The sequence below is a fragment of the Haliotis rubra genome, unplaced genomic scaffold (genome assembly GCF_003918875.1).
Source record: "Haliotis rubra isolate DU_JTF1 unplaced genomic scaffold, ASM391887v1 Scf1218, whole genome shotgun sequence".
In the NCBI taxonomy this organism is placed as follows: domain Eukaryota; kingdom Metazoa; phylum Mollusca; class Gastropoda; order Lepetellida; family Haliotidae; genus Haliotis; species Haliotis rubra.
Window position 1 is genome coordinate 41,416 of NW_025765135.1, and position 144,179 is coordinate 185,594.

Consider the following 144,179-nt stretch of genomic DNA (forward strand, 5'->3'; position numbering starts at 1 on the left):
GTACAAAACAGGGCCCCGTTCCTCAAAGCGATCGTAGCGCTACGACAGTCGTAAGTCTATGTTAAAGTATGGGAGTTACGATCATCTTAGCGCTACGATCGTTTTGTGGAACGAGGCCCAGGGAGCGGATACAGCTTTTTGATTTTGAGAAAGTGTATGTGTGTGCGCGCGCACACTTTTGAGAAAGAGGGGGTGCAAACTCCATTTTCACGAGGTGATCGTAACTCCCATACGTCAACATAAACTTACGACGGTGTTAGCGCTAAGGTTGTCTTGTACAACGGCACCCAGGTGGATATGTAAGTGACGTGGTTAATTGTCTTCGTGTATCAATAGCGCGGATCTCTACAGGCTCTCATAATCTCAACCACTGGTTTGCAAGGCCCGGATTAACATTGGCCGTAATATAACCCGACAATCACCAAGCAGGTCTGTGTCCTACGAAAATGACCCCTTCAAACTCTCGTTCTCGATGTTGGAACGCAAAAACATTGACACGCAGGTACATTCTGCAGTCATATCCCCTGTACAGCTGTGGTAAATAGGTCTGTGTGGATGTTATGACGCCAATAGAAGTGTTTGTGTAATACACGCCTCTTTGTGGTAACTTGAACACGTGTTAACACATTGTCACCGGCGCCCATTGATATTCTGAGTGAATCAAGGACGTTTATCACGAGAACTGATTTTCTTGAAATTTGAATGTAAGTTTGTCAGAATTAGTACCCATCAACCAGTACTTCTTGTACGAGGCGACTCGTATGGGACAGTCATACTCGGTGCCATCGACCCCCGGCGTTGCTCATAATATCTCTCACTGGTTTGTAAGAGTCAATAGCTGGAATAGTGCTGGGTGCGGGGTTGAACACAAACAACGATAACGTTTAGAAAGTAACATATGTTATATTTGAGATTACACTTTCTTAGTAGAGTACAGATTCTAGTCCTTTTTGGGTCGAGTCCCATCCGGGATTCGAACCCGCACCCTCAGAGTCAGGCACCTAATCGCCAGCACACAAAGTCACACGCCTAGACCGCTCAGCCACCGCGGCTTCCACAGAATGGAAGTCGGACAACTGGTAGTCTAGACTGCGGAATTTGTGAACCCCTCTGATAAGTGTTAATTAGGCGATGTGCTGGCGATTAGGTGCCTGACTCTGAGGGTGCGGGTTCGAATCCCGGATGGGACTCAACCCCAAAAGTACTAGAATCTGTACTTTACTAAGAAAGTGTAATCTCAAATATAACATATGTCACATTTGACCACTTTCTAAAATAGCATTGTGCATTTCATAACGTTTAGAAACACTGTTGTTGTCTCGTCTTAGTCTGTCTGACAGTCCCTGATCCGCGTTTATTTCCATTCTCTGTCGCCCTATCTGCAATGCCAAAGCTCTACATTAAGCAAGTGAAGATTTCCGCAGGTTTGAATCTTCCTTCCCACTGAGGCTCCTATTCAATTTGAGGGGCGGTGGGGTAGCCTAGTGGGTAAAGCGTTCGCTCGTCACGCCGAAGGCCCGGGTTCGATTCCCAACATGGGTAAAATGTGTGAAGCCCATTTCTGGTGTCCCCCGCCGTGATGTTGCTGGAATATTGCTAAAAGCGGCGTAAAATCAAACTCACTCACTCACTCACTCCTATTCAATTTAAAAGGAATAGTTTGCGTCTATCAAAATTATGTATATTCAGAGACTAAGCGTTAGTCTAATCTCGTCTCTGTATATTTGTACGTCCGAGATTAACGCTGTTTGAGTGGTATTTGAGTGAAATACGATTTAATAGGGGAGGAAAACCCGGAGTACCAAATACTATGATCACACGCATGGTAATGACAAGTTTCATAATTATTGTGAAGTTCATACTTAAACATATTTGATACTTGAACCAATGGCAAGGGATGATGCTGGAGGTTCAAAGCATTTAGGGTGGATCTATGTATTATAGGATTGAACTGCGTAATCAAGTCTTGTTTCATAAATTCTTTATCTGTGACATTGGTCTTTGGTCGAGGGTGTGACCAGGTATGTCGTTAAGTAAAGCTCATGGCTATTGTCACTTAGTCCAACTGCAATCAAAGAATTCAGCAGATATTTAGCATGGAGGAGGTATTGCAAGTCGTAAGTTTTTGTGTATAGTTTTCTTTCGCATCTACTGAAAATAATCAGAATGCTCATATGGTTTTACAATAACAGATTATTGGTCATAAACTCTCATTGCTATGAAATAACCTTGATTTCAGCCCATGCAGCGTGCGTTTCAGCCCATTAAACCGGGTCCTTGAGTTAAGCATTAACTCTACTGTTTCTTAACCGTATCAACGGTACTCAGGCTGGTGTTCAGTAACAAGTTTTGTCATGACTTTTCTGCCACACGTTGGGACTCAAAACCCAGTCCTTGAGATAGGCATTAACACTATTGTTTCTCAACAGTATCAACGACTCTTCAGACTAGTGTTAAGTAACACAGTTTCTCATGACTTTCCTTCACGTGGCGAGACTCATTATCCTGGCTGTAACTGATAGTGCACAATACGCAGTTTGTGTATTGCTTAACGCCACACTCAGCAATATTCCAGCAGTATATCCCGGCGGTCTGTAAATAATCGAGTCCGGACCTGACAATCCAGTGATTAACATCATGAGCATCGGGATTTTAACCAAGTCAGCGAGCCTGACCACCCGATCCGTTAGTCGCCTCTTTCGACAAGCATGGGTTGCTGAAGTGAGTGAGTGAGTATGGTTTTACGCCGCTTTTAGCAATATTCCAGCAATATCACGGCGGGGGACACCAGAAAATGGGCTTCACACATTGTACCCATGTGGTGAATCGAACCCGGGTCTTCAGCGTGACGAGCGAACGCTTTACCACTAGGCTACCCCACCGCCCCTGGGTTGCTGAAGATCAGTTCTAACCCGGATCTTCATGGGTGGCATAATACGGAAGGGGGCAAGTGGAACATTGTCTGGGAGGTGGTGTCTTCTAAATGGTAATTTTGACAAATGTGTTAAATTGCATTTTATTTGTCTATTTCAGGTCGAATCGAAACAGTTTCTGTATCTCTACAAACAGTATACACTGTATGCATGTCCAAAATCAAACGATGGTCAGACAACGCACGCCCAAATGGGGTTTGTATATATTCTCATATCATATTTTACAGAAGACAAATCCGTAATTCAGGTCCCTGGCCTATACTTTCAAACGGGGGTGTTGGTGTAGCTTAGTGGTTATAGCGTTCTATTGAGACGCCGAAGACACGGGTTCGAATCCCCACATGGCTACAATGTGAATCCCATTCTGATATTGCTAAAAGCGGCGTGAAACCTAGTCTGTCGTACAGACCCTGAAGCAAATATATCCAAGAAAGCCCACGCAAGTCTAGAAAATGTGGCAAGTGTAGATTTCCTCAGCTTCTGAAAATGAAGAAAGTCTCAGGGCTCCATTTCATTATATTATATTTTTCAGTAAAATATGTTCATTTCAGAGACTAGTTGTTAGAAACCATACCCATTTTAAAATCCATACAATTTTAACGTTTCTATCATGATTTTAACAATATTTCTCTCAACTGGATTTTGTTAGTCTCGCAGAGATGTGATAAAAAGATCCAGTTATCACCAGTGCTGTATGAAATAACATGACATATTTCATTCAAGGTTTCACATTCAAGGACATCGAGCACATGAACAATACATGAAATTGTTTTAGTTTAGCTGGCGTGAGGTTCCCAGGATCCCCTCTCCTATGTGAATGACTACAGTTACACCCAGTAGTATCGTGGAAACGGAGACATGTTTGGTCATTTATTACGCATTGCCTTAAACGTGGGATTATAAGCTGACGTCGAGAGTTAACCTCGGTTATTCAGCATGTCTTATCTCTATCTAGTAATGTGTATACGATACACTGGATAATCGAGGGTAGTCGTGATTGTCTAGTCAGCGTTGTAGAAGGTTAAGGATCACTCAGGGTTGTTCGGTATTTTTGTAGGTCAAAATGTGTGTTGCTAAATCATTTTTTTTAAATATAACATTACACAAGTTATCGACTCTTGCCTTATTTGTACTTGTGTTGATGCAATCATAGGTTATAGTGCCTAAGACAAGCACTGAAAATGGGCCTTTTCCAAGCATCTGACACCCATCTTTCAGATAACTTTACCATAAAATCAGCTAAAAAACCGTCATGTTAGTAGTTAATCTTTTAATAGACAAATTATGACACTACATGACATTTACATCTGCAACTCCCTTACTTTCACTGATACAAAATGGTCTAATTATGTGGTCATTTGTTTTTCAGTTACTCAACTCAGCACTGCTGGATCGCAGTGTCTTGAATGAGTGAGTTTAGTTTTACGCCGCTTTTAGCAATATTTCAGCAATATCACGGCGGGGGGACACCAGAAATGGGCTTCACACGTTGTACCATTTGGGAAATCGAACGTGACGAGCGAACGCTTTGACCACTAGGCTATCCTACCGCCCGAGTCCGTCTTGACCATGGGAAGCTCTCAAATACGAAAATATCGGTTTTATATTGGTGAATGATCTCTCACAGCTGTCATATATCCACGGAAACACTCGATGTACATCCGACCAATTCGTCACGGTATGACTGAGATATTGCCGATGTGACGTTAAATATTAACTCCCTCACTCACTCACTCACTCACTCCGACCAAAACTGTCGATGTTATTCTCCAATGGACAGCCGTGTCAATGGTTGTTGCGCGACCTGTGACGGTCCGGGTTAGAATTGGTCTTCAGCAACCCATGCTTGTCATAAAGGACGACTAAAGGTGGTCAGGCTCGCTGACACATGTCATCGTATCCCAGTTGCGCAGATCGATGCTAATGCTGTTGATCACTGGATTGTCTGGTCCAGACTCGATTATTTACAGACCGCCGCCATTTAGCTGGAATATTGCTGAGTGTCGCGTTAGTTAAACAACCAACCAACCAACTTGAAGATCTGGCAAGCCATCTTGAACATGCGGCTTACGGAATCGGTGGTCCAAGTCACTGGATAGTCTGGTCCAGACTTGATTATTTACTGCTGTCATGGAGTTATAATATTGCTGATTACTCAATCAAACAAACAAACAGACAGACAGACAGAAAATAGGTTGTTGGATATTATTCGAGTGATTTGGAATTCGCCGAGCAAAGCAGAACAGTTCCCGGCTGCACGTGACCATGACATACTTGCGAGTGAACGGCCCAGATTAAGGACACTGCAGTATATATAGACAACAAACAGGATTGAACACACAGCTTGGTTTATATACACTGTGGAAGGTGAAGGTCGCAAGCGGGTGCCTCCACGTCGTGATAGTACAGTGTATTCAATGTTTAGTGTGCAGGGTTCAATGTTTTTAAGATTACTGCACACGGGAATGAGTGTTTGACTGGTTCCGTCTTACGGTGCTTGTTCAATGAGACAACGTGGCGCAGGTGAACATGGGCACCCATTACGACACAGAATACGGACTCGACCGGTCCTTGTTCTGTTCCCTTCATGTTAATATGGACACCAGCATCATGCAGCATGACTAATTATTAAGGTCTTTTGGTATGGTGCGACCATCCAGTCAGAAGCGGTGGTCCCATTAATTGAAATAATCGAAGACTGGTCGCAGTGACTAAACGACCAAGCAATTGATCATGTCTTCTCATAATCGACCACATACAACTTTGGAACACGTGTTTGCGTTAACAATATTTTTCACAAGGTTGGTTTTGCCCGTGTCATTAGAATTGGTCTTCAGCAACCCATGCTTGTCATAAAGGACGACTAAAGGTGGTCAGGCTCGCTGACACATGTCATCGTATCCCAGTTGCGCAGATCGATGCTCATGCTGTTGATCACTGGATTGTCTCGTCCAGACTCGATTATTTACAGACCGCCGCCATATAGCTGTAGTATTGTGGAGTGCGGCGTAAAACTTAACTCACTCACTCACTCTATTACAAGCGATGTCTGGGTCGATCTCTCTCCATTGAGAGAGACAGATAGATGGATAGATAGATGGATAGATAGATAGTTGCCAGAGAAAAAACAATTCAGAGGATAGAAAAATATTGCTGTGGATGTAATTTGGAGATTTTAACTTTAGAGCAACCTCCTCAAAATGTTGACCCATTGTAATCCATGAATTAACACTTCCCTGAATGAACTATCAAGTTCCCTGTAGCCTGGCAGTCAAGTCAATAGGTGGCTGTCACTGAAGATGATATGATTGAGTTCATTAAAGAGCTAAAGCATCAGGTTTCCATATTCAGGGTGATTATTTCCACATGAATATTTCGGTTATCAGTCCCTAACACACTTATATTGAAATACATGATTGCTATGTTCTATAACAGTAAAGCTAGTTGCGTGCCAAAATCTGATTGCACTCCTTCAAATCAAGTTTATCAGCTCATCAGGTCTGAACATTTGCATTACAAAGGACATTCACTTCAAGGACAACACAAAACAGGTTCAAGAAGTCAAGATTGAATCTTCTTTGGTCACTTTACTAAAATGGAATACCATTAAATATTGAAATAATTACTGATTAGTCAACACTGAAGATCCATTAAATCAAACCTGCAAATCCATTTAGTCAAATCTGCAGATCCATTTGGTCTACTCTGCAGATCCATTTAGTCAACTCTGCAGATCCATTTGGTCAACTCTGCAGATCCATTTAGTCAACTCTGCATATCCATTTGGTCAAGTCTGCAGATCCATTTAGTCAAATCTGCAGATCCATTTGGTCTACTCTGCAGATCCATTTGGTCAACTGTGCAGATCCATTTGGTCAACTGTGCAGATCCATTTTCCATTTGGGCAACTGCAGGAAGGGAGGAGGGGGTGAGGGGGAGGAGGCGGAAAAGAGCGCCAGAAATGGGCTTCACACACTGTACCCATGTGATGAACTGAACCCCCCAGCGTGATGAGCAAATGCTTTAACCACTAGGCTACCCCACTGCTCCTGTGAATAGCGAGGATGTTTTCACCAACTCATGGAACTAAAACCTAATTCTGCTTAATCAGTAACCTCCAAGGAAACATTTCTGTCAGTGTCTCTCCTGAACAAGAAGCCTCTGTGTTTCATCTAAATGACTCACATTGTCCCATTTGAATGATGTTTCAAAATGTCTCAGCATCTGATCAGACCAAAATGTCTCACAGTGTCTTGTGTGAACAAAAGGGCTCACAATGTCTTGTGTGAACAAAAGGGCTCACAATGTCTTGTGTGAACAAAATGTCTCAGCATCTGATCAGACCAAAATGTCTCACAGTGTCTTGTGTGAACAAAAGGTCTCACAATGTCTTGTGTGAACAAAATGTCTCACAATGTCTTGTATCTGAAAATGACTCAAAATGTGATCACAGTGTTTCTCAGGTGTCAGAACAAAACATCTCACAGTGTCTCATATGAGTGAGACGGCTCCAGTGGCGACGAGAGAAGCTATAGATTTGTATCTCATGATGTGCTGGTCATGTTTCTGAAGGTCAACAATTTCCTCTCTGAAACAAACATCAAACAATTACAATTAGAAATTTAGCACTTTATATTATATCCTACAATATTTCTGAAAGAATGAAAATTCAATTAACATAATATCTATAACCCTCTCCCTCCAATATGACGTGTTTCAACTCAATTAACATAATAATCCCTCCAAAATGACGTGTTTCAACTCAATTAACATAACATCTATAACCCTCTCCCCTCCCGTGTTTTTCAATTACCCTCTCCCTCCAATATGACGTGTTTCAACCCATCTGTGTAATGGGGTGATGGGTTTTTAACATTCCTTGAATAAACTTTAGGCAACATACAACATAAATAAAAAGGTTTAATAGTCCACGGATTTACCTTGAGTCCTGTATTTGAGGGTCCCTGGGCAACAAAATGGGGGGTCCCAGACACTTAAATATTATTATTAATACTGTTTTTGTATAGTGTATCATGATCATCACAATGTTTCGGTAATTAAATTGCAAATGATATACCATAACTCAGCTAGTAGCAAACTCAGAGGTAACCTATTGTTACTTGATTGGAATTTTTACAAAAAACTATTTGAACCTTTTCTGCGTCCCCTGTGGATCCGCTAATAAATTTTGTTGCGTCCATTGTTAAATTTTATGCGTATAGGACGCAGGAGTTCGTGTCCTGTAAATCCCTGAATACTTTTTTAAAAAACCCAGCACTACAAACTAATGACAATGCTGTTATATTTAAAAAATGTTACCAAATGTAGGCATCAACTTTGTAATTTCTTTCAAAACCCTTTAAAAAAATGCCAAAAATTACAATCCACTCTCAATTATCTTATTAAGCTAAATGTTGTTGCATGTACATGATGAAAATGCCACATCAGGCGATGGTGCTCACAAATACGTCACAAAGCACGCCAGACATAATTTTTTGCCTACATTTAATTATAAAATTAAGGATTTGTCACAAAGAGGCTTCAACACTTGCATTCCCCCATACTTCTTCAATCTGAAAGTTAACAGCTGTAGGACCTGAGCAAATTTGAACACTCGCCCCAGCCAGGAGCTCTTAAGCTACTAGCCAAAAACCTACGATTCCTGGTGTCTTACAAATCAAATACTTCTACTTTTAAATTGAATGACAACTTTTATAAGAAAGACAACAACAAAAATAACAACAAACCCAAACAGATTAATTTCTATTTCAGGCAGATAATGATTTCTTATACACAAGGTATCACACATTATGACGTAACAGACAATTCCCTTGGAGACTCATCAATCCCTTGTGGGAAAATATACTCATCTCAAAAAGTTACCCGCCCTTGACACGCCCAGAGGGAAAGGGGATCTGCTTGAGAGAAAATAGACCTACAACAAGAGACAGAAGATTCCCATCCCCAATGACAAGATACCCATCACTGGAGACCAAAAATACCCACCCCAGAGACAAAAGTTACCCACCACTGACGACACTACCAATGGAGACAAAATAAACCCACCAATGGAGACAAAATATACCCATTCCAAAGGAGCCCAAATGTTTGCAACAAGTGCCCTGTCATATGCCCTTCATATCTATAGAATCAATTATTTAAAAAAAGAAAAAATCTCATAAACCCACACAGAAAATCCACACACCAATTTCTCAATGATCCAAGAAGAATTCCACTTTTTTACTTAACCACAAATATTTCTTTTTTCTATTGCCTGTTAAATATTTGACTTCTCAACATGGTAACAGTCTGTCGCCAGCAAAGATCACGTATGCTTTAGGAAATGTTCTCAAGTACCTGTAACATTTACCATGGCCTTAACAAGGAGCCCTCTACAAAGTAACAAACTCAGAGTCACTTGCTTGATCCTCTGCTGTACGTTTCCCTAGGGCTGGACAAGGACGGCCAGTCAAGAGGTCACGGTTAATAAGCTTAACTGCCATTTCTTTGTGGTTGAAGTCCATATGATGGAAAATAATGAGTGTTTGAAAGCATCCAATTACCAAAAGTGAATAAGAAAATGAGTGAGTGAGTGAACAACAGAGAAGATGAGAGAGAGAGAGAGAGAGAGAGAGAGAGAGAGAGAGAGAGAGAGAGAGAGAGAGAGAGAGGGAGGGAGGGAGAAAGAGAGAGGGAGGGAAAGAGGGAGGGAGGGAGAGAGGGGGAGGGAGAAAGAGAGGGAGGGAGGGAGAGAGAAAGAAAGAAAGAGAGAGAGAGAGGGGGAGAAAGAGAATGAGTGAGAGACAGAGGGGTATGTGTAAAACAACCTTCTCCATAAAAATGCACACTTGTTTATCTCTGTCATGATGTGGCTGAAATTTTGTGGATGTGACGTTAAACTTAACTCGCTCACTTTTTCTTGCACTAACTCACTCTCTGACTCAATTATTCACTTGAGTGACCGGGATAGGGGACATCTAATCTGAACCAGGATCCCAAGACTTTGACAAGCATCATAACTGAAACATTGCCAATGTGACGTAAAATTTTAACTCACTTTTTCTTGCACTCACTATTTATTCACTTGAGTGAGCGGAATATAGGACACCCAATCTGAACCAGAATCCCAAGACTGACTGAGACAGGCATGCGATACTGGGGAACTATTCCAATCCAGTATCCCCACAGGGAGACAAGTATGTGATACTGGGGAACTATTATGACAAAGTAAGTGAGCGAGTTTAGTTTTACGCTGCTTTTAGCAATATACCAGCAATATCATGACGGGGGACACCAGAAATGGGCTTCACACATTGTACCCATGTGGGAAATTGAACCCAGGTCTTTGGCGTGACGAGCAAACACTTTAACCTTTAGGCTACCCCACCCCCATTTTGACCAAGAGTATGTACTTGAGAAACATCATCTTGGGTGTGTAGTGTTGACTGCCTGTGACCTTCATATTCCAGATATAAATACACGCGTGTTCACTTCATGCTTGTCCACCAACACACCACCTACATGATTACGGGTTTGATCAAGTAGAAAGTACTAGAGCTGGCGAAGTAAACATAAATGACAAACAAAGTTAAACAACAGTGATAAGATAATCCATTAATATCATGAATGACAAACAAGTGTGATAAGATAATTCCCAAAGACCAAGTTGCCTTTAAGAAGGAAGTACAAAAATATAAGCATTGGCTTACTTATCTATGAACTGCTGAAACAATATTGGTTGAAAATTTTCTTTATCTAAAACCATCCTTCCATATTTTTCAGTTTGTAAAAACAGAAATGAACCCACATATTAACATAAGCCAACCAGATTCAGCGCCGGAAGGAGAGTGAGGTCATTTGATTGTGCTGTCACTGTGACCATTGTGATGCAATCTGACTGCAACGGTATCTTCAAGGAGATATGACTTGATAACACCCAAGTGATATCCTGTGGGGAAGCCAGATTGGGAATGTAAATAATTAAATTCATTCTAAGATGCTTTGCTAAAAGATCAAAGGCATCGACAGTTATCAGGTGATGAAGTACACTTTTTGCAGGACGTGACACTATTAACATCACTACGCCATTCTCGTCTGCCTCCTCGTTATAAAACGTACGATGCATGTCAGTTGTCATCGCCTCGTACAGCTTCCTACAGTAAACTACTCCGTTGCACCCAGTTTCTTGGTTTGCAGTTGCTTCACTTGGCTAACATCACTGGTGGAAACATCACGTTTATGTTTTTCAACGGATAATATGTTTCAGTTCGACTCACAATCAAATAGCGAAACGGCAACGATGGCAATGTTTACATTCCAACAACGCATCCATGAAAGGTCGCGTGACTAGTCAGCTTCATCTGGACGTACTGATCTAAACATACATAGGAAAGAGAAACGCGATGTTCATATTGCCCCAAATGATTTACCTTAATCACAGATGTAATTAAAATAATTTTGAGAAGATATTTAACCCGAATGTAAACAGAATATCATTTGTTTTTTGGTAAAATGCGTCATAACATAGGGACACTGACACGTCAAAAGAACAGAGCGTCAGTTAGCCCTGAGCGAGGATTGTTAATAAAGGTCACCGACACCGTCGTTTTCTGTTTGTTTTCTGCCTTAGATTAATCGTAATTACCCTCAGAAAGTATTACATTTGTCATCCTGGAAAAGAATGGCAATTCGCTCTACCACCATTTATAGTGAAATAAAGTACACTTTTGCCCTGACCTATTATCACGCTAAAGCACTCGACACAAGCATCCTCGTACTTTAACTATAATCAGGCAAAAATGATAGTAGTTCAGGGAAAAAGTGTACTTTATTTCACTATACATGGTGGTAGAGCGAACTATAATTCTTAATTCAAATGTCACAATAGGTCCATTTCATAGCTCATAGCTCCATCAACAACCCCAATTAAAATAACCAAGTCCACCCACATGTGATGCTACATAATTTCAAAAGGTTGCTGACTAAGCATTTTCTTCATAATCCTCTAGCATCAATTGAGAAAAAACAGTCGAGTCAACAATAACTGCCAAATTGAAGGCTTTCTTCAGAACTTACAGCTTTTAGAGGCTATCTGAACCATGTTAGTAGTCACAAGGGTAGTGGAGTGTGACCATTACATCCAACTCATCTGTATTGTATGGCTTTTTGTGAGCACGTTTAATAGGTAGGACCTGTGTAAATTCTAGGTGCCTTAGAAGGCCTGTCAAGGCAGTGACAGGGTACTCCACACAAAAAGAGATTTATACTTGGGAGCCTCTTGACAAACAGTGTGACCTTTCCTGTCATCTTGAGTGAGTGAGTGAGTAAGTATGGTTTTATGCTGCTTTTAGCAATATTCCAGTCATATCACAGCGGGGAACATTAGAAATGGGCTTCCCACATTGTACTCAAGTGGGGAATCGAACTCAGGTCTTCGGCGTGACGAGCAAATGCTTTAACCATTAGGCTACCCCACTGAGAAAGTGAGTGAGTGAGAGTGATATTTTCCACCACCTCCAGCAATATCATGGCATGCGACATAAAAACAGGATTCACACATTGTACCCAAGATTTGGCATGATGACTGAATGCTTTAACCACTATCCTACCCCATCACATCGCATTGTGAACGCCATTTCCTATTGTGAGTGAGTGAGTGAGTGAGTGAGAGTAAGCAGGTATGGATTTATGCTGCTTTTAGCTCTATTCCAGCAATATCACGGTGGGGACACCAGAAATGGGCTTCACAAATTGTACCCATGTGGGGAATCAAACCCGGGTCTTCGGCATGACTAACGAACGCTTTAACCACAAGGCTACCCCACCACCCCTTTAAATACTGGATTACTCCAATCCCATCTGACCAACCAGATAGCGCACATAGGCAACACACATCTGAGGTATAAAGTACCGTAAGTTATGAAGCATAACACAAACCATAGTGTCCCTTACAGATTGTATAATGCAATCTTAGCACTAAGGTGATTGTAACTCCCATACCTCAACAGGTGTGGGGCTAAGGTTACTTTGTACAGCAAGGGATACTTTCAAGAGGTCACCCTGACTTAACAAAAATTAAAGTATTCATGGATAAAGTTTGCAAACCAAATAACCTTGCCACTTGCACACTCTTCAGACGAGTATACATTACAGTTAAAAACTTGTTTTCCCCTACCAATATCATATAAAACAATAGCTCTGCTGTTTCTGCAGGGGGTGTCATGCAATGGCTTGCACCGATTGGTTGGATAACCTTGTTTTCGTGGAGATCTCAAGGTCATGGCTTGGGTGTTCTTCAAGAACACAAGTTCATGGCTTCGCTTTGTTATTTGATAAACATTTGATCTTATGTAGGCCAAGTTCTCACTTAAGGTGACAATTTTTGCCAAGATTTTTATCAGACACTTAAAGAGTGCTTTGGCGTAGATGGAATATAGATGGAATATGACATATTCATCATGTTAAGTTGTGAGATACACATCAGCAAGTAAAGATGGAAAATGCACTTGTCAGTGCTGGGTACAGCTGTACCTATTTGTCATACATGGGGACATATTCATCATGTTATTGAGTTGTGAGATACACATCAGCAAGTAAAGATGGAAAATGCACTTGTCAGTGCTGGGTACAGCTGTACCTATTCTCACATGTGATGGCATATCCGTATGTTACTGAGTTGTGAGACACACATCTTTAACAATATGTCTGGCAGGAAAAATTAAACACATGATGTTGACTGGAACCCATACTGAAACCTGTTAGTTGGTTTAGTACTGAAGAAATTGTCCAGCACATACTGACAGCAGTTTTAAGACAAGATTCTCCATATGAAATGCCCTACCTTTGTCAAATGTGAACCATTGGTTTGAAACAGAATGGTTATGGGGCTAGTTTAGTAGTTTGACTGACTGACTGACTGAGTTTGGTTTTACGCTGCTTTTAGCAATATTCCAGCAACATCACGGCGGGGGACACCAGAAATGGGCTTCACACATTGTACCCATGTGGGGATTCGAACCCAGGTCTTCGGCGTGACGAGCCAACGCTTTAACCACTAGGCTACCCCACCGCCCCTTTAGTAGTTCGATGGTTCAGTGGGTGGTTAAATGAATGTTGAGTGAATCTGACCTGATAGTCGGTTAGTCGGTCGGGAATGTATGTCGCACTCACGAAATAAAGAAGTTGTTAACAATGAAGCTTGTTCTAATATTGTATGTCTCAACTTCTAAAATGCCACTCAAACAAGTTAGCCTTTCATATATCCTAATTCTGTTTCTCAAAACATTGTCAAACTATGACTTTTACTTTATGTCTGCTTGGAGATCATCACATATATGCAAATATTACAGTATAGCATCTGTGATAAAAATCAAGTATACTTGATAGGGCTGGGACAATACACTATGTCACGATACGATACATATCGCGATATTTTACCTGCGATCATGATACATACACCTTGAAAGAATGACACAGTCTTAAGATTTACACTGATTTATTTCAAGGTATTTGTGTATAACAATAACACTATTGTAATAAACAAACAAGTAACTCTATCATACTTGCGTATTTTTCTCTAAATATGTACTTTATGATGTTTAAGATAATACTGTTTTGAAAAAATGTCGTGTAGCATTTTGTATCGATACACCAGTCGACGATACGATAGCTGTATCAAACTTTAATGTATCGCGATGTATCGGTGCATCGGTGAATCGTCCCAGCCCTAATACTTGAAAAGGGATGGATGTGTATGTGTGTGTGTGTGCGTGCGTACAAATGATGACACATAATTAACAGGGTAATAATAGATTGAGTCTAACAGAGAAGATATCCTGGTTACACTGGGTTAAGTAGCAGATCCGACCACCTGACATAATACAGTGCTTATCTCAGAAGGAGAATGGGTGATTGTTTCTACATTTATCCAACTTTACAAGTATCACAATGATAACTTGGCACAACCACCAGACAATGTTCCGATAATCCCCTTGATGACGAAGCACAGAGTACAGAGGCTATAAAAAATTCCATAGGGAACAGGTGATCTGTTATACAAGCACTGATATGACAATGGCTTGACCTTGGTTGTCATGGGCCATCAACCTCTGGCCTACATGCTTGCACTCTGATCTATACACAAGACAACTCAAGGAACAGATCAGCTTCAGACATTTAAGGATGTGAAACAGAAAACCATATATTAAGTTCCATCACAGATATTCCAATGGAAATACTCCTGGACACGTCTGAACATCCATTGATAAATTGTCAAGTTCAAGGGCAGCCATGCCCATATAAGGCAAGGTCAATGTCAGGTCGGCTAGGTGTACCCAATATGATGTAAAGGTGCGACCTACTCCTTGACCTATGTTGAAATTACAGTCTCGGGTTCTTGAATACGGAACACCTCTGACCTGAATTAGCAGTTTTAGCTAAGCATGAAACCTAGACATTTGAGGGTAAAGTAGAACATAATCAAATTATATTTCATATATCTCCTAAACCTTTGTGTCTGAATCAAGGTGTCTGGATGCCAACTCACGGCTGACACAAGCATATATTAATAACGCTCCAAATCCCATTTACAAAGTGAGCAGTCATGTGATAGGTTGTTTGGACTGACATACATTTAGGGCAGGTCGTCTTTTCAAAACATACTTCAAGGTGAAATACCATGTCTGTATGGCTACATCCATAAATGGATGAGAAGACCCTCAAAAGTGAGGCTTTATGTTTCTGTTCCCACTGGTATTAGTATTTCAGTTTCCACACAAACTGATTATTATGAGACAGTTTTAAATAAAACCACTAAATACAGAGGATGTTCATTTGCATTTTTCTGGCTTGTATTATTTCCCTTTTCATCTTCCTTCATAAACAAATTTTAGACATATATAACAAGATATCATCATATAGAAAAATCTAATTAAGTTTTATTACAAATACTTGGTATATTTAATATTACTAAATAGTTGTAACAGAACAAATATATATTTATTTATTATGTGGTCTCTGGTTGTACAAAGCAGAATACCTATATTTTCCAAAAACACTTTCAGATGTAATTGTTTAACAAACACACAGCCCTACATGACCACAGATCCCACTTACAGGCTCAAATGTTTTTAAGACTTGTCTGGAGTACTGATGTTCAAGACCGCCTCCGTGGTGTAGTGGTTAGAGCGTCCGCCTGGAGAGCAGAAGGTCGCGGGTTCGATCTCCCGACACGTCATACCAAAAGACGTTAAAATATTGTACTTGTTGGTCCCTGCCTGGCGCTCGGCATTAATGGGTACAACAAGGTCTGGTCGGCTTAGAGTCAGTATAATGTGTCTGAGTGGGGTATTCATGCTTCACTGTGGCATGGCATCTCAGTGGGCTAGCACCATAAAACCAAATTTCACCTTACCTCACCTCACCTCACTGATGTTAAACTTATTGCTTTCATCCTCTGAGTTTGTTGCTGATCCTGCTTGAAGGGGACACAATTTGTCCCCTTGACTATTTAGTTCTTGAGAAATCAACTGAGAAATAGTGTTGGAAATTCTCAAAATTGATGATTAGTTCATTACAACTGATCAATCATCGAAATTAATTGGTTAGTGTCATTTATCAAATTGTCCTGGTTATGTTTGTTAATGCACAAAAAATAAAGAAAAAAACCCATGCAGTTCTTTCGGTGTGTTTTTTCAAATTTCACGTCTTTAAAGGATGACTAGTATGTTAGGAACATAAACTTCCTGGAGTCTTCGAGATAAATTTAATCATGACTTGGAACGAGCTTGTAGTGCTTATGAAATGTAACATTCAAAACCAACCTTGTGATAAATATTGTTAATGCAAACAAGTGTTCAAACATTGTTTGTGTTCGATTATGACAAAATATGATCGATTGCTTGGTCGTTTAGTCATTGCGACCAATCTTCCGATTATTTCCATTAATTGGACCACCACTACTGAGAAACAGTTCAGAATAAAAGCCTTCCCATACTTCTTCTCAGAGGACAACCATCACTGTGCTTTACTTGTCCTCAGTACATTTGAGTAGTCTTGAACTAACATACCATCGTGAATCTTATAGGCTACGACTGGCGTGGGTAAAAATGTTGGACCCTGGTATAGTGGTGGTCCGATTAATTGAAATAATCGAAGATTGGTCACAGTGACTGAACGACCAAGCAATCGATGATGTTTTCTCATAATCATATGTGCATTAACAAATTTCATTAATGACGCTAACCAATTTTATTCGATGATTGATCGGTTGTAATAAACCGATCATCAATTATGAGATTTTAACCAATTCCCAACACTACCCTGGTACCTGAGGTGGCATTGCCTAACCCGACCCAGGGACATGTAGCTTTATTTAGAGCTAATTCCCTTCTGTATGTGACAGTCATGGCAACTGAAACTAAAACAAAGCGGCATCTGGTCATATTTGATAGTAACTCCACTACTCAGAAAACCAGAGGTAACTTGTGCTGTGCATGACTTTAGCTTTAAATTGAGTGTACACCTTCATAGCCCAGAGCATGACAGACTGTGACAGAGAGTTGGATTTACAAATATTTGAGCAGAATTTTATTTGCACAGTGCTGAGAAACTATAGAAAAGGACAAATGATGAAAGTTCTCTGGCATGTCTGAGAGATGTAATTCTGCAATGAGTGCGATAAATGACTGGACCTCCTGTAGCCTGTACGAAGTGTCCTCTGCATAGTTAGAATGAACTGTGAAAACTTTACATTCAACTCATTGTTGCATGAAAAAAGAACTTTCAACATTGTGAATTACAGGAGGATGACCTTCCATGAACTGGTATATACTATTTCACCTAGAGATTGATTGATTGATTGATTGATTGATTGAGTGAGTGAGTGAGTGAGTGAGTGAGTGAGTGAGTGATGAGTGAGTGAGTGAGTGAGTGAGTGAGTGAGTGAGTGAGTGAGTGAGTGAGTGAGTGAGTGAGTGAGTACACTTTAAACATTAGGCTTCCCCACAACGCCTACACTTATTTGGGGATAGATACCATTAGGCTAGTTAGGTACATAGACATATATAGATGGATGGATGGATGGATGGATGGAGGGAGGTAGTATCATGAAACAGAAGGTATAATCATGGTCTGTGTACAACCACTGGTTTAATCACAGTAAATTGTTTGTAACAAACACCCAAGAGCAGCCACAGCCTAAACAAATACATCACACTTCCCCACTTGTCCTCTATAAATCTCTCACACACGTAAGGCATGTTATTTCCAGACACACTTTTCTCACATATGAAATGTGCAGTTGCATGACCTTCAGATTGCGCTAACATGGCTGCTTCCTGTCGACCTTCACCTTGCTGTGTCTTCTAAAGAGTCACCTTCTATAAACCCCATGACCATCCATTTCTTCCCTTTACACAGCTTCAGTGAGCAGGAAGCAAGTTTGTTTATGGATTGCTTTGACATGCAGTCATTGATTCCCGAAGAATAGCTGGGATCTTTACCTGACAAATACAAATTTCAAACAGCAGAACTGCAGTTGAAAAGGTCTCAATCTTGATACACACTTCATGACATCACATATGCAAATGGTATCATTTCTCAACATTTTCATCAAAACACTATAACACTATTCCAGGGCTCCAGATAATTTTTCAACATCAGGAGTACGTACTCAATATTTTTTCACTACAGGAGTACTGGAAAACCTTAAGAGTACATTTAGAGTACTGAGTGGAATTAAATGGCGTATCAGTAATCTTGTGTTTCGTTTCATATATGCACCACAACATTTCTACTCTTGTGTAAACAGGTCAATAAACAATAAACCAATATTTTTTTCAGATAAATACGTCTGTAAATGACCATACACCATTGCTGTGGTGCGTACATGCTGCGTTTTCTAAATTATTTGCTACTGTATCGTGCATATTTTGTATCCGTACATACGCCGACCCGGCCCTTATCTGGAGCCCTGCTATTCAGTGAAAGAGTTTGCCAAAGTTGGTTGTTTTGTTTTAAACACAGCATTCAGCAATATCCCAGCTATATGGCAGCCGTCTGTAAATAATCGAGTCTGGACCAGACAATCCAGTGATCAACATCATGCGCATGATTCTATGCAATTGGGATACAATGACATGTGTCAACCAAGACAGCGAGCCTTACCACCCGATCCTGTTAGTCGCTTCTCACAACAATCATCTGTTGCTGAAGACCAATTCTATCCCGGATCTTCACAGGTTAGTTTGTCAAAAGTTTGTAAACATCATTATCCTGGCTGAATATTAACTCCACTGTGATAATGTTTCAGTGACCCTGTCAGCATTATGTGTCAGGAAAACCTGATGTGATGCAGATATGAAGATTGCCACTTGGTGTAACACATGGTGTTGGAAAAAGCTGTAGCGGGAAAATAGGATTTTCAAATTTAACCCATTCAATAAATACATATACAACACATATACCGACGATTATACAATGCATTTGTTTAATAAACATTCATGACTAGAAACATTCTATTTCGAAGTGATTTGTGTGTATTGTTTACTTGTTTAAAACCATAAAAACTTGTGCTGCTGAAAATAAACCCATTGATTTTTATCAGGCTCATAAATCTGCATGCAAAATATATACATTTGTTTATTTGTCAAAACCAGCAGAGTAGACTAAAAATACATTTGTGGCTTTTTTATTAGGCTGATGAATTCACACACAAAAAAAAAAACCCCAAATATATTGCTTGCTAGTCAAAACCATAGAAAGCAGTGCAGAGTAAACTGAAATTTTATCCATGACTGTTTTATGGTGCTCAAGGCTGCGCAATCAAAAACACTAAACAATGTTGTCTAACCCATGTTATCAGGCTAGTTTCTGTTTGATGGTAGAGTGGATGCCAACACAGACATTACCAATTCCACAGCCAAGCAAAACAAGTTTGGAAATTGGAAACAGTGGGAATATCGCCACATGCCATTCCACGGATCCTTCCTAAAATGTCACGGCTTAGTTCTTGGCCCACTTTGTGCTTACAGCTTGACTTTTCTGCACCCAGAGTACACACAGATATATAATTACCCATGTTGTTTGGGGTATACTCATACATGGGAAATCAAAAACTGCAGCACTGATCATTATTGGAAGAAATTCAAGTCCAATGTCATGGACTAGAACATCCAACCAAGGGAGATAATTTCATCACATCAATAGTTTTTAAGCAAGACTTAGTACAAGAGACAAAGTCTCAAATAGTGTTGAAATTGATTGTTTGTTATATAACTGAGAGTTACATTATTTCTTTCCTTAACAACTTGGCATATGTATTATTCTGTATCCTGACAAGTATTGTGGTCAATGACTTCTTCATTATACAAAATCCACCTTTCAAGGAAATACAAGGCTTTATCACATTACAACCCGAACGTAGACCAAAAATGTAAAGCAGTGACTGAGCCGCTATGAAAAGTAACCCAGTTATATACGACATGTCAGTTGTCAGCCTGGAGTGACAGGTCTCAGATATTTACAACTTTGAAGACACCCATGAATGCACTGACTGACTGACTGAGTTTGGTTTTACGCCGCTTTTTGCAATATTCCAGCAAAATCACGGCGGGGGGAGTCAGAAATGGTCTCAGATATTGTACCCAACTTTGAACCCGGACTTCGGCGTGACGACCCATGAATGCAAGTAAGGTGCTGAAAAACCTAAAAACGTAATCAAGAAGAATTAAGACTGGAACGCAATCATTGGTATCCGTCTACAGAAACTTAGATTGCTTTCCCAACTTGTAATCTGTTTTTCATCATAGTTATATTTGAACGCACACAAATACTCTACAACATACATTATACAAAGTCCAATGCAATAAATCTCCTTGCTTAATTCTGTACAAATGTTCTTCAGATTATTGTCTGGCAAACCGTCATGAATTCAATAACAAGCACACATGGGTGGAGCATCGTCAGTGACTAGTTCTGTCACAGGAGACTTTACAACAGATTACCATAGTTAAAATGCCTTGTACACTTCTATCACATTCTGTAATGAGTGAGTCACTTTAGTTTCAAGCCACACTCAGCAATATTCCGGTGGTCTGTAAATAATCGAGACAATTCAGTGATCAAGAGCATGAGCATCAATCTACGCAATTGGGATATGATGACATGTGACAACCAAGCCAGTGAGCCTGACCACCCAATGCCGTTGGTCTCCTCTTACGACAAGCATGCAGGGCTACAGATAAGGGGCGTACAGGCGTAATGTACACCTCAAAATCAATGAAGTACAACATAATATACCATTTCAAGCATATCATGTACACACAAAAATAACTTTCTATGTCTAACATTTAATTTCCGTGTGTATAGTGCATATGGAGATCTATTTCGGATCAATACTAGTTGTCAAGAGTTTCTTTTGCGAAACGCGAAAATGCAATTTGACACATTAGGAAACCCCCGGCAGTGGGAATCCCTTGCGTTGCCATGCAATGATATGCGTCACTATTTTTCGATTGGCTAAAAACTACACTGCTCCTATTTATATCAAGTCGAACCAGACATTTCAAGCATCACACAGTCGCTCAGTTATTTCTCACTCGTCTTCAAATACATTTACACTAAACTAAAATCTCACTTTGTTACTGAGAACTGCACATACAGCGGGTGGCCACAATATTACGTACATTGATGGCGGCCGAGTGCGACGCCTCCTGTCAGCGCGGTTTATTCAAATGGTGATAGAGCATGAAATAAAGGGTGACTTACCTCAATACTTGGTCATATGACCCTTGTTCCTCAGAATTTTCACTATTCTCCGTGGAATTGATCTGTACAAGTTCTGTATGTAGTTAACCGGCATGTTTTGCCAGATATCCCTGATTTCTCTCTCGAGATCAGCTGCCGACTGAATACGTTGTCGGCGTGCGGCCAACTTGTTTTTCAACATCAACCAACAATTTTCAATTATATTTGCATCCGGTGATTGTGCAGGCCATACCATGCCATTTATGTCATTGTTTTGTCTATAGTTCTGTACAATTCAGGCCTGATGCACAGGGGCATTGTCGTCTTGGAAGATATAGTTATTTCCAGGAAAATGACGTGCTACAACAGGCCAGATGTGAGAATCAATTATGTCTATATATTTCTGGGCATTTATATTGCCGTTAACGACAGTCAAAGTTCCGACACCATGCCCAGTAATGCAAGCCCATATCATCAAACCCACTCGAGGCTGCCGACCTGGACACAGGCATTCGGGTCGGTACTCTTCGCCGGGCTGTCTCCTAATATAGACACGATTATTTTCTCCAAGAATAACCTTCCATTCATCACTGAATATTACTCTATTCCAGTAATTATCCACAGTTTTGTACCTTTGCCCTCTTGCCCATGCGAGGCGTTTTCTGATGTTGTTCTCTCTCGAATCTTATTTTCTTTCTAACGATGCCTGTGAAATTTATTCTCATGTAAAACCCGTCTAATTGTCCTCCTGTGAGACAGGGGAATTTCTACCGCTATTAAAAATGTTGGTAATTTCATGTAAAGGTGCGATGCGATTGACTTTCACCATCGAAACAACTGTCTCCTACCTCTCCGTGACACCTTGGCAGCGCGACCTGTTCGATGGCGATTCTCAATCGAGCCTCTTCGTTGAAAAGCGGTTTACACAAGAATAAACAGTACTTTTGGGCAAGCCTAAATGTCTTGCAATAGCTGAACAATTTAGGCCATCCTGATATCGTTCTACAATAATAGTTTTAACGACCCGATGGCAAGTCTTGAGATTTTCCCATGTCGACGATAATAGCAGACGGAAGCGAGCAGACGACTTTTTTCAGTCGAGTGAATGTCACGTGACGATAGGGCGTTTTCGGTTCTACTATTTCGCTAAGATTGGTTACGTTTAGAGAGTTAGTTTTCAAACGCGATGGTTTCAAAGTAAGATTAATTTCTAAACTTACTAAAAAATATGGACAATGTACGTAATATTGTGGCCACCCGCTGTACATTGTGTTGGTATTATCGCATGCAAGGCAGTAACATATACCATTAGAACATTTACAATTCATTTGAACAGTAATGAACAGCCTTATTTTTTCTATAACCAACCGTCCAGACAAAAATTCTGTATGCTACTTCGCACGGAAAATATTGACTTGTTGTTTAAGGTAGCCCTTGTGTTGTACCACATACTTATGTTGAGAGAAAAAATGTAAATTGTGAATGGGTGTTTATGGATTTATTGATGTTCCTATAACTCGCGTATTTACAGGTTGCGCATAAATGCACTGTTATTATTGTACACATGTACTATTGGCCTCAGAGCCACATATACAAATAAATATGTCTGTGTAATGGACAAAAAAACAACAGAAATCTATAGATTGAATCAGGTCAAGCATCCAGCATGGTTTGTCAAAAACAAATAACGAGTTTCTTTGGAAAAAGTGGGTCTAAATCGGGATCAGAAACATTTTTGTTGACAAAATTAGTGGAGGAATTAATAAATGAACTAGTAGTATTATGTATGGTTAGGCGACAAAAAAAATCCATGTCCGTACTCCTTCAAAATTCTCAGTACACCTCCACTTGCAATATGAGGTGTAAGTACACCCACACCCCCCAAAAGTTATCTGAAGCCCTGAGCATGGGTTACTGAAGACCGATTCTAACCCGGATCTTCACGGTACATTCACTAATGAGACTGAGCTCAGTCTTGTTCATGTCCCCTACACATCAGTTGTTTCTGATGAGAGAAGCTGTGCTAAAATTCAATCAATACCATATATAACTGCCAATAATGCAATTTCTTGAAACATTCAAAATCAGACCTTACTACTATCCGGAAGAAAATATGCAGAAGATGAGTGAGTGAGTTGGGTTTTACGCCGCTTTTAGCAATATTCTAGCAATATCACGGCTGGGGACACCAGAAATGGGCTTCACACATTGTGCCCATGTGGGGAATCGAACGCATATCTTTGGCGTGATGAACGAACACCTGAACCACTAGGCTACACCTCTTCCCCCCCCCCTTGCAGAATATGGAGAGTTTTGTTTCAGTAAAAGACTGTTTGTTATGATGAGTAAAAGGTTAGATGTGATTCTTTGGTAATTATACTGAATACTGTATGGTTCTACTCACTAGTACTCTAGTATGACAAATAACTGAAATGTGCAATCACATCTGACTGATTTCACCAAGATATTGATCCGAATTCTAAACATTTAAATTGGCACTTGGCAGCGGAAGTAGGAATGAAGAAAAGGGTGACATATTGATTTCAACATCTATATTCTTCCCATGAGGTGCCCATATCTAATAACGTACACCATTATCACTAAAGTGATCAACAACTAGGTGGAACATGGTTAAATATCTCTGACTTCAGACTTATATGTATCACTTCTAAATGCCATTGAAAGACAACACATAAACTGATCTTTATTGGAAACTATATATTTCATAAATTCACCATCTTCAGCATTTTATTACAACACTTAGCAATAAACACAAACTGTTTCAACACAATGTAATAAAGAAACCTAGTTCACACAATGCTGACTTGGCTACATTCACTGTAAAGCAACAGGAAGCAAGGAGTGCAGCATTTCAGGTCATGGGGTCCAAGGGAGACAACTGGGACCAAAACCCCATCCAAATATCCCAAACAACGAAAATCATGTTATATTGAAAGAAAAAAAGACATCTAAGGTCCCTGTTTGTTTGTTTTTATGAAATCTCCTTACAGATGTCCACAGGGGGACCCTGCAAACCCTCCTTGAGTCACAGATTAATTTGAACATGGGGATGTCATAGGCTGTTCTTTGAGTAAAGATCAACATCAACACCACCAAGTGCTTGTCAAGCATTTTTTGGGTTTCAGTGAATGAGCTATTGAATATGTACATAGCTTTATTCCAGTTAAATTAAAGTGATCTGTCATTATCCAGTTTGGACAAAAAACAAAAATTTTGATTGCCTTGAAATTCAACATGATGCACTGGGTGTGATTCTTCCTAGAATCACTATAGATAATCAGTAGGCCAGAAAAGGTGAGTGAGTATGGTTTTATGCCGCTTTTAGCAATATTCCAGCAATATAGCGGTTGGGGTCATAGTACCCAACTGTGGACTCGAAATCGGATCTTTGGTTTGACAAGCGAACGCTTTATCTACTAGGCTACCCCATTGCCCCTTGTGCCAGAAACATGATGCCATGGACAACCATCGGGTATTATCATGGCAGGGTCAGTAGAAAGGGGCTTCACAAATTGTATCCATATGGGGAATCAAACTCGGGTCTTCAGCATGACAAGCGAACTCGTTAACCACTAGGCTACCCCAAGTTCCCTTTTGTCAGAAACAGGATGCCAGGGACGACCATGGGGTATAGAGGAGCTAACAATCCACTCACCCTGTGTCCAGCGTCTCCTCTTCCACTAGCACTCCATCTGTATTCTCATTCACTCGCAGGAACACATAGCTGTCAAGGTTCGGCTGAATATCTGGAAAACATCACATGGAATGGTCAGTGTGAAAACACTAGCCCCAAGACCAGAGATACAATGACATAGAAAGGTACAAGACACAGACGCAGTCCCTTCACTGACATGTCCTGAATGTTCATACTGTGTAAGAATCTGATGTAATTATGATCAGGGGTGGAAATAACCCATTGCCCAACGTCCGAGTCCAGTGTTGTTTTCTGTCGGGCAAGCAAATTTGTATGTTAATTATGTTGTTTATTTAAAAAATCAGCAAGAAAACAGTCCATATAGTGGAAAAAGTATCAGGGTAAGTGACTTTACATGTGCCACTGTACCAGAGTATACTATCAATTTTACAGTTATTTCCACCTCTGATGACCTCTTCCTGTTGAACTAAATTCATTTTGAAAAAAAAAAATGAAGATTGAAATGTTTTGTTTGTTTGATGTTCAATGCCACACGCAGCCATATTCAAGCTATATTCCAACTGCCTGTCAATATTTATTTGAGTCTGTCAATAATCCAGTGATTAACGTCATGAGCCTTTGTCGACACCATTCTGATACTATGACATTAAGCATGCAAGATTTATATAGGATTCCAAACTGACATTGGCAGGTAAAGTGGGACGGACTTGTTATTTTGTTCAATTTTACTGCTAATTAATGATTTAGGTTTTTCAACACACTTTTGTACAGTAGTGTAAAACAAAGCACTCTCCCTCTGTGATCAGTGAAACAAAAGGCACCTCTAAAAAGACAGAACAAGAAGAACCGGAAATGTTACCGGTAACTCCCATTTGAGAATGTTTTCTGACATTTGCAGCAGACTGCCATAAAAAAGGTTGTGATAATGTCTGCCAAGTTTGATGAAAAGATGCAGCAATAATCTCAGAGATTTCTTTTTTCTGTTTTATGACCTTGACCTTGGACTTTCTACTACACTAAATCAGAATCACTTGCTCGCTGAGCCAGTTGCGTGTGTAAACTTCTGGCCAGATAGAGACACGTGACAGTTGTGACTGGATGAAATAGAGTAAGATTTTTATGTTTTTCAACAGCACATCCATGCAATAATTAAAACTGACCACAATTTTAAGTATTTAATGCAATAATTTTTATCGCCATGACTTGTGCTTATTGTGTGTACAGATATTTTCCAGGAGGTGACATTTGGTGCGGAACTGGGGTTGATGTGTTCAGCTTCCTGTGTTCGGAAAATAGGCAGGATAAGTCAGCTGGAATTTGTGTTTTCATTGTAGTTTAAAGCACAGGCCCTCATGTCTTTGCGAAGATTAAAGATGTTAAAAACATATAAAACATTTGAGATGACCCCCGACTCGAAAATCTTCACAGTACAATACATTATGACAAGGCCGGACACTTCGGTGTACCCTACACGCCTGCTTTGCCGATCTCTACGCTACCTTTGCATGCAATCAATTAAAACTTAATGTAAACATAATCATGGATGATTGGCCTATCGATCACCACTCATGACACCAACCAATTCTTTATTGTTTTTTCTGCAAGTCGATTCTTACATTAAGCAGTCGATAAAAGAAAAAAATCCTGCGAATTTGTAAAGAATTGCAGATTTACAAGCGTTGACCAATCAGAGGGCTTGCCTCGACTACATCCCTGTTTTGTGCGGACATATCGTCATCCATTTGTGTCAAGATCGTTTAGTTAAGAGTCAAAATCGGGTTTCAATCGACTTACAGAAATAACAATAAAGAATTGGTATGACCAACAAAATTTTATAACAATGCTGTTTGATGAGGGTTTGGTTTTTGTAAAATATTTTATCCCTGTATACATGTTCATGTTGTTCCTGTTAATATGTACTACAGGCCATTAAAACTAAAAACAAATAAAATTTAAATAGTAAAAAGGGATAATGAAAAAATAAAATAAAATAAAATAATATATATATATAAAAATGAAAAAAATAAAAATAACAAAAAAATATATATAAGTAGATAAGTAAATAAATAAATAATATAAATAAATAGATAAGTAAGTAAATAGATACATAAGTAGATAGATAGATAAATAAATAAATAAAAAAAACATCATTTGATGAGGTTTGGGAAGGTATGCAGTGTTCACTGTTAAAGGTGAGAGATTGTATACTGAATAGTTACAAGACCAATATATTTGTATGGCAAACAATTAGGCATTCATAATGGTCAAGGGTGGTAATAAAATTGTATACATGATTAACTCCCTTCACAAAATGTTTTGAGCAGTAGAAACTGCAAAACTACAATTCCTATTTTTCATTTGCTGCCTGTCACAGTATATTACACAGCAGCTCAAAAGATTTCTTGAAGGGAATACAATAATTTTGTGATGCGAACTTAATTCCTCTTACACAGGATTGCACCTGTTTTGATTGTCGTGAGATGATGCTTCCTTGTGTAAAGTTCAGCAATTGGTCATTAACTCCGGATATCCGATGATAACAAGTCACTGACTGCTTTATTACTGGGACCAAAAATGATGGGGCACAATATTTGCAAAGTGTACGGTATACTGGAAAATATTTTGTTGCATCTAGCCCTGATGGCTACCAAAACTGATTCCTAGTAACTGGCAGTTGCCTTTTCCTCAGTCTCTTCTGATGTTACCTGTAGTGGTGATTGAAATCTATTAATGTATGCATAGTAAAAGGTCTGAGCCATGTTTGGGGAATTATCCATCTGCAATATTAGAGTTGCACAGCCCTGTTGTGTTTTATCTCTAGTCTTTGTTTCTTTCCAAATATCATATCATCTATTAGTTCATATTCACTGTATGATGAATATGCTTATTATAAACCTTTAATTTACGTGCATGCCATTGTGGTCAAAGGGAGGTAATACATTTGTCTGTATGCAGTAGTTACCTCCCTTCACACGATACCTGAGATTGATTGTTTATTGTATAATGCCACACTCAGCAATATTCCAGCTATATTGTTGTGAGTCATTCAAAAGATAACAGCATGAGCATCAATCTCCGAAATATTGGGATACGATTGTAGCAACCAAGTCAGCAAGTCTGACTATTCGATCCTGTTAATTGGCTCTTACGTCAAGCATGGGTTGTTGAAGACCAATTCTAACCTGATCTTCTCGGGTCAGATACCTAAGACAGCAAGGGAGTGGTGTTTTACGATACAAGCCTGGTACAAATGAACCACGGATCACACAACATACTGACTTTGCATGACGTCATTACAGATTTTGAAATAACAACTGAAACGTTTGCCTTATAAAAAACAAATACATATACAGTGAACCAAGAAAGTCCACGAACGATCGCTTTGAACCACTATACTGACTGCTTAGTCTAGCCAATCACAAAAGCTGTTAAACAAATACATATACAGATATGATTTGGGGACCCAGAAAGTCCACGATCCATGTCTATCATAAATTCCCAGAAAGTCCAGTCCAGCTTAGTTTTAACAGAACCACTATAAGTAATTAGGGTAAGTTAGGATGGTTAAGCATCCATGACTTCATAAACTGAAAACCTCCATGTTAGGACTGTTGTCCAGTTATCTCCCCTTGACCAAGTCACTATAGACTAAAAGTGATATGTGGAGAAAACTGAATACTGCTTTTAAACATTCATATTACATCACTTTAACAAGCTATTCAAAGTCTTTTACAACAGGCTAAACAATCTTTGTATTGATGCTGACAGGGGAAAACAAGGGAAAAAAGGTCTGAATAAAAGTTTCCATGAAGTAGAATAAATCATTTCATTTACACAAGTTTTTTGACTGCCCTGGGTAGGGAACCAGTAACATGTCATTCAAAATTTCTTGTTTTAAATTGCTTGATAAATAGACAGGAAACTTCTTTCATTGCAGTCAATAAGGACGAAGGAAATTTCAAAGTGAAACCTTTCCATTTTAACCTGCATTTCAGGATGAGGTTCCTTGAATATTTCCTTCACATTTGCTATGTTGACTTCCAGAAGACTACAGGTGAGGGATTCTGACGTACACAGATCACCTGAGTCAACCTCACAATGAAATCGGTAGATAACAGTACTGCCATTGGATTATCAACCTGGATCAACCTGGATTATCAACTGCCATTGGATCATCTGTATTGTCCATCATAAAACTTGGGTCTTACTTCATGAGGAAATGTTGAACTACTGTGCAAAGTCGTCAGTTCATGCCACGGCCCCATTGCACAAATCTATCGTAGTGCTGAAGTCATCATCGTAACTTCCATACTTCAACTTACGGTAGCCAAAGTGCTATAAACAGGGCCTGGCGATACACCGATTTCTCCCAGCGATACACCGATTTCTCCCAGATACTTGGGGGATTTCTCCCAGGGGTTCGGCGGAACTTGGGGGTTTTGGGGTTCTCATTTTCGAGACTAAAAGGTTTTAATCCAGAGGTACACACCTTTTGCACCTCAATATTCCACCTGTTCCAGTGTCATTTCCTGACAACTCATGGAACAAAGCAGGATTTGTGTACACCTTCAAAACCCAGAGCATGACAGACTGTGAGAGAGAGTTGGATTTACAAATATTTGAGCAGAATTGTATTTGCATAGTGCTGACAAACTATAGAAAAGGACCAATGATGAAAGATCTCTGGCATGTCTGAGAGATGTAATTCTGCAATGAGTGCGATAAATGACTGGACCTCCTGTAGCCTGTACGAAGTGTCCTCTGCATAGTTAGAATGAACTGTGAAAACTTTTAATTCAACTCATTGTTGCATGAAAAAAGAGCTTTCAACATTGTGAATTACAGGAGGATGACCCTCCATGAACTGGTATTTACCGTTTCACCTAGTTTCTTTGAGTGAGTGAGTGAGTGAGTGAGTGAGTGAGTGAGTGAGTGAGTGAGTGAGTGAGTGAGTGAGTGAGTGAGTGAGTGAGTGAGTGAGTGAGTGAGTGAGTGAGTGAGTGAGTGAGTGAGTGAGTGAGTGAGTGAGTGAGTGAGTGAGTGAGAGAGAGAGAGAGAGAGAGAGAGAGAGAGAGAGATATTGATTTCAGTGGACCTTTTCTAAGCTGGAAAATTCACTGCAGCCCTTCGTATACTTACTGGACTGGGCAGGAGTTAGTGTTTGTAGGTTGGCCGGCATGTGTCTAAGGGATAAAGTCTTGAAATGTGTTTCGATCCCTTGCTGAAACCTGAAACACAATTTCAAAAGTTTGATGAGGATGATCTCTCATAAAGCATCAACGTCTAATCAGTACAACCTATAAGCTCGTCCGCGCCCCGATGGAGTAATTGGGTGTCCCCGCCGTGATATTGCTGGAGGATTTAAAAAAAAACTAAATATCAGTCAGTCTACAACCTATAAAACTTTGTGATGTAATTAAGTGCAGGAACCAGTACTGCCATCATTTTGTGATGCAAGAAATAACTAAGCTGCATAACACTTGCAGTTTATAATAATTCTGTTAAATACAAGAAGTCAATGGCTTCATTGCAGGATGCCCAGGACATACCCTCAAAAACAACACATACGTGATAACTCCCAAAAATATACTGAACATGAGTTTAGTTTTCGCCACTTTTAGCAATATTGATAACGGGGGCACCAGAAATGGGCAAACAATGGGAATACCTTGGACCTAGGCTACCCACCGCCCAAACAATATACCTTGGACCAACGATGTGCAAACCTGAAGAATGAATCAATATTTGCAGTGAGTGAGTGAGTTACTTTACAATACTTTAAACAGTTGTGAACCAACACCGATTCAGTCTTTCTCTTCTTTTTTAGTGACTGTGATATGAAGACCGACATTATCATGGCTAGCATTTCTTCTTCAGTCGACGAATCCATGTTGCTGAGCCATGTGTGAGAATCTCGCGATATACGAGTTGTATGAGACTTAAAAAGTACATACATTACAAAGTCGTTCATGATCTTTGTAGTTACTACAAGTTGTCACTAGGAGTGGGCGATAATACCGGTTAACCGGTATATTGCAATTCGAACTTCACCATACGATATCTTGCAGTACACTTTTCGCGAACCGGTTCAACCGATATGATCAGCAATTTCCGTTACCATGGTCGGTAATTTTCATGATTGTCAAAAATATGATTAACATTTGTATATCCTTTTATATTATACATTAATTACGTTAATAGTTTTGAGAATTTGAGAATAGTTTATTGGTCATATAATTGCATTTATGTGACTTTTAAACCATATAGATTGGTACCGGCACTTGTTGGGATAAACAGTTTGGAACCATTTTCAATTGATCTCTTGTACAATCACATCCTGACAGTGGCCAATGGCATTGTTTCAAAAGAAAGAAAACAGTCATTTCATTACCGTAAACCATGCGTTACACTTTCACAATATATTGCAATACATGTTGCAATACACCAACACATATCACGATATATCGCAATGCGAAATTTTTGTCAATACCCAACCCTAGTTGTCACTACCAGGGATGGAAATAAGTTTAAAATTGCTAGTGTACTCCGGTACAGTGGCACATGTAAAGTCACTTGCCCTGATTATTTTCCCACCATACCAACTGTTTTCTTGCTTATTTTTTAAATAAACAACATAATAAACATTGGAAAGTCATTTGGACACCGGTACAGTGTGATATACAAATCTGCTTGCCCGACAGAAAAAACACTAGACTCGGACGTCGGGCAATGGGTTATTTCCACCCCTGACTACAAGTCGCACTGTGAGAACGAACCTTAAGCAATATTCCAGCAATATTGAGATGGGTTACCTTCACTCAGTGACCGTACCCATGTTGGGAATAGAAACTCTGGCCTCTTGTGTGAAATACTAAGCTACCCGACTTAACATCAGACAAATAAATCTACATTTTACCCACTCTTTTGCAAAAGCATATTCGCCAGGTGACATCAACGGCGCATCTTCCTCCTTTCTCTTAGCTTCAGCTTGCAGGACATATGCCGAGTGTTTCTCAATCTGCAACAACATTGAATACAGGACTCGCTGCAGGATTTTCAACAGAAACAGAATATCTTTACACAAACAACATATTTCAAAACATTTGTTGGATTCCTTGGATTCAAGTGACATTAACTAATTCAGGTGTCACCGATGGTAGAAAAGCATGAAGTTTGTGAAGTTTTAACATTGTTGGTCCATGCATTTGTGAAAAAATAAAAGCATGGTAAAAGTCTAAACATAATTGTTTGTTGTAATACTTCTCACTATACATCTACCGAATATCATAACATTTTAAAAAAAATTATGGAGTAATGGCCATAACAAGATTCAGTGTGCCGTTGGGACAAAGAGTGAGTGAGTGAGTGAGTTTGGTTTTACGCCGCTTTTAGCAATATTCCAGCAATATCACGGCAGGGGACACAAGAAATGAGCTTCACACAATGTACCCATGTGGGGATTCGAACACGGGTCTTCGGCGTGACGAGCGAACGCTTTAACCACTAGGCTACCCCACTGCCCTTGGGACAAAGAATGTCCAGGTAAAAACTTAAAATATCAAAAAGAGAAGAAAACAAATCCCTACACAAAACAGAACAAAAGAAGAAAACAAACCCAAACACTGAATAATTGGATGTAATAATATGTACCAAATTCTATTCCAATTTCAAAACAAATGGCTGAGCAAATGGCCTTTTCAATTTGGCTCCTAGAGATTCTACATGGTCTTATCTGCCCACTCCCCTGACCCTTTTCAAAGTTACCTTTTCCAATCGTAATCTTAAGTAACTGCTGAGCACGTATCGGATTCTGTCAATCTGAAAAAGGAGAAACCAAGCTTACAATGAAGAAGATTAATTTGTTCTCAACAAAGCTGTTAACATGTTTAATGTGCAGTGAGTGAGTGAATGAGTGAGTGAGTGAATGAGTGAATGTTAGGGCTGTGCAATATTTCCGGTAAACCGGTATATACCAGTACAGTATCTCGTGATACAATTGTCACGATATGGTTCAGATTCTGCAATATATTGGGCCATCCAGAGTTAGCTCCCTTTGCATTATCTGCCCTTGATTTCCAAAGCAAAAAAAAATGTGCTCTAAAAGTGCCAAAATGTAATTTTTTGATTAAAATTGATATTTTATACTTATCCTGACTCATGCTTAATTGCTTGTCTCTTTCTTCTTGCGAATGATAGTGGAACACTTGAATCCCCTTTTGAAGCTCCCTTAAAAAAAGCGGACGAAAATCACTCACCCAGTGTTATCTCCCTTTAGACTCTTTTGGCGGGAAAATGTGTCACATGATCCGACATGCCCCTCACTCTCTCCTGAATATGCCCGACACCTGGATTACAGGGAATCCAGAGTGCCATGAGGGGAGGTTGGGAGGACATTACCTCATGAGTCAGGATAAGTATAAAATATCAATTTTAATAAAAAAATTACATATTTTTCCTTATCCTGACTCATGCTTAATTGCTTGTAGAATCCAACGGAAACAGTGGTGGGTCAAGCCACTCTGGATTCAATGCTGATTTACGTCCTGCATACCCCCTGTGGGAACTTCCTAAAGTATATACTGATCCTTCCTTCCAGCTTCCTCTAATGAGTTTAGGGGGGCCACAACTTGTCAGATTTTCCGGAACCGCTTCTCCTGACAATAAAAGTGGATTTATACGACTCCATGACTTGATTTCCGCATCAAATGGAGAAGTGACCCTTCTTCATATACGAGTAAGTCCTTACAAGTATAGGGTCTGTCACTCATGCTAGCCTATCTTTAGACGTGCGCACAGACTCTAAGCTCCAACTCTCTGAGTGTCGGCTTTTACAAGTCATGTGATAAAGGGTGAGATTCATCTCAGCGTCTTTGAGGAACCGTTTGGCTACAACAAGAGGCCCAAACTGGTGGATACCGGAGACATCCTTGGAAGCAATGTCTCTGAGGTAGTGGTTGGGAAACACCATCTCCGACTTCCAATAGCAGCCCTCCATTATTGTCGAGATTGAGCAATTTCCATGTAGAGCAAGTGTCGACGCCAGTGCTCTGACTTCATGAGGATTGGAGGCTCGTGGTGGCTCGAGTCCTGCTGTTTTATAGGCTCTCAATATGACGGATCTCATCCATATTGATATTGTTGTACGTGAGATTTCTGTAGGTGTGTCCGTAGATAAAGGGATGAAAAGGCGCATGAATTTTCGTCTCCTCATTTTAGACCTTTGTAGGTAAATTTGTAATGCTCTGACTGGACATAAGGATAGATCCTGGGTATCCTGTGGTCCAAGGACTGATGAAAGTGCTGGGATGTGGAATTGCCTGTCTGACTGACCGGGCAATTGGTTCTTTGCTATGAAATCCCATCTCAATCCCAGATGTATGATATTGCGATGTGCATCAAATCGTATTCGTTCAAAGTCCAGAGCATGTATTTCTGACATCCAAGCTGCTGTTGCCAAGACAACCAGGAACAGAATTTTATGTGTTAGAAACTCATAGGATGTCCTTCCTAGTGGTTCGTAAGCATCACTGGTGAGATGCTGTAAGACTACGTTGAGATCCCAAGCAGGGAGACGAATGTTGATATTTGTTTGTTGAACCTTGTAGCAAACAGGTCTATTAGTGGAGATCCTATCCTCTGTATGATGCATCTGAATGCTTCTGGTTGTAACATCTATTCTGTCTGAGATGGTTGTGTTGGACGAGATAGGGCGTCTGCTATCACATTCTTGGCTCCGGGAATGTGACATGCTTTCACATCGATGTTCAAATTGTCTATTATGCTGAATAGATGAAAGCTGAGATCTAGAAGATTCCTTGACCTTGTTGATCCTTGTTTGTTGATGTAGATTGCCACTGTGGAGTTGTCCGTATGGATCATCAGTTGTGCGTTCCTTAGTATGCTGGACCAGTGTAACAAGGCGTTTATTACTGCTTTCATCTCGAGCATGTTGATGTGCAGACTTTGCTCCTGATTCAACCATTTCCCTGCTGCCACTTCGTTGTCTAGGTGGGCACCCCATCCTTGAAGTGATGCATCTACGTAGAGATGAGTGTTGTACTCCGGCTCGGATAAGTAGGTTCCTCCGCAAACATCCGACTTCCGAGTCCACCATAGGAGATATGGTTTTAGTCCGTCCGGTAGTCCAAAGGAGTCCGGACTGTCTAGATGAGCATTCACAAACACTTGTAGTGGGCGCAGTTGTAGTCTTCCTCTGCGTGTCATGTCTTGTGCTGACGTGAGAAGACCAGAGTAGTGCTTGAGATATCATTTGTTGTATCTTGACCCAACGCTCCTCTGGGACGACTATGCGATTCTGCGATGTGATGAACCGTATTCCTAGGAATTGCAGATCCTGTGTGGGTTCTAGTTCCGAATTGAGGAGATTTACTAGCCATCCTAGCTGTGTGAGTAGCCTGATTGTGAAGTCTAATTGCAGTCTGAGTTGACTGGGATCTTGATGAGCTTGAATCCCGTCATCCAGGTAAAGCGCACTGCGTAGACCTCGATGATGTAGATAAGTGATGATTGGCTTTGTCACTCTAGTAAACAACCAGGGGGCCGACGATATTCGAAATGGTAGAACCTTCCATTGGAAGTGACATCCGTTGAAGAGGTATCGTAGGTATTTCCTTGAGTCCGGATGTATCGGGTTGTGAAGATACGCATCCTGTAGATCTGTGCTGGCGAGGTAGTCTAATGGACGTACGAGTGTCGCAGTTGAGGTAGATGTATCATTCTGAACTTTGCGGGGCTGCGTAGATAATCTTGGTTGAATTTCCTCATGTTCTATATAAGTCGGAACTTTTCCCTGGAATTTTTCTTTGGTACTAAGAAGATTGGGGAGGAAACACCGGGCGTGATGAACTCCTGTTTTATTTCTTCGATCGTCTCCTTCTCGAGATAGCGTCGAGTAGGTTCTCCCTCTGGTCGGCAGCATAGTTGTGGGCTAGAGAGTTGCTTGTCAATGGTGGTACTGCTTGTAGTTGTATCTTGTATCCTCTGCGTAGGATCTGGGATACGTAGACGTCCTGAAGAATTCCCCAATTCTTCCAGTAGCGTTGTAGACGTACACCCACTGTTGAAGGTTGTATGGGAACGGCTGGGGGTGGAGGACTCCAGTCGTTCGAACCTGTCCTTCAGCGTCTAAAGTTCCTGGCACCTCTGGATGGCCTGCCTCTTCCAGGATTACTTCTGGGAGCGCGGGTTGGGCGACGAAAAGAATCCTAGCCTCCTCTGGAGCTGCCGTATTTCTTTTCCCTGGCTCTTTGTATTCCTGTAAACTTCGACTTGCCGGAGTAGCGTTGCGAGGTCTGAAGTATAACACTGGCTAGTGTGTCGATGGACTTGATCATCATTACCTCCCTTGACTCTTTCGTTACTTCCTTGGCTACCTCTTCAATTTCCCGCAAAGATAGATGGTGCTGACCACAGAGCTCTGTATAGTGACTTGGTGAAGCGTTCACTCCACGTACAGGAAGATATCAATCCTTGTCTTCTTAATAGTGTCAGTCCTGCTGATGTAGATGCTAGATGTTCGGACATGAACTGATGATCTTTCTTCTAGGTTAGTAATGCCGAGTAGATCATTCTATCTTCTTCCGAGGTCGAGTTCCTAAACTTCGTGATGAGAGTTTTGTTGATGGTTCTTGACCTGGCTATGCCAAAGAAGGTACGTCTGGTAGCTGTGTCTAGTTGTGCCAACTTCTTATCTTCCACTTTGTAAGTCCTGGCTCGGGAGTTGTTGATGATCTTGTAGTTCTCATCTATCTCTGGGGCCTTCGTGAAGGGTTCCATGTGGTGAAGAGAGAACTTTTTGGCGTTGAATGGTGGGACGCTCTGACTCTGGAACTTTGTTGCCTTCCCCGAAGGCTGTGCTGAGATTCCCTGGTACATCTGGGACAGGATCGATGGGTGGAGTAAGTGTATCGAAGTCCTTGTTAGACATCCTGTACGTAAATGCTTCATTATCCTCTTTAGAAGGTGATGCAAGTTCTAATCCATTTGCCATCCAAGATTTAATCTCTGTATCGGAAAATATGATTCCCATCATCATCTTCGGATTTAGAGGCTTCTTGTTCTGGAGATGGTTGCCATTCTGTCTCTTACCTGCGTGGAGATCTGCGTGGAGACCTGCCTGGAGACCTTCGCGAAGGCGATAAATTCGGAAAAGGATCCTCCTTGGAGTCTTGAGATGTATCTCTGTGCCTTCGTGAAGGTGTAGATTCTCTTCTATGGTGCCTTCGTGAAGGCTCCTGATGGTTGTCCATATCGTCGGAGAAGGATCTGCGATGCTCCGGTGAACGTCTGGTTCTGCTCCTTCGTGAAGGCTCCTCCGGTGAAGGTGTCGTGGTACATCGTAGAGTGTGTGATCCTTCGCGCAGGCTGCTATCTTCGGTGGGATGTGATCTGCAGGCTGCTTGTCCTTCGCGCAGGCTCGATGTAGATGGGGCCTCCGTAGCTGCTTTCTCCTGCGCGAAACCTCCGTTCCATCAGGTCCAACATCTGCTGTGTAAACTGCTGCATGAAGACCCCGGGGTTGAAGCTCTGTGACGACGACTGTTGCTGCTGCACTGCGGACGACGCATCTGAGAGTACCGAGGCTTCTCCCAAAGACTGCTGCACTTGTGACGATCTGCCATCTCTATCTGATGTCTGCGTTGATAAAACGTCTGACTGCGTTGAGATGACTGCTGATGTTACTGTAGATGAAGACCTCGTCTTCTTCCTCCCTGGCATGAGGATGAGGATGGGTGGCTCATCATATACGTCTACTTCATCTGCCGGGATGATCTCTGTAGCGAAAGACCTCGTCTTAAGAGCTGCCCCATGTGAAGACTTCGCCGGAGTCTTGTTAGTAAACGACTTCTTCTTCTGAGAAGACGATGCCCTAGTCTTCTTCACCTGCGATGAGGTTATAGTTGATGTAGACGACCTCTTCTTGGAGCCGGAGCTGCCATCAGTCACAGCGACCTGCTCCGCAGACGCAGACGGTAAACCACTGGAATGGTGAATGTCAGCAGACAACAACAAACGGTTATCAACGCAATCATCTGGTTTAGACATGACTTGTGAAAGTCGTCTAGACCTGTCCTTGGCACGCCTAATAATGGAATATAAATAATTATTAAATTCAAATTCAGATAAATGCTGACAAAGTTGACAGTGAAAGCTGGAAGAACATTGAGAAGTACAATTAGGACATAATAAATGCGGATCAGCAAACAACAACCGGTATCTGCAACGACTGCAAGTTTTCATCAAAAGTAAACACGATGAAAACACATGTCAACAACGTGAATAAATACAGATAATTTGGACAAAATTCCAAACCATATTGTTGGTATATCAATCCTAAAGCCGTATACAGCTAATTTAGTAGCAAAGGCCTAAAAATTAAAGGATATAATGCCTGTATAGGGGACCCAGGCGCTCTCACAACCGTCCTCAAGGGCGAAGAAGGAGAGAGTGAGGGGCATGTCGGATCATGTGACACATTTTCCCGCCAAAAGAGTCTAAAGGGAGATAACACTGGGTGGGTGATTTTACGTCCGCTTTTTTTAAGGGAGCTTCAAAAGGGGATTCAAGATCACTATCATTCGCAAGAAGAAAGAGACAAGCAATTAAGCATGAGTCAGGATGGGTGGGAACACCCCCAACCCCCACTTAAAATCAAAATCATCATCACCCTCCCTAGCCATAAATTATGAACGGTCCCTAAGTAGCCTAAAATTAACCAATACTTCAGCAGAGGCTCTGGCTCTGAGTGACCATTTCACAATTCCCATTATTTTGTTACTTTTGTTTGTTTCATAATAAAACATATATTATCAATTTATCATGAAGGCCTAAGTCTTTCTAAAGGTTTAAGTCTTACTGACTGTATAATGACATCCTAGTCAAGGATCTCAGTTACTGGAGGTCACATGACATGTTTAAGCTCAAGTAGTTCACCTAAATCTTGTTTTTTGTTTCATTTTGCAATAGTTTATGTTAACACATGTTTATATTGGAGTTGAATCTGAATTAATCACTGACATACAGAAACAATAACTACAAGCTGCATTGAAGTGCATTCTGTTGAAGCACTGACCATGAAACTTATGTTATACTATTACTATACTTTATCATTATGTTCTCAAACGTTTGTTGCAATACCTCAATTAAACTTCTATATAATTTTATTTATCTGTAAACCATTGGCATACAGCCATACACAATGGGGACGGGGGAGCCTGAAAGTATGGTGTAACAGCAATTAAGAAGATAATGTCGCATACAGAGAGCTAGATGCTTGATTGGCATTTTAGAAGATGATATTTGATGAACATAGAGATTTTTTCTGAGTTACATCTTCTTTTTATTCTCGAGTACAACGTTTCAGGGCTTATTCTGGCCCCATCATCAGGTAAACTGAACAGTAACTGTTAACTCTGGCCGTGACGTCACAACGCTATGACGACGCAATACATGTGGTGGTCATCTGTATCTATTGACCACCACATGTATTGCGTCGTTATAGCATTGTGTCGTCATAAGCATTGTGACGTCACGGCCAGAGTTAACAGTTACTGTTCAGTTTACCTGATGATGGGGCCAGAATAAGCCCTGAAACGTTGTACTCGAGAATAAAAAGAAGATGTAACCCAGAAAAAATCTCTATGTTCATACAGAGAGCTATTATGGATTTATGATGTACGCTCTTGGGCAGAAACCCTCCATTCAATATATCACAATATATATTGCAATATCTCTTAAATTATTGCAATATATCGCAATATGATAATGAGAATCAGGGCAATATCCAGCCGTGAATGTTAACATGTTTTGTGTACAGTGAAGTGTCGTACAAATTCATATGTTCATCTGTTAAGGCTGGAGATGGGAACCGATCGGCAAAGTTACAACAATTTATGAATGAAAAAGTCAGCCTATAAATTCCATCTAGAGCCCTGTGGAACAAAAGGAACCATACATGCAGTATTTGACTCTCTATCACTCATATCCGAAGGGAATAAGCACAAAACTTCAATGGAACACATGCACGTCTATCCAGAAGAACGACAGCATAAAAAGTGAGGTGCGAGGTTGACGGCTAGAGTTACCTGCTCTTGGCTGTAGGGGGCCCCGAGGGGGCCCTATAGGGGTGGTCTCACAAGACAAAAACGAGTTTTTTGTTTTGTAAATATTTTATTAAAAAATATAGTTAAATGGATTTTAAATGGACATTTAAATGCATATATGTACCCCAAGGAGGACTCCTGAAGAAAAAGAATCATATTTTCATCTGGTAAACATAAGTCCAGGAAAATGGTTTTAGTGCTATATCCACTTCAGAACAATACAGAATGGCAAATGGAAGAGGATCTAGTAATGGAAGCCCCAACCCTAGAGGATGTGTATACCAAATACCATGCAGCGGTGGTGATCAATATATTGGCGAGACTCTCAGGCCCATTAACACCCCGGGTTGCTGAACACAAGTCATCAGTATGCAAACAAAATGATAAGTCAGCTATATCGGAGCACAAGGCAAATAACCCAAGTCATGTAATCATGTGGAACGATATTAGGGTGATTTCGAGAAATAACAATGACTGGCGTCGGAGAAAACTACAGGAAGCTGTCGAGATAAGGAGACATAAACCAGCAATTAATCGTGATCAAGGTGTATACCTGCCAAGTGCATGGGACCTCTTGATTAACTTTTGATGAACTTTAGATACAAGAAAAAACGAGTCTACTATTCTTTTTGGAAAGCCTGCTATCAAGGAACCTTTGTGTTATTAGCAGTTGTTGTGTATTAGCATGAATTTCATCATTATGTAATTAACTCTTCAAACTCACTTATACAGTACTCTCCCTAGTGTACTGTGATGTCACTTGCATTGTGACGTCATAACTCAGTTATGACGTCATAGTGACGACGTCATAGTCCTAACTGCCAGTTCACCTGATGAAGGGACCTGGGAATGGTCTCGAAACGTTGTGAGAGAAATTAAAAAAAGAAGTTTAATCCATAAAAATATCTTGGACATCAATGTACAACTTCTAAATGCCACTGAAAGACATAATACAGTCATTGTTGAAATGGAGATGCCACTATCAGTGACTGCTTCATGAAAGCCTACAAATATTAAGGAAGATCAGCTTGCGAACATTGTACATTGACATGTGACTATTTACCTCCATTCTATGAATGCTGACTTTAAAATCTCCTTTCTTTGCTGATCTGATGTTCTCCTCCATAGCTGTGATCTGCTCCAACATGCAGTCTACGAGGTCAGTCTTTGCTTCCAGGATGTCGGGGGAAAATTTCTCATCCAACCATGCCTGAAAATTAATCATATCAGTGTTTAAAGCCGATCATATTTGTTTGATTTTTGTCTAACACTACACCCCGGCTGTATCAGTTCTTTCTGTAAGTAGTTTGGGAGTGAGTGAGTGAGTGAGTTTGGTTTTACGCCGCTTTTAGCAATATTCCAGCAATATCACGGCGGGGGACACTAGAAATGAGCTTCACACAAAGTACCCATGTGGGGATTTGAACCCGGGTCTTCGGCGTGACGAGCCAACGCTTTAACCACTAGGCTACCCCACTGCCCCAAGTAGTTTAGGAGCACCTTTAGAGGTGAGGTGAAGTGAAATTGGGTTTAACGTCGTGCTTGAAAATATTTCGCTCATATGACGAAGTGCATGCATGTGTATGTGTATGTGCGGCTGCTTGTACTAGCCCAGACTGAAGCTGGTTTTATAGTGCTAACCCACTGAGATACCATGCTGCAGTGAAGCATGAATACCCCACTTAGACACATTATACTGACTCCGAGCCGACCAGTCCTTGTTGTATCCATTAATGCCGAGCGCCAGACAGGGACCAACAAGTACCACATTTTAACGTCTTTTGGTATGACGCGGTCGGGGATCGAACCTGCGACGTTCCGCTCTCCGGGCGGACACTCTAACCACTACACCATGGAGGCGGTCACACCTTTAGAATAAGGCACCACAACATCTTGTGTGGACTGTCTCTGCCATAGGTCACTTGTCTCTTAGACAAGCAACCAATTTTGTGAGAATCCGTCAGACGTGAACCTGTGACCTTCCGATTGTTAGTCCGACAGCTAACCGAATGAGGTACGTCCACACTGTTACACCAAGTGCAAATTTATCCAGTCATTCCTGAGATGTTACGGAAATGAACAGAAGAGTCGAATAGGTCATGGACAATCACGAAGGTTACGGATAGACTTGTTGTCTTATGATTTTAATCTGAAGACAACTGATGAATGGTCCTGATGCCATCTTGGCACACTCATAAAAATCTACAAGATACCGAGCGGTGTGGAATCAGCCGATATGGAGCAAACTGATGTCAGACATCTATTCATAGTATGCATGAATGACATGCTTTTAAAAAAATCATTGGGTGATTTTGTGACAGAAAAATGTTGTAGGGAACATTGTAAGGATAATGTGGATCGCACTAAGCCCCGAACATGCTGAAGGAGAGATGAGTATGTCTGGTGACGCCACAAGGGTGAGTTATCCTTCGAATCATTGCTGAACAAATGTAGCGTGTGAAAGTGGTTTAAGTGCAATGTTCCAGGCTGTATTCTAAAGGTAAGCCGTAGTTTAGTCTAGACCAAACAATCCAGTGCTTGACATCATGAGCATCAATCAATCTAATTCAGATATGATGACATGATCAATGAATATGTGAAGCTGTACTTACTGGACCAGTGTTAGTGAGTTTGGTTTCATGTCAGTTTAGCAATAATCCAGTAATATCATAGCTGGAGACACCGGAAATGGGCATCAAGAAATGATGCAACATATGTTATATTTGGGATTACACTTTCTTAGTAAAGTACAAATTCTAGTACTTTTTTGGGTTGAGTCCCATCCGGGATTCGAACCCACACCCTCAGAGTCAGGCACCTAATCGCCAGCACACAAAGGCTAGCCTTTGAGTGCTGGCGATTTGGTGCCTGACTCTGATTTGTGCTGAACAAATCGCCGATTTGGTGCTTGACTCTGAGGGTGTGGGTTCGAATCCCGGATGGGACTCAACCCCAAAAAGAACTAGAATTTGTACTTCACTAAAAAAGTGTAATCCCAAACATAACATATGTTGCATTTGACCACTTTCTAAATGGCATTGTGTAAAATGAAACCTATGTGGAGAACTGAACCTGGTCTTCCCCAGCCCCTCGATGGCAACTACTACTACTGAACTAGGGCCACGTAACAACTTTTTTTGGTTAATCCCTTGTTTTAGTAATCCCATAATTCTCATGACTTACTGACTGATAACATCTAAGGATGTTTTACACCATCAGCCACTGTGGGCAACTGCTTATCGAAATCAGGACAAACTAAGTTTGATACCTCCTCTAACTTCTGAAGTACTTCAGCTGCTGTCATGGTTTCAACCTCTTCATCTTCCTCCAGAGAAAGTCCATCTAGTTCCGACATGTTTGAGTATTATCAATTACCCCTTATTTATATATATCAAAAATAAAAGACGCCAATTTTTGGATAATGTAAACAACCTCACGATAAATTTCCCGCCATGACAGCTCCGTGATGACGATGCGCCCCTCAAGGATTTGTGAAAATCAACTTACAAACATGTATACCCTAATTCATATGTTTTGGTAGTCTACGTATTATGTCACTTATTATCTCCGATCAATAATACGAAATATACGCTTGTAACAAACAATCATTTATTTTTTAATCTCGCAGAAAATTCAAAATTAGTCTCGCATAATCCCGTTGAGTGAACGAGATGTTAGCAACTTAGTCCAAAATGGCGACTGGCCGTCGTCCTATTCTCCCAAATGAGCCTTCTTCTCCATCTTCAAATGACGTTGGAAGAGAATTATTTGAAGCTTGTAGGAATGGTGACTTAAGCAAAGTTAAGAAATTAGTCAATTCTCACAACGTTAACTCCAAGGATACCGCTGGAAGGAAATCTACACCTCTTCATTTCGCTGCTGGTAAGGAAGTGTTTTCGGGCCTGCAGCCTGGTAATGTTTTCAGTTGTGCTCGAAATTGAGTATTGTCAGTTTTTTCGTTAGTATATATTGTTACTCCACTTTTCTTACATACCAGTTCATGTCACACTCTATGAATTTCGTTTTCCTATGTGCAACAGACCTAACCAAAGTGTCTGGCGTGACATCCACAGCTGGCTGAAGTAAGATCAATTAGTCATGATTTGCTGACAAGGCTCAAAGTTCGTCAGGGATTTTCAAGTCAAAATAACTGCTAGCCCTTGAAACCCCGGAAATGCTGAATGTATGTTAACTTATAGAGAATTGTCCAACACATATTTGTTTACTTTTGGTTTGATTTTACCACAATCCATGATCAGCTGATGGCTGCACGTTGGTGTGTAAACAATGAAACAAGGCTTCGTCTTTTTCATTCGTGTGTCAAACAGAGTATCTACAACATGAGAATTTTTCAAGTGCCTTGGTATTTTCTATAGAAAATTATCAGACGTTTTTACCATGGGCACCACGATCTTTATGCAACAGGCCATTTAGACTGATAAGGACATACACCCGAACAGTAGTATCAAATTACCAGTGTACTTGGTGAACATTGCCTTCTTTATAAGATAAATAGTTTGTTGTTACAACTTTTCCCTACTTACCAACTAGCTGACATGCCACATTCTAGTATATATGAAAAGTGCTGATTCTGTGATTATTTAATGCACATTTATCTGTTGGGAATCAGTCAATAGATTGTCAAATGTCATGTAACCACAATGGTTGATCCTGATTGGGAACAAAAACAAATTAAAACTTCACCCACCTCGGCATTCTACTCCATGTTTATGTGATGCTCTTTAAATAACAATGATATGAAGATATACAGACAATCGCAAATGTTAATATTTTACAATACTGACCATAGAAAAGCAGTATTTCGTATGTGTCAGAAAGTGCAGTGATCAGTTTTGAATCTCTGTCCACCTTGTTGCATTTTTTTATAGCTGAACTACAATATTCATCTTAAATAACAAACTTGAATAAATTGAATATTGGTCAACTCGTTTCATGATCTGTCTGATGTCTGTGGATAAGTTATGTTTTGATATTTCAACTTTGTGGCTTAGTCATTGACCACGAAACACTGTACAGATTCCATTGTCTTTACACAGATTGAATTATTGTTGTGAAGTTACACAAAATTCTTGTAAATTTCAGGAAGTACAACTTAGTGATCTGTCTTAGCATAAATCAAAATGGATGTCCAGCAGCATGGTCAATACAAGAAACTACTGTATTTTGAGAGGTGAATTTTTTGTTAGTGTCACTTCATGATTGACCTGTCTACACATTATCCAACTTATTCAAAAAAGCACCTGCTGACTACATAGGCTGCATTTATCAATATTCCATCAATATCATTCCAGGAGACACCAGAAATAGACCTTGCACATTGTATCCATTTAGGCAATAGAACCTGGGGTGCGGGTATAGCCTAGTGGTTATTGCTGAATTCACTCATGCCAAAGACCCTGGTTCTATTCCCCACATGGGTACAATGTATGAAGCCCATTTCTGGTGGCTGCTGTAGTGATATTGCTGGAATGGTGCAAAAAGCGACATAAAACCATACTCGCTTGCTCACTCACAACCAAACACTTTAACCACTAGGCTACCCCACTGCTTCAGATGAATGAGTGCTCACTGAGCATGTCTCTTTACCTGTGCAAGAATAATAGTTTTCATTTCATGACTGTACTTCTGAATATGGTGGTGCATGTAAATTTCATAATCATAAAGATAGCCAAATAGCAGAATATGATAACACATATTGGTTACTATATGTTCTAGTTCTATGATTTCAACCGGTTTACTTGTTTTAGTTTCATGCTTTGCACTTCCTTCTTCCTTGTAAAGTTGTTCTCTGTAAGAATTCTAAAATCATGATTCATACTCTAAAATAATGATTAATCAGAATAAAAAAAGTCAAATATTTAATCCTGAAGCCCTCGTAAAGAAATGAAACCATAGTATGAAATAAGTTTTGTTCATTTGCAATGATCATGATGATATATCATTTCATTTGACACATTGCTATATTAATAAACTCGATATGTAATCCAAGTGACACATTAAATTTTTCAAGTACGTAAAAGATTTCAACACTAACATAACGATGACTATTGATCATTCGTAAATTGCTTTTTTACTCATGCTTCCTCAAATCTAAATAGTGCCAGTTTTGTCTCATGTGTATGTAAGCATTATAAGTAATCTATCTTCAGATCAGTTTGATAGATTGCTTTGTGTTGAGTCAGTGACATGCTGGGAAAGACTTCCGCCCGTATCCCCCCTTAAATTTCATTCTGGTCAAATCATATCACCTGAACATATATCCCTCATCTGATAAGGATGAGTTTAACATGTTTCTTTAATTGTATCTGAACTTACTGAAATACATATCCAACTTCTGAAAATGCCACTCGAAGAAATGTTTCCTTATCGTTAAAATCTAGGGGGGATACTGGCGGAAGTCTTACCACATGCTGATAGTTAAGATCCAGTTGCTATGGTTTCTTGGGCATTTGATTGATTATGTAATCTGCTCTGAACTTAGCAGGATGTCTTCTTTGTTCATCTGTTCAGCTTGGAATGTGAGATAACCTTGTGAAATGTCATAATTTTAGTCAACATATTGTCAGTGGTTAGTGATAGTACTGATACACCAAGGACTAACAAACCCAACATGTCATAGTTTTAGTCAACATATTGTCAGTGGTTAGTGATAGTACTGATACACCAAGGAATAACAAACCCAACATGTCATAGTTTTAGTCAACATATATTGTCAGTGGTTAGTGATAGTACTGATACACCAAGGAATAACAAACCCAACATGTCATAGTTTTAGTCAACATATTGTCAGTGGTTAGTGATAGTACTGATACACCAAGGATAACAAACCCAACATGTCATAGTTTTAGTCAACATATTGTCAGTGGTTAGTGATAGTACTGATACACCAAGGAATAACAAACCCAACATGTCATAGTTTTAGTCAACATATATTGCCAGTGGTTAGTGATAGTACTGATACACCAAGGAATAACAAACCCAACTTGGTCAAAGAAAATGCAAATAGCATGAAAAAGTTCCTGAATAAAATATACAAAAATGTCAACATATTGATTGAACAAAATGAATACAATATGCTAATTTATGACAGCTCACATATTACTTATGAATGTGAATGCAACATTCTTGTCTATAAGCCATCACTTATTTACACTGTCAGCAGGGACAGAAAGTATCCCAAAGTTAGGTTAGGTTGTGGCTTAATGTCGCACTCAGCAACATTACAGCTATATGGTGGCGGCCTGTAGATAATTGAGTCTGGATTAGACAATCCAGTGATTGACATCATGAGTATCAATCTACACAATTGGGATATGATGACATGTATCAACCAAGTCAGTGAGCCTGACCACCCGATTTCAGTAGTCGTCTCTTATGACAGCTATGGGTTGCTGAAGATAATTTCTAACCCGGATCTTCATGGGTCAGTAACCAAAAGAGTCCTAGTCCAAATAGTGATACCAAGTAGGAAAATCCAAAAACATGTTACAAAATCATCCCCAAAGCTTTCTTAACATGAGCTGAATTGGCTGAGTTAGCTGGCTCCTTTTAATTTCCATACCTGTACAGTCAGTATGCTATGTGGGGCGGTGGGGTAGCCTAGTGGTTAAAGCGTTGGCCCGTCACGCCGAAGACCCGGGTTCGATTCCCCACATGGGCACAATGTGTTAAGCCCATTTCTGGTGTCCCCCGCCGTGATATTGCTAAAAGCGGCTTAAAACTAAACTCAGTCAGTCAGTCAGTATGCTATGTAAAACTATGTAGAACTATTACCATCTGTCATGATTAGAGGTGTAACGATGTGACAATATGATAAAACGCTATGATACTTATCACCTAGGCATGATACGATTCGTATCCAGATACACTGTTTTATTTCATATGTTTTCATCGTCACCTACTTCTGCAATTAAATCACAAGCCTGAGTCATTTGTTTCTTGTGCTCAGATGGCCAAGATGGAATATTGTAGCTGAGTAAGATTAGCTTGTGGGCACCTTGAAGATTCTACTTCTTTGAGCCAACCAAGAAATATTAGAGAATCTGTATAAACTGGTTCTTGAACAGTTTCTGTTATTATTCATGTCATGCTTCTACATCAATATGACTTGTAACATAATCTATTGCATGTATTGTCATCCAGGAGTTGTAAATCAATGTATACTGTGAGCCTTGCATCGTGATACAATACAGTTTTGCCATATGGTTACACCACTAGTCATGATTTGGAAAGAGCGACACAGATTGTTTACAAGCTCTAAAAACATATCTGTTAAATATTTTTGTTTAGGTTGATGTTTTGAAATCATTTTTAGGTTTGTCCATGGTGACAATATATCATGATAAATTATGTATTCAACATTAACAAAGTGGGAGAAACATATGAAATATTCTGTACAAAATTATGATTATGATGTGATAATTATTAGGGCTGGTTGTGATTAACTAAATATTGATCCAGTAGCAAATAAGTATTGAATAAGTAACTTTGAGCAAAAAGGTAAAAGACAAGTCCAACAGAAATTCCTGGTAAAACAGCATTCTGAACATAATGTGGCAATGAATAGACGTGACTTAGTATGTAGTATGTGTAAATTTAAACTTTTCATCACAATAGTATATGTATTGTAAGATATTATCAATGACATATTATGATGATTTCATATTGATAATTGTTAATATTTTGTCCCATTGACAATATTTCTGATTTTTTATCCCTTCAGTCAGTCCAAATAATCAATTAATCATGATAATGAACAACACATACTGAAATTTTGTGACACTTATTATGTTCCTAGTGATGCCAGTTCAAATTTAAACACAGGGTATCATTTCCCAATCCTTGTTTGTTTATGCCAGAGTGTATTTTCCTTTGAGATGGGGTCACAGCTGATATGTGTTTGTGGAAGGGCAATGCTGTTGAGGGATAGGGCCACCTAGAAAAGCATGTGTGTCAGAAGTCACTGATCTGCTGTCTGTGTCTGTCAACTGTCAACCTTCACCCTCTTCATTCACTGTCACAGCCCCTCCCCTGGGTCACCCTGGAGGGGGTCAGGTCATTAGGTCAAACTTTGACATCAGGTCAACAACTGGGCTATCCATCTTTGCATTAGCTGACCTGCAGGCCTTGAGGCGGAAGATGTTGCATTTTGCCTCAGGTTTAGACAATCACACAGTCTAGACTTCATTATGGACTCTTGGATTCATATGTGTGAATTGGGAACTTCACAATATATACCATTCATGCTTACCAAGCATGCACCTCAGGGTTTTTTAATTAGAGAACATGATCCGTTCAACATTGTAGTTCCTTAACCGTTTGAAATATTAACATTCATGTCTTATTATTTGAGACACAAATATTGTACATTTTAAAAAAGTCTTATGATTAAATTATTCTCTTTCACTAATTAATGTCATTGACTCAGCTGAAAGGTCAGTGTTCCTATTTTTCTGCAAATTGAAACTGAATTAAAATGACAGAAAATGTAAACAAGGCAGACATGTCTCATTCAGACAGGACTATCAACCAAGTTGGAAAAAAAATAATTGTGGTGAATGAGCAATGAGCAATTTTTGGGCTTTAAATCAAACCTAATGCTTGGTGTATAGAAACATATATATCCAGTCAATTCTTATTTGTTTTGAAGTCTTTGTTTGTGCTACTATACACTACTTCAAAGTATATTTGTGTTATGTCTCATAGTGTGGTGATACAATCAGCAAAGAAATTATTACTGATATCAAACGTTTCTTTTCATCTATTCCAAATGCAGTGATTGATCTACATACAGTTGTAACACAATATAGTATGGGTAGCCAAGGTTTTACCTAGACAAACAAAAGTAGGGGTCCAGGGAACACAAATTACTAATTTTTAGGGTCCTTGTAGTAGTCGAGTCAGGCTCGCTGGCTTGGTTGACACATGCCATTGATTCCCAATTGCAAAGATTGATGCTCATGCTGTTTGATGATGCAGTGATTGATCTACAGTTGTAACACAATATAATATGGGTAGCCAAGGTTTTACCTAGACATACAAAAGTAGGGGTCCAGGGAACACAAATTATTAATTTTTAGGGTCCTTGTAGTAGTCGAGTCAGGCTCGCTGGCTTGGTTGACACATGCCATTGATTCCCAATTGTGAAGATCGATGCTCATGCTGTTTGATGATGCAGTGATTGATCTACGGTTGTAACACAATATAATATGGGTAGCCAAGGTTTTACCTAGACATACAAAAGTAGGGGTCCAGGGAACACAAATTATTAATTTTTAGGGTCCTTGAAGTAGTCGAGTCAGGCTCGCTGGCTTGATTGACACATGTCATTGATTCCCAATTGCACAGATCGATGCTCATGCTGTTTGATCACTGGATTGTCTGGTCTAGACCCGATAGTTTACAGACCGTCGTCATATGGCTGGAATATTGCTGTTTGGCGTAAAACTATACTCACACATTCATTATTACTTTGATATTTATTTTACAACACTACATGTACATGATTGCAAAGTTTATTGATATAGTCTGTTGGTAAATTCCATAGATAATTTTAAAAAATACACAACACTGTACAGATAATTAAATGGTAAACCTGAACATTAGCTACTGACTAAATCACAAGAAATTCAATTTTCTTTGTAATCTGATGCTTGTTAACATGATTGAAGACTTCCAAAACATAGCAAATACATGTTCAGGCTCTTAACATACAATATAATGTGAAATATATGCCAATCTGATTAACAATTTACAACTTGTATGTGTAAGTACACGCACACTTCATGTCTAGACAGGAAGTGCAGTAGTTGGAGAGTATTGGTTACTGCTGCTGACTTTGTTACAAGTAAAATAATATCAAATATCTGGTAGATCTGAAGCAAAGCACTTTCGTCCAGTGGTTCAGACCTAATTTCATTGTGATTACTTCCGTGATTTTTTTCAATCAGTTGGATGTTAATTTTGAAAAGCTAGAATATCTAAAGAAACTGTGGCATAAATTTTGAACTGTAAATTTTAAACCGTTAAATTGACGGGTAACAGATGATGGTGTAAGTGTATGCCCATTGAGTCCAATGACTGATTGAGAATGGTTTTACATAGCTTTTAGTAATATTCCAGCAATATCACAGTGGGAACCACAAATTGGCTTAATTGTACCCATGTGGGGAATCGAAACTTCAGATTGACTACCGGATGCTTTAACCATTAGGCTACCCACCGCCCCTATCAGTGTGTTCAGTCCAGTGCAATCAGTAAAGGAGAATCAGAACCCCGAGTTGTTTGTTTTTAATATAGAAAACTATGATTGGTTAACATACAGTTTAGTTACAGTGAATGTGTAATCCTATTTATTGACGAGATTCTGTAAAGTGGTTGTTGAAAAGTGTCGGTTATTATCCATGTATTTATACCAGAAACATAAGGTGTGATGTAATCTATTGTAGCAGTAGTAGCCGCCATGATCACATTCCTCATCCTTTGACGTTTTGATTGGCCATTCAGAAACAAATATTTTACAAATTCATGGCAGTGTAATATCAATTTTATTTCTTGTGTTCATATAACAAGCCTTCCTAATCTTTTTCTCAATCAGAACTAGTTTGAAATATTACGCCAAACCATATAATGAAAACGGTTATTTTAATTATTCATCAGTTCGCATATAAAGCAAGTGCTATCAGGCATATATCACTGGTCTCAGATAACCCCAATAAATTGTCCATGTCAACGGGTCATGCTGCCAGTCATAAATAACAATTATGACCAGAGCCAAGCTGTGACAGTTGACCACTAGTGACTAATACTAGTGGTCAGTTTAGTAGTATTGACCACCTGCCAGGGGTGTCAACAGTCTCTGGGGATTACACACAATCTCTTTCTCTGCTCTGATGAGATTTCAATAGATAATTCTTTTGACATGTGTTGAATGCTGCACATGGTGAAAGGGCAGTCTGGGTCACGCTCTCATTGGCTGAAACAGCAAACTGCTTACAGCTGATTGGTTGGCCTCATTATGACACTTGCCACTCAATAGCCTCAAGTGAAGTTGATGGGGGTGTTTAGAGGTAATCACATGGCCCTGGCTGGGAATATCCCATCCACACCCTTGCTGTTCAAACAATTTTGATTGAGACTTTGTGTCTGAAGTGTCACCTCATTAAGTGCAAAATGTCTGGACAACACATTGAAACTAATAGCCTGATTGCATCTGAATGAATGCTCCACTACCTGTAAATGCCACTTGAATTACATAAAAAACATGTGTTCTGGTAATCCTATCAGTCTCTTTAGCCTCATCTGTCATCTCCTTAAGTGGAAGTTTTGACACTTTATTGTAGATGAATAAAACATTCTGATTCTGTCTCATGTTCATCACAAGCACCCAAGGCCCACAGACTGCAGGAGGATATTTGTGTTAAAGCTTGCATGGCCATACTATTTACTAGTTCATATGGCACAATTAGTGATGTTTGAATGTAGAAAAACAAGGCGAAGACATCATACTTCTTCACACCATTGTGAACGTCGTAAGATTCACCCAGGTATTTTCTTCTTAATGTGTTCAAATCTTGTGTGAAGTTTGTAATTATTTCATGTTATTCTTTTGGGTACAAGCCAACATTTATCATTACTGTGCCATAATGTTTCAATTTAGTTGGGATATGCATTAAATATTTGTAAACAAGGTAACATTTAGTAGGGTCACCATTAAACATTTTCTGACAATATACAGTTGATAATTCAGATCCAATCTGCAAACTTTCATTAGTTTCAACAAGGAACTTTCACCTTAAACTGTATTAAGTACATTGTATGAGCACCAGCTACATAAATAGAGGAGCGGTGGGGTAGCCCAGTGGTTAAAGCGTTTGCTCGTCGCACCGAAGACCTGGGTTTGATTTCCCACATGGGTACAATGTATGAAGCCCATTTCTGGTGTCCACCACCTTGATATTGCTGGAATATTGCTAACAGTGGCATAAAACTAAGCTCACTCACTCATTACATAAATAGATTATTACTATTGTTATTATCATCATCATCAGCAGCAGCAGCATTGTCATCATTATCTTCTTCTTCAGCATCTGTAGAATTGATTTCCTATAGCTTGTTTTCCACATTGACCTTCTCTAAGAAGTATCCTTATCATGCTAGTGACACTGTCGTTGGGCCCGATAAACCAATAATGTGCCAGTAATCTGTTCAGTTACCATTTAGAGAATATCAACGATAAAGTTGTGATGTGGTTAATGTTGGATAATTGAGCATACTGTTTCCACTTTGTATGGTCTAGCATGTAATTCAACATTTTTAACAGGTTGAACATCCATTATCAATCACTGCTGAAAGTAAGCTTATGGGATTTGTGACAAGCAGAAGTAAAATGTCAGAATGTATTGCAAAATATGCGTGAAGAAAGATAATGGAAGAGTTTTAAGTTCTGTTGAATATTTGATAACCTTTGACATTTAGTTTGACTCGCAATTGTTGTATGAAATATTCCTCATTGCACAACTCGTTACACTTCTTAAACAGTTATTTTGATGATATCACAAGAGGTGAGGTGAAATTGGATTTAACGTCGTGCTTGAGAACATTTCGCTCATATGATGACTTGCATGCGTGTGTATGTGTATGTGCGGCTGCTTGTACTAGCCCATACTGAAACTGGTTTTATAGTGCTAGCCCACTGAGATACCATGCCGCAGTGAAGCATGAATACCCCACTCAGACACATTATACTGACTCCGAGCCGACCAGTCCTTGTTGTACCCATTAATGCCAAGTGCCAGGCAGGGACCAACAAGTACCATATTTTAACGTCTTTTGGTATGACGCGGTCGGGGATCGAACCCGCGACCTTCCGCTCTCCGGAAGACGCTCTTACCACTACACCACGGAGGTGGTCGATGATATCACAAGAGAAAGCTCTTTGGAATCTTTCTGAATTACTGCATATAATTCTGTGCTGTATATTCTTGAAACATCTGAATGTTTTCTTTGTATAGGTTTGAATTTCTTGTTATAATTCGAGATCAAATATTAATAATTTTCCGTTAGTGGTTATTGGTATCAGATTACAAACTGATGATTGCAGACAAAAAGACACACATAAAATGGTTTCAATGTTGATGTGTTCATAATCATGTAGAATTTGGTGAAGTTGGTCAGACTCAAAGGGCACATCCATGTGTTTAATGAATGTAAAAACTCACATTACCAACTGTTTCCGAGAGACTGAAGAAGTATATGGGTTATTTGTTGTGTTGCAAAGCATGTCAAGTATTATGAATCAAATCCCTGTTAATTATTAAGTTGTTAGAAGGTGCTGTATTTAGTCTACATATGTATCACCAAAAATATACTTTGTATCAAGGGTAGCCAAATGGTTTATGTGTTTGCTCATTATGCTGAAGACCCAGTTTGATATCAGGAAGACATAGATGTCTTTGTGACACACTCTTCTGTTCACTGTTGCAGGCTTTGGGAGGAAGGACGTTGTAGAGCACCTGCTGGACTGTGGTGCTAATGTCCATGCAAAGGACGATGGGGGTCTCATCCCGCTGCACAACGCCTGCTCTTTCGGCCATGCGGAAGTGGTGCAGTTGCTGCTGAGACAAGGGGCGGACCCCAATGCCCGAGACAACTGGAACTACACTCCTCTCCATGAGGTGGCCATTAAGGGAAAGCTGGATGTCTGTATTGGTGAGACAGGATTGCTGTTTCTAATCTGTGAAACCTGAAAAATCAGGAATGTAAAGCTCTCAGTATTCTCACAAATTTCAATTTCAAGATGTTGATCACAAGTGATAAATGTTGTTCAGAACTTACTCTTTTGATCCACACTTTTTGAGTCAGGATATATTTTGATTTAAGTATTGAGTGGGCAAGAAGCCTAGTTGTTACAGCATTCTTTCAGCATGCCCGGGTTCTATCCCTTTACAGGGGTGGAAATAACCCATTGCCCGACGTCCGAGTCCAGTGTTTTTTCTGTCGGGCAAAGCAAACTTGTATATCACACTGTACCGATGTCCAGTTGACTTTCCAATGTTAATTATGTTTTTTATTTTAAAAATCAACAAGAAAACGGACGGTGTAGTGGAAAAATGATCAGGGCAAGTGATTTTACATGTGCCACTGTTCCGGAGTACACTAGCAATTTTAAAGTTATTTCCACCCCTCCTTTATTGGTACAGTATATGGTGTTCAATCTTGTGATCCCAAGGGAATACTGGCCAAGACCACACTCACTAATTCTAAATTTCTAGTTATGTGTTTGTGATTGACATGATTGTTTGGCTTGTAACCATGGTAACACATTGACCGTTTTCTCCCAGTTTTATTACAACATGGAGCTGACCCAAATATCCGAAATACTGATGGGAAAACAGCTCTCGACCTCTCCGACCCCACAGCTAAGGCAGTTCTTACAGGTATTTTTATAGTTGATCTTATCAAATCACGTGCCATTTCTTCTAGAAAATGATTACTTGATTTCCTGTTTGAGCAAACATGGCAAAGAAAAAGCCTTTGTGTACATGTGTATGATATAGAAATTTAAAATTCCTTTTCATTCTGGTGAAAAGATGTTTCTTTACAGTGAATATGTACAGTGAAACTATTGAATCATCATCACAAATCATCAGCTGAGTCATCTGAATTAAAATTAACATAAACCTTAAGATTAACATGTTGACTGCCACCCGAGTATACTCGTAGTATCCATGTCTGGCGAATTTGCCACTATGAGTTATCTCGTAGCTACATCAATGGTATTTTGAAACAAGTTTCACATGTTGGCAAACAGGCACAAGAAGCAATTGTCTCCTGACGGTAGCAAAGAACGCCAGGAGACATTTCTCATAGTGGCAAATTTGGCCAGAATTGATACGAGTATACTCGTAAAAGGCAGTCAACATGTTAAGAATAATTAAGACTATGATGTAATGCTTGACACTAATGCCTTATCTTTCTATGTACACAAAGTATATGTGAGCATATATTACTATTCTTAAGTATTTATCTGAGAAATCTGCCAATATGAGCTATAGCATTTCCACAGTACTACAAGTATATCTTATCTACCTTGTACCCAGAGCTACAGATAACTTTTGGGTCATTGAGTTATGTACTCGCTTGTGTACTCTCAATTGGGTATCCTAATTTTCCTTTGAGTAACCGAATAAATTGTAATCACCTCACTCAAACTCAATTGGGTATTTTGCCATTTTCCATTAATTTTAAAAGTTTAAATGTTAGTGTTTGTTATTTATATTTGATCTGTGATATGAGAAACAATAAGAAAGACTGCAAGTTGTCAAGTTCATGTCCTGAAATAGAACCTCTCAGTATACCTCAGTTATTTTATCTATCCACCGGTACGCAAGCTAAGATTTGTCATTTTCATGTGTACGCATGTAAGATCACATTTATTGAGTATTTACCAAAATTCAAGCGTACTTGTACGCAATAGACTTAATAGGAATTGAGTTTTCACATAAATATTTGCGTAATTTACGCAGATACGCAACTTATCTGTACCTCTGGTACCGCTGTGCACAATATTTCTGTACTTTAAAATTAAATGCACTTTAGGTCATGTGGCCGCCATACCGAAATAAATTGCCAATTGTCACAGATGTGATATGTGCTATACTACTATTGATAGCAGTATCTCTTTCCATGATACTCAAAATGATTGTCATTATACAACCTGTTTAAACAGTGACATCTGATTATCCCTATCACAAATTGAGTAGTATGCATGAAGACAGTCATCCTTGGAAAGCAGGGTTTCTTGGACTCATTATGTCCAGGATTAGCATGTGAGGAGTGGTTTTTAAGAAGCTGTCAGCAAACCACTTACTGATACTATCCTATTTCTCCAGGGGAATACAAGAAAGATGAGCTCCTGGAGGCGGCACGGAGCGGCAACGAGGAGAAGCTCATGTCACTGCTAACTCCTCTCAATGTCAACTGTCATGCCAGTGATGGCAGGAAGGTAGGTCACTTGGGATGTAACCAGATTGGTACTGGGAATCAGGGAATTCTAATGTATGCATGTTATTTAAGTTAAAGACTTCATGAAGTAAATAGATACTTTTGTCACTGTAAGGAACACAGGATCAATACTTAGTTAAAGTGAAAGATCTTCGAAAAGAAACCCCAAACTGAAACTGGATAATGAAATGAATAATTCGTAGAAAGTGTTCGCATGTACCGCATAATAGTCCAATAGTCGTTTCTGCAATGGTTTATGTAGAATCGGTTCTATAACACCAGAAACCTAAGATCATGGTTTCGAATCGTGGTTTGATATGTTTTCGGGGATGGCAACACCAATCCATGCTTGAATGTTTCACCCGAGGGTTGAATGTCAAGGCATGCATGGTTTCAGACTGCAGGCTGACATGTTCTCTCGCTGACTTGGTTGACATGTCATCATATCCCAATTGCATAATATGATCATTATGCTGTTGATCACTGGATTGTCTGATCCAGACTTGATTATTTACAGACCGCTGCCATATAGCTGGAATATTGCTGAGTGCAGCGTTAAACAACAACAACCAACTTGATCTCTGTATTGCAGCATTGAACAGGATTCACTTGATCATTGTTACCATTTCGTCCACAGTCCACTCCACTCCATCTAGCAGCAGGCTACAATCGAACCAGGATAGTGCAGCTGCTGCTGCAGCATGGAGCTGATGTGCATGCCAAAGACAAGGGGTAAGTACCATGATTAAACACAAATTATTCTTTTTTGTGCCCCTGTTTGAATTCCATGGGTACAATGTGTGAAGCCCATTTCTGTGTCCCCCGCCATGATATGACTGGAATATTGCTAAAAGTGGTGTAAAACTAAACTCACTCACTCACTCACTCACTCACCTATTCGAATTCATTCCTTACCTTCAAATGCCCAGTTTACTGTGAAACTTTGATTTGAGAAAGTCGCACAAACAAATGTCATCATCTTGGTTTGTTTATAAATGCGCATGTGTACAGTGTTGGAAACTCAGCTCCGTTGTCAGATAATTGCTGAACACTAGCTAAAGCTGTACACATTCTGAAGAAATGAAAGCAGTTGTTTTTTGGTTATGGTCTCAGACATATCTTGTGTCAAATGTTTCATCTCTAATGATCTTTTTTGGAGATTTTTACATTTTTAAACATTTTATCGAAGATAATTAGCCCAGTTACTATCCTGTTGGAATGTTGCATTCAGTAAGACACTTGTTCCATGAGTCATGAACATGCGTTATTTCTGAATTTCAGTGGCCTTGTCCCCTTGCACAATGCCTGCTCCTATGGTCATTTTGAGGTCACAGAGATGCTATTGAAGGTGAGTGTGTTCGCTGTTGTATTTTGAGAAGATACAGGTGCAAATGTTGAGTCTGGGTTCAAATCCCGGATGGGCCTCATCCCCCACCAAAAGCACTAGAATCTGTACTGAGAAAATGTAATCCCAAATATAACGTATTTTACATGATCTGAAGTTATACTGATACAACCCAATGTGGTTACAGGCTGGTGCCAGTGTTAATGCCATGGACCTATGGCAGTTCACTCCACTCCATGAAGCAGCATCCAAGTCACGTGTAGAAGTGTGCTCGCTTCTCCTGTCTCACGGAGCAGATCCAACCCTCGTCAACTGTCATTCCAAGAGTGCGTTGGACGTCGCCCCCACCCGTGAGCTGCAGGAGAGACTACAGTGTGAGTATGAGGAAAGTTTACATGGCCATGATATATGTATTAGATTCAAAGCTGTGCATGGTTTTATATGTTGCAGAAAAGTACATCCAGTATGCACAAACATGTTGTAATGGAGGCGGAAAATAGAATTGTGCAGAGCACAACGATATTCATTGTACTGAATTCTCAACAAAAATGTCAATGTGATTATTTCATCTCACAGTTTAGGTCACTAACCATTTCATTACTGTACAGGAACCTTGTATTTCCTGTAACCATGAAAATAGCCATTAGGGGTCATCTAGATTCCTAGATTTGTAATGCACCGTAAAACCTTGATCAGGGCGTGCTTTATGCTTGCTTTCGTGTAGTATTTGTCGTGATGTATTATAGCAATGTCTTATATGACCTGCCTGTTAAAGTTAGTGTTTTCAATGCCTTTCCCTGTTACAGTTGAATACAAGGGCCATTCACTACTGGAGGGAGCAAGACAGTCAGATTTGGCAAGGGTGAAGAAATATTTGACCATGGATGTCGTCAACTTCAAGCATCCTTACACAGGGGATTCAGCTCTGGTAGGTAGTCTGTTGGAAGTGATGTTATAGTATGAGTTTGTTTCCCTGACCTGATGAAGATGGTAGGTCAGCTGGTACAATTTATGAAGAGTGTATTGAAAACTGTTTATTGTGTTTGTTGTATAAACAACCTGATGTTCAAGCATGTTGCTGAGGTTTTCCGCTCAATCTGTCTCCTAATACTACCAACATTGGTTGATGGACACCAATTCTAACCAGTGTTCAGAGTAATCAGTGTTTAAGTGTTCTCTTATGGAACTTGAGAGCCACATGTCACATTTGGATGTATTTATACAAACACTTAAGGAAGTATCAGCTTATCATTTGAGTGGAGGGGGATGGGGTAGCCAAGTGGTTAAAGTGGTGTTTCTCACACCGAAGACCTGGGTTCAATTCTCTTCTTGTACAATGTGTGAAGCCCATTTCTGGTGTCCCTCCCCGTCATTGTGCTGGATTGTTAAAAGTGGCATAAAACTACACTCTCTCACTCACCCATTTGACTGGAAAGGAAGACAATATTTCGATAGTTGACATATATTTTGGGGAAAAATGTTACCTTCTGTCATTCAAGAAATGTGCAGCTGAACTTGACATTTATTTGGCTGTTTTTGGAAGACTCATTTGGGAATTATTTGTTGTTTTGCAGCACTGTGCGGCAGCCTCACCATTCCCGAAGAGGAAACAGGTGGTGGAGCAGCTCATTAGGAAGGGAGCTAACCTCAACGATAAAAACAAAGAGTGAGTCTGATGAATTGTTTTGTGTGTAATTACATTTCTCATAGGGATGGTCGGTTAGCCTCATGGTTAAAGTGTTCGCTCATCACACTGGGTTTGATTCCCCACATGGATAAAATGTGTGAAGCCCATTGTGATATTCCTGGAATACTGCTAAAGGTGACGGAAAATCATGCTCATTCATGAATTCACTTAAACTTCATAGAAGCTGTGTGATTTGGAGTGGATTGCATGCTGTGATGTATCTTTTTCATTCTGCTTAAAAGATTAATAATACAAAAATAGTAAAACAAAAATTAGATAAGGATGTGTGAAATAAATATATACTACAAAAGGTAATGTCCAACCTTAAGCAAATTTCATGTATAAGGTCCCATAACATACCTACATAGTTCATGTAAGTAACATACTGTTTCCCCCACAGCTACTTGACACCACTACATATTGCTGGAGATAAGGCCCATTATGATGTGATGGATGTCCTCCTCAAACATGGAGCCAAGGTAGGTAGCAGCAGGAGTTATGAGAACAATATCAAGTGTAGGTTAATGGGTTGACCATGTTGATGCTGCTATGCTGTAACATTACTTACTGGTAGTTATTGTCCATCTCGTGGCCAACCAGAAGTTGACTGTAGTCGGTGGCCCATACTTTGGAGAATATGTTGAAAAATGTATCCAGACCAAGCCTGAATGACTTGGCAGATCTAGACTTCTTGACTTGAAGGTAGTGCTCTGGACTTCATCTGGATTTGTTTTTGCATTTAGAAGGGAAATGTTTAGAAGAAACTTTGAGTCTTTATACTAGTCTGCTTTAACTCAGTGATGTTTTTCCCCTTTCCATGTTGTATGTGTTGATACCTAGTTAGTACCTTACTTCACAAATGTTTACTGACATGGGAATTCCCAGGAACCCATACTGGATCAGTGTTTTGGATCAAGTGATCAGATTCCATGAGGTGGTTGGATGACATGGGTTATTGCTCAGAATATCAATCACTGGTTTGTCTGGCCCCGACTTGATTATTTACATGCCACTGTTGTATAGCTGCATTATTGCTCAGTAAAGCATTGAACAACAAACATGAGGGAATATTGACTTTCTTTGTGTTAAATATTAATTTGGAGATCCTGACACAGCGATATATAGATACATGTATATTTGACATTTCAGGTGAATGCATTAGACGGCCATGGCCAGACAGCGCTGCACCGGGTGGGGCAACAGGGTAACATGCAGGCGTGTAGACTGCTGATGTCATATGGCATTGACCCCAGTATAGTGTCACTCCAGGGCTACACGGCCGCCCAGCTCGCCACAGAAAACATCCAGAGACTACTCATTGGTAAGCAGATTTCCAACTCTAGTTTATCCCTATTCTTTTACGTTTAAAGTTAATGTTCCCAGATTTTTGTGTTCTTGTCATGGACTAGTGCCAAACCAAACAGAATTTTACCAGCTTTGAAATTCACTGTATGTGTGTTGGTTTTATTAATTCGTTCTTTTTCACTATTTAGGGTTAGCAAAGTTTATTTGAACTTGTCTGTAAAATTCATCAGTGGAAGTTCACATGGAAATGTCCCAAGTTCCTATGTAATTCTAGTCTCGGACTAGACCTTACTTCAGATAAATTCTATCAAACCAGCTAATGCTCATCACCACAAAGATATTAGCTTGGTAGTATTTACAGAAGTAGCCTACAACAGGACATACAGATATTATTTCTGACAGTACAAACATTTTCCGGGACCAGTATATTAATAACTGCAACTCTGTGACATTAAATACCGAAATAACTTTGATCACATGACATTTACCTGTGAAAATCTTCAGTAACCCTTGCTTGTCGTAAGAGGAGACTGACGGGATTTGGTAATCAGGCTCACTGACTTGGTTGACACATGTCATCGTAACCCAGTTGTGTAGACTGATGCTCATTATGTTGATCACTGGATTGTATGGTTCAGGCTGGATTATTTAAAGACAGTAGCCATATAGCTGGAATATTGCTGATTTGAGGTGTTAAACAACACAACCAACATGTGACATTACCCACAATGTTTTTGTTGACACCATGGAGAAATCACCTGTGACCATGCTTGTGTTTTCAGAGGACCCACCTGTCGGAGGAACGGACATTGACTACCAGTTACTGGAGGCAGCAAAGGCTGGGGATATGGAAATGGTTAAGGTGTGCAAGTCACCAATGTATATGGTTAAATGTATTTTTCCCGATTTATTTCTGGACATGCTTGACATTTTCAATGATTGAGTATCCTTCAACATTTAAGTGTCATAACCTTGAACCTGTGTCTGTATGGCTCCATTGTGTAGTTAAACATGAATGTAAATAGCTGAAACTGGTTGACTGCAGTAACTTGATGTACTTGTCTATGCAGTTGTTAGTATGAAATTAATAAGTAATTAGGGTTACCAGTTCCGGAGGAAACCCTACACCAGATATGTATCCCTGTGATATGTATCACCACACTTTGTGCATGTTAAAGTACATATCAAGATGCTTAGGTAATCTTGTGTCATTTGATACCATACAGGACAACAGATCATTCCTGCATCATCTACCCAGCAAAACTACTTTTAGATGTCTGATGCTCTTGTTATTTGATACCCCCATACATCAGACTGATCGAATCCAGGGCCTTGTATTAGCTAAAACGTCTGTCACCAAACTGATCAAACCATTTGATGAATGATTACATCTGCATTATATATGATGGGTTTTATGTGGATGAGTTTGATATTGTCTTTCATCATTGAATCTTTACGGGACCATTCTTTAGGACGTAGCAGGTGTAGCACAAGAACACCAAAAAGAATACCAGGATGACATAATGATGGGGGCGGTATGATAGTAGATTAGTGTTAGCTTCTCTTGTGAAAGATCTAGGTTTGATTCTCAACATGAATACCTGTGTTGGTGCTGTGTTTGGTTTCCCTGAGGCAACTGTGATGATCCTTGAAAGTTACTAAAACCATGGATATATATAATGGTCATATTTAGTTTTTATCGCTTCATCAACTTTGCATTTCCTTCTAGAAGCTTGTGGCCACCAACCCCCATGCTGTTAACTGTCGTGATGTTGATGGCCGCCACTCGACGCCGCTGCACTTTGCCGCAGGCTACAACCGTGTCAGTGTTGTGGAGTACCTGCTACAGCAAGGAGCTGACGTACACGCCAAGGACAAGGGAGGACTTGTGCCTCTACACAACGCATGCTCCTATGGCCACTTTGAAGTCACAGAGTTACTCATCAAGGTCAGTTGAAATTATATCTTATTTGTTGGGAAAGGAGTGGCACTGTTTCAGATTCACCCTGATGATGATTATATATGTCCGTCAGCACAAGTAGCAACAGCTTATTACAAATATCTGTGCCACTCACTCACACCATACATATTTTCGGCCAGACACTCCATCAAATACTCAGGCTTACTCACTCTGACTCACTCACTCACTCACTCACTCACTCACTCACTCACTCACTCACTCACCACTCACTCACCACCACTCACTCACTCACTCACTCACTCACTCACTCACTCACTCACTCACTCACTCACTCACTCACTCACTCACTCACTCACTCACTCACTCACTCACTCACTCACTCACTCACTCACTCACTCACAAACAGTACCTGATGAAGGGGCAAGTGTATTCATCCCCTGATGAAGGATATCAAGTGTCTTGTATTACCCTACCAACTTATAAATGCCTATCAAACATCTTTCAAATAGTAGTTAACTCAATACTTTATCATTAAAAGCAACGTCAAAATTTGATATAATTCATGTTTCAAGTCACAGAGATAATGCCCAAATTGATTTTGAAGTGAATGTTTTGTTCTCAGATGAAAAAGAAATCACATGAATGACAGGTTTCTGACATGTAATACACCAGATCATGTTTAACCTTTCAACATTTGCATTTTATTCCACTCTGTCCTGATTAATAGCAGTGCTTTCTGTACATAATATCTGATACAAGCAGATTAGAGCCAAATGTTAATGCTATGTATGAGTTTATATTAGCTGTTTCGTTCATTTTTGTCCCAGTGGGATGAAATATAGGCAATTAAAGTATTAAGGAGAGACAAATCCTGTTATTGACATTCTCAGAAATTATAGCAATGCCTTATTTATTTTGATGTTGATCACAATGTGTGGTCATCATAAAATTCTGTTTGCAAGGGATATTTCAGATAAGCTGTATGGTGATGACAAAAGATTTTGATGATAGATCAGTCAAAAGTCATATATATTTATGTCTTCTGTTTTGCAGCATGGAGCATGTGTAAATGTTGCAGACCTGTGGAAGTTCACGCCCTTACATGAAGCTGCTTCAAAAGGCAAATTTGAAATCTGCAAGTTGCTTTTGAAGGTGAGAAACTACTGGCTTTGTGAGTGAGGATTTGACTTGCTCCTTGAAGACGACACGTTTTTTAGGTTTTTGCAGGTGTTAGCGATAAATATGGCAAGATGTTTTCATATTCAATTTAATTAAGAAATTGAAGTAGCAAAAAAATTATATGATAATAAATTAATTTTACATGATATTTTTCTGCACCAGCATTTCCTTTAGGTTTAAAAAATGTTTTGCAAACAAATAAAGTACTTAAATGAAAGAAGAACACCTCCCTTTCACATGACTAGGTACCCAGGTTTGAGAGAAAGTGAGGATAGAGTGTTCTCTGATTTTTTTGAGTAGTATATTTTCTCCCAGGAATGTGTTGTTGCTGACTGTAGGCAGCTCTACTGTGGACATGGTTATGCTCTCATGTTGAAAGAGAAAGGGTTAACAGTTGGTGTTTTGTTATAAATCAGCATGGAGCTGACCCTAACAAGAAGAACCGAGATGGACATACTCCACTGGACCTTGTGAAGGAAGGGGACCAGGATGTGGCAGATCTTCTCCGAGGTAAACAACAGTCTTTGTTTTCTGTAGTGCATCACTAACCAATAGTCCTGCAGTTTGATGTCAGCTTGTAAAATCCAGTGATTAATACCATGAGCATCAAACTTGCATCAACCGAGTTGTCAGGTTTGACAACCCAATCCTGTTAGTTGGTCTTTCATCAAGCAAAGGGGCAATAGGAAAGCCTAGTGGTTAAAGCGTTTGCTCGTCATGCCAAAGGCCCAGGTTCTATTCCCCAAATGGGTAAAATGTGTGGAGCCCATTTGAGGTGTCCCCTACTGTGATATTGTTGGAATATTGCTAAAAGCAACATAAAACCATACTTACTTACTTTTCAAGCAAATGTTGCTGAACATAAAAATGAATCTGCATCTTCACAGGGCGATTACTCAGGATGTAACGGCAGGAAGGGTTTTCGTCATAGGTTTTGTAGTGACACAGACATAAATGGGATGTCATAATAGCTCCTGAATGTTTCCAGTGCTTGTGGATTTCTCCAAAATGCAAAACAAATGAGACCTCCTACATTCAGGGATGAGAATTTTCTGTGGATCTGTGGATTTGATTGAGCTTCACCTTGGATCTGGTATTGGGCACTGGCCCCCAAGAGCCCCCGCTCATTTTCCTCTTTTTTCACTCATACCCATTTTCATCCCTTTACATTAACCCAACACTATCTGATGCTGGAATACTTTTGAAAGCGACATTAAACCAAACTCACTGATATATTTTGTGGGTATTTGATATTTATCTCCCACAGCGCGTTTAGTGCGAAGCGGGGGATATAGTATTAGGCTCTGTCTGTACATACATGCGAATTGGTATATCTTAAGAACCATTGATTAGATTCTTTTCATACTTGGTACCTATGTTCATCACAGTATAAGAAAGGCCCCATTCATTTCAAGGTCACAAGGGGACTTTAACGTTTTACCCTTGTCAGCGAGATATCTCAAGAACCGTTCACTGGATTTTCTTCATATTTGACACCACGCTTCATATAGGAAGGCGCAGGGCCCAGTTGATTAGGGTGACCTTCACGAATTTTCAAGATCACAGCAACACTTTGAAGAATTCAGCATGTTAACATGCATGTTAAACTTGTCAGCGAGATACCTCAAGAACCATTCACTGGATTTTCATCGTATTTGACACCAGGCTTCATATAGGGAAGGTGCAGGGCCCAGTCGAGTTTGGTGACCGTCATGTAATTTTCAAGGTCACAGTGACACTTTGAAGATTTCAGTATGTTAAGAATGTCATCAAGAACGGTACACTGGATTTTCTCTTAAATGTTTTTTAATAAGCAATTTGTCAATGACTATTTTTTGCATATTTCATACACCATGAGATTCATGTCAAGGTCAAAGTGAGTCTTGAAAATATTTGTGTGTTTGAACAGCTACAGGGCAAGATATCAAGAGAGATTGACTGGTCATGTTTTTGTTGACATTTAACTTCATCTTAAACTACGACCTTCACTTTCATTACTTTTAAGTTTGATTTGATAATTTGCGGCAGGGGATTATGTCACCTTAGTTACAACTGCTTGTTATTTACATAATGTGTTACATTGTTCAGGCGATGCTGCATTGCTGGAAGCTGCAAAGAAGGGGAACCTTGCCAGAGTACAGAAACTTGCATCCCAGGAAAATATCAACTGTCGGGACACACAGGGCAGAAATTCCACACCTTTACATCTTGCAGGTGGGATCACTCATCAACATTGTTGCATTGCTCACATGAGGAGGCTTGATGTTTGTGATTTAATGGTATTTAATGATGTCAGTGGGGAGGATGGAGATACGATCAGCATGGTTGAGATGTCTTTAAGATGTCCTTAAGGTGGTGAGGTGAGGTGAAATTGGGTTTAACGTCATGCTTGAGAATATTTCGCTCATATGACAACGTGCATGCGTGTGTATGTATGTGTATGTGCGGCTGCTTGTACTAGCCCAGACTGAAGCTGGTTTTATAGTGCTAGCCCACTGAGATACCATGCCGCAGTGAAGCATGAATACCCCACTCAGACACATTATACTGACTCCGATTAGACCAGTCCTTGTCGTACCCATTAACGCCGAGAGCCAGGCAGGGACCAACAAGTCTTTTGGTATGACGCGGTTGGGGATCGAACCCGCGACCTTCCTCTCTCCGGGCGGACGCTCTAACCACTACACCACGGAGGCGGACGGAGATGTCCTTAAGATGTGAAGTCTGTATTTGTGTTTCAGAATACTGACAAAGCTGTCATTTATCTAAAGCATAAACTTTAGAACTGTAATTTACTCATACTATGTTGCATACTACTGAATTTGCCTCTTTCTGAGAACCTTTACAGCTATACCAATAATCTACCAATACCACAAACTGCCAGTGGTGGTGGTGAGGCCTAGTGGTAAATTGTTCGCTCGTCACACCGGAGACCCGGGTTCAATTACCCATAGTGTGTGATGCCCTTTTCTAGTGTTCCTTGCTGTGATATTGCTAGAATACTGTTGAAGCAGCGTAAAACTAAACTCACAAACTGCCAACACTTCAACTTGCAACTCTACAATGTGCTAACACTAACATCTGCAAACACTGAAGACTGGAAATGCAACAATGTGCTAATTCTAGAATCTGTTCCAGCTGGCTACAACAACGTAGAAGTTGCAGAGTTCCTACTGGAGAATGGAGCTGATGTGAACGCCCAGGACAAAGGTGGACTCATACCTCTCCACAATGCATCTTCTTATGGGGTAAGACCGCTGTCATATAGCTGGCACAATCTTTTACTCTGGATTCTTTCACCTAATGGAGATGCTGTATATTTGTGAATAAATCATGACCTGTTATTTGTGGACTAAAACTGTGTAAAACGAAATCAAAATGATAATGTTACTTCATGGAACCCTTGTAGACCAGTATTAGGTGTTAATGTTCACCTGTGTTTGTTCATCTTTCAGCATGTAGAAATAGCTGCTCTACTAATCAAATTCAACACCTGTGTTAATGCTCAAGACAGATGGGGATTTACACCTCTCCATGAAGCTGCACAGAAAGGACGGACTCAGCTCTGTTCCCTGCTGGTAAGTGGTATTTGTGTGTCAGCTGATTCTCACGTCGGTCAACCCATGAAGATCTGGGTTAAAATTGGTCTTCAGCAACCCATGTTCGTCATAACTAACGAGATCAGGTGTTTGTGCATGCCACTGTATGCCAGTCACATAGGTCAATATGTAGATCACTGGATTGTCTTGTCCTGACTTGTCCAACGCTCAACAAACAGCTGCTAGTCCAAAACAGCTGTGTTTCAAATGTCACCTGCTTAAAAATATGGTGTCACATTTAGCGTGTCACAGCACAAAGACATCACTGAATATTGAAAAATATTGTTAGTTGAAATTACTGAAAGGATATGATTCAAAACGACCATAATATACACCTTTTCATTCAAAAGCTGCTGTCTGAACAATTGATTCTGATTTGGTACAGCTGTGTATTTGAAATCGATCAAGGGGAGATAATTTGCAGTGTTAGAATTATGGTTACTCCCCTTTCCTAATTACTTGTCTAGTGATGGTTTTGATGATTATTAAGATGATTTAGGAGAGATGTAATGAGTATTGTTTTATTTGGCATTTATTTAATACCTGATGGAGTTGTTCTTATTTTCTTGATGTATGACTTGTGGCATTGACAAGTTGACCTGTTACATTCCAGCTTGCCCATGGAGCAGATCCCACCATGAAGAACCAGGAAGGCCAGTCACCTCTGGATCTTGCAACGGTAAGTTGAAATATTTCCTCCTTATCCCTAGTAAAACAAACCGTAGAAAGGAAGCATTTTATTTCTTTTCTGAAGATCATGCTGAAGATACAATGGGTACAATGTTTCAAGCCTATTTCTAGTGTCCCTGCCATTATGAGCTCATTCTCTCACTCTCCTCTGATGATGGCTGTTGGCTCGTCATGCAGAAGATCGGGTTCGAATCCCTACATGGGTACAATGTGTGAAGCCCATTTCTGGTGTTCCCCGCCGTGATGTTGCTGGAATATTGCTAAAAGCGGCGTAAAACCAAGCTCAGTCAGTCAGTAAGTCTGATGATGGCATGGATCATTGGACCCAATACCACTAGTTTGACTGGACCAGCTTGGATTATTTACAGGCCGCAGTCATATTGAAGAAATATTTCTTAGTGCAGGCCATACAAACCAAGCAAATCAAAAGTTTGACTCTACTGATACTAAAGTATTTTCCTCTCAGGCGGACGATGTGCGAGCCCTCCTCCAGGATGCCATGCCACCAGTGCAGATGCCGCCAAGTGTCCCCAAGGCCCAGGTCGGGGGAGGAAGCAGTAGTGGAGGCAACCTCACCAGCAGCAGTTCCTCCTCCAGCAAGTAAGCATGTTGATCTGTTCTCCACCACATGGTGCCTTGGTATCAAATTTGTTGTCAGGAATATGTTAAAATGTCTGTTTCAGTGAGCATGTCCGAAGTTTTCAATCCAGAAAATAAATTCTGTTCAAATTGGTGGTTCTTCATGTTTTAATTCTAGTTTCAAATGCTTCTGTATTTGATGCTATTAGTTTTTAGCAGTCAGTTGAATACCTTTTGCAATAATTGCTGATGGTCTTGTTACGAACTGCTCATATCCACCAACATAATGAATCTAACATCTTTGAGTGGCATTTTAGAAGTTGGGATGTACAATATTGAACAGACATCCATGCGACGTTTAATACAGATTCTTGTGACATTGTCAAGCAGGAAGTTTGTATGGAACCGTCTCACTCACAAAATAGAAGAAGTTGTTATCCATAAAGTTTGTGTTATAATGAATCTAATGTTACTGTTATCTTTCTTTCAGCAGTCTTCTCAACAGCAGCTCGGATGGGTTTGCTGGTGCCGTGGGAGGCAGTCCGCAGGTTGGCGACGGATGTAACATGGAGAGGTCTATTGGAGAAGGCGAGAGAAGCATCGAAGCTGTTAGTGTCATGGCATTCCTGGGATCAATTGGACTCGAGCAGCTCCGAGATATTTTTGAAAAGGAACAAATTACAATGGACATTTTGGTTGAAATGGGACATGAAGAGTTGAAAGACATTGGCATTAACGCTTATGGTCACAGGCACAAAATACTTAAGGGTGTGGAGAAGCTCATCTCTACCAAAGGTATGTACCAGTGCACCAGTTATGTAATGTGAGGTTAGTGCAGGTAATCCTACACACGATCAACACACAAACAATCAATGAATTGAAATAAATGAAATATGAACTCAACCCCCCGCTGGTAATAATTTGCCCTTGTTTTTTTTGTACTAAGAATTTGTCCTGGTTCCAAACAAAGGGCAGAGGGTTGGTGGAGTGGTTTAAGCAAAGGAAGGATTTTCATGCTGAAGAACCATTGCAGGGATGGAAGTTTACCCAGAATATCTGCTAGCCAAAATGGTGATGACATTTTGCAAGACCAAACAACTCTGCTGGATACCATATTTAAACTGATTGGGGCTTGTCAGGGATTGGGATAGAGAACTTTGACAATGGGTCATTTTCAGGATTATTAGACATTTTCTGAATTTTACTGCCCTTGTATCAATAGTAAACTGCAAGATTTTAATGGGCCATTTTTTATTCTAATGTGCAAAATGGCCCATGGCCCTGCCTTTCAAAACCCCTGGCTTGTGCCCGGTTCCTTCCTCTCATTGTTCGATTCACCTTTACTTGTGTCCCCTGCCAAGATATGGTTGTAATATTGCTAAAATCTAACTAAAACTCAACCTTCCTGTATTTTCTATATCACTGGAGAAAGCTGTCAGATGGTTGGTGAGAAATCATCTTTTTGACTATTGTAGTAATGTGTTATGATGGCTGTTGAGACACACACCCTCATCAGTGGCCTGACCAATCTTGTGCCATTGTACCTTGTGAACAGATACTTACACTACCAATCATGTTGTTGGGTTACCTTTATACTCAGTACTGTTGTATATACTCCTCCAAGTTTCACTATTATTAAAAGGAAAACCATCAAGTTGTGTGTGCCTGGAATAGCTGATGACAGTATTTCGTGAAAATGTTTAATGAACCAAAGCATGTTGTCATGTGCTACAAAATATCTAACATGTGACCAGAAGTAGGCATAAAAGTCCTGGCACCACAAGGTTGTTTGTTATCATCCAAGTGGAAGAGGTTTTGGTCAAATTGTACAAGCTGTACTTATCCCACCCCAATTCTTGATTGAGCCCCTGATCCGTAGTAGGTCAGCTATATGAATCCTGAAATCTCTCTCCTTGTCTATGCCACACTTTGACAAGATGATCTGTGAAGTATCTTGAAAACACTGGAGCCCAACTCTGATCTTTCCAACTGACATCTTCAGCCAATTCCAAACATGCTTGCCTGTGTTGATGGGTGAGGGAGATGCCAGTGCATGCTCTCCATGACTGGAGACTAGCCTCACAGAAACAATTACACACTGAGTAGAAACACCAACATCACCTTGTGCTCCACTGGTCCAGTTGTCTGGTCCAGACTCTGTTAGTTACAGACCGCTGCAATATAGCTGGAATATTGCAGAGTGCAGTGTAAAACTAAACTCACTCACTCCACTGGTCCAGAGGTCTGCAGGTGTGATGGCAGTCACAAAGTGATGATGTCTTGCTACAGTCACTACAGGACTTGCTACAGGAACCTGGTTCTTGCTGTGTGGAGAAACACTGCCAACCATCTGCTTCCTTCTAGGTTGCTGATCCAAACATCTGGAATCAATTCCATGCCCTGATGATCAGATTGCTGTCACAAAAGATGTTTCCACCACATGTTGTGTTAACCTACTTTAAGGCTGTAATGGTGCGGTGGGGTAGCCTAGTGGTTAAAGCGTTGGCTCGTCACGCCGAAGACCCGGGTTCGATTCCCCACATGGGCACAATGTGTGAAGCCCATTTCTGGTGTCCCCCGCCATGATATTGCTGGAATATTGCTAAAAGCGGCTTAAAACTAAACTCAGTCAGTTAAGGCTGTAATACATGTGCCTAATTCTTTGTTTGTCAAACGACAGCTTTGACTTATGAGGGACATTTGTTTGTTGCAATCCTCAGAAGCAAAGGTTGATGTGCTTTCTCATATTGATATGCAACAGTACTGTCATGATACATCCCACCCATGAAGATCGGGTTTAGAATTGATCTCCAGTAACCCACGCTTGTCATAAGAGATGACTAATGGGATTGTGTGGTCAGGCTCGCTGACTTGGTTGACACATGTCATCGGTTCCCAATTGTACAGATTGATGCTCATGGTGTTGGTCACTGGGTTGTCTGGTCCAGATTCGATTATTTACAGACTGCCGCCATATAGCTGGAATACAGCTGAGTGCGACGTAAAGCTATGACTGTATAATCTCTGTTCTTGTGACGCTCACTCACTCACTCACTCACTCACTCACTCACTCTGATGATTTTACTGTATCATCTGACTCACTGACTCACGATGTTGGACGACAAAGACAAGCAATATGAGGTGTAGATGTGGGAGTTATATTTTGCTGTGGTTCTGTACATCATGGTTCAGTTGTTATGGATACAAGTTGTATATTCGAAGGGGAATTGAATCCCATCATGGTGTAAAACTGCTCTTCAACAACCCATGCTTGTCGAAGAGGCAACTAACGGGATCAGGTGGTCCGCCTCACTGACTTGGTTGACACATGTCATAGTATCCCAGTTGTGTAGATCGATGCTTATGCTGTTGATCCCTGGGTTATTTGCCAAATAGCTTGAATATTGCTGTGTGCAACGTCACCAACAACAGTTTTACACCATGCATACAAGCTGTATTAGGAGGGGTAGGGCGATAGGCCACCATAGTATATGGTACACCTCTGTGTGTTCAGAGTGGAGTATCCCACTGTGGTCCTGTACATCAGGGCGGTGGGGTAGCCTAGTGGTTAAAGCGTTGGCTCGTCACGCCGAAGACCCGGGTTCGAATCCCCACATGGGTACAATGTTTGAAGCCCATTTCTGGTGTCCCCCGCCCGTGATGTTGCTGGAATGTTGCTAAAAGCGGCATAAAACCAAACTCAGTCAGTCAGTCAGTCCTGTACATCACGTTTATGTTGATCTGCAGGTGCGGCCGTAGTATCAGGAGTGTCCAGCTCAGGAACTGTCCTCATAGACCTCACCCCTGATGACCCGGAATACATCTCTGTGGAGGAACAGGTAGGATTCATTAAGTTTTGGTGGCTGATGTGCTACTTGTTGACATGGTCATTGTATTGACTATCATAGATTGTGTAAAAATGTGTCCAAAACCTTCAAGGTCAGAAGACATCAAAACCTTATGTGGAGTTGAGCACTGATAATTAAGAGCAGAACTTAATGGACCAAAAGAAAGTTTAGGGCATAAGATTCTAATTAGTGGCATTGGAATACTGTCTTCTGTAATCATGCTTTGTTTTAAGGTATTTGTAACCATAACCATCAGTATTGAGATCTGAATGATGGAAGTTGTGTAGATTTATGTACTTGAGATTGCATGCTGTGGCCAGTGTATATTTAATACTAATTGAAAAACACTATACAATTTAACTAGTAAATATTTTGTCAGCCAAGTGCTGTATTGCTCTTATTTAAACCTTATCATGTAACATTGTCAACTTTCTTTGCAGATGCAGAGCACTATTCGAGACCACAAGGACAGCGTGGGAGGTATCTTCAATAAATATAACATTCTGAAGGTAATTTATATACATTTTAAAATAATATGGACTTCTACCACCTGATTTGGATGGTTCACTTCATTTTACTTTTAAAAATTGATGGAATATGCAGGAGTGAGATTATCAACTGGATTATAACCATTTATACTTTATCTTTGGACCTGTAGATGTGAAAAAAGAGAGTATTCATTGGATATAATTTAATGTCTTTAACCAGAACTAGTGAGTGAGTTTAGTTTTACACCACACTCAGCTATATGGAGGCGGTCTGTAAATAATCGAGTCTGGACCAGACAATCCAGTGATATACAGCATGAGCATCGATCTACGCAATTGGGAACCGATGACATGTCTACCAAGACAGCGAGCCTGACCCAGCATCCCGCTAGTCGCCTCTTACGACAAGCATGGGTTACTGAAGATCAATATTCTAACCCGGATCTTCACGGGTTTTAACCAGAACTAATGAAGTTTTACTTCACTTCCCAGATCCAGAAAGTTCGTAACAAGCGACTGTGGGAGCGATACTGTCACCGTCGCAAGGAGGTGGGGGAAGAGAACCATGGACACCCTAACGAGAGGCTGCTGTTCCATGGGTCTCCTTTCACAAACTCCATAGTCCATAAGGGTTTTGATGAACGACACGCTTACATTGGAGGCATGTTTGGTGCTGGTAAGTTGGAACAGACATGTATTCATTCAGTTGTTGATATTTATGTGCCGGATTGTTTTGAATGACTACTAGTATAGAATGAATTGAATGAATGCTTGTATGAATGTTTGTGTGAAGAGCAGCCTTCTTCCCAGGGATACTAGGTTAGATGGTAATGCATTGGCAGGGCTCGATTTAGTGCTTTGTTACTTGCACTGGTGCAACCCAATATTACAAAGTGAAACCTAGTTATTGGTCTAACTTGCACCAGGTGCAACTCAATTTTTGAGTGGGTAAACTCTTAATGAAACATTTAAATAATTCATTAGTATATTTCTTACATTGCATATTGCAATAAAAGCAGTGCAACTGGAATTTGGCTGGTGCATCTAGGTTTTTATCTTAGGTTGCACCTGGTGCAAGTAGGTTAACATCTCTCGAGCCCTGATTGGTTTCTCTGATTAGCCTGGAGGAATTCTAGTGGGAATTCTGATCATACTCTTCTTCTGAATGTTGCAAGTCCTTGGACAAGACAAATGTTAAAAGTGGTTACATTTTCTGTCAGTTTTATTCCATTCAAATTTGTAGTAAAATGGGATTTGGAGAACTGATTCTGAATTATGGCCCTGATGGAATACCATGGTTAGATTCTCACTTGTGCTGAGCACATTTTAGTCATCAGTGACTAGCAGATTAGTGTGAATTTTGGAATTTCCATAGTTGAAGTGAAGTGACAGTGTGAGTTGAATATGTGTTAAATAGGTCACAGGTTTGTACCTCAAACTGTAACATTGAGTGCTTGTATGTTTCAGGTATTTATTTTGCTGAAAATTCCTCCAAGAGCAACCAGTATGTGTATGGTATCGGTGGCGGCACAGGGTGCCCTGTACATAAAGATAGGTCCTGTTATATATGTAATAGGTAAGTAATGAGTCCACAAATAGTCTGTTCCTATTAACATTATGCTCAGTTGACACCTTCCACATTGGGAATTGGTCAGCAGTATCCTTGCTGGTGATTTGAACCATGGTGTGATGGTGAGGTGAGGTGAAATTGGGTTTAAAGTCGTGCTTGAGAATATTTCATGACGACGTGTATGTGTATGCCTTGTACTAGCCCAGACTGAAGCTGGTTTTATAGTGCTAGCCCACTGAGATACCCGCAGTGCAGCATGAATACCCCACATGGGTACATATGACTCCGAAGCCCAGTCCTTGTTGTACCCATTAATGCCGAGCGCCAGGCAGGGACCAACAAGTACCATATTTTAAAGTCTTTTGGTATAACGCGGTCGTGGATCCCATAGTGTGAAGATCATATGATCAACATTGGTTGCCTGTCTGATTGCCTGTTTTTAGCATTGATCATTTGTCACTTCCTGTAGGGGCGGTGGGGTAGCCTAGTGGGTAAAGTGTTCACTCATCAGGATGGCGACTCCGGTCTTGTATGGTACAATGTGTGAAGCCCATTTCTAGTGTCCACCACCATGATATTGCTGGAATATTGCTAGAAGTGGCGTAAAACCATACTCACTCACTAGCTTCCTGTTCTTGGTTTGTCTCACCAGACTTATTTTATAGACTTTATTTGAATTATTCATTTTCAACAATTCAGGGCTCCAGATAAGGGCCGTATCGGCGTATGTACAGATAAAAATATGCATGATACGGTGGGAAATAATTTGGAAAACGTAGCAGATACGACGCACAGCAATAGTGTACGGTCTTAGAATCATTTATAGTCGTATTTATCGGGAAAAATATTGTTTTATTGTTCATTGACCTGTTTCCTCAAGAGTAGCAATGTTGTGGTGCATATATGAAACGAAACACAAGATTACTGATACTCCAATAATTTCCATTCAGTACTCTAAATGTACTCTTAAGGTTTTCCAGTACTCCTGTATTGAAAAAATAAGGAGTACTTACTGCTGATGTTGAAAAATGATTTGGAGCCCTGGCAATTAATTCCCAACAAACTAAATACTTAACAATATGCTAGAACAGTTTTGAAGATAGTCAATTGAAATCTTTAATGACATTGACCCATTTTAATTTGATTGCAGGCAGTTGTTGTTATGTCGAGTGACGCTAGGCAAGTCTTTCCTCCAGTTCAGTGCGATGAAGATGGCACATGCACCCCCAGGACACCATTCTGTGATAGGTCGACCCAGTACAGGCGGACTCTCGTTCGCAGAGTATGTCGTATACAGAGGGGAACAGGTGAGCATCTGGAGATATGGAAATAGGGGTGGGGGATATTGAGATAGGGAAATATGGGATATGGAGATAGGGTGGGGGATATGGAGATAGGGGGGGATATGGATGGAAATAGAGATATGAGATAGGGTGGGGATAGGGAGATAGGGTGGGGATGGAGATAGGGGTGGGGATATGGAGATAGGGGTAGGGATATGGAGATAGGGATGGGATATGGAGATAGGGTGGGGGATATGGAGATAGAGGGTGGGGATATGGAGATAGGGATGGGGATAGGGAGATATGGATGGAGATATGGAGGTAAGGGTAGAGGATATAGAGAGGATAGGGGTTGGGATAGGAAGATATGGAGATAGGGATTGGGGTAGGGAAATATGGGTTGAGGTAAGGGTAGGGGATATGGAGATATGGGATAGGGGGATATGGAGATAGGGTTGGGGATAGGGAGATATGGGTGGAGATATGGAGGTAAGGGGTATGGGATATGGGTGGGGGATATGGAGATAGGGGTGGGGGGAAATAGGGTGGAGATATGGAGATATGGGTGGGGATATGGAGATAGGGGTGGGGATAGGAAGATATGTAGATAGGGAAATATGGGTGGAGATATGGAGGTAAGGGTAGAGGATATGGAGATATGGTTGGGGCATATGGAGATAGGGGTGGGGATATGGAGATAGGGGTTGGGATAGGGAAATAGGGGTGGAGATAGGGTGGGGATATGGACATAGGGGTGGAGATCAGAGATAAGAGCTGGAGGGATGGAGGGGGCTGGTTATGAAAATATGGGTGGGTATACGGTGAAAGGTCTGGGGATGAGCATATTGGGCTGGAGCTATGGTCTGACGAAGACATTTTGAGATAGGAGCTGGAGATGTGAAGGTGGGGAAACTACCAGGTCCAGATATGGAGATATTCTTATTTTATCTTTTGATATATTTTGCATTTAGCACATTCAATACTGGAGTGTACAAAGTAATTGTATAAGTTTTTGCAATATCAACATAAATTGGAAGATTAAATTGCAAATAGTTAATTTTCAGTGATGTTGGTTGCAGACTTTGATGCTGAATATGGGTTTCTAGCAGAAACAACAAAACAAAACATTGTCCGAACTGTTTGTAATTCCTTCTCTTTTTACTTCCAGGCATACCCAGAGTATCTCATCTCATTTCAAATAGTCAAACCAGAGCCTGAAACCAAGAAGTCATGATGGCCCAGCAAGACACCTGCTGTTGTATAAATTGTACATAGGACATTGTTATTATTGTACCACTGAAATGTGGAAATTGTGTGATTGCCTGACTGTGACCGTGGATGAGTTACCTCCCTTTATATGATACGCTTGTAATGCATAGTGAGCTGTCGTGGTCGTCATTCAGCTGGAACTTTATTCAAATGAATTTCCGATTTTGTTACATGGAAAATTTGTGGATGTGGATGCTTTTTATGTTATCTTGTGGATATTTGTGTTAATATTAGTTAAAAGTCGGCGTCAAAGAATGTGAGAGTCAAGTGTTATTGTCAATGCTTATTGAACAAACTGTGTCTGTGTTATTCAGTGTTGAGATTTCTTTCATGAAGGAGATCGTCATCATGAAACAGATCCATGTTTTACCAGAGGAATGCATTCACCATAAGTTCTGACACTTTCCGTTTTAACTGATGGGGAAAACAGCTCACCTGATTTTCCCCCATACATTTGGAGATTTAAGGCTACGAAGGATTGAATTTACGTGAAATGTTCAAGATTGCTCTGTCAGTGAAAGAAAAGATTCAGATCTTTCTCTGTCAGTGAAGGGATTTGTGATTGTGATGGGACCTGCGGATCTGTCGATCTGTCTCTGGAAGAAAATATAACCATGATGGAATACTTGGGAGTTCTCCATTGGTGAAAGAAGAGTATAGAGATGAGATTTTTCTGTGGCAGTTGTGATAGTGCTGTTATCAGTTGGGCATTATGCTTTGTGAACTGACATGTACTGCTCAAGTCTGACGACATGAAATGGAAGGAGTGTTCAGACACTAAGAAGTCACTATGTTTCATTACGTGTTTCGGAGATCATGTAAAGGGTGGGATAAAACGAGACCAGATTTCTGACAACTTTTAATCTGTTTACTTATGTTAACCAAAGGCATTGTGATCCTCCACCCTGTTAATTTTCAGTTATATCTTTACTGGCCATGTTTTGTAGATATGGGAGTGTATTCCTCTTGTTGCGTAATGGTTAAAGCGTCGGATCGTCACGCTGAAGACCCGGGTTCGAATCCCCACATGGGCACATTGTGTGAAGCCCATTTTCTGGTGTCCCCTGTCGTGATATTGCTGGAATATTGCTACAAGCGGCGTAAAACCCAACTCACTCACTCACTCTCTCTTTATTCTCTCAATTACTGCATATATTTTTTGTCCAATTAACTTATACGAAGTTGCCCTCAAGAAACAAGAATTAATTATTTACAAGGTATTCTAGGATGATTCTTTTATATACAAGAGGTACTGACTACTTAAGCCTCTGGTAAAGTACACTTTTTTGAGTTGCATCATAATAGGAAGACATCATGCTCTGACTGTACTTTAGTCTGACTATCCTTTAGCCTGCGACCATATTTTAGCCTGCGATTATACTTATCCTATGATAAAGTACACTTTTTCAGTTGCGTCATAATAAGAAGACATCATACGCTGACTGTACTTTTGTCTGTGACTACCTTTTAGCCTGCGACCATACTTTAGCCTGTGATCATATTTTAGCCTGCAATTATACTTATCATATGATAAAGTACACTTTTTGATTCATGATGGACTGACGTCTCGACACTGTAGAGATTTTTACTTCTCCTTTCTCTCTTCTTTCTCTTTCCCTTCTCCTAGTTCCTCCATCATTACAGTCACTCAAACTCAGTTTCAGCAATGTGGGCAGTTTTACAAAAGTTGTCAGAAATCTGTTGTTGTCGTGAGAGAATTAGTGTGCAAATCCTGAGAAGTTGTTTTATATGTGTTGTCTTGTGGATCAATTCTTGCTGGTGAATCTCCTATCTCTCTCCCCTCTCTCTTATTGTTCTCTCCTTGCTTCTCTAACTCTGTTGGTAGCATATCATCTGTTCATTCCAAATTGGTTACAGCCATAACTTTCATGACGTGCCATTAAAAAGCTTTGTGAAATTCCTGTTAGCATTGTGATTTCAAGACCTGTTCGAGAGTAAAACATGTCATACAGTTCACACTTTTTACAGATCATAAGAGATGTAAGGAATCAAATACTGCTTTAATAAACATTTTTATATGAATTTTGAGTTTTTGTAACTTGATATAATGCACTTGTATAGGTGATAAGACAATGCCAAAACACTGACAATTAGTATGATTAGGCCAGTGACTGAAAACTGAAAATTGCCCTAATTGCATTATAGATGTTCAGATCGAGTATCATATTTGTGAGATACTTCTGCATTTGCTGATCAGTAGTTTGTTTACTGCCAGGAAAGTATGAAAATGTTTGACATATACAAGGTATTTGTAGCTCCAGTGAATCCAAGTTATATTCCATGAATTGTTTTGTGTTTCTGGATTGTGAAACAACCAGGATCACGGGAACAAGGCTGCCCTTCAGCAGCTAAAGTCTTTTGTTGCCGTTTTATAGCATCAAAACATTTTTAAGATTAACCTTTAGGCCAGACCAATTTTATTTAGTGTTTTACGGATCTGACGGATGTATTTTTTCAAGTATGAGAAAAAAGTTAATTTTTGTTAAGATATATGGGAGTGAGACTTCGACTACGCAAGGCAGTTTTTTGGACACTAAAACAACGGTATCAGTTCTCAGAGACTTTAAACTGAATTATCTAACAATATTTGTGTTAGAAATAAGTTCTTTGAGCACCTCTGCGAATGTGAACTTTAAAAACAATGCCTTTGAAAACCTCATTTGTGTTTTTGCTTTGACTTGATTTTGGTGTTTTTTTCCCCTACTGCCTTTAGGTTTTCTGAGGACAAAAATCCTGCCTTTAGGTAAAACAAGAAATAGAATTGGTCTGGCCTTATTTAATAAAAACATTTTGAAACTCCATGAAAACTGTAACCCCAATTTTAAATTTTGGTTTCTAACCACATTAAGCTCATCTGCCGTTGTGTAACTGGAATTCTGTTTAAAGTGGTGTTAAATCTAAACTCACTTGACAGTCATGATAATGCTCATAATGACAAATTTCACACACCCTCCCACAAATCTTGGATTGATGTCTTTAAGCATAGAAGAAAGGTCTGCTTCAGGGTTATTGTAAGTGTTGTCCCACAAATGTGTCTCAGTGCAGTGAAACTAGCAATGACTCCCACAATGTGAAATACCACGACCTGCTAGAAAACAAATCAGATCTCCCATTCAATACAGTACTGGCACTAAAGACATTTATGTTGTGATCTTTGTGCTAAAACTCTTTTTCATACCGTTAATTCAGTCTTTGTGCTAAAGTTGTTTTCTGCAAGGGGGCCTATATATGTTCCACGAAGAGGTCTGGCATACAGTGATTTCTTACAATCATCCTACATCTGTCGTAGCCTTAAATGGGAGACCAGGGTGCCGTTGTACAAAGCGATCTTAGCGCTCCCATACCTTTACATAGATTTAAGGTAGTCTTGGCACTATGTTAGTTTTGTACAACGGCACCCTGGCCTTCCACAAGGAGGTTTAGCGTTCAGTGATTTCTCGGACACAATCATCATTTGATCATTGAAGTTCACAGATGGGATTGTGCAAGTGGGCTCTTGTCTTGTTCCGCAAAGAGGTCTGGGACTATGATGATTGTTGCTCTTGCTCAGTCACAGACTCAGTCATTGTAGCAATGAGATGTTTGTGACTGTAGGCTCTTGACTTACAACACAAAGAGTTCCAGTGCTATGTTGATTGTTGCTGTTTCTCATTTGCAGACTTACGATCTTAGCACTAAGATTGGTCAGTGCAAGTGAGATTGGGCCTTGTTGTGTAAAGGTCTAGCTCTGATGATTGTCATCCTTTGAGTTAATCATCTCAGTGCTAAGATGGGTCTGTGGGTTCTGGCCCCGATTTCTTGAAACAAACTTAAGCCTGAGTTTTGACTTAAGTTCGAGTTTTTACTCAAATCTGAGAAAACGCAGGAAAATGCATTTCACAGAATGAACTGAAATTGGTATTAAACTCAAACTATAGAAGACAATTTGAGTTTGGTGGGTAGATTACTTAAGTTGTTTGGGCTTTTATATTTTGAAAATGCAGTTGAGTTAAAATTCAGCTGTTTCAAATTGTGAAACTCAGTTTGAGATTTGAGTAAAAACTTAAGTTGGTTTCGAGAAATCCAGGCCTGGACTAAGATCTGAAACTGGTGTTTGTAACATCTGCCATGTTACAATTTGAAACAGCCTGAATGATCAAATGGGTGTCAATTCACGATTCAGTTGCTTTTACTCTGCACAGTGCAATCTGACCTGTTACAAACATCCTGTCAAATGTTGACTAGTTCTAACCCACTGTTTTCCATACATTGTTCTCTTGTGCGAAGATTGTTGTGTTTACTTTGACTCATTTTACTGATTCCAAAGAATTCATCGGTATGTTTTATGTTGTTTCCATAGCAACAAAAGATTCTTATTTGAAATTTTTCAGCAACACTGTATGTAAATGAGTTCATGCAGTTTTGTTTTTTGAATGATTGAAGTTCAGGGCAAACCAAACTTATCAACAGAGCCATATGCTTGAACAATCGTCATGTCAATACATGTACATCATTTCACTGAATCCCAATTGCATAGATCGATGCTCATGATGTTGATCACTGGATTGTCTGGACCAGATTCAGTTATTTGCAGACAACCACCAACTAGCTGGAACAAGTCTCATATCAAAATTAACCTTTTTCGCAAAAAAATGAAAGAAGTTAATGAGGACTGGATTTAAATGATTATTGCAATATCAACCTGATTGCAAGAACTGGTGCAAAAAGTCTGAGACCTTTCTTTTGTTGTTTTTTGGTAAACCTGCAGTGAAGTTACAAAAACCGGAAATAACTTTCTTTTAGTTAAAATTTTGCATTGCCTTTTTGTTTTAAGCCCTATTTCAATTTCCCTTTTCAAAAGAAAGTTAACTATTCATCAATACCCATTACAGAACAAATTATAATATAAGTTGCATATTGGCACTTGATCTAAAACTTAATCTGTAACAAATATTGGTATGACCCAATTTTTTAATTTTATGCAATCGGTATAAATTTCCATGTGGTAACCATTACGAGATGTGAAAGCGTCGCTGAACAATTGAAGATGGAATGACTAGGAAATCCATGAATATCAATATCTCTGTGTATAATGCTTCTATTGTATGTCTGTTTGTGTATGTAATGTACAAGGAATGGTTCTGATTGCACTCCCCTCGGTTGTCAATTATGTTATATAGCTGTCAGATGCTTATTTGTAATGGTTGCAGCACCAGCTCCACTTTGCTCATTTCATTGTATGACTAGCTTCCCTGTATAAACACTGTTGAAATGAACACAATTGTATTCCATTAGGTCTCGTCACTGTCGAGTGTGAAATCGGATAGGATAATGTTTGTTAATAACATGGGACATTTTCTCTCATTTTTTTTATGTGATCATTACTCCATATTGCGATTGTTCATTTCTGTAAATGTCAATGGAGAGGCATGGTCAATATTCTGTGAAACTACATGTGACAAATATACAGATTCTGCTTTTGGCCTGGTTGAAAACAATCAAACATTAGATGATCGATCTGTTTATGGTGCAGTAAGATATTTTGTATCCATTCACCTCTTTGCTTGTCAATGGACTCACTTAGTTGTCAATACCTTTGTAAGGGATTATTTTTATAATGTCAAGAGCTTTGTTGAAATTAACGATTCTCTAGCAGGAATCCCTTCCTTAGGCAGCTTTGTTCTGGTTCGGTAAACTAGGGCACAGCATTTGTAAACACAGTTTGAAATCCTTACATATTTGGGTGTGACAAAGATGGACACAAAAAGTGATTTTTAAATCTTTTAGTTTTACAAAATGGCTATGGGAAAAATCAAACAAATCCCAATGAATGAAACAGACCGCTTACTGATTCTTCATAAAATGTAATGGTTAGAACCAATTCCTTCTTTCTGAAGCTTTTTCACATCAGTTCCAAGTGTTTTTTGAAACAGCATTATGTTTATGAGAGGTAAATGTTTTCACACCCAGGACTAAGGAAAAATAAGAACCTGTTACTGGCATATTGTTTGGGCACTAAGTGAATCACTGGATTGTCTGATCCAGACTCGATTATTTACGGACCACTGCCATATAGCTGGAATATTGCTGAGTGTGGTGTAAACTAAGTTAAATATCTCTAATGAATACAGGCTGACACTTGTGAAACATTTTGAAAAACATTTTAGCAACACATGATAGTGTGGTTCTTGTGTTTTGCACTGGTCAGCTGTTAAACCTTTGTGAAAATGTGTAAAAATGTATGTACAACAGGTGTTCTCGTTTATGTTATCTTGAAGCTGGTCAATCATTGAACTGAGACTGTACCATTTGTTGCTTGTCAATCATTGTTTGGTGAAAATTATGTGAAGCAGCAAAGGGGTGCACAATAAAATGTGTTTGTGTTTAATGTTTGTTTGAGTATATTTTTTGCTTTGTGGCTTTTGAGGACCCTAGGATCAATGCAGTAAGAAGTGAAAGTAGTGAATCTTGGGCAGCTGTGGTGCAGCAAGTAACTATGCAGAGTTGTGTCCCATGGGCACACCAGGATCCAGTGATGGTGGATTAGAATCCCTTCGATTTCTAGATTCAATGGTACAAATCGGTGCTAGTTAGTTTCATTAATGTGGTAAACGACTAAGATCTGCATTGTTTAGGACTTACCTACCATAGTACTAGGACACGTTCATATAACTGGAATACTGTTCAAAGAGGTATAAAAGCTCAGTCACTCACTCTTGGAGAGGGGAAAGGTTATCTATAACGGTCTCATTAAAGAAACCACACAATAAAACACAACCAGAGTATACAACAGACGTCACAATACTGACAATGGGATACAACAGACGTCACAATACTGACCATGGGATACAACAGACGTCACAATACTGACCATGGGGATACAACAGACGTCACAATACTGACCTCAGTCACAATACTGACCTCAGGATACAACAGACGTCACAATACTGACCATGGGATACAACACACGTCACAATACTGACCAAGATACAACATACGTCACAATACTGACCATGAGATACAACACATGTCACAATACTGACCATGGGATACAACAAACGTCACAATACTGACCTCAGGATACAACAAACGTCACAATACTGACCATGAGATACAACAGACGTCACAATACTGACCATGAGATACAACAGACGTCACAATACTGACCTCAGGATACAACAGACGTCACAATACTGACCATGGGATACAACACAGGTCACAATACTGACCACAGGATACAACAGACGTTATAATACTGACCACGGGATACAACACACGTCACAATACTGACCATGGGATACAACAGACATCATAATACTGACCACAGGATATAACACAGGTCACAATACCTGATACCACAGGATACAACACAGGTCACAATACTGACCATGAGATACAACACAGGTCACAATACTGACCATGATACAACACAGGATACATGAGAACACAGACGTCACAATACTGACCATGGGATACAACACACGTCACAATACTGACCATGGGATGCAACAGACACATGACCTCAGGATACAACACAGGTCACAATACTGGCCATGGGATACAACAGACGTCACAAATACCTGGGACCAATACTGACCATGGGATACAACACACGGTCACCTCAATACTGACCATGGGATACAACACACGTCACAATATCTTTAGAAAAACCCTGTTTTTCACCCATGAACACCCTTGTTGTGCTTGTTAAGGGCCGGCTTGATCATCAAACTTATACTTAATCTGCGCCAACCTCCCCACTGATGGGCAACATCATCAACGCCCACCTCTCTACCTACAGGTATTTTGTAGAGTTGTGGTTTATTACGGGTTTGAATACATACACTCTCAGGTCTATTATTAACAGCGCTCCGTCCCAGACAAAAGAAATCATTCATCGGAAATTTATGGAAATAACCCAATTTGCTGAATGAATACAAATAACCAGACACCTTTTATGTTGAAGCTTGATATATATATAGTCATTCATTAATCTCTAACGCTTGCGACAAAACACTGTCTGCGCTAACCAAGCTGCATGCAATTCCAGCATTATTCTATCAGCCGCGAATCCAAGTTCACTTGGCGTAAGTGCTTGTTTATTGTTTGACGCACTTAGCGTAAGTGCTTGTTTATTGTTTGACGCCGCACTATTTCATTATGCGACCGAAGTCTGAAAACAATCGCGTAAGACCACACAATTCAGTGACTCAGACCGCGGCTTGACAGTTAGCATGCGGACCACACACACAGATGCACATGCACACGTGCTCTCCGTGCCAGAGCATACAGACACCCGCGCGCACGTGAGCTCCACGGGAGACCTCCGTTTGGCAGAGCGCAGGCAGAACACACACGCACGCACGCACGCACGCAAGCACGCACACCCCATGCCAGACCTCCGTTTGGAAAAGCGCATGTACGTACGTATGCACGCTCGCATGCACGCACACGCACACGCGCACCCACACTCCCTCTCTCAATGCCAAACCTCGGATTCTCAGTACACATGCAGACCTACCATACACGTTCTCTAGGCTGTATCCTTTAATCAATCTTGCCTACCCGTTGTTTCCTCTCCTTCTTCATCCTCTCTCTCCCTCTCCGAATCCATCCACACCCCACACCAAAATAAATGCAACAGTTATTTCATGACCTGGGTGCCGTTCTTACAGCTAAGCTGACCGCAACTCCCAGAACTTTACACAGACTTACGACTGGCGTAGCACTAAGGTTGCTTTGTTCAACAGCACTCAGTCAATCAACACAGAATCCAGAACATCGTTACCAGGTGCTCTGTGAAAGGATTACACGTACAGTTCACTATCCCTAATTAATCCACTTCAGCTAACGTTCTCATCTCAGCAATATCACATTAACGGTCACGTCCTTTTCCTAACTCCTCTGTAAGCAATTTCCTTATCTTATGTCCTCGTTTACAGCCGTGAAATACAATAACACTAGAAGCACTTTTTTGCACTGAAAGGGCGTGCATTATTAAAGATTACGATTCAGTTGCAGGTGCTTGTTGGAATCGAATAATAGTGCTTTATGACCAGATGTTTCTTCCTCGCCACAACATCCGCCCATGTGCTGTGTCGTCGGCGACTTTAGTAACGACATCAGCATATTGTTTAAAACATCTTGTTCGTTATTCATCTGATCCTGGTTTTAGAGATTTGTATTTTGGGTGTTTGAAGTACTTTTTCTCTCAGTGGTAATTTTTAAAGTATATACACTGCCCTGGGGCCCGTTCCACAACGCGATCGTAGCGCTACGACTGTCGTAAGTCTATGTTAAAGTATGGGAGTTACGATCACCCTAGCGCTACGATCGCTTTCTAGTACCTAGGACTGTCCTGAAGCTATTACCCTAATGCGTCTACACATTAGGGTAATTAGTTTTGTAAAGAAATAAACATGGGTTTTATTTTTAAACGAAACCTGGCCATAATAAAGGCATTCAGCAACCATTACTGCTAATCCAAATATGTACAAGACGCCTCTAAAGGTTTATTCCTGGCTTCTGAACTTGAAAGAAAATACAACATAATATTTTTAATTCCTTTTTTTGAATCCACCGACTGCACATTTTACAAATTTGAAATTAAAAATTTAAAAGCTTTCGTTTTTATTTCCTTTTGAGTCTGTTAAAAAACTTCACCTTGTTCAGTAATGAAAAAGAAACCACAAAAAAAAAAATCCCGATCGATATCAAATGAGAAGCAACCTTCTTATTTGTCATTGAAAGACAGAACAAGTAGCTCGTTTTCTCTCATTTCGCTTTATGTTACATCACCGAAATTACTTGTAAAAGATCAAACAAAAACGCACCTGTTTTTGCTTTAAACTATTACATGGAAAGTGCGATTAACATACATTGTTAATGTCCACCTTCCACAACAAACGGGACCCCAAACACCTTCGACAAGCTGACATACTTTGACGGATGCTTCTTTGACGAGAACACGTGACGACAGCAGACGACACTGACATGAGCGGCAGACGACCAATTTCTGGACGATGACCATTAATGGCTGAACATGGGGCACTGAAACGTGAGAGTGTTTCCTAATTGTTGTAGGTAATCACACCGACCAGAGGCGAGGTTCAAATCGATTAATGATGGATAACCTTCACCTACCATTTCAATAGGAACGTGTAGCATGACTGCGAGGGTTTGTGTAATAAAAGTGAGTGAGGTTAGTTTTACGTCGCTTTTAGCAATATTCTAACAATATCACAGCGGGGAACACCAGAAATGGGCTTCACATTGTACCCATGTAGGGAATCGAACTTGAGACTTCGGCGTGACGAGCGAACGCTTAAACCACTGGGCTACCCCATCACCCCTGTTCGTATAATGAGTTAGTGAGTTTGGTTTTACGTCGCTTTTAGCAATATTCTAACAATATCACAGCGGGGGACACCAGAAATGGGCTTCACATTGTAACCATGTAGGGAATCGAACCCGAGACTTCGGCGTGACGAGCGAACGCTTTAACCACTGGGCTACCCCACCACCCCCTGTTCGTATAATGAAGGGGGTAAGTAAATTTTAGGTATCCTGCAAGCCCTTAGATGAGTACTTAAATAATAGAGAGTTAGGGTGAAATAGGGTTATCGCCGGGTTAAAGATGTTGTGTACGTTACACACACATACACACGCCAAAAGCAAAGAATCTTGCACTCGACGTTAAATTTTATTTATATATCAACGTGGATGCATGCATGTGTGTGCGTGCGTGCATGCGTGCGTGTGTGTGTGCGTGCGTGTGTGTGGCTACTTGTACGTATCCGTAGTGTATCTCTGGTTGATTAAGCTAGCCTTTTGAGATACTATGCATTAGTTTAACATAGATACCCCACTCAGACACAGCCGAGCCAACCAGTCCTTGTTTTAAGCCCTTAATGCCGAGCGCAAGGCAGGGTAACAAGAAATACCATCTTCGAACGGGTTAGTGTGAGGAGGATCGAACCTCAGACCTTTCATTCTTCGGGCTGACGTTCGATACACTTCACCACTGAAATGGTCAGACACAAACAGAGACAATTTCAACAGCTTCGTAAATCAATATACCTTGAATCATGACACAGTAAGTACATGCTAATAAATAAATACCGAACTACTTACGGGACAAATTGCATTATTTTGACTGTATGGCAATAGAGCCGATTTGGCAATGACATCTGTATCAATGATCACATGTTAACTACAGGTATTACATTACATCCACTAAAATGCCCCACATGGGTACAATGTGTGAAGCCCATTTCTAGTGTTCTAGTGTCTCCCGCAGTGATATTGCTGGAATATTGATACAGTACAACCAGAAATTATTGAGAATTTAAAGATTGTAATTTTTGTGTTTTTTTTCACTCATTTCTCACGTATTAAATGTGAATATTAGCAGAACATAACTCCAGATTCAAAGACAGGTGAACAGTTAGTATTTTGTCAAGTCACCATGGGCAGCAATGCAGGCTTCAATGCGGCGGGGCATACTACTGATCAAAGAAGTTAGAAAGTCGTGGTCCATGCTGTCCCAATATCGGACCACCTCTTCTTTCATTTCAGCAATATTTGTCAGATTTTTCTTATTGACACTTTCCTTCATAAGTCCCCAAACATTTTCTGTTGGATTTAGGTCAGGGCTAATCTAATCAAAGCTTGGCCAATCTAATAATGTCATATTTTGGGTCCGAAACCAGGTCCGATACAAAGGTTTTTCAGTTTGTTTGGTCCAGAATTTCAGTGTATTAGGAAACAGCCACACAGAACTTTCATCTGAGAAAATCACATTATCCCAGTTAAAATTTCTATGCTGTAAGCACCAGTTCAACCTTCGCTCCTTTTGTTCAGGTTTCATGATGGGTGATGGAATTCCTCGACTTTTCTGCCAACCCATTGCATGCAGCTCAGTTCTAATTGTCTCCTTACAGACAGCCACAGTTCCTCTATCAATCATATCCAGCCTTAAGTTTTCTAAACTCCTTCCTTTGTTTTTAGAAACAAGAATACCAAGCCGCCTCCTGTCACCGACAGTCAATTTTCTGGGCCTACCTGCGCCTCCCTGGTGCTCAATGCCATATCCATTTGCAATATTTTTCAAAACACGATAAAAACAGTTGACAAAGGGATGTCCTGTTCTCAACTTCCTCTCTCTTGAAATTGGTTGAACTTTAGCTGATCTGATGTCCTTGTTATAATACTCTAAAATCAACTTCCTCTTCTCTAAATCATCCATACTGAGGATCACTGAAAATGTCGTCTGCTAGCAAGTAAACAAAGGGGGATAACTCTTCACAAACTAATGAAAAAGGATTAACGGAGTTGTCTCTCTTGAATGAAACCAAGCTTGATAGCTGGTCAAGGTTGTTTATACTAGAAATGCAATTAAACATATTCCTAAAATTCTTAATAATTTCTGGTCATACTATAAAGCGCCGTAAAACCATACTCACTCACTCGCTCGCTCGCTCACCCAACTCACTCACTCACTCACCACTCACACCTCCCTCCCTCAGGTTTGGTTCCCCACTCTTGAAGATATCATTTCGAACAACATCGTTATCCGAGGTTTTGAATACCGGGTATCAAATACCAACCATCCCCCCCACGAATCAGAAAACAAGTTTTATCGACAATTAAATACAAGAGGTATGAAAGAGTTTCCGTCGTAGGTGAGCTCGCACAGTTGTCAGCCACACATGACGTCAACGTGGAATGATATACGTCCCTCTCTGGCAACTGTGTCTCCTGGATGGTAGAATGAGGAGAAAACATATAAATAATAAAAATGTTTTATAAAGTTTGGGTCTCACGTGGGATTAAAAAAAAGAAAAGTGTTGGAATTCCAAGCTGGAGAATTCCGAAATCCAATCCCGTTCAACAATCTTTTTCAAAGAAATTCAGATTGCTACATGTATATCCATTCATTTTAAAATTAATCTTGGTTGAAGATCTGTCATTTCCTCGCTGAAAATGAATATTATTTCAGAAAAGAAAGAATGGTTTTCGTTCACAGTTCCATACTTCATACTCTGTTTCATATCGTGGGATGCATGTTAGAATTGATCTTCAGCAACCAATGCTTGTCATCTGCGACTAACGGGATCGGGTGGTCAGGCTCTCTGACATAGTTAATACGTGCCATTGTATCCTACTTGCGTCGATCGATGCTCATGATATCGGTCACTCGGTTGTCTGGGATTCAGCAAATTCTTCGTGAAGGGGTCTACCTGAACCAAGTTCAGATTCAAACCTGAATGATTGATAAGATTGCAGCAACCTATGATATAAACATGTAGGACGGTGGGGTAGCCTAGTGGTTAAAGCGTTCGCTCGTCATGCCGAAGACCCGGGTTCGAATCCCCACATGGGTACAATGTGTGAAGCCCATTTCTGGTGTCCCCCGCCGTGATGTTGCTGGAATATTGCTAAAAGCGGCGTAAATCCAAACTCAGTCAGTCAGTCAGTCAGTATGAACATGTAGAAGGAGGACACCAGCTCTATGAACACCAGGTGTCGAGACACAACGCTGAAAGTTTGGAAAAAGATACTTTTCAATTTGTTCGGACACTATGCTCCTTAACTGAATTTAGGAATATTTATGAAAATATTACACGATAAGAATACAATATCGTCATGACCTTACAAACAGCAGTGTCAAGGGAGCGTCTGTCTGATCCTTATGGTGTGAAAAGACGTAACTGCGATGGAACGCGAAGATTATTGCTGGGGAAATGCTATAAATATATGTTTTACCTACCCCCACAGGAACTTCTTATGGAAGTCCCGACAAGTACTAAAAAATTAAAGTAGAATTGTTGGGCTCCTTCCACAGATAAAACATGCCTATTTTTTTTTTCTTGTCTCTAACGAAAATTTCAGTACTAGATATATTTTTACAATTTAGAGCATTTCATCAAAGCGTGGCTTGGACTATAGTACTTAAGTGTGTTTCTTGAAAACTGACATTTGACATTATGTAACGTGTGCGGAATTTCCGTGTTACTTTGTAAATCACGTGTTACTTCGTGTTCTCCTATCTTTGGGTGACGCTCACTGGTTACCTCGAATGTAGGGTAAAACATGTTAGTTTTATCAAATAGTTTAATGCCTGTAATGTTCGCCTTTCTGCTATCGACGTAAAAAGTTTTAGCTTTCAACATTTCTGTTACTCAATTTAATCAACTGACTTGAAACATGTCAGACTTTCCTCGTTTTATCCTTGGGACGATCTGTCAATGAGGGACGAGAAGCCGTTATTTGGGGGATAGCAGCTTGATAACATCTTCCTTAAAATAAGCTCATTTCAAAGAAGAAACAGAGAGTGCGTGTTCTCAACTGGGGGCGGTGGGGTAGCCCTGTTGTTTGAAGTGTCAGTCGTCAGCCAAAGACCTGGGTTCGATTCCCCACATGGGTACAATGTGTGAAGCCCATTTCTGGTGTCCCCCGCCGTGATATTGCTGGAATATTGCTAAAAACGGCTTAAAACTACACTCATTCACTACCCCATAAACTTGAACGCAAGTTGGTTGTTTATATAACAACGGGCCATTTGCCACCGCGGGGCACACCAGAAATGGGCTTCAAACATGAGATATAATTCCAACTTTTTAATGTTTTAACGGTAAGCTTCGGATCTTTGTAATCAGCACGCTCTCCTATATAACATGCCTGGCAATTCGCCTCGTTTATCCACAAGTGTCTTGTCCGTTGTATTGATCATACATAAAAAAGGTAAGAAATGTGCGAATAAGATCAGAAAATGACCATCTCATTTTCTTTGAAACCAACAAATATGAATTGACTTCAGATAGCTGGATAAGTACTTGTGGGTCCAAAATCGTACCAAGACGGTTGCGAAGAGTCAATGTAATGTTGCAGATGTTTTATGAGCTAAACCCATGTCTACATTATTACATGAATACAAGGTTTATCTTAAGTACCCGCTTTAACAATGCTGTATCAAGCCAGCCCAGAAGAGATATCAAAGGAACTCTTTGACAGAAAACGGGTCTGCCTAGTTATCTAGAACCAATACAGTTCACCAGTACGAATGTATGAATAAGATCAGTCAGACTGGCAAGCAGTGATTCCTTTGATGACAGTCGTTTCTGGTCAACCTTTATTAATCTTAACGGAGCTGGAGAACAAGGTCACGTGGAGTTACGCCGTTCGCCTCCCTCTGTGCATACCGATGTTCTATTATGTCCTTGTGTTGTAGTGCGAGATAATTTGTCCACATCTCGTTGCCTGTACACCACTGTTGGCGAGATATGTGGGCCTCTCTCCTGGTATCGTGACTTCCGATTTCTGCCGGGGATTGGGGAAGTTGGCAGGCAATCATCTCACGCTGTGTAAAGTTGACCGCATAGCAGGGGAAGTGTTGGCAGTAATGGTATAACGGTTCTTCGTGTATTCCTTAGATTTTGTTTTGTTGTCTATCGCCGCACTCAGCAATATTCCAGCTATATGGCGACGTTGTGTAAATAATCGAGTATAAACCAGACAACCCAGTGATCAATATCATGACCATCGATCTACGCAACTGGGATACGATGGTCAACTAAGTTTGCGAGCATGACCACCGGATCCCGTTAGTCGCCTCTTGCGACAAGCGTGTATTGTTAAAGACCAATTCTCGCCCGAATCTCCACGGGTCTACTTCCTAAATAGTACGATGATATTAGATGAGTTTAACTAATATATTCTTCAACCATTATGTTTATGGTGAAACATATTTACTCATGATCAAACAGGTTTTATGATAAAAACATATGCATTTATGATCTAATATATGTATTCATCCTTTGTATGTATACACGTGGTCAAACATAGCTGTTCATTACCAAAACCGTTCACATGATCAAATATTATTAATCATTGATGTTTTTATAGTCAAACGTGTTTCCATGTGATCAAAGATATGGGTTCATCAAAAATAAAAATACATATGTCATCATTATAAGCAAACGTGTATTTGTGGTCAAACCTCTATACACGCGGGGGTGGTGGGGTAGCCTAGTGGTTAAAGCGTTGGCTCGTCACGCCGAAGACCCGGGTTCGAATCCCCACATGGGTACAATGTGTGAAGCCCATTTCTGGTGTCCCCCGCCGTGATGTTGCTGGAATATTGCTAAAAGCGGCGTAAAACCAAACTCAGTCAGTCAGTCAGTCTATACACGCCATTAAACTTATGCTTCCATGATCAAACATGAATACGCATGATAACACACTGTCATGATCAATTACATTTACGCATTCATATACTGTTATCATAATCAGACATATATATTCATGATCAAACACATGTACGTACGTACGTACTGAATCATTAGCTGTCAAACATGCAGCAGGTTAATTCTATATTTTCTTGATCACGCCATAACTCAAGTAACCTCATTATTGCAAGAATCATATGCGTGCACCCTGCATCCTGATTACAAGAGAATCGTTAACTCTCCCTTCTTGCAGTATAACTATTTTATAACCGTGTGATATAAACATTTATATCCACCAGTAAATAGGCTTCACTCTCTATAGTGCATTATCCTTTATCAACAAGTGTAATGTCCTTTGTTGCGAGTACCAACGGGTTCAACAATCAAAGCGTCAGGTATGAGGCGGTATTCATGGTACACATTAAGCGGAACATATTTCCAATTACTCATAAATTGCTATGGATTGGTTTTCGACAATTTTCAACCACATACCTGAGTGAAGGTTCATGTACACGCCAGGTAACATTGCTATCAGTCACGAATAGTGGGACAGAATTTGGCACGTCTGTATTTATTCTACGTGAATTCCTGTTAAGAGCTCTGTGATAATGATTTGCGCCATCTTGTGTGTATTCAGTATCAGGACATGTTCCTAAACTTCAGCTGTTCATGGTATGCCCCAACTGATGACGCACATGTTTTGAGTGAGTGGGTGAATGAGTATCGTTTTGCGCCGCTGTTAGTAATGTTCCAGCAATATCACGGCGGTGTACACCAGAAATGGGCTTCAGACATTGTTCCCATGTGTGGTCTCGAATCCGGGCCTTCGGCGTGACGAGCGAACGCTTTAACCACTAGGCTACCCCACCGCCCCCACAAGTTTTGAGGTATAACAGAGAATGCCCCTTCTACCATTGATTCAAAACTCTGAAGCTGTTTGATTAGATTACGACATTCATAACGTGAGTAGATCCATGAAATAGGTTTATAGTGGACATCTTGAGATTGGCCATTCGGACATTTCCAACTCTGACGCATCACTGGCACAAAACACGTAAAGATCCGGGTTAGAATTGATCTTCAGTAACCCATGCTTGTCGTAAGAGGCGACTAACGGGATCGAGTGGTCAGGCTCGCTGACTTGGTTGACACATGTCATCGGTTCCCAATTGGGCAGATCGATGCTCATGCTGTTGATCACTGGATTGTCTGGTCCAGACTCGATTATTTACAGACCGCCGCCATATAGCTGGAATATTGCTGAGTGCGGCGTAAAACTAAACTCACTCACTGGCAAAAATGACGTCTCATGAAATTTTATATTTTGACTTTTACCATATACACCCGTGTTCTTTCAAGCTGAACATTTGACTTAGCCTGTGTTTGTGTCGTGTGCCGTGTGCCGTGTGCCGTGTGCCACCGTTGGGGCAGGATAAGCCAACTATTCGGGACAGTTGCATTCAGCACTATTTAATAGTTATTTAATAACACCTGCATATGATGTAATTAGAATCGTACAACTGACCCTCCCTTTAGCAGAGAGTTCTTACGGTTATGGAAATAATTTTGTTGCCTAACAATAAATATGATCACATGATCAATGGTCGGTGAAAATTATATTAACGTATCATTAATAATCAGTGGTGACACCAGGTGTTCACTATTTCTATGTTGGTAATGCTTTATGGAAACCCAAGAACGTGATGCTGACGAAAAGACCATAATCAGGTCGAATTTGGCACTGGAACCCACGATAGACCTGCTCGGTTATGTTTTGGTAAGAATGAACCTTGGTGACTTGGTGGAATGTATGTCATCCTTCTCTGAGAAGGGCGGTGGGGTAGCCGAGTGGTTAAAGCGTCCGCTCGTCACGCCGAGACCCGGGTTCTATCCCCCACATGAGTACAATATGTGAAGCCCATTTCCGGTGTCCCCCGCCGTGATATTGCTGGAATATTGCTAAAATCGGCATAAAACTAAACTCACTCACTCGCTCCCCGAGAAGGTGGGACGTTTCTAATCTATCATATAGGGCTTACTGTGGCGTTAACAAACAAACAAAAACAAGAAAGTTAGAAACAGACACAATTAGTTAGAATTAGAACATTTATCAATGTTGTTTCTGGAGCCATGCTTAAACTTTTACCAATTATGTTTACTTCCTTTTGTTTGGGTGAAATGTTCTTGTAAACCATATTCCAATGAACTTTTATTTGACTAGGTTTTTGCATGGAGACGCTCAAAGAAATAAAGGATCTCCGAAGTGACTGGACCATTACACAAACTGATATATGGGCTGTAACCTATATTTATGTAATGAACAATCCTTGTATATGTGGCTTAATGGCCAGTTTTTATTGTCGCTATCTTCCAAATCATCAATAAATCATGAACTATTAACAAAACCACTTTACCATTTTTTCTTCTGCTATCTATTTCTTCATATTACTTTAATATAGTTTTTGTTTTTTTTTAAGTTGCCTATGTATTCACTTTTTTTTCACTTTTCAATGTATCGATAAAAACGCGGTACTCGCGTGCCAGAACGAAAGTTAAGGAAAGAGAGCATGAAATGTGGCATGCACCTTTTTTTTACCTTTCTATTATTAAGGCCCCCTTTACACAGGACGGCTGTGCCTTCTCTCTGCGTTCTAATAATTACCAGGACGCACAACGGTCGCCAAGCCTATGTTTCAGTGTAACTGCTCCGGCGTCCCTTGTGCCTTTCTTGTACGACCTAAGCTGCCAATTTTTGACATTTCATTGGCGTTCTTTGAGCGTCCTAGGCGTCCTCTCTGACTTCCCTCTACCTCCGCTCTGCCTTCTATGTACCATCATATGCAAATAACGGCGTCCGTTCAGCTGTGCTTCTGCGTTCTCGCCGACCGTTGTGCCTTCCTTGTGCATTCATTCTCTCTGCGACTGCATGCTCTAGGTATATAAGTACATGTATCTGGCTACTACATTTTATCATTAGTTTCATACGAGCAGGCTAAGTGAAATCATCGTATAATGACTTCAGTAAGCATGAACGATGAACTGCGTTTGCAAATAGCTTTTTTGCAAGGTCAACAAGCATTGTTTTTCAACCAGATAGCCATTGCCATCTTAAATAAAAGGATGAATAGACGTAGAAGAAGAAGATTGAGAACCCTGTAGGTCCGCCCATGGTTGATGCAACACAGACGGTTGCAATTCGGGGACTACAACCAACTAATGCAAGAACTGCGTCTAGAAGATGAAGGGTCATTCTACAATTATCTGAGAATGGAGCCAGCCCTTTTTGACGAACTCCTCTAACAGGTTGGCCCAAGAATCGCGAAACAGAACACGAATTGGCGAGCGAGTTTAGAGCCTGGTTTGAAACTTGCCGTAACCCTAAGGTTCCTTGCAACTGGGGACAAATACCCAAGCATCCAGTACCAGTATCGTGTGTCACGCAGCACGATCTCTATTTCTGTGCCTGAAGTTTGCAGAGCTATCAGAGTTGAATATAAGAATGAAGTTTAGCGACCGAAATTATGTTGTACAATGACGGACGAGGTAGACTAACAACGTGTCTCTGAAATGAACATATTTTACTGAAAAAAAGTTCATAGTAAAAAAAAAAAATATAATGAAAAGGAGCCCTGAGACTTTCTTCATTGCTGAAGCTGTGGAAATCTAGACTTGCCACATTTTCTAGACTTGCGTGGGCTTTCTTGGATATATTTGCTTCAGGGTCTGTATGACAGACTACGGAGGAAGATGCAGTACATGTAATGAATGAATGAATGAATGGATGGATGGATGGATGGATGGATGGATGAATGAATGAGTTCGAGTTCGGTGTTTCGCTGCTTTTAGCAATATTCCAGCAATATCACGGCGCGGCCACCAGAAATAGGCTTCACACACTATCCCATGTGTGGAATCGAACCCGGGTCGAACCTTTAACCATTTGGTTACCCCACCGCCCCCGACTGACTGACTGACTGATTGAATGAATGTCTATATTTCCTCCACAATGTAATTCGAAGATCATACAAGCACAATTTACAAGTAGACGCTGTGTATGCATATATGCTTACAATTGTATTGTACATGAACTCCTGCTGTCATCACTGAGTTTCAGAAGCCCATTCATGTGATTTGCGATTGCTTTAACCACTCAGCTAACACCCCAAAAATCATGCACATCGCTTTACACTAAAGTAACCTGTTTCGGTGGATCGCTTTTCATTTTACATACAACTCGTAGTTTTACAAATATTCTATTTATGAAAACACATGTAGCCAAAATATTTGTTGGTAGGTACAATCTTTGTTAACCAAAACATTGAAAATCCCCTGGATTTCAGAATGAAATAATGTTAAATAAGAATTTATCTACCATGTTCATGATGATGCCTTCACGAACAATACAGTGTGGAATCCTTCATAAAAACTCCAAATCCATATATTGAAATAATATCAAACATCTGGCGTGTTAAAAGAAACGAGAAGAACGCAAAAATATCTCGACCTTAAACCCAAACCGTGATAAACACATCACATAAAAGCTATTCTGCAGGAACACAATATCGCCATGTTTTATAGGATCTTTTCAGTTGGCAAAGATCAATTGTTGGACGCCTTCGTTTGTGTTAATCTTCGGGTAGCGCTAGGTGCCAGAAGAATGTACCGAGTTATGTTCGTGAAACGAGGGTTGTGTTCAGAAAACAGATGAAATGACTGCAAGATATCAATATCTTAAAACGGAGCATCCCCACTTCATTTGTAGCTGACTTTGTGGCTCATTTAACAAGGTAAAGGTGACAGACATTCAATTACTAGAAAAAACGTATTTCTGAAATCGACAATCATGAAATAGAATGATTTACACCAATTTACGTCCATCCGTCGAAACATTTTTGTATTGCATTCTAAAGTTCAGGGACTAGGACAGTTGGAGAACGTTGCGAGCTAATGGAGTCATAAAGCACCCTAGGAGACTGCAAGTCGGCAAGGGAAGTTCTATGTCCAAAGTTCGCGAGTGTTAATATCGAACAAAGGATGTTTCCACGGAGTTCATGTCATTAGGATTCAAGCAATCAATGTCCCGCACATCAAATCGATGTTATGAAGCATCTGTGCTGAAGTGATACATGTTGCGCTGCCGAAGATGAAGAGAAGTTTTGAAGTGCTGCCATATTGGGTATTGAGCATTTTCTGATGAATCCTGAAAAAGATTCCTAAGATGTGATAGCCTTTATCTATGAGTGAGTGAGTGAGTGAGTTGAGTTTTACGCCGCCGCAATCAGCAATTTTCCAGCTATATGGTGGCGGTCTGTAAATAATCGAGTCTGGACCAGATAATCCAGTAATCAACAGCATGAGCATCGATCTGCGCAATTGGGAACCCATGGCATGTGTCAACCAAATCAGCGAGCCTGACCACCCGATCCCGTTAGTCGCCTCTTACGACAAGCATGGGTCCATATCCAATCCAATGGGTCAATGAAGGCCAATATTCTAACTCGGACCTTCACGGGTCCTATGGTGAGTGAGTGAGTTTGGTTTAACGCTACTTTGAACATTTTTCCAGTTTTAACACTGCGCATCTGCTTGACGTGGGAGGAAATCCCGAAGTAATGCATATTTTTAGATTTTACCATTTTGGGGGCAAACACACGAGCCCAGGTATGGTTCAGATAAACACAGAAACATAAAATTTAAATATAAAATATAGATCAGTGATAAAAATGTCACATCTTGTTTTAAAATGTTTAAAAATTATGTTATAAAAGATAACAAAAAGCCCAGATTTGACTTTGTTGACAAGGTCTTAGCTCTTTCTTAATGCGATTAGACTGATCTAGCAATTGGGTGTTGCCTCATCTATTTCCTGTTCGCTTACACCCGGTGTCATCTCTGATTTACAGTGCGGCGGTGGGGTAGCCTAGTGGTTAAAGCGTTCGCTCGTCACGCCGAAGACCCGGGTTCGATTCCCCACGTGGGTACAATGTGTGAAGCCCATTTCTGGTGTCCCCCGCCGTGCTATTGCTGGAATATTGCCAAAGCGCCGTAAAACTAACTTCTCTCTGATTTACAGTGGTCCATTCATGTGATTCTAACCGCTCGTTGATCTTTCAGCCCGATGGAATCTGTTTCGTTGAATAATCAAGACTGGTTAGTCTCTGGCTTTGACGTTTCATATTATGTATCCTTGCTTAAAAAGTAAAATGCGAAAAGGAAATGTTTTGTGAAAAATGAGCATGTTACGATCTTTTGGATAGTTTACAATCTCTGAGATGCGTCTAACGGTATTTCAACTTGATCACTGCTCGTGAAATCTGTTCCACCGGAAGCGTTCGTACAATCTCCATCAGCATCAGCATCAACGGAAAGGCATGATTGTTTGTTTAATGTCTTACGCGGCACTCAGCAATTTTCCAGCTATATGGAGGTGGTCTGTCAATAACCGAGTCTGAACCAGATAATCCAGTGATCAACAGCATGAACATCGATCTACTCTATTGGGATACGATGACATGTGTTAACCTAGTAAGCGAGCCTGACCGCCCGAACCCGCTAGTCGCGATAAGCATTGGTTGCTGGAGATTAGTTCTAGCCCGGATCTTAACGGGTTGGAACGGAATGCGTGGAACCTATTGCCTAGGGTGAGTGACTATAATTTTACGCCACTGTTAGCAATATTCCAGCAATACCACGGCGGGGGACACCAGAAATGGGCTTCACACATTGTACCCATGTGGGGAATCGAACCCGGATCCTCAGTGTGACGAGCGAACGCTTTAACCACCGGGCTACCCCACGGCCCTGTTGACTAGTGACCATACTTGAAACGAGGTTTGGATTATATGTGATGAGTTTTTAGGAATGCATTATACACATCATTAAGTTTGTCTGGGGTTAATTCATTGTTCATTAGATGAAGGTACAGCCGAAAATTTTCTTGTTCGTATTAGCGTTGTTACTTTTGCAGCCTCACAATCACCATCAATACATAATGCATGACGACTAGACACATTTTACTTGAATTTGTGTCTGTAGAATCGTGTTATTAAGTCAATTAGATTTTAAGTGGTTTTACTTTTACATATACATGAACAGCGCTGGTGATCTGATTTAATATTAGTAACAGCCAGATGCTCTTAAAGTTAGTTTACTAAATGGTGTTTTAATCAACTAGGGGGTAAGTTAACGTTGTTTGAAGGAAAATAATCCCCAAACACCAACTGTGTACTTTCTTCTGTACCTCAATTTACATAGTAACAAAAAACAGATTCATAACATTTTAGACACAGATAAAACTGTTCCGAAACGTTTTATGGAGTCAAATAAACGTTTTAATGAATTGCTCAAGTCCAGTGGTTTGTAACATCGTTTCAGGTGCTGTGAGATGGTCCTATGATAATGACAGAACTTTAGTATTATAGAGACGAGATGAGATTGGAGTTGCTTACTTCTGAAATATTTCACTGAGACCAATATGATCGTGATCGCAAGTTTGGATTTGCTTTTGGGTAAATGGCATGACATATATTGTGAGTGAGTTTAGTTTTACGCCGCCTGTAGCAAATATTCCAGCAATATCACAGTGGGGCACACCAGAAATGGGCTTCACGCATTGTAAGCATATGGTTAATTGAACCCTGGTCCTTGGCGTGACAGGCAAACGCTTTAATAACTAGGCTCACCTATAAATTTGTAAATCAGTGAGACGTGTTTAAGGCCGTGTTGGACACTAGTCCAGTTATATCATAACGTGTCGGCTTAATGTAGGAGGACATCCCGAAGTAATACAGGTCTTAAATTGTCGGAATTCTGCAGAGCAAATTGATGCCCCTCATACGACTGGGCCAAACGCGCCCTTTGTATATGCGAACGCCGATGAGTCGAACTTGATGTGCAGGCTGTATCGAAGTAAAGATTTGGTCCCAACGCGTTGCTTCATTATGCAATATTTTTCAGTTGTGTCGAACATCGGAGAACCATTTAATTACTTAAAGTTAGTTTACTAAATGGTGTTTTAATCAACTAGGGGGTAAGTTAACGTTGTTTTGAAGGAAAATAATCCCCAAACACCAACTGTGTACTTTCTTCTGTACCTCAATTTACATAGTAACAAAACAGATTCATAACATTTTAGACACAGATAAAACTGTTCCGAAACGTTTTATGGAGTCAAATAAACGTTTTAATGAATTGCTCAAGTCCAGTGGTTTGTAACATCGTTTCAGGTGCTGTGAGATGGTCCTATGATAATGACAGAACTTTAGTATTATAGAGACGAGATGAGATTGGAGTTGCTTACTTCTGAAATATTTCACTGAGACCAATATGATCGTGATCGCAAGTTTGGATTTGCTTTTGGGTAAATGGCATGACATATATTGTGAGTGAGTTTAGTTTTACGCCGCCTGTAGCAAATATTCCAGCAATATCACAGTGGGGCACACCAGAAATGGGCTTCACACATTGTACGCATATGGGGAATCGAACCCTGGTCCTTGGCGTGACAGGCAAACGCTTTAATAACTAGGCTCACCTATAAATTTGTAAATCAGTGAGACGTGTTTAAGGCCGTGTTGGACACTAGTCCAGTTATATCATAACGTGTCGGCTTAATGTAGGAGGACATCCCGAAGTAATACAGGTCTTAAATTGTCGGAATTCTGCAGAGCAAATTGATGCCCCTCATACGACTGGGCCAAACGCGCCCTTTGTATATGCGAACGCCGATGAGTCGAACTTGATGTGCAGGCTGTATCGAAGTAAAGATTTGGTCCCAACGCGTTGCTTCATTATGCAATATTTTTCAGTTGTGTCGAACATCGGAGAACCATTTAATTACTCATTGTCGTCATCACTGTTTTCCATTGATATAATGTCCACAGTTAATTTCCCTTCACACCATACGGTATTTGTTTCTGGGGATAGTCAAGACTGGGTCTTCCTTTCTACTGATAATCTGTTTGAAAGAGCCTTCAACTTCGACACAACTTTATTTGGCAGTAATTTGAAGTTGCTATCGGCATATGAGATGTAATACACACCACATTGTCTGCTCCCTACCCTATTAAGAACCCGTGAAAATCCGGGTTAGAATTGGTCTTCAGTAACCCATGCTTGTCGTAAGACTGACTGACTGAGTTTGGTTTTACGCCGCTTTTAGCAATATTCCAGCAACATCACGGCGGGGGACACCAGAAATGGGCTTCACACATTGTACCCATGTGGGGATTCGAACCCGGGTCTTCGGCGTGACGAGCCAACGCTTTAACCACTAGGCTACCCCACCGCCCCCTTGTCGTAAGAGGCGGGATCCGGTGGTCAGGCTCACTGACTTGGTTGACACATGTCATCGTATCCCAATTGCGTAGATAGATGCTCATGATGTTGATCACTGAATTGTTTGGTCCAGACTCGATTATTTCACAGACCGCCTCAATATAGCTGGAATATGAGTGTGGCGTTAAACAACAAACCAACCAACATTATTTAGAATGCCCGTAAAAATCAGTTAAACATTTTGACGGCTTCAACATAAGTATGTTGTCTTCAAAACCTTCCTATCTTTACTCATGAAGCATTGTGGTTGCTACTTGTGCATTAACCTCCATACATATATTTACCTTTATATAGTATGACCAAAAATAATTGAGAATTTTAGGAATATGTTTAATTGGATTTCTTTTATAAACAACCTTGACCAGCTATCAAGTGCTTGGTTTCGTTCAAAAGAGACAACTCCGTTAATCCTTTTTCATTAGTTTGTGAAGAGGTATCCCCCTTTGTTTACTTGCTAGTAGACGACATTTTCAGTGATCCTCAGTATGGATGATTGAGAGAAAAGGAAGTTGATTTTAGAGAATTATAACAAGGACATCAGATCAGCTAAAGTGGTTTCAAGTAGAACAGGCACCCCTTTGTCCACTGTTTATCGTATTTTGAAAAATATTGCAAATGGATATGGCATTGAGCACCAGGGAGGCGCAGGTAGGCCCAGAACATTGACTGTCGGTGACAGGAGGCGGCTTGGTATTCTTGTTTCTAAAAACAAACGAAGGAGTTTAGAAAACTAAGGGCTGGATATGATTGATAGAGGAACTGTGGCTGTCTGTAAGGAGACAATTAGAACTGAGCTGCATGCAATGGGTTGGCAGAAAAGTCGAGGAATTCCATCACCGATCATGAAGGTTGAACTGGTGCTTACAGCATAGAAATTTTAACTGGGACAATGTGATTTTCTCAGATGAAAGTTCTGTGTGTCTGTTTCCTAATACACTGAAATTCTGGACCAAACAAACTGAAAAACCTTTGTATCAGCGCCCAAAAGTACAGTCCGAAATTTAACGTGTGGGGTGGCATATCTGTGTTAGTGGCAACGCCCCTCTGTGTATTGGAAGGGAATATGAACAGTGAGCGGTACACAGATATTCTCGAGGGACATTTACTTCCATCTGCTCACGTGTTCTATGGCAATATTTGGATTTTCCAGCAGGACAACGACCCAAACATCGTTCAAAGCGTTCACAGGCCTGGTTTCGGACCCAGAATATGACATTATTAGATTGGCCAAGCTATAGCCCTGACCTAAATCCAAAAGAAAATGTTTGGGGACTTATGAAGGAAAGTGTCAATAAGAAAAATCTGACAAATATTGCTGAAATGAAAGAAGAGGTGGTCCGATATTGGGACAGCATGGACCACGAATTTCTAACTTCTGTGATCAGTAGTATGCCCCGCCGCATTGAAGCCTACATTGCTGCCCATGGTGACTTGACAAAATACTAACTGTTCACCTGTCTTTGAATCTGGAGTTATGTTCTGCTAATATTCACATTTAATACGTGAGTAATGAGTGAAAAAACCCAAAAAATTACAATCTTTAAATTCTCAATAATTTCTGGTTGTACTGTATATACTTTACGTTACATTTCTGTTACATTGCAAACACTACAATACTCATGAAGGTCCGGGTTAGAATATTGATCTTCAGTAACCCATGCTTGTCGTAAGAGGCGACTAACGGGATCGGGTGGTCAGGCTCGCTGACCTGGTTGACACATGTCATCGGTTCTAAATTGCGCAGATCGGCGCGGAAACCAGTGTCCGGATAAGCGAGGGCACGGATTAACGGGCGTCCGGATAAGATTTGGACTAACGAGGTCTGTAACACTTAACTGTATATTTACGTTTTTTTATGACAAAACCTTTTAATGGTAAGGCTGGAATGTATGACTGTTAGCTGGTATTTGCGCATACAGACCCTGAAGTACAAATGCACCTTTCTAGAATGTCGTAAGTCTAGAACGGTTTCAGAAAATGAAGAAAGTCTCTGGGCTCCTTTTCATTGTATCTCATTTTAATTTGAAAACGTATATTTTCTGTAAACCATGTTCAGGAAAAGTACACTATTAGTCTAGGACGCCTGAAGCCATAACAGAAGGCTGTGCTCAATGATCCAGTGGTATCAAATTTCAGCCTGACATTATAATTAGTGACTAGTGTCAGTCTGAGACATTGTCAATGTGTAAGTGTGGCATTCATCAACTGAGTGATTGATATACACCATGAAGCAGGACCTACGAACAAGCAAATGGGTGTTTAATGACTTAATCAAATTTGCTCGGACCGACAACAGGCCCGTCTCATGCTAATGCTTGTTTCAAATATAGCTCATGTCAATATCATTCACCCGTAGCAGTATCTGGGTCATAAACACATCACATATGGTCAGGACTTACGCTAAATTAACCTTTATATTTACAATTGCTGGCTGTTCAACATCTGCATTATATTTCTTGGTTTTATAAACAAATTGTACACGCTCGCCACAAATCAACGATGACACATGGTGAGATAGTCCGCTGTATGAAGCGTTCGCTCGTTAAGTCGATGACCCGGTTCGATTCCGCACATTGATACCTCATGTAAAGGCATTTTCTTTCGTCCAGTCTGATATTGATGGACTATTGCTGCGAACCACCCAAACCCACAACGACTCACTATTCGTCCTGTGCGGACGGTCATAGCGACAGTCATCCTCAAAATAAAACCAGTCCCAGACGGTGGAGTAGCCAAGTGCTTAAAGCCTTGACTCGTCACGCCAAAGACCCAGGTTCGATTCCCACATGGGTACAATGTGTGAAGCCCATTTCCGGTGTCCCCTGTCGTGATATTGCTGGAATATTGTTAAAAGCGGCGTAAAACTAAAGTCACTCAAAATAAAATCGTTTGTATAAAACAGATGGGAACGTCTAAATTCTTCATGAAAGGAGCAGATGCAGATGTGGAAGCGTCTAAATTCTTCACGAACATGTTTACTTCATATTAGCTGTCATTAGGGGACACACACTCACACAGGAAAACGATGGTTAACAGCACAGTCGTCGTCCAATGTCATTCTCCATAATAAATAGAATTGTTAGTTCTACCAGAACTATACATTTTAAGATACAAAGCGTATATAGCTGGAATATTGCTGAGTGTGGCGTATGCAACGCTCCAACAGGAGACAACAAAACAAACTGAATTGCTAGTTCTATCAGAACTATATATTTTCAGATATAAAGCGTTCGTCTAGGTTAACAGAATAATAATGCAACGCTCCAACAGAAGACAACAAAACAAACTGGACTCCGACTGGATGTCAGCATCGAGAACTGGAACCTCCTCCGAATGCGTCAGCTGTCACCATGACAGACTGTATCTCTCACGCTTCCTACAGACATTTCATCCGTCAAGATTTAACCTCGGCGGTACCACATTAATCCCTCTCCGCTGAAATCACGCGATCTTTGCTGCAGACGACCAACTCTGGCGGATGAGTTTCACGGTAGTTTAACCGATAAGTTAGTTGATCGGTATATAAAAGAGTAAAACCATTACACAAACAAAATACTGTCTGGAACAGTGGTCGAAGAGATTCAGGAACCATTCTAATATACCCTTAATGTGTACCTGACATACGTTTGAAAAGAACGTACGAAAGGAAATAGGGTCTCATGTCACGGAATGTTGTAACATGCTGTAACAGCAGACGACATTTGAGGGTGTGGGGCCTACCTCTCTTGACACCCGGCATACCATTTATGTTGTCTTAGCATCCTCTTGTGAGTCACCCCAGTGTACATAGATAGTAAATTAAACTGGGGTTCTCATATGGAAAGCTAGACTAACGCTTAGTATCTGAATATATATAATTGTGATTATAACAAATAAACCCATTTAAATTGAACAGGAGCCCCCAGGAGACTCCTGAACCTGAGGAAATCTAGACTTGCTTAATTTAGAGCTTTAACACTGCAGGGAGGGCTAGGCAGGAGGGAAAATAATGTGGTTCAGGGACTGTGAGACAGACTAATGGAGTCTTCAGACCCTGAAGCAAATATATCAAAGAAAGCCCACACAAGTCTAGAAAATGTGGCAAGTCTAGATTTCCTCAGCTTCTGAAAATGAAGAAAGTCTCAGGTCTCCTTTTCATTATATATATATTTTTTTTAACTATGAACTTTTTTCGGTAAAATATGTTCATTTCAGAGGCTAGTTGTTAGTCTAAACCTTTGGCTACACATTTTACTCTTGCATGATATTTCACTCTGATGCATGACCGTGCTCGTTATTAACACTAGGCTAAATATTTTACTCTCATATATGTCACTCTTTTTCTCCATCCCTTAAACAGAGATTATAATTACTACATCACTGAGATACAAAAATACTCGACAATATTTGACAGAGTTATCAGACGGCCATTGACTGTAGTAACACATGAAAATTGGTAGCAGACGAACATTGACAGTGGAAGCAGACGAACATTGACAATAAAAGCAGACGACCATTGACAGTAGTAGCAGCCAACCACTGTCAGAATAATCAGCTGGCCACTGACAGTCGTAGGAGGTGGCCATTGAAAACAACAGGAGACAAGACGTGTAAAGTCATGCAACACCGCTCTTGCCTCCAGGAGAACACACGTCACCACACCTTGACTGACGTCTCTCTCACCCCCGGGCAACCTCGCTCGTCTGATGCCAAATCTCATATTTCAGCACGACGGGGGGACATATGGGATCTGTGACGTTTCAACTTGGACTCTGAGCTCTGACAAGCTGTGGATATCAGAGCACCGTGTCCCAGAGAGTGATTGTTTGATTTATTGCAGTTCAGAGAGTCCAGATCAATTATAACACCTCGGGTTTTACACATCTAAGGGAAACATATTGATGAGGGCTTGGTTCCCTGTCTCGAATTGATTTCATTAAAGCCTTGTCACAGGCAAAACACGTTGAAATCTAAAAATCCTTGTTCCTTTTATTTACAGATCGATTTTATTCATGAGATTTCAGTTTATAAAAACGCTACAGAAAGACTTTAAACATAATGAATGTTCTCCAACTAGTCATCAAGCAGAAAGGTTATTCCAGTACAGTTCCAAACACGGCTCCTCCAGAACCATATAATTCATCTATAAGTTTCATCAATTAGCATTTTTCTGTCTGTTACTTTCAAGATTTTACACGCATTTCAATCATTCTCGAAATTTAATTTCTTGAAATTGACATAGGGCATGTAATTGAAATCGGGTTTTCTTTATGTCGATGACTGTGTTTAGTTTCCCAGAAAAGACAACAGAGCATATCATTTAAGAATTAATGACTAGTTAACCGTAATAATCTAAATATCTTCTTACAGGATGTGAAAAGAATGGATCTAAAAAATTGTTAGATCACACATTGTATTGTTTTAATTCTTCACTGTGGGAATTACATGTTTTAATCAGTGAACGGCAATGAACACACGCACAGACACACTAACGCACGTACGCACACACACACACACACACACACATTCTTGAGATTGTTCTTGCGATCTATACAGTAATAACTTTGATTGGTTACAGTAGGGGAATACCCGTGAAGATCCGGGTTAGAATTGGTTTTCAGTATCCAATGCTTTTCGCAAAAGGCGTCTAACGAGGTCGGGTGGTCAGGCTTGCTGACTTGGTTGACACATGTCATCGTATCCAAATTGAGATCGATGCTCATGCTGTTTATCACTGGATTGTATGGTCCAGACTCGATTATTTACAGGCCACCGACATATAGCTGGAATGTTGCTGAGTGCGGCGTAAAACTAAACTTACTCACCCACTTCAGCAGACGAAGAGTAACATTTACCTTAATGACAGATTATATCAAATGAGAGTGAGTGAATCTGGTTTTACGCCGCCTTTAACAATATTCCAGCCATATCACACTAGGTACACCAGAAATGGACATCACACATTGTACCCATGTGGTGAATAGAACCCGGATCTTTGGCGTGACGAGCGAACCCTTCAACCACAAGGCTAACCCATCGCCCGTTTGTATGAAGGATAGCAGAATGATAATATGGCTTTTAAACTGGAAGTTGTCATGAAGGCCAGTATGTTTTTACAAGTGGAAAGAAACATTGAATTTACTTATGCAATATACAATAATAACATTTTGTTGACCATTGAAAATATCGATAAGCCTTTAACACCTTATCAGATACAAATCACCAATAATAATAAATCAACTATTTTGTATCAGGTACAGCCTTGTCAACTGTTGACATGCGATGCGGCATTATTAAAAACGTTAAAAGCGGCATAATTCCCTACCTTTATGTATTCATATTTGTTAATTATACCATGGTTGCCACAACATTGGATTGAAAATTTCTCTTGTGTGGTTCTGACAATGGATCCCAAAATGATAATAATAATTCAATAATTACAGCTTGATGGTTAGAGGAATGGCGCACGTATCGATTTTATAATTACAGAACAATCAATTAGTAAGCAAGACATTTGGTTCTGGAAATCCAATGATATAACCCTTGGACAAAATATAATTTGCTTCATTGCCTCAACTTATGGAGTGTTTTTATAGGACCTACGACTCCCGACTCTCTGTCTGCTTAAGTGTTAGGTTTTATGATTTAATAATTTTACAATGTGGCTCAAATTGGCCTCTGTCTGGAAACTTAAGAATTATACAGAGATATTTTCTTGAAAGTGGACGTGATGATTTCTCTTTTAAAATCGTTGATTTTTATAGTAGTGTTTTAGTGACAGAATATCTGCCCCCGACTGCCGTGTTAGATGATGCACAATGTCCGCGGCGACTGGAAGATCGACCGTTGTGAATATTGATGGAGTTTTTATCTGTTTCCAAAGCGCATTCTCATTTCTTAAGCATAGGTCGTTAAAATTAATTTCGTGCATACAGACCAATGCTCATCAATAAACATAAATAAAATATTTGACGATTGATCTTCTTTATCTTAAGATCTGACAATGGGACAAAACAATTTGGTGTGAAAATATCTGTTTTCTTGTTCTTCGTTGATTTGTAATATGTTTTGTTTTCAATTGTGAACAATTTGGTGGGAAAGATAAAACATTTTTATATGTTATATTGCGTGACTGATATCCTGGTGAAACCTTTCTCGTGAAGCTCAATTAGAAGAGACAACACTTGGAACATTTGGTAGGGCATATTTATTGACTTATCGAATGTGTTTATATGGCTCATGTATTTGCAGAACTTATTCATGGACGAAATGATACTATCATGTGGAGCTAAAAATATACGACCTACTATACATGAACTGTGAAGCAATAACAGTATTGCTAATGGCTTTTGACTTATCGATTCCTCTGAAAATGTGACGAAAAAAGATTGCAAGTCCGCCGCATTTTTGGGATGATTAATGGCAAATATAGAAGTAACGGCTGATGCCTATTCATGAAAGACCGACTCTGTTAGAAATAAAATCACTAAAGAAAGAACTGAGAGTGAATGACTATGTTGGGGATTTACTCCGTTTTTAGGAATATTCCAGCTAACAAGAAATGTGCTTCATATAAGGCTAAATATGATAATATTCATTTCATATTTCATTAGGTGACTTAATGTAGTGGTTATCTTTAACTGCGGTCCATGGTTGATGTTAGATACGTACATCACGTTTCATTTACGTTTCCATGAAACGTACGACTGTGTGTAATGAGAATGTGCAGTTTTACCATTTTTAAGCATATCTCTAATTTAAGACACGGTGTACTGATTTTAACTGTACGGATAATGTGTCATTTTAGGATTTTGATTTGAAACTAATTCTTTGATCAGAATTCCCGAATTCCGCTTCATGATTTGTCCCATTGGGGAAAGTAGCCGCCTGACCCGGAAGTGAAAAAAACTCACTTCGACAGCATCATTGGTTATCTCCCATTCTTCAGACAGTCATTCTTCAGACGGCTTGAAACAAGAACATTTACGGTCTAATGCATAGCAATCGAGAAAGCTGTTAACTTTGCTAGAGAAATGAAAGCACCCATATATCAGTTAAGTATTTCAATTGAGAAAGGGAACACAACCACATTGACATATGTATGTATATAATTTATTCATATGATATGTTGTCATGAATAACATGTAATGAAATGTTCATGCATTGTATGTTCATCTATATTCATATATGTCAATTACAATTAGGTGGAACATTTTAGGCTCTTTTTGAAGATTTCTCGAAAGCATTTGACTCGGTAGATAGAAACAAACTATGGAATCTTTGACGAATGCATGGTTTGAGTAGGAAAATGAATAAACTTTGATGCAGTATTTATGAAAATGTAAAGGTATCTGTAAAAAATAATAAATGGTCTTTCAAAGGAGAACTTTTAGAAATAACATCGTTCTGTAAATATTTAGGTGTTTACTTAACTAAAACCCGCTCATGGAGACACACCAAACAGGCAGCCATACAAGCTCAGAAGGTTTTTATTTGTATCTATAAGCAGTTAAATGCTTCAGGAAATGTTTCAATTAAGCCGCTTTTTTACATATTTAATGTTAAAATAAGCCCAATACTTCTATTTGGATCTGAAATATGGGGCTTACAAGGTTTTGATGTAATCGAAAAAGTTAATTTATATGTCTGTAAAATATTTCTTGGCGTTAAGACAAGTACATCTAGTGTTATGGTTTATAGTGAATGTGGTAGATTCCTGATGCACATATTTTCTCAAGTTAAGGCTATCAAATACTGGTTAAGATTGTTAAACATGCCTGCACATAAATTTCCCAAAATGTGTTACAATATGATGATAGTTTATGACAATAAAGGAAAAAATAATTGGGTAACGAATATAAAAACATAGCTGTTTAAACATTTTTATAGATATCCAAACGTTATTAAATTTATATCATTACCAACAAATACAAACATTTAATACTTCAGAATTTATCAATGTTTATATTCCATGCAACATTGCAAAGTAAGACAAATAATAATATTTGAAAAAATGTAAAAGTTACTACTCGGGCGAATATAAATGTATGTATGTTTTATGTACTATAGGCCTGTGGCCTCTTCAGTACGGAATAAATGGTTGAATCTCTGTTTAAAAACCTCTCTACTCTCCTGAGCACTAAACAGGCCAAATAAGCTGTTCCATTATTGCTGTAGGGTGAGGATAATTAATCCCTCTATTCGAGTGTCTGAAGAATGACTGTTTGAAGAATGGGAGGACACCGCATCATTTATGTGTATTTGAGAAATTGGATTGTTGTAGGAATCGACATTCCTCATAAAAAGGTGTCTTGTTCATGTGTGGTGCCGGAAGGCTGGACCTGAAGTGATGTTTTACCGGAACAGACTGTCTGGTTCACGGAAAGCATGTGAACATTCGTTTTATCTATTGTCTTCCTGTCACATTTTCTTACAAACTAGGATCTGATGAATCAACAGATGGCCAAAAATATGGATAATGTTTTTGCATTACGAATTTCCACAAAACCAACTGAAGCATTTGAGAGCTTTCGTTTCTAAGAAAAGAGATTCCACAGGTTGGGGAACGAGAGCTTTGCACAGCCATATTTCAACAAATTTCCCTTGGTCTGAATATATCATCATCATCCCCACCATCATTATCATCAGTATATGCGGGCGTTTCAAATGTCCGGATAAACGAGGTCGTGGATTAACCGGTGTCCGGATTAACGAGGGGCTTGCCCTCATATCGCCTACACCTCATTTCGTCTACAATAATTACAATGACCAGTTCTACCACCCCTATCGTAATAATGGGTATTACCCAAATGGCTGTTAACATTAAACAAATTGATCTTGTACATTGTCTGTGTGACATGGTTTACTCATCTACTTACATTAGTATCATTTGATCAACCATACATGTTTTCATTGTATAAGCATGACTTACTCACCATATTAATTAGGATACTTTGATCAACCATACATATGTTTTCGTAGTATGAACATGGTTTACTCGTCTTCTACTTTGATCACCTAAGCTGTTTTTTTCTGTGTTAACAAGACCTGCTCATCTCATCATATTCCTTTTTGCAATGTCGTATATAAACACACTCAGCTCAAAATGGCATATCTTCAGAGAGCTGAGTTTGTTACTCTACAGAGAGGCGGGCAACAAGTGCTTCATGCTGGATACCGATACAGACGACGCCAGATTTCCCTGTAATATCTGGAACCAGCACGAGTACACTGGACCTCGCTCCAACAACCACCTGGAGGGTTACACAATGGACTAAAGAAGAGAATGTCCCGGTCACATCGAAACATTTACCAGTTCATGAAAGAAATCCAGAAGATTCAGACAGCAGATAAACGGTTTAGACGACAGACAGGTCTTGGTGGTGCTGTGAAACGCTGTGCACGTATTGACAGGGACAGAGATGCCCGAATTGAGAGACTAACGCTACACCTTGCAACTGGACGAAAAACTGTGATGCAGTTTCTAGATGCAGTTGGACACTTAGTGAAATTACATTAATTGTTCTGTGACTGAATTACACATCACTGCTGCTGCTGATGTATGTGATTGACTTATGTGACAGATCATGGTGATGATATTGGTATTTTAACTAGTTGAATATATGACCCTATTAAAGTATAAATCATCAGTGCAAGAGTTCATTTTCATTAGTGGAAGTATACCTCATTAGTGGAAGAGTCTACTTTTCTGAAGGTATAACAGCATTTACCTGATGTGCAGTCAACCCTCAATTTGTTTTGATAAGGGTGTGGGCGAAATGAGGTGTAGAGGATATGAGGTCAGACCTAAGGAGGTCTGTCACAATAAACTTTGATGCAATATTTGCATGATCCTTTCACGACTGGAATATGTGACTGTTTGTAGCATCAGGTGAAAGAGTATGGACGCCCGAAGCCACGAAGCACAGAAGCCTGTGCTCAATGATCCAGTGGTACCCAATTTCAGCCTGACATTATAATTAGTGACTCGTGTCAATCTGAGACATTGTCTGTGTGTAAGTGTGGCATTCATCAACTGAGTGATTGATATACACCATGAAACAGGACCTTCGAACAAGCAAATGGGTGTTTAATGACTTAATCTCAATCAATCAATCTTTATTTCATACTGAAAGGCCACAGGCCTGTAGTACATTGATTTATGAATATATATGGACAATCTTTCTAAATGTGTTTTACTGGAATTATTCATCAATGATATAAACTTATGCGTTTCAGGGTGTACATAATAATATTTCTTTATAGATCTATTTCTTAACGATAAGTATGCTGGGCAAACACATAAAAAGTGAGACTCATCTTCGACCTCGTGTAAGTTGCACATTTGGCAGATTCTACTTTCTTTCTTTATACCTTGGTATCTCCCAGTTTCAACATATAAATCATGCGCAGAGCAGCGGAATCTCGCCAAGGAAGATCTATATTTCCTTATGGTCAAGACTGAAACATAATGTTCTGTATATATCGAATCTTTTATCATTTTGTAGTAAAACCATTTATTAGATAATGAGAGACTAGTTAACCAATTTTGAAGGAATACATCTTTAAGTCTTTGCTTAACTGCACAGACAAAGTGAGAAAGAGATTCTATAAATTGTTTAAAGCGTTCGCTCGTTAAGTCGATGACCCGGTTCGATTCCGCACATGGATACCTTATATAAAGCCATTTTCTTTCGTCCAGTCTGATATTGATGGACTATTGCTGCGAACCACCCAAACCCACAACGACTCACTATTCGTCCTGTGCGGACGGCCATAGCGACAGTCATCCTCAAAATAAAACCAGTCCCAGACGGTGGAGTAGCCAAGTGCTTAAAGCGTTCGCTCGTCACGCCAAAGACCCGGGTTCGATTCCCACTTGGGTACAATGCGTTAAGCCCATTTCCGGTGTCCCCTGTCGTGATATTGCTGGAATATTGCTAAAAGTGGCGAGAAACTAAAGTCACTCACTCACTCAAAATAAGACCGTTAGTATGAAAAAAAAGATTGGGCATGTAAACGTCTAAATTCTTCATGAAAGGAGCAGATGCCGATGTGGAAGCGTCTAAATTCTTCACGAACATGTTTACTTCATATTAGCTGTCATTAGGGGACACACACTCACACAGGAAAACGATGGTTAACAGCAAAGTCGTCGTCCAATGTCATTCTCCATAATAAATAGAATTGTTAGTTCTATCAGAACTATATATTTTCAGATATAAAGCGTTCGTCTAGGTTAACAGAATAATAATGCAACGCTCCAACAGAAGACAACAAAACAAACTGGACTCCGACTGGATGTCAGCATCGAGAACTGGAACCGCCACCGAATGCGTCAGCTGTCACCATGACAGACTGTATCTCTCACGCTTCCTATAGACTTTTCATCCGTCAAGATTTAACCTCGGCGGTACCACATTAATCCCTCTCCGCTGAAATCACGCGATCTTTGATGTAGACGACCAACTCTGGCGGATGAGTTTCACGGTAGTTTAACCGATAAGTTAGTTGATCGGTATATAAAAGAGTAATACCATTACACAAACAAAATACTGTCTGGAACAGTGGTCGAAGAGATTCAGGAACCATTCTAATATACCCTTAATGTGTACCTGACATACGTTTGAAAAGTACGTACGAAAGGAAATAGGGTCTCATGTCACGGAATGTTGTAACATGCTGTAACAGCAGACGACATTTGAGGGTGTGGGCCCTACCTCTCTTGGCACCCGGCATTCCATTTAAGTTGTCTTGGCATCCTCTTGTGAGTCACCCCAGTGTACATAGATAGTAAATTAAACTGGGGTTATCATATGGAAAGCTAGACTAACGCTTAGTCTCTGAATATATATCATTGTGATTATAACAAATAAACCCATTTACATTGAAAAGGAGCCCCCAGGAGACTCCTGAACGTGAGGAAATCTAGACTTGCTTAATTTAGAGCTTTAACACTGCAGGGAGGACTAGGCAGGATGGAAAATAATGTGGTTCAGGGACTGTTAGACAGACTAATGGAGAGTGTGGCCTTGCTTGTTCATAACCTTTGGCTACACGTTTTACTCTTGCATGATATTTTACTCTGATGCATGACCGTGCTCGTTATTAACACTGTGGTGGCGCGTGGTCCTGTGCTCAAAGCTCAGGTCAAAAATCGGTGAAGTTAAGCAGCGTCGAGCTCGGAGAGTCCTTAAGTGGGTAACCGTGTTTGGCAGCTTGATTCCTGAGAGTTTCTAGGACTTGAGTCCTGCCCCACAACGAAGCACATGTGAGACATGTGGTCTCACCTTAGGCAAGTGAGTTTGTTCAAAATTGTCTCTGTTCACCCAGCAGGAAAATGTGTACCCGGTGGAAAAAGTCATATGACTATAACCTTCTAGCGCCTAACAGGCAGCTTGGGTTATCCGGGGTAATAATGTGCTGTGCCTTGATTGTTAGCGCTATGAGCATACCTAGTGTGGAGTTTGGCGCTGTATAAATGGACACATTATTATTATTATTATTAGGCTAAATATTTTATTCATTTGTCACTTTTTATGTCACTCTTTCTTTTTTTCCCGTTAAAAAAGAGATCAAAATTACTACATCACTGAGATACAAAAATACTTGACAATACTTGACAGCGTTTTCAGACGGCCATTGACTGTAGTAACACATGAAAGTTGGTAGCAGACGGACATTGACAGTGGAAGCAGACGAACATTGACAGTGGAAGCAGACGACCATTGACAGTAGTAGCAGACGACCACTGTCAGAATAATCAGCTGGCCACTGACAGTCGTAGGAGGTGGCCATTGAAAACAACAGGAGACAAGACGTGTAAAGTCATGCAACACCGCTCTTGCCTCCAGGAGAACACACGTCACCACACCTTGACTGACGTCTCTCTCACCCCTGGCAACCTCGCTCGTCTGATGCCAAATCTCATATTTCAGCACGACGGGGGGACATATGGGATCTGTGACGTTTCAACTTGGACTCTGAGCTCTGACAAGCTGTGGATATCAGAGCACCGTGTCCCAGAGAGTGATTGTTTGATTTATTGCAGTTCAGAGAGTCCAGATCAATTATAACACCTCGGGTTTTACACATCTAAGGGAAACATATTGATGAGGGCTTGGTTCCCTGTCTCGAATTGATTTCATTAAAGCCTTGTCACAGGCAAAACACGTTGAAATCTAAAAATCCTTGTTCCTTTTATTTACAGATCGATTTTATTCATGAGATTTCAGTTTATAAAAACGCTACAGAAAGACTTTAAACATAATGAATGTTCTCCAACTAGTCATCAAGCAGAAAGGTTATTCCAGTACAGTTCCAAACACGGCTCCTCCAGAACCATATAATTCATCTATCAGTTTCATCAATTAACATTTTTCTGTCTGTTACTTTCAAGATTTTACACGCATTTCAATCATTCTCGAAATTTAATTTCTTGAAATTGACATAGGGCATGTAATTGAAATCGGGTTTTCTTTATGTCAATTACTGTGTTTAGTTTCCCAGAAAAGACAACAGAGCATATCATTTAAGAATTAATGACTAGTTAACCGTAATAATCTAAATATCTTCTTACAGGATGTGAAAAGAATGGATCTAAAAAATTGTTAGATCACACATTGTATTGTTTTAATTCTTCACTGTGGGAATTACATGTTTTAATCAGTGAACGGCAATGAACACGGGCACAGACACACACACGCACGCACGCACGCACACACACACACACACACACATACACACACACACACTTACTTGAGATTGTTCTTGCGATCTATACAGTAATAACTTTGATTGGTTACAGTAGGGGAATACCCGTGAAGATCCGGGTTAGAATTGGTTTTCAGTATCCCATGCTTCTCGTAAAAGGCGTCTAACGAGGTCGGGTGGTCAGGCTTGCTGACTTGGTTGACACATGTCATTGTATCCCAATTGCGGAGATCGATGCTCATGCTGTTGATCACTGGATTGTATGGTCCAGACTCGATTATTTACAGGCCGCCGACATATAGCTGGAATGTTGCTGAGTGCGGCGTAAAACTAAACTCACTCACCCACTTCAGCAGACGAAGAGTAACATTTACCTTAATGACAGATTATATCAAATGAGAGTGAGTGAATCAGGTTTTACGCCGCCTTTAACAATATTCCAGCCATATTACACTAGGTACACCAGAAATGGACATCACACAATGTACCCATGTGGTGAATAGAACCCGGATCTTTGGCGTGACGAGCGAACCCTTCAACCACAAGGCTAACCCATCGCCCCTTTGTATGAAGGATAGCAGAATGATAATATGGCTTTTAAACTGGAAGTTGTCATGAAGGCCAGTATGTTTTTACAAGTAGAAAGAAACATTGAATTTACTTATGCAATATACAATAATAACATTTTGTTGTACATTGAAAATATCGATAAGCCTTTAACACCTTATCAGATACAAATCACCAATAATAATAAATCAACCATTTTGTATCAGGTACAGCCTCGTCAACTGTTGACATGCGATGCGGCATTATTTAAAACGTTAAAAGCGGCATAATTCCCTACCTTTATGTATTCATATTGGTTAATTATACCATGGTTGCCACAACATTGGATTGAAAATTCCCCTTGTGTGGTTCTGACAATAGATCCCAAAATGATAATAAAAATTCAATAATTACAGCTTGATGGTTAGAGGAATGGCGCACGTATCGATTTTATAATTACAGAACAATCAATTAGTTTTGCAAGACATTTGGTTCTGGAAATCCAATGATATAAGCTCTGGACAAAATATAATTTGCTTCATTGCCTCAACTTATGGAGTGTTTTTATAGGACCTACGACTCCCGACTCTCTGTCTGCTTAAGTGTTAGGTTTTATGATTTAATAATTTTACAATGTGGCTCAAATTGGCCTTTGTCTGGAAACTTAAGAATTATACAGAGAGATTTTCTTGAAAGTGGACGTGATGATTTCTCTTTTAAAATCGTTGATTTTTGTAGTAGTGTTTTAGTGACAGAATATCTGCCCCCGACTGCCGTGTTAGATGATGCACAATGTCCGCGGCGACTGGAAGATCGACCGTTGTGAATATTGATGGAGTTTTTATCTGTTTCCCAAGCGCATTCTCATTTCTTAAGCATAAGTCGTTAAAATTAATTTCGTGCATACAGACCAATGCTCAACAATAAACATAAATAAAATATCTAACGATTGATCTTCTTTATCTTAAGATCTGACAATGGGACAAAACAATTTGGTGTGAAAATATCTGTTTTCTTGTTCTTCGTTGATTTGTAATATGTTTTGTTTTCAATTGTTAAGAATTTGGTGGGAAAGATAAAACATTTTTATATGTTATATTGCGTGACTGATATCCTGGTGAAACCTTTCTCGTGAAGCTCAATTAGAAGAGACAACACTTGGAACATTTGGTAGGGCATATTTATTGACTTATCGAATGTGTTTATATGGCTCATGTATTTGCAGAACACATTCATGGACGAAATGATACTATCATGTGGAGCTAAAAATATACGACCTACTATACATGAACTGTCAAGTAATAACAGGATTGCTAATGGCTTTTGACTTATCGATTCCTCTGAAAATGTGACGAGAAAGATTGCATTTTTGGATGATTAATGGCAAATACATAGGTAACGGCTGATGCCTATTCATGAATGACCGACTCTGTTAGATAAATAATCACTAAAGAAAGAACTGAGAGTGAATGACTATGTTGGGGATTTACTCCGTTTTTAGGAATATTCCAGCTGACAAGACAGGGGCTTGATATACATTTGACTAGAAACTCCGGCTTTACGAGCCAACACATTACCCAGTAGGCTAGGTGATCGGGAGGTGATGCAGACAACGTCATGACTATGGGTTATAGTTTGGTTTGGTTGTTGTTTAATGTCCCACTCAGCAATATTCCAGCTATATGGCGACGGTCTGTTAATAATCGAGTCAGGATCAGACAATCCAGTGATCAACAGCATGAGCTTCGATCGACATAACTGGGAAACGATGACATGTGTCAACCAAGTCCCGTTAGTCGCCTCTTACGACAATCATGGGTTACTGAAGACCAATTCTAACCGGATCTTCACGAGTTATGGGTTATAGAGTACTGAGGGTGGGTCTGTGCAATGTTCCTGGGAATAAAACAAATATATCATAAATGTTAAAGCCAGCAGATGAAGGCTAATTGCATGTAGATGAACTACAGATTGCTGTATTTTATTGACTGGTGAATATTTTCATCTGTTTTTGTTTTTCATCTCTATCAGAAGGTGTCAAATTGTAAGGCTAAATATTCATTTTATATTCCAATTAAGTGTCTTAACGTAGTGTTTATCTTTAACGTAATAATGTCAAATTCGTACAGACAGTTGATATGGATGATCACCAATGCTAGAAGACGTCTATGGTTGATGTTAGATACGTACATCATGTTTCACGTTTCATTTACGTTTCCATCAAACGTACGACTGTGTGTGATGAGACAAGTCAAAACATTGATTACACAACAGTCTCGTTTCCTGTTGACTGGGTTCCGTCCTATGGCGCAACTTAGTACAATAACCAGTACAGAATTTTGAGACCAATTCATTTAACTGGATACATAAATATTTATCAGTACTATTTGATACATCTTAGCGCTTGTATATTGCAACACTACGCCCGTTATAATCCTTGCAACACGTCGTGCAGCGTGCTCTGTCGTACAGCGAGCTCTGACAAACAGAAACCTGGAAATCGTGGAAATCTCAAAACGAGGCTCTGCCGCTAGAAAAGCTTGGCGGTCTGGTACGGACTTGATATTATATCAATCACACTGTGCAGTCTGTCTGTGACGTCTTAGTTAATGTCATGCTGCCTACACCTCGCCATAGAATATAGAAATATGGTGTTATTAAAGTTAAAAATTAAAATTCATTTATAAATACCATTTGCTTATGAAACAAGGAATTGGAATTCAGTGTAACCATAGTTGTTTGTGATGTCTATTTTCACTTTCACACGAGAAAATTCGGATCGGCTGAAAAGTAGGTCATTGTCTGAATAGGTTACTGAGAGTCATGTTTCGGTTTGTCTGCAGTTTTCCCATTTTTAGGCATCTCCCCAATTTATGAACAGTGTGCTGATTTTAACTGTTTAGATATTGTGTCAGTTTAGTATTTTGATCTGAAACTAATTCTTTGACCAGGATTCCTGTATTCCGTTTCATGATTTGTCATACGTGGAAACAAACAACCGCCTGACCCGGAAGTGAGACAAACATCATTTTTTATCATTTGAGAAATTGGATTGTTGTAGGAATCGACATTCCTCATAAAAAGGTGTCTTGTTCATGTGTGGTGCCGGAAGGCTGGACCTGAAGTGATGTCTGGTTCACGGAAAGCATGTGAACATTCGTTTTATTTATTGTCTTCATGTCACATTTTCTTATAAACAAGGATCTGATGAATCAACAGATCTCAATGAGAGATAAAAAAAATATTGATAATGTTTTTGTGTTACGATTTGCCACAAAACAAACTGAAGCATTTGGGAGCTTTCGTTTCAAACAAATGAGATCCCACAAGTAAGAAAACGAGAGCTTTGCACAGCCACATTTTAACAAAGTTCCCTTGGTCTGTCAGTGCTTATGACTGCGTGTCACAAAGCAGTTGCACATTCACTTCAAAATATTTTTTTCTCATCCTGCTGATAAATGAAATATTCAACCGAATATCTTCAGGTAAACAGGTAAACAATATATATTTGTGTTCGGGGTGTATCAGTACAGTGACAGTAACCTACGGTTGTACCGAACACGCTTATCAAGAACTGCTTTTTGTTCCGGCCACCTGCTGTATATTTCAGTCGAAATACATGTAAATAACTACCTTTAGCACGTACTAAAATAAGTTCCTTTTCAGTTCGTTGTAGCTAACTAAATACTAATGGCGTACCATGGACACTTACACTTTGAAACTCGTAAGAGGCGACTAACGGGATCGGGTGGTCAGGCTCGCTGACTTGGTTGACACATGTCATCGTATCAGTTGTGCAGATCGATGCTCATGCTGTTGATCACTGGATTGTCTGGTCCAGACTAGATTATTTACAGACCGCTGCCATATAACTGGAATATCAGTGCTGAGTGCGGCGTAAAACTAAACTCACTCACTACACTTTGAAACGTTTCTTTTCGCGAACACCTGGTGTTATCATTGATTTCAATGATTCATTCATGAGGTGTTACTGCTCTTTTGCATGTTACGTCCAATGAATCCAATGATAGTCGAGACTGGGTGATGGTTTATATTTGCATTATGTTGTAAAGGAACCTGGCGGGTACCAACCAACCAACCATAAGCGTAAGATGGTTTTGTTTCCAAGCAAGGGTATCAATCTTGATGAGCTCAACTATAGTTATGACATTTTCCTGCATCAGAACTATATCTACTGTAAACCCCTAGTCTGGTTAAAGCATTAGCTCGTCAGGCCGAAGACCCGTGTTCGATTCCCCACATGGGTGCAATGTGTGAAGCCGCCACCGTGATATTGCATGGACAATGCTAATAACGGCGTAAAACCATACTCACTCACTCTATTCAAAGGATAATATTAGTTGAAAACGGTTCGTAAACGTGATAGGCGAATGCTTTAACCACTCGGCCACTTCAACTGCAAGAAAGCCTTACATTTGTCACCTTCAACATAAGCTCATTTAGGCTATCTAACAACACGATTATCATTAAGGAGAACCATGAGTTGTATGAAGACTGCAATCTGAAATATCGGACATATATCGACCACTTTGAAGTGAATCAGGCATGTGTTAATTTCATCACAACAAAGGAATGAATTAGTTGTGCACGGAAAAGAGTACTGGAATTCTTATGATAAAACCTTTGGACACACGCTATTTGCTCCAGTGCGTGGATTTCATTCATACGACCCCTGGCTCGCGAATCTCTGTCTCCTTAAGCGTTAGGTTTTATGATTTAATTATTGTATAATGTGGTTCAACCTAGTCCCCATCTGGTAACTCAAGTAGGCAGAATTATAGAGATATGTTGCTGCAAATGGACGTGAAGAGACCTCTTCATTGTCAATGTTTATAGGACGTGTTCAAGTGGTTGAATGCTTGCCACCTTTTGTCGTGTTAAATGACCCAGAATGTACACGGCGACTGAAGGAGGGATCGACCGTTTAGAAAATGGATATGTGATGATTTGTTTCCAAACCAGCATCCTCATTTCAATACCATAACTCTTTACAGTCATCAGCCAGAAAACCAAGCACAACGGTTAAGACGTTGAATACGCCTCACAGATAACCTTCTTGATCCTCAGAGAGATGAACAGAGTATGTCGGTGTGTATGCATATTAATGGCTACTCTGTTTCACAGTTTTGTTTGTTTCCAACAACTCTTTGTTTGAGAATATCAAACATTATTGATCGTTACATTCAGCGATTCATATTCTGGTAAAAGCTTTCTCGGGCTGCACAATGACGACAGATATCACTTGAAAAAACTTAAGATTAGAGCATTTGTAGACTAATTGAAGCAGTTCGTATGCTTTATGCATTTACAGAACACATTAAACCCTAGAAATGACGAGATCCTTAAAGCCTTAATTGCATGGCCTGGATTCTGTGACCCGTGAAGGAAAAAACATATTTTAAGAGTATTTTGAATTTCTCGATATGCTGGAAGAGTGCCTCATTTATAAGCGATCTGCAAAAATATGCCACCCGACAATATGTTTCTTTGAGTAATGACCCTGACTTAGAATACGTAATTATACACATGGAAAAAGGAATCGCAACACCTATGGTTTTTAACCCTCATATAGCCATTTATATTCATATATATCACTGTTATGTATGCTTGAATGATATTTTGACCTTTCGGGCGCACCATACATTGATAATATATGCACGGGCTACGATCAAAGGCGATAATCACGCGCAATACGTGTATCCGCCATGAAGCAAATATCAAGTTTCAATAAAAACATGGGGCCTCCTCAACTGACAACCGCTTAAAGATGGCACGTTATTAGTATGCGGAATGCTGGTATGTCACCGAGGGCTTTTGCAGGAGATAGTGATTGTCATCCATCGACTATCGACTGGGTAACCTGTCTTACAGACCCTGAAACAAATATATCCAAGAAAGCCTATGCAAGTCTAGAATATGTAGCAAGTCTTGATCACCAAAGTTAAGAAAATCTGAATGGACACCCTACGTCCTAGACAGGGTTGTTGTACCACATTTCAATGGCCATCCTCTGAACACAAGGCTAGCCTTCATAGACAACAATGCTAGCGCTAGGCCATCTCATGCACGTGTCGTTGGTAATTTCTTATGTCAAGAATGCGGAAGCAACTCTGCCTGAACGCGCCAGGAGTCCAGATCTCAATCCCATTGAGCATGTCTGGGAATTATTGGACGCAGAATACGTCAGGGATCCTCCAGTACAAAACCTGGTTGTATTGGAACAAGCACTCCATCAAGAATGTAGCATGCTATCTCAACGTCAAATTCATTGTCTGATACAGTCAGTGAAAAGGAAGGTCAGGGATGTTATTGCAGTTGGCGGAGGTTACACCAGATATTGACATCGTGCTCAGATACTGATACTTAGGTGAAGTGAGGTGAAATTGGGTTTAACGTCGTGCTTGAGAATATTTCACTCATATGACGACGTGCATGCGTGTGTATGTGTATGTGCGGCTGCTTGTACTAGCCTAGACTTAAGCTGGTTTTATAGTGCTAGCCCACTGAGATACCATGCCGCAGTGAAGCATGAATACCCCACTCAGACACATTATACTGACTCCGAGCCGACCAGTCCTTGTTGTACCCATTTATGCCGAGCGCCAGGCAGGGACCAACAAGTACCATATTTTAACGTCTCTTGGTATGACGCGGCCGGGGATCGAACCCGCGACCTTCCGTCTCCGGGCGGACGCTCTAACCACTACACCACGGAGGCGGTCTATTGATACTTAGGAAACTTCTTAAGGAATGTATCCCAGAATGTTGAAAATGACCACGCTTGTTGACGTCATACGACCATACTTATCAACACTAAAAATGAGTCAATATTTTTAGATAGTAATTAATCGAGTCTGGAATGGGCAATCCGGTGATTGACATAATGAACATCCACGCAATTAGGATACAATGACATGCATCAACCAGACCAGCCATCCTGACCAACCGATCCCGTTGTACCTTACGACAAGCATGCTGAAGATGAGTTTTAACCCTCATCGTAAGGGCCTTGGTCGTATATATACAAATATATGCGACTATGATACTTTCGAACATTCAAAGAGAAAATGTCGATAATCTCAATTATATTTTTCGAAACAACAGATGGTTCATGATGGATTATTTTGATTGTAAGGTTTTATATCTGCATCACACTGAAGTCTGAAAACTGAAGAGAAACGTGTCAGTCAAATGTACTTACCAATAATTTGGTATGAGACTTATGGTTAGAGAATGACCGCCTGGGAGTATAATTCCTGATGTCTCCATACCAGTTTCATTTGCAGCTTGAACTGTGGTGAAAGGCGTGTCATTACTTAATACCCGGTGGAACTCTACAGTCACGGTCGCAGAATCATTCATTTCCACACTGTCCAACACAAGCAGCAAAACTATTTCCATGGTCACGATCATGATCTCCGAATACAACGAAGAACTAAGGTAAATGATGTAACGGCTGAAAATAAATTTACAGTAAAATTTCATTACGGAAAATGCCGGAAAATATCCAGTCTCGATTATCCTACGAAACAGATTCAAATTGGCTCAAGAGGCAAAATAATGGTGGAAATATATAAATGGATAATCGAATGTCAGTAATGACACCGGTTGTTTGCGAAAGGTGTTTCCGCCGCTGACACATAAAATGTGTGTTTGCCAAACGTTGCAAAGCGCTGAAAACATTCATAATCACGTGAAGGTCAGTTCCTCACCTGAAAAATAACAACGGGAACATTGGTACAAGTCCAAATATGAAATTGCATCAGATATCCCTCTTGTTATTAAGACACCAATTTGAAAAGTGCCCCTCACATGCCTATCATAAACGTTTTAGTGATTAACACCATACAAGCGAGAATCGTATGAGTGAGTATGATTTTACGCCGCTTTTAGCAATATTTCCAGCAATATCAAGGCAGGGGACACCAGTAATGGGTTTCACACATTGTACCCATGGAATCGTATGATGTTCTTTGAGCCAAAGGTTGAAGCGAATTGAATATTGTTGGGCATAAATGGGTGAGTGAGTGAGTTTAGTTTTACGCCGCACTCAGCAATATTCCAGCTATATGGCGGCAGTCTGTAAATAATCGAGTCTGGACCAGACAATTCAGTGATCAACAGCATGACCAGCGATCTACGCAATTGGGAACCGATGACATGTGTCAAGCAAGTCAGCGAGCCTGACCACCCGATCCCGTTAGTCGCCTCTTACAACAAGCATTGGTTACTAAGGGTTCATTCTAACCCGGACCTTCACGGGTAGGGCATAAATGGAAAGTAGTGAAACTGATTATAACGGATTATAAAACAGAAGAGACAGTTTCGGCGGCCTTCTATGTTTCTAGATCATGTTGGTGAATCAGTCGAAGGAAACGGGCTACTGACCTTAAATGAGCAATATCACGCCACTGATAAATCTTAAATTTAAGTTAAATTCTTTGCCATATAACCGTGTTCCGAGTCCGCCAGTCCGACCATTAATTCCAATTCATGTGTATTTGTAAGAAGGAAAGCACCAATTGTGCCAACAGGGACAGTTTCTTGTATAAATGACCTATCCCAAAATTTCATTCTTGAGTAAGTCATCATTTCACGTATTGCTTTCTCAGTAATTTCCAGCTGATGTTTGGTATTATTCTTGACAAATTGTCCTGAACCTTTGATGATGGTCATGTAACTGATATCTATGGTCACCAGCTGGATGCAGACAATTTGTCCTCAGACATAGATCACTGATACATATAAGTATAGTTTATAGGAAGCCTCCTAGAGCTGACGTCGTGAGTCTGGGACATTCAATTAAGACTGCTGAAGGTTCGTTAGCAACGAAACTAGAACATCTTCAAACAAACCCTGTTCTCATTAATACATTTTGTGTCAATGCATAGCTTTGAAACATGAAAAAGTAGATCGTGACTTACATGTACTGGATAATTGTATTGGCGTTACTTCACGCACATAAGGGTAGTGAGATAACTTAGTTGTAAATAACAAATCTCAAAACTAATTTGTATGCGAATTATAGTGGATCCTGTCGGTGGGACATGCGTATCTTATTCACGAACACTTGGTGTTATCGATGATGATTTGCTGGGACTATTATTATTATTTTATGAGTAGGGGTTGGTATTGCAAAGAATTTTCATATTGCGATATATTGCGATGCGAAAGCATGTATTGCGATATGTATTGCAATATATTGCAGGACGTTAATGCTTGATTTATAAAGCAAAAACACAACAAAATCACTATGCCTGATTAAGCTTTAATAAAAACTACTTTACCATTGCATATTTTACATACCGCGTTACTCTTACCAATAGTTCCATCTACCGTGAACTTTTTCAACCCAAAATGCTGCCTTACCGATGCCTTTGCCCTAGTATTTGGCACCACAATAAATTGTTCGTTGTTGGGGGTCACCATTTTACAACACACGCATGGCTTCCGGTGTAGAAAACGGAAATATCCGAAGATTTTCGAGTGTTACCAAGTTTTCCGAATGCATGTCAAAATACCGGTTTTCGATCAACGTATCGCAATACGTATCATTTTCATGTCTGAACCGGTATATACCGGTAAACCGGTTATATTGCGCAGCCATATTTATGAGTATTCACTATTTTACCCTTTATCCAAACGGAATCTGCTCTGCTGGACAGTGGAGACTGGTGCTTCTTAAGGTTGACGTTGTAAATAAACAACGTGATCAAAAAGAGCATTATGATTTAGTCAGGTTGTAATTTACACGTTAACGAATTTTAACGAAAACATCTATCTGAAAACACAAATGAGTTCAGTATTGTAGGCCCATATACAATGCTGCCTCAGCGTACAGGCGAAACTCTTCGTCGTGAACTCTCGACTGTACAGTCAGGAACAAACCTTTACAAATTTTGAAATTGAAGAATATGATAAAGATTTCCAATCATAACAATTCAGCTGTACCTTCTGTGAATTGCTGCTTTCACAACTGTATCCAAAACTGCATTGAATACTTTCACACGCGTGCCTCGTATTTCTTCATTTGCTTTTATGTCCACCCACATATATGTTCTTTGTCACCAGTATAAGACGCCCTAACATGCAGACCCAACTGGATTATAATGTTTGCAATATTCGTGAAACATATAGTTGATCTATACATTTAATTTCCGCATCAAACAGATGTGATTGGAATGGTTTAGTCGATACAACTATAACATAATACTAGAATCCATCATCCCTTTATGCAGAATGTTCCAATTACTGACCAGAAGAGTCAAACTCTCCTCATCTGTCTGTGTGATGTTAGACAGGAAACAGACAGAACCTCTTAAGTACTTTTCATCACATTTACAGGACTTTGTATCAATAACCCAACCAGGATTTTATGGCATACACTATTACATTCCACACGGCATTTGATCAGCATTATTCCCTGTTCTTTCATCTATACAGGTCTGTATTACTCATCATGCTTCAGCAGCAGAGGTGATGAGCGTTATGCCATAATATTTAATAGCTGTCTGGTACCGTGTTGGTAAAATGGTTTGGTTTTAGTTCCAATGATATTTTGTGATTATATGATAACAGCAAAGCGCCGTGTTATATTACCAGATACCTTGCAGTCTGTCTTCGGTTAGTAACAATGTTGGAGAATGAATTTCATGAAAAATGTTATATGCTATTGATTTTACGATATGTATTCCTACATTTATAAATCCAGGGCTTTTACCAATATTCCAGCAATATCACGGCGGAGGACACAAGAAACGGGCTTCACACATTGTACCCATGTGGGAAATCGAACCGGGTGTTCAGCGTGACGAGCGAATGCTTTAACCACTAGGCTACCCCATTGCCCCTGATCATCTTGTGGCCTTTCTGATATCATCAACTCCTCTGGCGTCTTCGTCGTGTTCATTTTTCATTTTTATCATAAACCAAGCAGAAGGTAAATAAATTACTAAAAACATTACACCTAATCATACCATCACATTTATAAAACAAAATTTGAATACTTCTGAGTACTTCAAATGAAGTTAATACACCGATTCCGGGATATACCTTACAATATTCCTCAACCAGTATACCTTGTTCCGACGGATAATTTATTCCCTGTCGGTGACACTATATAATTATTTGAATTATTAAATCTGAATGTGGGTTTGTTGAGAAGAGTTGTAATACCTCTGAGTAATGGTGAGATTATAATAACTGGTTTGATGTCGCTGGTAGATTGGATCTGAACTGCGGATCCTATTCCAGACTGACTGTTCTCTGACGTTGATATTCAGGAATAACCTTTTTCTCTTGTGACAAGGAAGCAACTACACATTGTAATAAACAATCATTTGTTGGGTTTTCAGCAATATGATGAGAAAATGATAGCAACTAACAGTGAGTAAGGTTTTATGCCTCTTTGAACTATATTCCAGCAGTATCACGACGGGGAACACCATAAATTGGCTTAACACCTTGTACCTAAGTTGGAAATCGAACCCGCGTCTTAGGCATCACGGGCGAACGCTTTCACCAGCAGTTAACATGATACATTGATTACTATAAATATAGAATTCACTACGTGATCAGAATCTGTCGTCTCAAGCAAGAAAAGTACCATGGTTAAAATGAGTTGAAATGTAACGTCGTATAAGCTAATTTCAGCAAGACCAAGCTGGAAATGATCAGGATACGTACTGAAGAACACCGACGTTCAGTGCCAATGGCACTTGTCAGAAAGTAGGACATATTCCTTTCATCATTGGTCACATATTCCCTCCTCATACTGCCGATAAATGAGATATTCCTCCGAGTATCAGCGCGAGGCTTGTCAATTAAGGCGAGGTAACGTGTGCCCTACCGCCGGCAGAGTGGATGCTCGATGAAGGCAAGAGAACAGTTGTCAAAATCGTCTGCTACAACTATCATTTATCGTCAGTTTTATCATATTTGAGACAATTAAGTGTGGGTAGTACTCATGTTTACTCAAGTAGAAGCTCCGAGCATTGTGTAGAATTTGGATCCTGACACTCTGGGACAGTTATGCACAGATCTGAGTTTCAATCAGGTTTCTTTGGATTTAATTACAAATGTCAGCACCTTCGGGAAATTGTCTCGGTATGGATTGTAAATGTATTTTATTGTCAAAAGACAAATGTAAGTTAGACAGATTATGAAACATGACTTAGTTTCGGCAACAATAATCAAACTCAAAGAGAGGGGGCAGTTTTATAAGCTTCATAAACCTACACTCACTGACCCGTTTAACTGTGCATTCCTAATGCTACACAAATGAATCAGTTCCATGAGCCTACACTCACTTATAAGTTTCGTAAACCTACATTCACTGATCAGTTTTCATGAGCCTACACTACGCCGACAATTGCCATGAGTATAGCATTTGCATTGTCTTCTGTTCCGTTTTTCGTACTGATATAACGTTGGTGAAATACATGTTAAGTGGCTTGAAATGTACAACAAAAGTACTAGCATTCCATCAGAAGTCACAAACACATTCTTACAACATACATAATTACTGTACCATGGATTTCTTGTTGTAATGAAAAAATGTTGTCATTTTTCATCTGTTACCAAGCAACTCGATCCAATAACTGAACAACACGGATGTTATGTTTTCTTGTATAAAAATTCAAGATTGGTGGTTCCTGAAATGTGAAAATTATTTTGAAGTGTTCACCTTTTCAGGTTTTAACGCTTGTCTTTCTGTTAAAGTAATCATAGTAAAGTAAACATGAACGAAACACATGGTTGCCTAGCATAAAACTAAAATTCACACAAATATCCATTAAACACACTACAACAGTCCCCTGGTGAGATCCTGCTAACTGTACCTTTACTACATCTCTCTGTCTGATTGCTGAAGAAATATTTAAGTTCTAAAACTGAACATGTTTATTATATAATTGTTCTCGACAGCTGTCAAACATAACGCCGGTATGGTGCAGAACATCATCAAGACTACTCATCCTTCGTATTTTGTTCTATTGCTTCTTTTGAGTTAAACTATGAGCTCGCTGGTCGTTTTTCAGCTCGACACTTTTCAAATTCACAATGAGTCGCAGGTGTCCCGAACCTTAGTAAGCTGTGAAGGTTCTTTGGAACTTACAGAGATCCATCCCGACATATGTCAGGCATAATCTCCATAATCATTAAATGTCCCAAAGGTCAGTCTGTTTTGAATTCCGATCAGGAGGGATTGTCGTATGCTCTGTCTTCTTCATTCGTCTGCTGTCACAGTAGATCGTCTGCTTTGAAGGTGATGAGATTTCACTGGAGAGTCTTTAATTTATGTCTGTTAGGAGTAATCTTTGTGATGTCGTGGAGGATATGATTATCAAGGGTGGTAACGTTTCACATTCTTGAAACTTCCTGAAGGCGGTGTGATGTGTTATGTCATCCCTCTCCTGCACTTGGAACATGTTTTGTTTTCTATTGTGTTTCTGTCTTGTAAAACCACACCTTAGTATATGTATAGTTACTCTGACTTATTATAAATCTCGTTTCTGTAGTTGATAGAATATTGTCACTGTTTCTACGTGGAACGTTTGCGCCATAAAATATATAATCTATCTTGTATCTAATACTCAACCAATCTGATGATGGCCTGTAACAATTCGAAACTGGACCTGAGAATTCTGTTACTGATGACACTAAATCGGTAAGTCCGTGCCTGGCCTCCCAATCCATTACGCTTCCTCTTAAGACAAGCGTAAGTTGTTGAGGAGCTTAACATCTGACCCACAATGCTTATTTGATCAGGATTTATGTACTGGAATAAATACACATAAGTCTGTCTGGAAACATGTACCTGAACCAAACCTTAACAGGTTGATGTTCTACACATTAAATAGCCAGTGTATATCTGCACCTTTGTAATCTTCTATATAGCTCATAACACCTAGCCACTTTACTAGACTGCTAAGCTGATGGCTGATCAATTACGCTGCATCCCATATTCCATAGTACAAGAAACGAATCGTTGAAATATTCTGAGGATCAACACACAACGCCAAGTTGAAGAGTTGAAGATAAATGTGGTTGTAAAAACAATTTTGGACATCATTTAAATAGGACCACGAGACCAAAGTGAAGCAGGTTTTCCTGAGAAGTTTGAACTGTCTTGCCACTTGCCATTGTGAGTCAACCATTGTACCTGGTCTCCAACGGCCATTTTCCGACATCTTCACGAGTACTGTATTCGACAAACTGGGTGTATTTTACGATTTGCAATGCTTCCAAAGTGGGTAAAAGAAAAAGGCGAGGCTACCAACCACAGCCAAAACACCTTCAAGAATATCATGTAGACAAACCCGTATTCTTGTGATCGAAATGTAGACGAAACCTTGTAACGAAAGTAGTCCTGCAAAGGTTCAGGGTTCACAATCAACAAAACAAACAGCCCCAGAAAGACTGAACCGATATGTATATATTGCGCGAAATTTAGAAATACAGGCGCTAATATGATTTACCTCAGGAGTAATAAATTGGAGTATGATACGCACTGGAACGTTATTATAACCTTTTATGCCCCTAAATTATATCTGACTCTCAAAAATACATTATTCCTACAAGAGCAATTAAACTGGGGATATATATAAGTTGTAGCCTTGACTTCGCTCACTTATGAAACATGGAGTATAATAGAAGTTGTCATGGAATGTAGACGATCGTTCGTGTTTGAAACGTAAGTATTGATCACTCGAGTGATTCCGTCCGCACATTTACGATTGCATAACCTTTGCAGTTCCAAATATGGTAACTTTGCCAACAAAACTGTACACAATCACCCTGAGGTGAAATAGCCGTCTGCTCTCAGCAGACGACATTTATTCCCGCCAACAAATCAATCAGGTATCGGTTTTCCCAACCCCTCAGAACTGAGGTCATCAATACACATTTGTCAGATGCTTGTTGTCACTGACCACACTTCATTTATTATCGATCCCCGATAAGCGTGTCGTGTTACACGTAACACATTCAACAGACGGTGCCCTTGTGTATGAACTGATGGCAAATTGATGGCAAGTATTTTTTACACATGATAGATGAGTTTCTTGTTAAATTGTGACTGCCGGTCCTGACAGGTGAAATGTATTGCTTGTGTTGAGAGAATGGCCAAAACATAATTTGTCTGGAAAATAATTCCAGCCATTGTGACTGCACGATTCCCATTGCTCTGGTACAGAATATATGAGCTCTTGAGGACCTCTCCCGTCACTTAACAGTAACAGAGACAGGGATATGAGTTCAGCTTGAAAACATAATAGTTTAAAGCCAGATACATATATCTAGATTCTCAATGCCCCTCATACCAATAAATAAAAGCAACACTGCTATTCCGAGAGACACAAGAACTCTCTGCTAAAGTCGATTGTTTGATTCCGGATGTATCGGAGCATGTGTTAATAAATCATGATTACAATATTGATGATAAAGAAAACATGTTTACGAAAACAGTATTTTGTTTGATCGATAAATATACATCCAGATTGTAGACAGAAGTGTACATGCCAAACATACTTACATTTGCAAATTCCTGTATGCTTTTGGAAATCCTTATATTGTTTCGTTGGCCTGTTTATTACACCACGATAAGAATGATCGATAGGACGAACAAGTTTATTTTCCAGAACATTCAACCCTTTTGATGATGAACTTGTCAGTTTCGATTATGTTGTTTAGGTGTCAACAATTCGTCATTGGATGTCGTCGAACATTCTGATGTTGAACGACAAGACAGAAACACTATTAACAGGACCACCTACAAGACTGAAGAAATGGGATACCAAACAGCTTTACATTGGTCAATTTGCAGTGAATGTTTCATCTTCACTCAAGGACTTGGATGTTCTGGCAATCCTTCTATGGAAACTCAAGTTTCACAGTTGTGTAAATGCTGCTATTTCCATTTGAGAAACATTGGATCCATTCACCATCTGTTGACACAAGATGCTACCGCGTGATTCATGAGAACTTTAGATCTCTCTCGGCAAGAGCATGGTAACAGCTTATTGTTTGGAGTTTTAACGAATTGATCAACAAGTTACAAAATTGATACTCAATTATCAGGCAGTTCACAAAATGGGACCTGCTTATCTTCAAGACCTCATCACGCTGTACACTCCTTCCAGAACTCTCCGCTCTCATGACCAGTCTCTCCTGTCCATACCTACTTATAAACTCAAATCGTTTGGTGCCAAGTCCTTTCAGTATGCACCTGCTACCCTTTGGAACTATCTGCCTTTTGACCTAAAACTAGTACCAACTCTGCCACTCAAAACACACCTCTTTCAACGCTATGTTTCATAAATCCTTGCATTTTCTTGTACATATGAACTGTGACTTGTCAGCGCTTTGAGCATTGTCCTTGTGGGAAAAAGTCAACCCATTACTTTTGAAAATGAAGAATATGAAAATGATTTCCAATCATAACGATTCAGCTGTACCTCCTGTTAATTGCTGCTTTCACAACTGTATACTGTAACTGCGTTAAAATACGTTCATATTTCTTCATATGCTATATGCTGTATTATATACACCCACATATATGTTCTTTGTCACCAGTATAAGACGCCCTGACATACAGACCCAACTGGATTATAATGTTAGCAATATTCGTGAAACATATAGTTGATCTATACATTTAATTTCCGCATCAAACAGATGTGATTGGAATGGTTTGGTCGATACAACTATAACATAATACTAGAATCCATCATCCCTTTATGCAGAATGTTCCAATTACTGACCAGAAGAGTCAAACTCTCCTCATCTGTCTGTGTGATGTTAGACAGGAAACAGACAGAACCTCTTAAGTACTTTTCATCACATTTACAGGACTTTGTATCAATAACCCAACCAGGATTTTATGGCATACACTATTATATTGTACAGGACATTTGATCAGCATTATTCCCTGTTCTTTCATCTATACAGGTCTGTATTACTCATCATGCTTCAGCAGCAGAGGTGATGAGCGTTATGCCATAATATTTAATAGCTGTCTGGTACCGTGTTGGTAAAATGGTTTGGTTTTAGTTCCAATGATATTTTGTGATTATATGATAACAGCGAAGCGCCGTGTTATATTACCAGATACCTTGCAGTCTGTCTTCGGTTAGTAACAATGTTGGAGAATGAATTTCATGAAAAATGTTATATGCTATTGATTTTACGATATGTATTCCTACATTTATAAATCCAAGGCTTTTACCAATATTCCAGCAATATCACGGCGGAGGACACTAGAAATGGGCTTCACACATTGTACCCATGTGGGAAATCGAACCCGGGTGTTCAGCGTGACGAGCGAATGCTTTAACCACGAGGCTACCCCATTGCCCCTGATCATCTTGTGGCCTTTCTGATATCATCAACTCCTCTGGCGTCTTCGCCGTGTTCATTTTTCATTTTTATCATAAACCAAGCATAAGGTAAATAAATTACTAAAAAAATTACACCTAATCATACCATCACATTTATAAAACAAAATTTGAATACTTCTGAGTACTTCAAATGAAGTTAATACACCGATTCCGGGATATACCTTACAATATTCCTCAACCAGTATACTTTGTTCCGACGGATAATTTATTCCCTGTCGGTGACACTATATAATTATTTGAATTATTTACATCTGAATGTGGGTTTGTTGAGAAGAGTTGAAATAGCTCTGGGTAATGGTGAGATTATAATAACTGGGTTGATGTCGCTGGTAGATTGGATCTGAACTGCGGATCCTATTCCAGACTGATTGTTCTCTGACGTTGATATTCAGGAATAACCTTTTTCGCTTGTGACAAGGAAGCAACTACACATTGTAATAAACAATCATTTGTTGGGTTTTCAGCAATATGATGAGAAATGATAGCAACTAACAGTGAGTAAGGTTTTATGCCTCTTTGAACTATATTCCAGCAGTATCACGACGGGGAACACCATAAATTGGCTTAACACCTTGTACCCAAGTTGGGAATCGAACCCGCGTCTTAGGCACGACGGGCGAACGCTTTCACCAGCAGTTAACATGATACATTGATTACTATAAATATAGAATTCACTACGTGATCAGAATCTGTCGTCTCAAGCAAGAAAAGTACCATGGTTAAAATGAGTTGAAATGTAACGTCGTATAAGCTAATTTCAGCAATACAGCGACAAGACCAAGTTGAAAATGATCAGGATACGTACTGAAGAACACCGACGTTCAGTGCCAATGGTACTTGTCAGAAAGTAGGACATATTCCCTTCATCATTGGTCACATATTCCCTCCTCATACTGCCGATAAATGAGATATTCCTCCGAGTATCAGCGCGAGGCTTGTCAATTAAGGCGAGGTAACGTGTGCCCTACCGCCGGCAGAGTGGATGCTCGATGAAGGCAAGAGAACAGTTGTCAAAATCGTCTGCTACAACTATCATTTATCGTCAGTTTTATCATATTTGAGACAATTAAGTGTGGGTAGTACTCATGTTTACTCAAGTAGAAGCTCCGAGCATTGTGTAGAATTTGGATCCTGACACTCTGGGACAGTTATGCACAGATCTGAATGTCAATCGGGTTTCTTTGGATTTAATTACAAATGTCAGCACCTTCGGGAAATTGTCTCGGTATGGATTGTAAATGTATTTTATTGTCAAAAAGACAAATGTAAGTTAGACAGATTATGAAACATGACTTAGTTTCGGCAACAATAATGAAACTCAAAGAGAGGGGGCAGTTTCATAAGCTTCATAAACCTACACTCACTGACCCGTTTAACTGTGCATTCCTAATGCTACACAAAAGAATCAGTTCCATGAGCCTACACTCACTTATAAGTTTCGTAAACCTACATTCACTGATCAGTTTTCATGAGCCTACACTACGCCGACAATTGCCATGAGTATAGCATTTGCATTGTCTTCTATTCCGTTTTTCGTACTGACATAACGTTGGTGAAATACATGTTAAGTGGCTTGAAATGTACAACAAAAGTACCAGCATTCCATCAGAGATTCAAAGAGTTTTTTTATGAAGGTTAGAATGTTCAGGGCCCCAGCAAAGCTTCAAGAAAGAGGGTGATTTCTACCATAATTTCCAAGTAAGCCGTATGATTCAAAAGCCATGTCATCAGGGTCAACATTCGTAGCTTTAGTAGATACGTGGAGGGCGGTTCTACAATTTTGACGCATCAGTAGCCAAAATAATGTCTGATGCAATTAATACTGTTGTTTTGGACTTTTCTCAGGTAATCGGTTCACTGGCCCCAGCATGTATTTGTGACGTGTGCTCCCGATGAGACTTAATTTTCTCACCTTTCCCCGAACACCTGGATGATGAATATTTCATAGCAAGTCATAAACACATTGTTATGACATACATAATTACTGTACCATGGATTTCTTGTTGTAATGAAAACGTTGTTGTCATTTTTCATCTGTTACCAAGCAACTCGTTCCAATAACTGAACAACATGGTTGTTATGTTTTCTTGTATAAAAATTCAAGATTGGTGGTTCCTGAAATGTGAAAATTATTTTGAAGTGTTCACATTTTCAGGTTTTAACGCTTGTCTTTCTGTTAAAGTAATCATAGTAAAGTAAACATGAACTAAACACATGGTTGCCTAGCATAAAACTAAATTAACACAAATATCCATTAAAACACACTAAAACAGTCCCCTGGTGAGATCCTGCTAACTGTACCTTTGCTACATCTCTCTGTCTGATTGCTGAAGAAATATTTAAGTTCTAAAACTGAACATGTATATTATATCATTGTTCTCGACAGCTGTCAAACATAACGACGGTATGGTGCAGAACATCATCAAAACTACTCATCCTTCGTATTTTGTTCTATTGCTTCTTTTGAGTTAAACTATGAGCTCGCTGGTCGTTTTTCAGCTCGACACTTTTCAAATTCACAATGAGTCGCAGGTGTCCCGAACCTTAGTAAGCTGTGACGGTTCTTTGGAACTTACAGAGATCCATCTCGACATATGTCAGGCATAATCTCCATAATCATTAAATGTCCCAAAGGTCAGTCTGTTTTGAATTCCGATCAGGAGGGATTGTCGTATGCTCTGACTTCAACATTCGTCTGCTGTCACAGTAGATCGTCTGCTTTGAAGGTGATGAGATTTCACTGGAGAGTCTTTAATTTATGTCTGTTAGGAGTAATTACCGCTGGGATGAATCTCTGTGATGTCGTGGAGGATATGATTATCAAGGGTGGTAACGTTTCACATTCTTGAACTTCCCGAAGGCGGTGTGATGTGTTATGTCATCCCTCTCCTGCACTTGGAACATGTTTTGTTTTCTATTGTGTTTCTGTCTTGTAAAACCACACCTTTAGTATATGTATAGTTACTCTGACTTATTATAAATCTCGTTTCTGTAGTTGATAGAATATTGTCACTGTTTCTACGTGGAACGTTTGCGCCATAAAATATATTCTATCTTGTATCTAATACTCAACCAATCTGATGATGGCCTGTAACAATTCGAAACTGGACCTGAGAATTCTGTTACTGATGACACTAAATCGGTAAGTCCGTGCCTGGCCTCCCAATCCATTACGCTTCCTCTTAAGACAAGCGTAAGTTGTTGAGGAGCTTAACATCTGACCCACAATGCTTATTTGATCAGGATTTATGGACTGGAATAAATACACATAAGTCTGTCTGGAAACATGTACCTGAACCAAACCTTAACAGGTTGATGTTCTACACATTAAATAGCCAGTGTATATCTGCACCGTTGTAATCTTCTATATAGCTCATAACACCTAGCCACTTCACTAGACTGCTAAGCTGATGGCTGATCAATTACGCTGCATCCCATATTCCATAGTACAAGAAACGAATCGTTGAAATATTCTGAGGATCAACACACAACGCCAAGTTGAAGAGTTGAATATAAATGTGGTTGTAAAAACAATTTTGGACATCATTTAAATAGGACCACGAGACCAAAGTGATGCAAGTTTTCCTGAAAAGTTTGAACTGTCTTGCCACTTGCCATTGTGAGTCAACCATTGTACCTGGTCTCCAACGGCCATTTTCCGACATCTTCACGAGTACTGTATTCGACAAACTGGGTGTTGTTTTTTACGATTTGCAATGCTTCCAAAGTGGGTAAAGAAAAACGGCGGCTACTACCAACCACAGCTAAAAAACACCTTCAAGAATATCATGTAGACAAACCCGTATTCTTGTGATCGAAATGTAGACGAAACCTTGTAACGAAAGTAGTCCCGCAAAGGTTCAGGGTTCACAATCAACAAAACAAACAGCCCCAGAAAGACTGAACTGATATGTATATATTGCGCGAAATTTAGAAATACTGGCGCTAATATGATTTACCTCAGGAGTAATAAATTGGATTATGATACGCACTGGAACGTTATTATAACCTTTTATGCCCCTAAATTATATCTGACTCTCAAAAATACATTATTCCTACAAGAGCAATTAAACTGGGGATATATATAAGTTGTAGCCTTGACTTCGCTCACTTATGAAACATGGAGTATAATAGAAGTTGTCATGGAATGTAGACGATCGTTCGTGTTTGAAACGCAAGTATTGATCACTCGAGTGATTCCGTCCGCACATTTACGATTGCATAACCTTTGCAGTCCCAAATATGGTAACTTTGCCAACAAAACTGTACACAATCACCCTGAGGTGAAATAGCCGTCTGCTCTCAGCAGACGACATTTATTCCCGCCAACAAATCAATCAGGTATCGGTTTCCCCAACCCCTCAGAACTGAGGTCATCAATACACATTTGTCAGATGCTTGTTGTCACTGACCACACTTCATTTATTATCGATCCCCGATAAGCGTGTCGTGTTTCACGTAACACATTCAACAGACGGTGCCCTTGTGTATGAACTGATGGCAAATTGATGGCAAGTATTTTTTACACATGATAGATGAGTTTCTTGTTAAATTGTGACTGCCGGTCCTGACAGGTGAAATGTATTGCTTGTGTTGAGAGAATGGCTAAAGCATAATTTGTCTGTAAAACAATTCCAGCCATTGTGACTGCACGATTCCCATTGCTCTGGTACAGAATATATGAGCTCTTGAGGACCTCTCCCGTCACTTAACAGTAACAGAGACAGGGATATGAGTTCAGCTTGAAAACATAATAGTTTAAAGCCAGATACATATATCTAGACTCTTGATGCCCCTAATACCAATAAATAAAAACAACACTGCTATTCCCCGAGCCACGAGAAATCTCTGCTAAAATTGAACTATTGAACGATTCCAACTGTATCGGAGCATGTCTAAATAATTAAATCAATATTGATGACAGGAAAAGATGCTTACAAAATCAGTATTTCGTTTGATCGATAAATATACATCCATATTGTAGACAGAAGTGTACATGCCACACATTCTTACATTTGCAAATTCCTGTATGCTTTTGGAAGTCCTAACACTGTTTCCATGGCATGTTGATTACATCATGGTTAGAATGATCGATATGATGTACAAGTTCATTTACCAGAGCATTCAAAGTTAATGATGAGAGTGTCTCTGTGTGTGTCTGTGTGTGTGTGTGTGTTGAGAGAGAGAGAGAGAGAGAGAGAGAGAGAGAGAGAGAATATAGGCATGGCTATATCACATGTACACTTTTCATTTCCAAGTAACATTAAAGTCCATCAAAACGAACGTAGTCATCTGTACTTAGTGTTTTGAAATACTGCCACGGAACGACCATCTACCAAATATATACTCGAGGTTTACTGAACCAAACCGTGAAGATCTAACTTAAAATCGCTCTTCAGTAACTGAAGATGTTTGTAAGAGGACACTAACGGAAACGATTCGCAGACTTCGTTGATGTATGTCAGTGCACAGATGGGTGCTCATAATATAACCCACTGGATTTTCTGGTCCACACATTCTTGAAGACTGCATCATATAGCTCGAATATTGGCTGTGAAGCGCTAAACCACAGACACAATTCTAATAATCTGACAAGTTTATACAGCTTTGAACAGTAGTGTATCCGTTGTAGGGTTGTGTCGATGTGAATGGAAGATCCGGGTTCGAGTCCCCACAGGGGTACAATGTGTGAAGCCATTTTTTGGTGTCCTCCGCCGTGATATTGCAGGAATAGTGATACAAGCGGCGTAAGACTAAACTAACTCACTCGATGTGAACAGTCACACATTTTATATCTGGAAACTGTCATTAATGAAGTCGGATATAAGTTAGAAGTTTCTCAAGATCGTTCATACACTGTCAAGTTCACCTCGATCCTTTACCGCGGCCATGTAGCTGGAGTATTGCTGAGTGTGGCGTTAAACAACAGACAAACGATGTACAATGTACATACTAGTATTTGTGTTTTTTCAACTGATGTTTCTGGTAGAAACCTAGCGGAAGGAGAAATAATTCGGTTCAGGGACAGATTAGTTGAAACCTTCTTTGCCCATTATGACCTTGCATTCCATAAATAAATTCAGTTTGTAACATTCCATGGCAACTGAGATCTTTACAACATGATCAGAGGGACCGGTAAAAATGTACAGAAACGTTATGCTATGATGTGCATCCTGTAAATCAAAAATCGAGAATGGGAGTGTGAGAATTGAAATCGCCTGTATCTCAGTTGTCTAACAAGGATAGATTTGGACAGAGAGAAAGAAACTAACTAGTAAGATATTGATCAGCAGTTGAAGACATATGCATGTTTGTATGAAATCTATGAGAAATATGATGACATATAATATATGTTGTAATCAGGAACAATCTACGAGGTCTAGGGCTAGGGTCGTATTAATTTGTTATGGAGCGTCTGTTGGGATAACTTGGTTTGTTTAATCTCGGAGATTATTGATAGTGTCAAACAGAGGGCCAGTATCACTAAGATGTCCTGCAGTTAAGCTGGGACTGAGAAGTAAGTCAATAAACTCGGCTAATGGTTCCGTCCGAATCAATAGTGACTGACATGATCACTGTGCACATCCTTCGGGAAAAGGCTTCGAAACTAGTTGGCAATAAATTGCAAAAGCAACATGAAGAGTGTGTAATCTTATGAGATGTAAAACGACGTCCGAAGAACTCCCTCCCAAACAACAATGTTTTAATCATTGCCTGTTGCTCAAACCGTGTCCTTGCAATAATGTCACCTACAGTGTTATGTTATATAATTGAAAGCTCAAATTATCCACAATGTTGCATTTTGTGTAATTAGAAGGCCAACGGATTCCCACAAGAGAATGTTCTGCTGAAATGCATGATGACCTTTGCAATAATATTATGAACAGTACTTATGTTACACCCGTGAAGATCCAGGTTAGAATTGGTCTTCAGCAGTGTTTGTGGTGAGTGGCGACTAACGGGATCGGGTGGTCAGATTCGATGACTTGTTTAACGCATGTCATCGTATCGCAGCTGAGTAGACGTTAGGCTGTTCATCACTGGATTGTCTGGTCGATACTCGTTTATTTACAGACCTCCGCCATATAGCTTGAATATTGGTTAGCGCGTTAAACAACAAACAAACAAAAACTGGTGATATGTTGTGTACCAATGGATCCACCCTGAGGAATGTTACTATGTATATTCCTGTGGATTACACAACGCCTTTGCAAATATTATGGAAGGTGCTATGTTTTGTAATAGGACGGCCAATGGGCCCACGCAAGACTGACTGACTGAGTTTGGTTTTACGTCGCTTTTAGCAATATTCCAGCAATATCACGGCTGGGGACACCAGAAATGGGCTTCACTCATTGTACCCATGTGGGGATTCGAACCCGGGTCTTCGGCGTGACGAGCCAACGCTTTAACCACAAGACTACCCCCACCCCCCACCGCCCCCATCCCCACGCAAGAGAATGTTGCATTATGATGTCTGTTGGTCACACAACGTCTTTGAAATACAAATAAAGTATGAAATGTTGAGTTTAGAATGATCTCATTCTGGAATGTTGCAGTTTGTTGCCTGTTAGTCATACCACGTCTTAATCTAACTCCGAGGTTTTCCACACACTCGTCAATATATCATTGTCAGTTTCCAAACCCAATTACACCTCAACACTATCGCCTGGCCCAGATGATGCTATTCCACAGTAATC

The 144,179-nt window shown here is 39.9% G+C and overlaps 2 protein-coding genes across 6 annotated transcripts; one reads left to right on the forward strand and one right to left on the reverse strand.

Annotated features, from left to right (window-relative positions):
- Nucleotides 1–6,481: 6,481 nt before the first annotated feature.
- LOC124265846 (DNA replication complex GINS protein SLD5-like) lies at nucleotides 6,482–43,965 on the reverse strand. Of its 3 annotated transcripts, none has more exons than XM_046700696.1 (8): nucleotides 43,744–43,965; nucleotides 41,539–41,685; nucleotides 33,118–33,171; nucleotides 32,274–32,371; nucleotides 30,493–30,581; nucleotides 25,354–25,444; nucleotides 7,411–7,521; nucleotides 6,482–7,310 (listed from the first exon to the last, which is right to left on the reverse strand). In XM_046700696.1, the coding sequence occupies exons 1-7, from the start codon at nucleotides 43,828–43,830 to the stop codon at nucleotides 7,425–7,427; spliced, it is 663 nt and encodes a 220-aa protein (XP_046556652.1). In that variant the 5' UTR covers nucleotides 43,831–43,965; the 3' UTR covers nucleotides 6,482–7,310; nucleotides 7,411–7,424. The 3 variants fall into 3 exon arrangements, with proteins under 3 accessions (XP_046556652.1, XP_046556651.1, XP_046556648.1); XM_046700695.1 differs by having other exon boundaries at nucleotides 6,482–7,290; nucleotides 7,386–7,521; XM_046700692.1 differs by having other exon boundaries at nucleotides 6,482–7,521.
- A 183-nt stretch (nucleotides 43,966–44,148) lies between these two features.
- On the forward strand, nucleotides 44,149–78,912 carry LOC124265823 (poly [ADP-ribose] polymerase tankyrase-1-like). 3 transcript variants are annotated; one of them, XM_046700683.1, is made up of 28 exons: nucleotides 44,271–44,357; nucleotides 45,579–45,666; nucleotides 54,981–55,205; nucleotides 55,838–55,933; nucleotides 57,389–57,501; nucleotides 58,138–58,232; nucleotides 58,782–58,848; nucleotides 59,033–59,219; nucleotides 59,652–59,773; nucleotides 60,420–60,511; nucleotides 60,933–61,011; nucleotides 61,682–61,853; nucleotides 62,620–62,699; nucleotides 63,567–63,785; nucleotides 64,812–64,910; nucleotides 65,354–65,447; nucleotides 67,026–67,151; nucleotides 68,076–68,185; nucleotides 68,393–68,515; nucleotides 69,150–69,215; nucleotides 69,693–69,826; nucleotides 70,296–70,600; nucleotides 73,553–73,644; nucleotides 74,094–74,162; nucleotides 74,634–74,817; nucleotides 75,609–75,717; nucleotides 76,862–77,018; nucleotides 78,163–78,912. In XM_046700683.1, the coding sequence occupies exons 2-28, from the start codon at nucleotides 45,621–45,623 to the stop codon at nucleotides 78,226–78,228; spliced, it is 3,327 nt and encodes a 1,108-aa protein (XP_046556639.1). In that variant the 5' UTR covers nucleotides 44,271–44,357; nucleotides 45,579–45,620; the 3' UTR covers nucleotides 78,229–78,912. The 3 variants fall into 3 exon arrangements, with proteins under 3 accessions (XP_046556624.1, XP_046556632.1, XP_046556639.1); XM_046700668.1 differs by lacking the exon at nucleotides 45,579–45,666 and having other exon boundaries at nucleotides 44,149–44,357; XM_046700676.1 differs by lacking the exon at nucleotides 45,579–45,666 and having other exon boundaries at nucleotides 44,149–44,357; nucleotides 63,570–63,785.
- The last annotated feature ends 65,267 nt before the right edge of the window (nucleotides 78,913–144,179 follow it).

What these genes read in the sequence shown, in the direction of transcription:
- LOC124265846 (XM_046700696.1), bottom strand. Translation starts at nt 43,830, where the DNA reads ATGTCGGAACTAGATGGACTTTCTCTGGAGGAAGATGAAGAGGTTGAA. An exon ending in TACTTCAGAAGTTAGAGGAG is followed by an intron (nt 41,686 to 43,743) that starts GTATCAAACTTA and finishes ATTAATTTTCAG; the next exon opens with GCATGGTTGGATGAGAAATT. An exon ending in TCAGCATTCATAGAATGGAG is followed by an intron (nt 33,172 to 41,538) that starts GTAAATAGTCAC and finishes CTCCTTTTTCAG; the next exon opens with ATTGACAGAATCCGATACGT.
- LOC124265823 (XM_046700668.1), top strand. Translation starts at nt 44,168, where the DNA reads ATGGCGACTGGCCGTCGTCCTATTCTCCCAAATGAGCCTTCTTCTCCA. An exon ending in CACACCTTTACATCTTGCAG is followed by an intron (nt 67,152 to 68,075) that starts GTGGGATCACTC and finishes AATCTGTTCCAG; the next exon opens with CTGGCTACAACAACGTAGAA. An exon ending in GAAGCTCATCTCTACCAAAG is followed by an intron (nt 70,601 to 73,552) that starts GTATGTACCAGT and finishes GTTGATCTGCAG; the next exon opens with GTGCGGCCGTAGTATCAGGA.